We start from the raw sequence: 135,548 nt of genomic DNA, 5'->3' as shown, positions 1-135,548 counted from the left end.
GCTCGCTGCCTCAGGCTGGCAGTGGCGAGTCCTTGTGAGTGCCCACGCACATTCATGAGTATCAATGCAAACCACTGACTCAAAGCAAACATTGACTGTCTGGTTTTTCAGTGCTGCCCATCAGCCCCCCGAGGCCCACCCCCACCCCCAGCCCCTCTGTGCACTGAATATGGGGCAGGTTTCCCCCAGGAGCAGCTTTCACCACGCCAGCAGCCGCATTCTTGCTGCAGTGCTGCCGTCGCCTTGCCAGCCCCGCTCCACTCTGGCATCTGTGTCACCCAACAGAAAGGCTCCAAAAGGACACCAGAGCTGACACTGAGATTCTTTTAATGCCATTGCTTTCAAAATGCATCCTTAAAATTACTTAGAATGATCAACAATGAGGAAAAAAAAAACCAAAACCACCAACAAAAAAGGATCTTTTTGATCTCTGCAACGCAACGGTGGCAGCTCTGCCTCCAAAGCCACCTGCCAGCCCCTTCCCCAGTGTCACTCTTCCAACTGCTTGTACAGCAACTTGCTGCCCCTTTGCAAGGCAAATCTCCCCACAAAGGGACTCCTCTGGCCACAGAAAGGGAGGAGGTGAGCACCCTACTGTGCAGCACCCAAGTGACCCAACGTTGATCCAGAGAAGCTGAGTGAATGGCAGCACAGGTGGCAGCTTCCTCCCTTTCACCTTACACTCAGGCACAAACCCACAAAGGTGCTTGAGGCACCCAGCTCCTGTGGAAGGGCCAGGATCAGCTTTAAGCTCCCTGCTGCCTGGGGATCTGCCTTCATGGTATGTAAAGTGACTGGAGAGCTGCCCTTCTGGCTGAGCAGGGGGGGCAGAGGAAGTTGATTTTCCAATCTCTCACTCTCTGAGCTCTAACACTACCCTTGTGTTTGTTTTACAGAGCAGCAGGTGCTCCAGGCCGCCCAGGCTTTGCCAACTCAACTAACAGGGGAAATTGTGTGGTAGCCTAAACATCTGTGAGGATCCAGCCCAGCACCACCTCCTCACCCAGCAGTGTTTGCACAGGGTAACAGGAGAACACTCGCCCTGCTGAAAGCAGTTGAGAGCTTCAGTTTGGGTTCGGGTTTTTTTTTTTTTTTTTTTTTTTTTTTTTTGTGGGGTTTTTTTTTTTTGTGTGTGGTTTTTTTTGTTTTTTTTTTTTTTTTTTCTTTTTTTTTTTTTTGTGTGTGTGTGGGTTTTTTTTGTTGCTGGACTTGCCAGGCAGCCCCTGGGCTGTGCACAGACTGCAAACACTGGTGGCACTTCAGCCTCTTTCTCCTTTTCTCCACCATGACAGTCCTGCCCTTCCAGGAAGGGAATCAGGAGATGGATGGGGAAGAAAAACCACAAAGGATGAGGATATGTGGACCTCTGGAACCTGCCAGTGCTGTGTGATGCTGCTGCTCCCAGAGAAAAGGAGCCTCCCACCCAGTGCCAGCTCTCCCACAGCATCCTCTTTGTATCAAGCTTGTGTGTTACCAGTAACTCCAGAACAAAATGCAGGAAGCCAGCTTGGGCTACAGAAATACCACGTGCTGATCTTGGAATGAATTCTAACCCCTCTTTTAAGGACAGTGTTTAACAGTGAATCAGTGGGCTCTTAACAGCTTGGTCTCCAACTCTGGTAGTAGAATTTGGATGCAGATTTGAGCAGTAGTTCTTGCACAACCAAACATCATAATTAGAAACTAAGCATAGAAAGAGTCCCCGGGGGAATATGAAAAGACATCACCCACGAAAATGCTTCAGAATGAACCTGTGGAACAAACGGCGACCAGACAATTGTCCTCTGCAGGAGATGGAAGGAATAGTAGAAGAATATAATAACATCTTAAACAGTCAGTGGTGAGTCCTTCTGCGTGTTGAGGGGCACTAGATCCCTACAGATCTGTGACAAAAACTAATGGCCAAACCCAGCTGGTCCCCTCCAGTCCCAAAGGAAGATTGGGCTGAGGGTCACTCTTCACCAGCTGGGAGATTGTCTTCGATCCTTCTGATGAACTTCATCCGGATCTCGGTGACGCTGTCGCCCTTCAGTGTGTCCTGGACAAACTTCACATCCACAGCCATCTGCACCTGGGTGATGGGAGAGAGGAGTTGTTACCTCCCTTCTCTAGGAACCCTCTGATCGTCAGGCACCGGCTCGGGGACTCTGAGGGCAGGATGTGCCTTGCAGAGCTCTAGGGAACACTTGTTATTGTCAAGATCACACCCTCCTTGTACACTGTGGCCTACCTGGTGGAGAGCAGGTACTCAGCAGAAGTACCTCCTACAGCAAGACTGGGACTGCTGGAGATGGGAGGGCAGAGCAGAGATCAGGGCCCAGCTAACCCTATTGCCCAGGGCCACACATCCTGCCCCACGTGTTCCTCAAACATTTCAGCTAAGCAAGATTCTAATCACAACAGATTCTGAAACCTGAGACAGAGCTGGGCTCTTGTTCCAGCCGGTTCCCACCTGGAGCTCTCAGCAGTTACAAAGTGAGGATTCTGCAGCTTCATCAAAATTCAAGGAGGTGCTGCTAGTGCTTGTGCTTGGGTCATAAGATGAAGGGGCCTGGGCAGCACCTCTGGGACTCACAGCTGCCATATGCAGGTCAGCTGAACGCTCCTGCAGCTCGGCTCTCCTCCTGGGAATGAGCTTCAAGCCCAAAGCAAACACAGAACTCACAGACACAGACTAAACACCAAAGTATCTGCTGAACCCTGGGTTATTCTTAGACCTCATGAGGAGAGAGCGGCTGGCTCACCATTTCCAGGGCACCTCGCAGCACTCCACACAACAAGTTGGAATAGATGAGAGAAGAGTGGTTGTCAGGGAGCTCCACAAAGTCCACCAAGGGGTTATTTTCCAGGATCAGGGAGAACTCATCGCCTCCAGGACTCCAGTTGGTGATGCTTGGAGTGATGCCCAGGTACATTTTAAATGCTATCTGTTACATCAAACAGAGTACGAACAACAACACAGCCCATGGAGCAGCAGCACAGCTTTGACCTTTGTACTAAATAGTTTGAGAACCCCACATCTTCCTCCCAACTCCCACCACTCAGCAGCAGCAGTTAGGGATCTAATTCTCCCTTTTTCCTCCCCAAAAACCTCAGTCAAGCCCTCAAAGCAGTCCTGTGAGCAGCAAACACTCCACCCTCACACGCAGAGCTGCACCCTGGTGATTACCTTTGCGATGACATCGGCGGTCTCACGGAAATCGTGGCACCTCCCAACGTTGGACCGGGCCAGGAAGTCCTCTATCAGCCGAACCCCGATGTTGTAACCCCTGCAAACACCCAGAAAAGCAACAGCTGCAGAGTGGGGAGAGCAAACGTGGCTTCAGAAAGTGAAAAAAACCCAAACACCACATCACAGAACAGTCTGCCAGGCTTCGGAGCAGCACAGAGGTGCCTACGACCACCCTGAGCTCCCTGCTGCAGCAGGGCCACTCACATTTTGTCGAGCTGCTTGTTGACATCCTCATCATTCTCGTAGTCCTTGCAGAGCTGGGTGACCAGAGCACCATAGGTCAGCGTGAAGAGCTCTGAGTTCTAGGCAGAGCAGAAGGGATTCAACACAAGGCAAAAAGAAAAGTGACCAAGCACTCACTGCTTGCTGCCTGTGTGCAGCGCTGCTTCCGCTGGCCCTGAGAGGGAGCACAGAAACCTGCTGTCCCAAAGGAATTTGCTGCTTAACAAGGAGAGATCCCAGCTCCTGTTTTGGCAAGGTCACTTCTCTCTCCTTGGAAAGAGAAATCCTCTTTTGACTAGGAACAACTGAGCACTTCCCTGCTCTCCCTTTCCACACCGCACTTCCCATTAAGGATCCTGACCTGAAGCCAGCAGGCTGCTCACGCTCTGCAGCCATTCTTACCTCCCAATGAATGTCCCTCTGCTTTAATGATCCCTGGATAACTGCAGTGACACCTCAAGGTCATTTTGCATGCTGCTGAGCACCTCCAGGTTGCCAGGGACCTGGATTTATTTTAGTCACAGACCTGGAGGTAAAAACTGGCTCAAAGTGTTAGCTGTGTTTCCTCACTGTGCTGCAAACAGGCAATGCTTGGTAGGGTCCATTTCTGCTCCTCTCAAGGGGAGAGAAAACACTCATTCCTTCACAGATTTATTATATTCTGCTACCAAGAGGAGACAAGACCTGTCTGGGCCCTAAAAAGTTTTCTAGGCATGTAATTTGCTTCATGCATTAAAATCAGCTCCTCAGACCAGAAGAGGAACAGCAAGGACAATGCCACCTCAGCTCAGATCTGTGCACAGAGGCTCTCTGGGCCTGGCCAGGATGAGAGGTCCTTGGGCTTTCTTTGTGCAGTGGCCTGATTTGCAGAAAACATCAAGGGAAGGCATCTCCTTCCCCCAGCACCATTCCGACCTGAAGCAACTATGTCCAAGAGTGTTTTCTTGGGAGCCAGAAGCCAGACCAGTGACTAACACGGTCATTAAAGGCTGCAAAACAAAAAGCTACAACAGGCTTTAGCTTTTCACAGACCCTGGAGTGTTTTCAGGCACAAATCAACTGTCAGAATTAATTTCTGCTTTCAGTTCTAGCATTCAGAAAGAGCAGAGAGTCTAATCTGGGATTAAAAGCCTATCACCTACCATGAGATGCATAGATGCAGAAGGTGAAATGAATGGCAAATACCAATACTACAGAATGAAAGCAGCAGCAGGCAGAAAGGAAGGGAAAAGAGACAACATCAGAGTTAACAACGCTGACCACACATCATTCCCAACAAAAAAATAAAAAGGGCAAGGAGAAATCACTCCCAAACATTCCACTGATAGAAACCAGGTTCCTCAGAAGACACAAAGGGAATTCCACCTTGTTCTTGTCCTTCACAACAGCAATTAGCTCTCAAAAGGCTTTCAGCAGGTAAAAAAGGAGCAGTCAGGCTCCTTGGTGCTTTTCACCTAATTTCAGATTTAAAGAATTGAAACATTCTTTGAGTTTTTTGGGATTGTTTTGTTTTGTTTTGTTTTTTTAATCACAATCCTGCTTTCACCTTGGAACAACGATAAAGGTTGTGCAAGTTCACAACCCAACAAGGCGGAAACCTCCTTCAGCTCATCTGGCAGAGTCAGACATTTGGCAGAGAATTTAACAAACATGCAAAAAAGGTTACACTGTGTGTAAGGATTTCAGTAATTTTAGCAGAGACAGGGCTTGGCAGCTGGAGGGAGTAGGGGGTGAATGGATGGAGGAAACCCAGCTGTTACCAGTCCAAGATCTTGTCAATTACTGGGTAAAGCCATGAAGCTGTCAGTGTTATCAGCCCCAGAATGCAAACCCAGTGCTGGTCACAGTTACCTCCTGCAATGCTGCTGCTCAGTGAAGTTTAAAGTGTTACAAGATGGCAATTTTCTAAAATAATATTTGTAAACAAACTCTCCACTTTCAGGCTTTCTAATAGAATTAAAGTGCCTGATAGTTTCTGCATTATTTCTGGGTTTTGTGTTGCAGCCCAGTGCAGAGTTTCAACACTGTAACTGTTTTGTGGCTATAAAGTGTCAGAATCCTAATGGAGTCACACCAGTTGCTTAAATAAAAATCATGGTAGTTAAGGAGCCCCTCATGCTGCAGATGTGGCAGGAGCAGGCAGCTCTCTGGCCTCTGCTGAGCCTGAACCAGCCCCTCAACAGGGCCAGAGAGGGAGAAAAAAAAAAAAATCCCAAACAGATCTTGTTTTTACTATTGGCTTTCAAATATTGACACTGCATTTAAAACTCATTAATTCGATCTACTTTGGCTCAGAGTTGGACCTCAGCTCTGCAGTTTTCTTCTCCTTCTCTCAGTTCTCAGACTGATAACATGGAATCGGGTTAGAGAAGAGGGAGAGACGCCGGAGAAGCAGCTGCGTTCTGACTGACAAGTTTCCAGGAACAGAAGTGTCCCGCCCCGTCTGATCTCTGATCCCCGCACACGCAGCCGGCTGCCCAGCTTCGCAGCGCGGAGGTGGCGGGAGGTCCCCCTGGGACAATCTGCGGGTACCGGACGCTTCAGACCCAAGCTGTGCGAGCTTCTCAGCTCCCGTTGCACCGCGCCCTCCGCTCCGCACCGCGCCCTCCGCTCCGCACCGCTGACGGGCCTCCGTGGCAGGCGGGAAAGGGCTAGTAAAGGGGCAGCTGAACGGTTCCCGCCCCGTAGGTGACGGCCCAGAGAGGGGCGGGCGTCGCCGGCGGAGGGGCCGGTCCCGCCGAGCCCACCCCGCGAACCGAGGCGGGCAGCGCGGCCCAGCGGCGGACCGGCAAAGCCGCGGGCCTTGGTCTGACAACCGGGCTGGGCCTCCACCTCCTCAGAACCCCTCGCCCCGGGTCCGCCAGATCTGGTCCCGCCGGGGCCCGCCCGGCCCCTCAGGCGCTGCAGCGCCGCCGTTACCATTTTCTTGCTCTCGGTGCCGCGGCCGGCCTGGCGCGACATCCTGCCCGGCCCGCTGTGTCCCCGGCCCGCCTAGGCCCGGCCGCCTCCCGCCTCGCTCCGCTGCGCTCCGCTCCACGCCGCGGGGCACGACGGAACTCGTAGTTCGCGCAGCGCTTTCGGCGCCGCTGCTCCTATCCCGCTGAACTACATGTCCCAGAAAGCAATGCGGCAGACGGTGCGCATGCGCTTCGGTGGCGGACGGATGGGTGCCATTTATTTCCCATGACTGCGGTGCCTACAAGTCCCGGCGTGCCGAGAGGACGTCCCTGTCGTGTTAGGCATGTGGGGATTGTGCCGCCAGAGGGCGCTTCTGCCCACTCTCACCTGTCTCCGCTCGGACCGGTGCTGTCCCCTCCGCTCCCGGGGCCGCTGCGAAGGACTCCCTCGACCCTCGGTTCCCCGGGTTTGTAGCGGGGGACTCCTGCCTGGGGCGGTCGGCGGGCACTGTGGCCGTGCTCTCTGTGAACGGTCCTCGGTGAAAACGAGACGGCATACAGTCGCTGCCCGGCCTGGAGCGGGCTCCGCTGGTGCCCCCAGCCGTGCTGGTGGCAGCGAGGGGTATTTGGGCAAATAGCTCCGCACGGAGTCCAAGCAGGGGCCTGGCCGGGGAAACGGTTCGCTTCCCCGGTGCACCGAGGTCGGCGGATCCTGCTGTTGTTGTGGCCCGGTGCTGGCCTCTTCCATGCCCAGCCGCCGGCCCCGCTGTCTTGGAAGAAGCTGGTTCCTGCGGCATGGGCAGTCAGCGTTTTCTGGGACAGTTGGAGTGAGGCTTGGGCTGGCAGAGCAGGGCCAGCTCTGAGCCTCGGGCTGGGAACGGGAGCTGCTCAGCACTGGGTTTCACACCTCAGAATGGGAAACGAAGACGGCCATGGGGGAAATGTGGCAGGGGATGATGATGTCGCAGAAACCAGCCCAGTTCGGGGCTCTGTGCAACTGCAGTAAATACTTGCTGGAGCCGCTGAGCTCCCCCGGCCCCCCCTTAGCCAGCACGGCCACCCAAGCCCCAGCCTCTGCTAGCAACTGGCCGCTGCCCGGGTGTTTGGTTATTGGGGTGTGTCTCTGGCCTTGACGCGTCACAGGGCCTGACCACTGACCCCTGCTCAAGCCAGCACTGGGTGCAGAGGGAGCTGTCAACAGGACCCACCCTGCCACCTGCTCAGGAATCCAGCAGCTGGGTGGCTGCTCGCTGTCCCTGCCAGCAGCAGTGCCGGGAGTGTGGGGGCCAGACAGTCTCTCCAGGCTGTGGCCGACCTGCTGGCATTGCCTTACATGGCTACAGACATGCAGCCTGTGGGCTGCGAGCCCCACAACCTGACACCAGCTCTGATCCAGGCTGGGGAGCCGCCAGCATCACCTCCAGCTCTGGCAGGAGCAGGACATGCTGCCAGAGAGGCAGAGGTGTCTTTGCTCCCCTGACTCCCAACCCAAAGGCGCAGGAGAGCAGTCCAGGGTCACTGGGCCTCACTCCTGCTGTCAGCCCCATCCCAGCACTGGGACTGAAATGGCTGTTTCAGGCTCTGCTCTCCCTCACCTGTGCATCTCCCAGCTGCAGAGCTGCATCTAGGGGTGGGCAAAGTTGGGGGCAGCGGAGACCCCACGGCCACCATGCTGGGGTGGGAACAAGCCTACCAGAGCCAGGTGGCCACCAAGCTGACTCATGTGAAGTCAGGGATCTCTGTAAGCCCTTTGGCTGGTGCCAAGCCAAACCCCAGCTGTCACCATGCCGTTTGTTCTGTGCCAGCAGCCATGTGGGAAAGCCACAGAGCAAATATCGCCATGTGCCCCGGGGCTGCCAGGGCCACACGTGCTGCTCTGGGTCACACTGTGCCAGCCTTTGGTGGTCAGGGAGTCACCTGTCTTGGCCCGATGCCAGTTCAGGCTGGAGCCACCGCCCAGCCTCACGCTGTGTCCGCAGGCTGCATATGTGGGATTTGGGCAGCAGGGCTGGGGAGGACCAGGAGCTTCGCTCCCCGGACCTGACAGTGCCCTGAGACCCCCGGCACCAGCATCCCCCGGCCCCGGGACCTCCGTGCTCGGGATGCCCCGTCCCGTCCCGTCCCGTCCCGCCCCGTTCCGCCCCGTTCGGCGGGCGCAGGCCCGAGAGGCAGCGTGCTCCGCCCTACTGCGCCCATCGCCGTGGCCTCGGAGCGCCGGGACAGGACGGGCAGATCCCGGGGAGGGAGCCGTGCCATGCCGCGTCTAGTCGTGCCCCAGCCCGGTCCGGCGGGGCTCCGGGCCGTGGCCGTGCTGCTGTGCGTGGTGCTGGGCACCGGCCCGGTCCGGCTCGAGACCCCGCCCGGCCCTTTCCCGTTCCAGGACCCGGCGCTGCCCTGGCACCGCCGCCTCGACGACCTGCTGGGCCGGCTGAGCCCCGACGAGATGGTGCTGCAGGTGAGGGGGCGGCGGGATTACCCTGGGACGCTCCCGGGACCTTCCCAGGACTCTCCCGCTCAGCGCCGCTGGCCCGCAGGTAGCGAGGGGGGGAGCGATGGGGAACGGCCCTGCACCCCCCATCCCGCGGCTGGGCATCGGGCCCTACAACTGGAACACGGAGTGTCTGCGGGGCGACGCGGAGGCACCGGGATGGGCCACGGCTTTCCCCCAGGCGCTGGGGCTCGCTGCGACCTTCAGGTACCAGCACCGGGGATGGGAGCCCATGGCATGGACCCCGCGAGATGGGGCATCCAGGAATCCATGGGATGGGTCCCCGAGGAATGGCACCCGAGGGATGAGACAGCTGGGATCCATCTGGAACATAGCCCTGCAGGATGGGACATCTGGGGATGCACTACATGACTCCACAGGATAGGTGCCCCTTCACCTGCAGCCCCCCGGCATTCCCACATTCTTCCCACAGCCCTGAGCTCATCTACCGGGTGGCCAATGCCACTGCCACCGAGGTGAGAGCCAAGCACAACAACTTCGACGCCACCGGCCGCTATGGTGACCACACAGGGCTGAGCTGCTTCAGCCCAGTCCTCAACATCATGAGGCACCCCCTGTGGGGCAGGAACCAGGTGCCAGCATGGGGCAGGGAGTGACCCCAAGCTGGGCTCTGGCCACACAGGACCGTGGCTGACTGGCTGGGGGTCTCTGTGTGGCTGTGGGGTTGGGGGTCCCAGTGGTGACCTGCCTGCTTCTCGGCCAGGAGACCTACGGGGAGGATCCATTCCTGAGTGGGGAGCTGGCCCACAGCTTTGTGCAGGGGCTGCAGGGCCAGCACCCTCGCTACATCAAGGCCAGTGCTGGCTGCAAGCACTTCAGTGTGCATGGAGGCCCTGAGAACATCCCTGTCTCCAGGCTCAGCTTTGATGCCAAGGTGAGCACGGTGGGAGCCTGGCAGGGTGGTGAGGCCATGGGGTGGCAAGCAGCCTCCCCACCAGGAGCTAACTGCCCCCCTGTGCTGTGGCCCTTGCAGGTGCTGGAGCGGGACTTGCGCACCACGTTCCTGCCCCAGTTCCAGGCCTGTGTGCGTGCTGGTTCCTACAGCTTCATGTGCAGCTACAACAGGTACTGAGAAGGGCTGCATGGGCTCGGCTGCCTGTGGGGTGATCAGTGCCCAGCTGGCACCGGGCTGCCCCATCCCATGTCTGACAGGATCAATGGCGTTCCTGCCTGTGCCAACAAGAAGCTGCTGACGGACATCCTGCGTGGCGAGTGGGGCTTTGAGGGCTACGTGGTGAGCGATGAGGGAGCCCTGGAGCTCATCATGCTGGGGCACCACTACACCCACAGCTTTCTGGAGACAGCGGTCGGTGAGCTGACAGGACGGGTGCGGGGTCCCTGGGCACTGTGCAGCCATCATGGATGGTTTCCCTTCTCACCAAAACTGCAGCCTCACTGAACGCTGGCTGCAACCTGGAGCTCTCCTATGGCATGAGAAACAACGTCTTCACACACATCCCGAAGGCTCTGGCCACAGGCAACATCACGCTGCAGGTGGGCCAGGAGGAGCAGGGCCCAGGGCATGGGAAGGCAGCCAGGAGTGCCTCTGCCAAGCGCAGCTGAGATTTTGGTGTCGGGGTCTTCACAGATGCTGCGTGACCGCCTCCGGCCCCTCTTCTACACGCGGATGCGGCTGGGGGAGTTCGACCCCCCGGCCATGAACCCCTACAGTGGCCTGGACCTGAGCGTTGTACAAAGCCCTGAGCACCGCAACCTGTCACTGGAAGCTGCTGTCAAGAGCTTCGTGCTGCTGAAGAACATGAAGGAGACGCTGCCCCTCCGGGCCCAGGACCTGCTTGGCAAGCGCCTTGCGGTGAGCACCGTGTGCAGAGGCTGTTAAGGGGACATGGTGACCCAGGGCTGCTGGCTCCGTACCCCAGGCACACAGGTGTCCCCTTGTTTGGAGAGCCACAGGCTGTGTGACACAAGGCTGCTGGTGCCCACCCTCACTCCTCTGCCCTCCACAGGTGGTTGGTCCCTTTGCTGACAACCCACGGGTGCTGTTTGGGGACTACGCACCGGTGCCTGAGCCGCAGTACATCTACACTCCCCGGTGAGACAACACAGTGCCACCTACATCCCCCAGGCCCGGGTATTGCTCGAGGCTGTTGCTGGAGCTACTTGACCCTTCTCTGGGGGCTGGGACAAGGGGGGATGTCCCCAAGGTGTCTCGACCCCAGGGCACAGCAGCCCTACACCCTCTGCTCTTTTCTGGTGCAGGAGGGGGCTGGAGATGCTGCCAGCCAATGTCACTTTCGCAGCAGGCTGCCATGATCCACGGTGCCACTGGTACTCAAGGGCAGAGGTGGTGGGTGCAGCAGGGGCAGCCGATGTGGTGGTGGTCTGCCTGGGGACAGGTAGGTGGGAGTCAGGAGGGTCTTGGGTGGGCTTAGCCTAGGGATGAGCAGCACCTGGCTCCAGGAGAGAAACAGGTCCCCATAAGCCCCCTGAGGTTGCTCATGCTCCTCATCCCCAGCCATCCGTGGTGCCCTGGGTGGGGTGTAAGGGGCTGTTTCTTGGCTGTCCCCATGCAGGGATAGATGTGGAGACAGAGGCAAAGGACCGGAGAGACCTATCCCTGCCTGGCCACCAGCTGGACCTGCTGCAGGATGTGGTGCAGGCAGGTAGGGCCTCTGCAGGGCTCAGCTCCTGGTGCTCCTTGGAGTTGAGGCCAGCCAAGAGAGGGTGGTGATGGGCTGGGGTGCAGGGAACCACAATACCCCTGAGGTGTTCTCCACCCATGGGGCACCACAGAGCTGCCTGAGCAGCACTGGCACAGGGCTCTTGCTGACAGCCACCTCCCTGCAGCTGCTGGACGTTCTGTCATCCTGCTGCTGTTCAACGCGGGGCCCCTGGATGTGAGCTGGGCACAGGCACACGAGGGCGTGGGGGCCATCCTGGCATGCTTCTTCCCTGCCCAGGCCACCGGCCTCGCCATTGCCAGGGTCCTGCTGGGCGAGCCAGGGGCTAACCCAGCTGGCAGGCTGCCAGCCACGTGGCCTGCGGGCATGCACCAGGTAAGGCAGGGGCAGCTGGTAGCACTAGTAGCCTTTCCCTGCCTTGGTGGCCAGGGGAGCTGCAGGATGCAGGGACGATGCTTGACCATGGCCATGCAGCCCTGCCCTGCTCCACCAGCCCCATGTCCCACAGGTGCCACCAATGGAGAACTACACCATGGTGGGGCGGACGTACCGGTACTACGGGCACGAGGCCCCCCTTTACCCCTTTGGCTATGGGCTGTCCTACACCACCTTCCACTACCGGGACCTGGTGCTGAGCCCTCCGGTGCTGCCCATCTGTGCCAACCTCTCTGTGTCTGTGGTGCTGGAGAACACAGGGCAGCGGGACGGTGAGGAGGTGAGCATGGCTGCTCCAAAGTGATGTGGCCATAGGGCATATGGATAGAGTCGGGGTCCCCGCTGCCAGGGGGACAGCTGGTGGGTCCTGTTGGCACTGACTTCCGTCCCTCTGGACAGGTGGTGCAGCTGTACCTGCGGTGGGAGCAGTCGTCTGTGCCAGTGCCCCGCTGGCAGCTGGTGGCTTTCTGCCGTGTGGCTGTGCCGGCTGGCCAGGAGACCAAGCTGTCCTTCCAGGTGGTGGCCGAGCAGCGTGCTGTCTGGGCACAGGACTGGCACCTCGAGCCTGGTACCTTCACCCTCTTTGCTGGTGGGCAGCAGCCAGCCCAGCAGACGCAGGTGCCCTCGGAGGTGCTGAGCACACGGTTCACAGTCACTGGCACAGCCCGGCCCCTGCACGGGTGCTAGAACCAGGGATGGCTGCGGGGCTGGGCATCGCAGGGTGCTGGTGGAGGGAAGGGGCACACGGCATTGCCACGTGCCCTGGAAAGCATGGTTTGCCTCACAATAAAGCGCTGGGTGCTGCTCCACAGCGGCTCTGTGCCCTGCCTGGGGCATTCACCCTTCTCCTCATCCCTGTCCCACCCCAGGGTGCTGCTGTGACCCCACACCCTGCCCATGCCCCATGCCAGCTGAGGGGCAGTGGCTGCCCAGACCCACGTGTGCCCCACTTGGCACAAGCCTGTGCCTCCTGCTCTATTTATAGCTGCCAGGGCCAATCCAGCGCATTCCTATGCCGAGGGTGTGGGGGGACTGGCAGCACTGCCTCAACCCCAGCTTGGGAGGCTCAGGAGGGCTGGGGCTGGCCCCAGTGGCCCCAGTCTAGCCCAGGCAGGATCTGTTCCCAGGAGAGTGGCAGCCAGGCAGAAGGGCCAACATGGCAAGGAGCGGGCATGATGTAGGGGGCAGAGATGCAGCAGTGGGAATAGCCAAGCCCTGCACTGACCGGAGGGCTGGATCCAGCCCTGCAGCAGCTTGGGAGCTGTGGGGCAGGGGTGGGACAGGGCTCCAGCAGCAATGCTGGTGGGGAGTGCACAAGGGTCTGGAGCTGAGTTCCTCAGGACAGTTGGAGGGCTGGGATCTCCTTTGGCCCTGGGGGTGGAGGCCAAGTTGGTGCTGGCAGGGAGCTCGTGGGGCTGTGCAGGCCTGACACCATGACATCAGGGCACTAATTACACATGGGGCCTAGGATAATTACAGAGCGGGCGAAGGCTGGGGTGGGGCAGAACAGGGCTGAGGCTATCACTGGCCCATTTGTCACCTGCACCCAGAGAGGACTGTCCTGCAGCACCAGGGCTTAGTGCCAGCCCCATGGCAAGATTCTGGGTCGCTGGTGGCTGCCCTGCCACACTGCTGGCAATGGGCTGGCACTGCTCCTATCTCTTGTGGGGCAGAATGCAGAGACAGATCCTCGTCCTCAGGTTCCTGCTGGGTCACTGCCCCATGGCTAGTGGGGGTCAGCTGGAGCATTCTGGGGGCAGGGGTTCAGATCAGCCCCTGTGGCCCTGGAACCGCTGCCTGGTGTGGGCTCCAAAACACAGAGCAGCAGGGTGGGAGCAATCTGGTGCAGGGGTAAAGCTCAGGGGCTGAAGAAGGAGGGTGTGTGCAGCGGGTGGGATGGAGTGTCCCACACAGCACTTTGTTGCCACCCTTATCCCTGTTTGCACCCAGACTCCCACAGCACCAGCTCACACTGTGGCAGCATGGCACCCTGTGCTGGGGGGCTGAGGAGCACGGGGGGCTGTGGGGTCTGCAGCTGCTGGGGCCAGGCAGTGTGTTCACTGTGAGCTCATTGGATTTTCCATTGGCTTGGGGAGGGTGGCTGGTCCCAGGAGCCCTGCTGCAGCGGGACTCTGCCTGCAGCAGGGCGATCGATCAGTGCTCTGCGTGTTGTATAAGCCTTGTCGATGGGCTGCCAGGGCAGCCACAAGCCCTCTACCAGGAGCCCTCTGCACTGCTGCCCACACTGGGAGCACCAGCTGAGCACAGGCACAGGCCCTGCACACCCATGGATGCCCCTTCCTCACTGTTCCCCCTGCTCCAGGCTGGCCTTCTAGTGGGAAGAAGGACTCTCAGCATGGCCAGACCCAGTCCCAGGCTGTCCTGGAGCCTTGGGATGCTCTTCTGCTCCCAGCTGATGCTGTGCTGGTCCCCTGCCTGCCTTACCAGGACTCACAGGGCTGTAGCCACACGAGGCACAGGGGCTTTATAAGCACCCTTGGAGGAGGTCACAGAGTGGCCCTGGCTTTGCTTTGTACAATCTCTTGTGTGCCATGGAAATGAGGGGCTGTAGGCTGTTCCCAGTCCTTGTCTTGGGGTGTCCCCTGTGTCTGTAGGAGCACTGGGACATGCTCCTGTGCCACATGTGCTCCTATCCCCTGCCACTGTTATGCAGATCCTGGAGCCATGGCTTGGCCGTGCAGCATTCCCAGGTGGGGAGTCAGCCAGCAGGGGAGGTTGCTGCAAGTTTTGTGGAAGGCTGTGCCCTGGCTGAGCTGGGTGAGCAGGGGCTGGGGGGCACAGGAAGGTGATGGCTCAGCCACAGCTTGGGGCTCTGGGGTGTTCGGGGTGGTTTGGGGCATAGACCCACCCCCACAGCAATGCAGAGCGGGGCCACCCTGTCTGTCTGCCAGGGAATCTTCCTGCCTGCTGCCTGTCCCCTGAGTCAGAGGAATGAACTTCCGGAGGAGAAGACTGGGGTTTGGGGAAACCTGTTTGCCTGGTAGGTGAGGGAAGATGGGGTGGCAGGGATCTCCTGGCCCTGTGGTGACATCATCCCAAAACCAGGCATCTCCGATGGGTGCTGCCCACAGAAAACTGAGTCTATTTATCAGCACATCAACATGAACCCAGAGATTGTGCTCTGTGGGGTGCTGCTAGCTGGGCCAGACGTGTGGTGAATGGGGCCATGCCCCCTGGATCCTGCTGCCCCCACAAAGCCCTCAAGCGGCATTTCTCCCTCAGCTGCTGCTGCTGCCACGTGCCCACTGCCCTTGGCTGTTCTGCTGCAGCGGGCAGACACCCATGCCCAGTGTGTGCGTTCCAGAATGCTGCGTGGGGCAGGGCTGGGGGCTGCGCTCCTGGCCCGCTCCTGTATCCTGCAAGGCCAAGAGGAGTTTCCCTTCTGAGCAGGGCTGAGCTGAGGGCTCTGCTCCAGTCTGGAGGAGGCCTCTTGTTACCAGCCCGTTATCAAGGCAGGGTGGGATGTGGGGGGAGGTGAAGCCCCTGGGAGCAGAGGGGTGGCTGCTGGCAGTGACTACGGCTCACGTGTGATGGGTGGGTGGTGAGGAGGCAGCTGCGAGGCCCCATGAGCAGCCAAGGTGGGGAAAATCCATTTTGTTTGGGGTGCCCAGTGCTGATCTGGGTGGTGCTGGCCAGGGGCAGGAGGAGGGGGGGGGGGCTTTCCTGTAGGGCCAGAGCTTCACTGGTGACCAGAGTGGGCAACGGTGGGTGCAAGCCCCCAAATCTGGGAGAGGAAGGGCTGGAGATGGGCGAGTGCTCGGACAGGGGTGGGGGATGCTGCAGCCTAAGGCCAGAGGGGACGAGCATAGGTTCCCGCTGTGGCTGCAGGAGGATGATTGAGACTCCTGGGGTGGGACCCCTGCGGAGAGCCGCGGGGCCGGGCAGAGGCGAGTCTGGGCAAAGAATCCCCCGCCCTCCCGTTCGCCCCCACCCCCAGCAGCCCGGGGCGGCGGGGCCGGGCGGGATGCGCGGCCGGGGCGGGGAGCTCGGAGCGTCCTCCCCCGCCGGGCCGGGGGGAGCGGGGCGGCTCAGCACGGCTCGGCTCGGCTCGGCCAGCCCCCTGCGCCTCCCCGCCACGACATGGAGAGGAGCCGCGCCGGGCGGGAGCCCCAGCCCCAGGGTAAGGCTCCGCGGCGGGGGACCGGCACCGGCACCGGTACCGGTATCGGTATCGGTGGGGGCTCAGTGGCCTTCCTGCACCCCGGGGCCGCGCCGGAATCGGGGTGCAAGATGCGGCCATCGTGTAGGGGGAAGCCGGGCCGCGGTGGGGAGCAGTAGCCGGGCGTGGGGGTGCAGAATCTGGCAGTGGGGATGCGGGACCCGGTCTTGGGGACGGAAGGTGCGGAACCCGGCCATGGAAAGCAGCATCCTCGGGGGGGTACTGAATCCGGCTGTGAGGAGACTGAATCCCACCATGGGGGTACGTGATCCGCCGTGGGGAGATTGGATTCGGCCATGGGGCGTGCTGGACCGGACCCGGCCGTGCGGATGCCGGCGTGGATGCGGCGGCGGCGGCCGCCGGGCCCGGAGGATGCGGCGGGGCCGCCCGCGAAGCTGCTCGGGCGGCAGAGCCGGGGCGGGGGCCCGGGGAGACGGTAGAGGAGCCCGAGAGGACGCGCTGCCGGGGCCGGAGGCCAGGCCGGGGAGTTTTACCCAGGAGGGACAAAGCCCGGGCATGGTCCCTCCATCTTGGGGTGGGACGCAGCCGCGTAGCCCCCGGCCCGGGGAGAGCTGCCCTTGGGGAGCCGTCCCGGAGTCGGCCCCGCCGTGGCTCTGGGGGAGACCGGGACGGCGGCGCCCGTCCCTGCCCTTTCTCTTCCCCCGGCCCGGAACCTGGCCCCGATTCCGCTCCGCGTGCCGCTGCGGGGTCCCGGCGGGCAGGGCCCTGCTGAGCAGCGGCGGCCGGCACTGCCCAGCGGTGGGTTGAGGGGTGCAGGCGCTTCCCCCCATGCATGCCCAGGACCAGCTCTGCTTGCCCCCTCCATGGGCATGACCTAGCAGGTCGGGTGCCAGTGCTGCCCCAGGATGAACTCTGCCACCGGCCCAGGGCTGGGCAGGCGGGAGGGCGGTGGCTGGCGGGACTGAGGCTCGGGGAGAGGGTTTGCTTTGGCTCTTCCTCGCAGGGCTCCGGCCAAGGGCTCCTTGGCCCCGCCGGCCGCTCTCGGCGCGGGGCTGTGACTAAGCAGGGCTCTCAGTGGCGAGGCTGCTTCCCACCGATGGAGGAAGAGGAGAGGCAGCTCCCCTCCCCCTCGGCCCCGGTTGCCCACGGCCACGCCATGATTCATCGCCCACAGCCTCCCGGGCCTTGGCTGGTTCGGAGCGATGGCTGCCGGCTCCCCGCAAAGCCAAAGTGCCCCTTTATCGGTGGCTCTTGAAGGCGCTGGCTGCAGATCCCTGGCCTCACGGTGCGTCCTGCACTGCAGACATATTGTCTGTGTGTCCCGCTCGCCGCCTCCGCAGCCTTCCAGCTTGCCCGGCGTGCAGCCTGCCTCGGCCTTGCCTTCCCTCTCCAGCCCGTCGCTGCCTGGGCAAGAGGTATGGCAGCTCCCGGCCATGCCAGCTTCTCCCGTGGCCGGTGGGCCCCGCGCCCTGCCCCCGGAGGCTCGGTTCCCCGGTGCAGGGGAGTGGTGTTCTCGCTGCTGCGAGCAGAGGATGGTGCTGGGGTGGGCTCTGCAGTATTTCTTGCTCTGGGGACCATCCCAGTCCCTCTCACTTGGATAATCTGCGTAGCTCAGGCTGTTCCCTGTCTCACTGCCTACCGTGGGTTAGAGGCCCCGCGGTCTGCCATGTCCTGGCTGCCAACAGGGATGGGATTTCACTCCAGGGACCAGGACCTGGAGTGGTATGGGGCAGTTGGCGGTGCTGGGAATGCAGGAGCTAGTAGTGGCCCCATGAAACTGACCAGGTGGGATGCAGCCCCAGAAGTGGTGAGAGGGATGAGGACCAAAGCAGGGAGCAGGCAGGAGTTTGTTCTTATCCGGTTTTCCCCCAGCTTCTCCAGCCCGGTGCAGAGCCAGGGTGCAGGGTGAGCTGGTTGTCAGCCAGCCCCTATCTTTGGGAGCAGGCAGCTGAGGGGCTCTCCCAGCGCTGGGACACCAGCAGAGCTGCTGCTGTGAAACCGTCAGAGCAACGTGATGAGACGTGTGGAGCAGGGATGTGACAATCCCGTGGTGCCATGTCCAAAATAGTTAGCAGAGCTGTTGCTGGTCAGAGGGCCGGGAGCAGGGACGGCACAGGCAGCCTGCTGGGAATGCAGCCGGGTCCTGCACCGCCTCAGCCCCGGTAGGTGCCCGCATCGGCATTGTGAGGCTCAGGACCTGTTTTTTGGAGGTGCTGGGTACCTGCTCCCTATGAGGCTGTATCCTGGCAGGTGTGGAGCCCCCTGCCCTGCACTGGAGCTAGGTTTCTGTTTTCCCAGCGTGATGCTAGCAGACAGGTTCTTGGGAGCGTGGCTGGGCCAGCTGCCCTAGGTGCTGGCTGCCCTCGCCACTGGCAGCTCCATGTGGGTCACCCCAAGGACGAGAGCATCTCCTGTCGGCACTGCCCAGATGGATGGCAGGCAGGTGCTGCCTGACCTTGCCCTCAATCTGTTTGGGGCTGTGCTGTGGCCACAGCCAAACAGCAAGTTTGCCATGGGGGTGCTGGGGTGGTGCAGCAGCTCTGCCTCTTTCCTCTGTCTGTATTTTAAACCCTGGAAACCCCCCAGCTCTGGCCCTGCTCTGGCCACAAGATTCCAGCTCCCAAGTTCCCCTTGTTGCTGTCTGCCTTGGCATGTCACTGCTGGCTGGGTGCTGAGCCACAGGACCTCAGCAGCCTCTGCCACAACCCAGGGGCTGGCACAGTTTTCCCATAGCTACCCCTCCATGCCCCCTGTCCTGGTGCCTTGGTGGGGTATGGACCCCAGGAAGATGGGGGTTAGTCCTCCATGCTGGGGAGTGCTGGGCAGTGGGTGCTGCAGCCCTCTCCCCAACCAGTTGTACCTGGAGCAAAGAGATGCAAAGACAGTGTGGCTGCAGCTGGGTGGGCAATCCACTGCCATGTCCCTTCCTCCTGCCCAGCACCCACCGTGGGCATCTGGCTGTGCCCTTCTGGGTGCACTGCTGCCCACACCCCTCCTGGCCCTGGAGTCCTGTCCCCGGAGCAGAGCTATGGGCAGCACGTGGGGCGCCGTGGGACAGTGCCTGACCTGCCCTGGCACTGCTGGCTGCGTTTTGCTGGCTCTGAGCTGGCAGGGAGAGGAACCAGCCTCGGATACAGCACCCATGCTGCCCAGAGCCAAGGTGTGGGTGGCTGTGGGCAGCAGCATCATGAGAGATCTACACCCCTGCCACCGGGGTGTTGTTGCTGTTAGCAGCTGCCAGGGTGGCATTTTCCATCCCTGTGGTGTGGGGCTGCTGGCATAACTCGCCTCTCTCTGCCCATGGCATGGGAGCTGGGGCTGAGGGTGTGCGTCAGCACTGTGCCTGCGGCTGGGATGTGCCAAGGACATGCCGGGGCTGTGCCAGGGCTGTGCCAGGAATACTCACTGTCCTTGTCATCCAGGTGCGAGGAGTGCTGCAGCACTGGGAAATCCCAGGAGCTGGGTGGGATGGGAGCAGGCTCAGCTCTGAAGTACATCTGAGAGTATGAAGATGGGGTGGGATCAGGGGCAGTGCCAGGGCTCTGAGCACCCTCTGTGTACTCCACAGCCATGGCATGGCAGTGGCCTTTTGCACCTACTCTCCCTGCTGTACACCAACCAGAGCATCCTGGCCTTAGGGCCACAGATGCCACCCCACTCAGCACCGGGACCTTTTGGCAGTGAGGGGAGGCCCTGGGGACCTGTCCTACCCCCTTCTGTGGCATAGCCATGGGGCTGCCATTGAGGCAACTGGAAAGCAGCTGCAACAGGAAGGACCCAAGGGTGCACTGGACACATGGGAGTCCCCTGTGCCTCTTGAGGCTGTCTTCCCCTCAGGACCTTGTCCCTGGGACTTGTGCAATGGCCAGAGTGGCAGGGTCAGTGGCTGGGCGCTGTGATCCATCTGGGTGGCTGTGCAGCAGCCAGCAACAGGTCCCTGCTGTGCCCACCAGCCCTGCTCTTCTCTGGTGCCAGAGTACAGTTGGGCCTCATCTGATGCCCCCAGCCCCAGGTGGGCACAGCACGCAGAGCATCCCGTGGCCAGCCCGGCCATGCCACAGAGCGGGTACGTGAGGATACGGCGGCCGGGGGGAGCTGAGGTTAAGGCGCGGAGGGTGCCCCCCGCCCTCGTGGGAAGTGCCCGGCGGGGCTGTGCGGCGGCCGGGGAACAAGGGCTGCTGCCTTCTGACCGGAGTCCCCCGCCGGGCCTCGATGTGCTCTCGCTTCACGGCACCGGGGAATTTGCCTCTGCTTGGCTGAGCATCCCCACGTTCCCCGTGCTGCCCATGGAGCAGCGCTGCACCGGGCAGTGCCAGGCCGGAGGTGCCAGCACTGCTTGGTGGTGTGGGTGCTGGTGCCTCATGGACCAGCTGGGAGGAGCTGGGATGAGCTGGGTGACAGGATGATGTCGAGGGCCGGCACCTCACCCTACAGCCGTGGCTGGTAGCTGGGCACAGCGCTGTCCTGTGCCAGCAGCACTGGGCTGGGGGCTGTGAGGGAACCATGCCTGCATGTCTGGGGGGCCAGGGAGCTAATCTCCTGTGGAATGCCCGGGCTGGGGGAGAGGGGACGCCCGCACGCCTGGGTGCAGGCAGCGTTGGGTTTCAGGGCAGCTGCCGTGCTGGAGCAACGACAGGGACAGATGGCAGCAGGGCTGGCCCTGGCTGTGCAGTGGGGTTTTGGCTGTGCCAAACAGCCCTGCCCTGGCCAGAAGACTGGTGGGGTGGGACAGATCCTACCCAGGGCTGTGCCCAGGGCTCCATGCCTGGTGGTGGATGGTAGCAGGAGGCACCTGCCAGCCCCCCCGCTCCACTCCCTGCACGTCTGTGCCCACAGGAGACATTCCCATCTGCTCCAGGGTGTCAGCCTGCCCTTGAAGCTTTCCTCAGCTGGCAGTGCCCGGCTATGCCACCAGAGCACTGCCAGGGGGGCACCTTTCTGAGCTGGGACACATGCAATGCCACTGTGGATATTGTCCTCAGAGCTGGCATCTGTGGGGCTGCCAAGCTCCCCTGCCTGCAGGTGCCAATCTGGGGCAGCCCTGGGAATTAGGGTGGAGGATCCCTTGGACGCAGCTCCGGCACCTTCCCGGCCATGCAGCAAGCTCAGGGCCACCTCAAGAGTGCGGCGATGGGGCCGTGGGATGTGCAGGACGGAGGCCAGGGGATGGGCTGGCTTCCTGCGGCACAAAATACCCGGAAGGCTGCCGGGGTCTGCGGGGGGGCCGGGGCTGGCCCTGTCCCCTGTGGAGCCCAGGGTGGGTCAACCCTGATGGCACTATTTCCGGCATGCTGGCAGGATGCAGCAGGACCCTCAGCCCCTTCCTGGGTGCTGCTGTGGGTGCTGGGGTCCGTGGCAGCTGGGGTGAAGCCGTGCCCCCGGTGCTCTGGCAGAGGGTGGAGGCTCGGCGCCGGCCTGTGTTTGCCGAGCCCACACTTTGCCCCTCAATGGAGATTGTGGAGAGCTCTGCAAACACGGCTGAGCCATGACATCACCCCACAGCCAGAGCCAGCAGGTGCCGGTCACTGGTGTCCCTGCCACGCCTTGCTGCCACAGCTGAGGTCATGCAGTGCCCGTGGGGCTAGGCCCCGGTGCCCCTGGCATGAAGGCAGGTTGGGCATCGCTCCTGGGCAGGGGTGGTGGTGCTGCCGGCTGTGTGGGAGTCAGAGCTGTAGTCTCAGCACCCCAAAGGTGCAGTTACAAGGTGCTGGTTAATGAGGGTGGGGACATCACCACTGCTGGTCACTGCGGGCAGTCCTGGCACAGCCACCCTGTGCAGAGGGCACGTGCTGTGGCTTCGCAGGGCAGCTGGCACCGTGTCCCCATTCCCAGCACCAGGTCATGCAGCAGGCTCCCTTGGGATCCACCGGGGCTGGCTGGGATGAGGGGTGCACAGAGCAGGCACTGTGCCCCCCACTTGCCCTCCAGCAGGCAGCAAGCGACCGGCCCCACGCGGGGAGGGGGCTGTTTGCTGGCGCTGGCCTCGTCCTGTGCATTCCTGTGCCATGAGTTCATGGCTGCCTGTGGGCCTGGCCGCGGCGTGGTGCGGCGCTGAGGGACATGGGCCACAGGGTGACGTCAGGCCGTGGGGCCCGCGCCCATCCTGCCACCAGCACCGGTGGAAGCAGCCCCACAGCCCCCAGGGACAGCAGTAGGGACACGCGTGGATCCCCCTGCCTGTGTAGGGTCTTGGTCCCCACGTCCCCACCATGGCGAGACCAGTGTGGCAGCTGCCGGGGGAAGAAGGGTGGCTTTGTGGTGGTGGTGCCTGGCAGAGCCATGGCCAGGCCCTCTGTGTATTGTGCACCCAGCGCCTGGCACGCGGCGTGGGGCAGCATGGGTGCCCCTGAGATGGGGCAGCAGCAGGGCTTGAGTTGGGGTCCTGCCACCTTTTTCTGTCCCCAGCCCCTGCAGGCAGTGGTGGACTTGCTCCTGAGTGCTGTGTTTGCAGGGAACAAGGCTGCACCCCCAAGGGCTGTGTTTGGGGGGGACAGGGCTGCCCCAGGCTCCCCCACTGAGTGACCCATTCTGCTCTGCTTTGTGTTGCAGGGAAGCCACCATCCCCGATGGGAGACAGCACGCCCACCCCAACCTTGTCACCCCACACGCCTGGGGATGCCCTGCAGGGAGGGCACACCCCCCGACAGCTTGACCAAGCCGTCCCTCCAGCCGTGGTCCCCTCCAGACAGCCCATCTTGCCTGTTATTCCAGCCACCACGCCCTCCCAGAAGACCACCTCACCTGTCCCTGCTGCTGTGACCCCCTCCAGGCAGCCCATCTGCCCCCCTGCCGTGACACCCCCTCCAGAGAGCAGCACCCCACAGCATGACCGACCTGTCCCTGCAGCCATGACACCGTCAGGACAGCCTGTGTCCCCCATCCCTGCTGCTGTGGCCCCTTCAGCAGAGAGTGTCCCCCCTTGGGACAAGTCCCCTCCTGGGCTCCCCCAGCCCCCTGTGACAAAGCACCCCAAAGAAGAGGCATTGCCCCACGCCAGCAGCCAGCATGGCCCCATCCACACTGCGACTGCTGCCCCTTGCCCAGCAGAAACGTTGCCCCATGCTGTCCCAGCCCCAGCTGCCAGTGAAGCAGCCCCCTCCGATACCAAGAGCCCCCCGGGTGGCACAGCTGGGCCCTCAAAGGATGTGACTCCCCGGAGTGACCGCCCCTCCCCAGCTGCAGCCTCACCTGCTCCTGCTACCAGCACCAAGTCCAAACAAGGTGGGTGCCAGGGGGACCAGGGGTGCTCCAGTGATGCTGGCACCCCATGGGCACTCCCCGATGCCTCCATGCCTTGCTGATGCCATCATGGCACTGGGGCTGGGGAGGCCAGGTGCTGCTCTGACTGTGTCTTCCTGCTGCAGATACTCAGAAAGCCCAAGCAAGGCACAAGCAAGCGAAGGAGCGACGCGAGGAGAGGGCCAAGTACCTGGGTACGGGGCTGGGGGAGCCGGGTGGGACACAGGGCTGGCAACCCCCAGGGCGTGTGTTGGGAGGGAAAGTGGATGGAGGGGAGGCAGAAGCTAAGGAGCTTTACCGGGTCATGGGCAATCCCATTAGCTGTGATGAGCTGAGCCCAGGCAGGAGCTGCTGTGCGACTGGCTCTGTCTCCCTGGCATGGCACTGTCACCCCGGCAGACCACCACCCGTGCTGCTGCGCTCCCCTGGCTGCTCCCCGCAGTCTGATTGCCCCCCAGGTGCATCCAGCCCCGTGCCCATCCCTCTGCCATGTGCAGGCAGCTGCCGGCAGCCCCGCAGCCGCTGGTGGCGGCAGGCGAGTGGGGCCCCTGTGCCGCGCTTGGGGCCTCCTGCTCCCCGCGCTCTTTCCACCCTCATTCCCCCATTGTTCGCCGGCGCGGCTCGGCGGGCTCCCGGCCTCCCTTTTGTCCTCGCCAAAACCCCTCCCTCACCGGCCGGCCGCGATGCTGCCTGCCCTGCGTGCCCAGGGCGCCCAGCAGCGTGCCTCGGCCAGAGGCAGCCCTCGGACCCACGCCGCCAGCACGGGCACGGGTCCCAGCTGCGGGGCTCGCCGGGGCCGTGCTTCGCGTGTGACCACGCTGCCCCGGGTGCCTCATGCAGCTGCCAAGCGGGTGCTATGGCTGGAGAAGGAGGAGAAGGCGCGGCTGCTGCGGGAGAAGCAGCTGGAGGAGCGGCGCAAGCGCCTGGAAGAGCAGCGGCTGAAGGCGGAGAAGCGCCGGGCGGTGCTGGAGGAGCGGCAGAGGCAGAAGCTGGAGAAGAACAAGGTGGGGTCAGAATTAGACTCGGTTAGGCTGCAAAAGGTCTTTATGATGTTAAGGCATGGGTGCACGGGAGTGGTACTTGGGGATGTGCTCCTCGGGGAGATCTCATGGCTCTGGCAACCCTTTGGGAGCTGCTGTTCTTCGTGGTGCCCATCCTTAAAGGTGCAGGGCTCCTTGGGCACACACACCCTGACGAGGGTGGGCATCACTGCTCCACGCAAGCATCCCCATGGCTGTGATACCTGCATGCCAGGAGGCTGTACCCAGCCCCAGCCTCGTTCTCCCAGCCTCATCCTGTCCCTCTCCCTCGGGCAGGAGCGCTATGAGGCAGCGATCCAGCGGTCAGCCAAGAAGACGTGGGCAGAGATCCGGCAGCAGCGGTGGTCCTGGGCTGGGGCCCTGCACGGCTCCCCTGCACACAAGGATGGTGAGTGCCGGGCTGGATGATGGGCACCTGGAGCCCCGTGGCTCTGCTGGTGGCAGGAGTGGCTGGGCACAGCTCTGTGGTGTGCTGTGCAAGGAGCTCAGCCTTACTCTGCTATGGTCATGGTGCCATCACCTCAGGCAGTGCCAGGGCCCGAGGGGGTCCCTTGGCACTTCCTGCTCTGGTTGGGACTGGGTGAGTCGGGGGCTGTGCGTCGTAGTCACCGTTCTGTGCAGGAATGTGCTTGGGGACAGCCCTGGCTGGCTGCAGGGATGCCATGGCCACGCTGCCTGCGTTTGCAGCAGCCAGGAGGAGCCAGGTGTGGGTTGTGGAGCCGTGCGAGGCTGCTGCTGTCTCTCACGGGATTCTGTTCTGTGCTGTGTCCCCTTGTCTGGTGGCTGGGTGGGGGCAGCACTTGGCCCCTCCAGCTCCCATTGGGGGGTGACAGTTGCTGTGTTTGCTCTTGGGTGCCTCGCCAGAGACTCAGCTGTTCCCACTGTCCACAGCTGGAGCACTGAGCCATGCTGGCCTCCCCCTTTGGGGGCTCCTCAGGGACACCCCATGGGGTTTGGCAGCAGGGTTGGAAATGTGGAGGTCTCCCCTGTGCCTTGACTGTTGAGGACACAGGGCTGTGCTGGTGGGCTCTGGCTTTGCCTGGGACGTCTGATGACGGCTGATAGCATTGAGAGGAGTGCTGTGCCCCTGGGGTCTGTCTGCCTTTCTCGTGCCATGGGGTGGCTGTGGCAGCCCCAAAGGTGCCTGGACAGGCTGTGTATACAGGTGTTGTGTGCCAGGCTGTGTGCCCCAGCACCATATTCATAGTACCACATTGGTACAGGCAGTGTGTGCCTGGCTGTGCCTGCTGGGCTCTGTGTAGCAGCATCATGTTCTGGTTATGCCTGTCTGGGCTGTGTGTCCGTGTGCCGTGTATCCAGCTGTGGCTTGTGGCACACCTGAGGACAGACCCTGAGTCTGTGGTGCGACGTGTGGCAGGGTCCCTCAAGGGGATATCTTAGACCCTGTGCCACCTCCTGTGGAGACATTCTGGGAAGTTCAGAGGGGTGGAAGGGTCCTGGTGCCCTATGGAGGTGCTGCTGGCCACCAGCACCTTCCTGGCACTGACCTAGTGACCTGGCACTAGTGTCAGTGTTGTCCTATGTCTGTCTGGACCTGCTGCCCTCAACCTGCTCCCCCTGGGCTGGCTGCTGGCCTGTACTGCCAAGGTCTCATGGCTCCCAGTTCCCAAGACTGCTTTTGAGGATACTGGTGTGGCCTGGGAACTGTCCTGGCTCCCTGAGTAAGAGATCCCTGCATGATCCCAGCATGACTCCTCATGGGGCTCGGGCACCGTGCCGTACCGGATGCCAGCGCTGTGTGTCATGTTCCCAGACATCTTCTGGCCCCAGTCTCTGTTGCCACCTCCTGCCCTCAGTGCCCCAGCGCGGCCGTGCATGCTGCATGTGGGGGGCGCAGCCCCAGCCCCGGGACCTTAATTCCCTTGTGTCTTTTCCCTCCTCCAGGTGCGAGCCGCTGCTCAGTGTCCGCTGTAAACCTCCCCAAACACGTCGACTCTATAATCAACAAGCGGCTCTCCAAATCCTCTGCCACCCTCTGGAACTCTCCCAGTAGAAGTAAGAGCCCTTTGCGTTTGCCCCAGCGCAGGGGGCACAGCCTGGTCCCCATCTCAGCGCTGGGAGCCCCCTGAGACCAGGGTCCCCCATCCCTAGGCCCTGCCTTGCAGCACGGTGCCTGCGGAGAGAGGAGAAGCCGTTTGCTGTTTGTGGGAGGAGGCTGGAGCTGGCTGGTGGCTCCTTGAGGCTTGGTGCAGGCTGGGAGGAAGAAGAGGAGGAGGAGGAGCTGGGTGCTGGCAGCCCTGTGAGGTGCTAGGACAGGGGCCTGGAGCCTTGGCTCCCTGCCCCACAACAGCTCTGGTGGGTGCAGATGCAGCCAGAGTGGGGCTATCTGTCACCAGACCCTCCTCAGGGCTGGGCACGGTGCTGGTGCCCGCCACCATGACGCCTGTCCTCACAGGCACCCGGGGGCTGGGTGCCACGGAGGCTGCAGGCATGGTGCTGTGTCAGGTGCTGTGAGGTCGTCCTGGCCCTGGACGAGCTGCTGGAGGCTGCTGGCTGAGCCAGAGGGCTGCACCCAGCGCCGGGGCTGCTGTTGTTTTTCGGGGTTGCCTGGTGATGGGTGTGCGCCTCCCCGGCAGGGTATAAATAACTGCAGCAGCTGACGAGGATGGCTGCGGGCACTGGTGACGCAGGTGGCTCCAGTGTTGGGGCTCAGCCCAGGCAGAGGCATCCAGGGGCTCTCAGCACTGCCCGGGTGGGAGCAGCATCTCCCTGGGCTTGTGCCAGGCCCAGTGCCCTGTGATGCGCCCATGGCTGTGTTTTTTCTCCACTGCTGGCAGTAGGTGCTGCTCCCGGCCTGACCATGGGCCCTGGTGGACAGGGGCCAAGGGGCTCTGTCTCTGTGGGTGCTTCCCTTGCACCCATGGGGTGTTGGGTGCCAGCAATGTGCACTGGAGGGCAGCCAGTGGCAGCCCTGAGCCCAGCAGTGTGGCCAGGGACCGTTGTTCCTTGGGTGCCATGAGCTTGGTGTGGCTCCTACGGCATGCTCAGCCACTTCAGCACAGCTCTCTTGGGGCGAGCGCACCTGGTGGTGTTCCTGCAGCATGCTGCAGCATGCTGGGGGCTCAATCACACCAGGACAGAGGCACATGAAGAGTGCCCACCAGTGCCAGGTGCAAGGAGAGGGACAGAATGGAAGGGACTGCGGTCAGCAGGGTTGCACCCTGGCATGGCACTGTGGGTGCACGGTGGCCAAGGTGTCTGCAGGGCACAGGGATACCGTTGTGCCATTGCCCCATCCTGTGGGCATCCAGCTGCCCACCCATGCTTGTGCCTGCATGGCCCTCATCCTGCTCAGCTGGCTGAGCAGGACAGTGGGGACCTCTCCTTGGCAGGGCCGAGCTGCAGGCTGTCCTGGTGCCGCACACATGCCATGGCCTTGCCACAACTGCTTGGCTGCTCCCTCCCTGCGAGCAACTGCAGGGCTGGGGTCTCAGCGACGTGCTAAGGCTCATTCTCTCTCTCCCCAGACCGGAGCTTGCAGCTGAGCCCATGGGAGAGCAGCATCGTGGACCGGCTGATGACGCCCACCCTGTCCTTCCTGGCACGCAGCCGGAGCGCCGTGACGCTGGCTGGGAATGGCAAAGAGCAGGGTGAGCAATGGCTGAGGGGCACAGGGTCACACCTGTTCTGGCACAGGCAGGGGACAGGGAGAAGGATGCCTGAAGCCAGCAGAGAGCCGGTAGCAGTGCTGTGCCAGCTCTGCCCTAACGTGTGGTCACTCCTACCCTCAGTGCCGGTGTGCCCTCGCTCAGCCTCTGTCAGCCCCCTCAGCCCCTGCCACAATCACCGCCTGCAGCACCGCTGCTGGGAGAGGCGGAAGGGCACCACTGCCAGCCCCGAGGTCACGCCGCGCCGCAGGACCGAGTCCTCACCCGTGAGTGCCACCTCCTGTGGGGAGCTCTCCGTGCCAGTGTGGCTGTGGGGTACAGCATGGCTCCCAGCCAAGCGGAGCTCCCAGTGCTGATGCTGTCTGTATCTCTCCCCAACGGAGCAGAAGAAGAAGGAGAAGAAGGAGAAGGAGCGGGAGAACGCCAAGGAGCGCAGCGCCCTGTCCCACGAGCGCAGCCTCAAGAAGAGGCAGCCACTGCCAGGGGCACAGCCCCGGCTGCCGCCCACAGCGGACAGCAGGTAGAGACCTGCTGCCCGGGGGCTGCCCAGCCCTCTGTTCCCTGCCCCACTTCCATGGGGGCTGCCTGCTAACGTTGAGTTTCTCCTTCCATTTGCAGCCCTGGCCCCAAGAACCGTCCCTCATCCCCTGCCACCCCCAAAGCCCGCCCAGCATCCCCCAGCCCAGCCCTGGGCTCTCCCCACAAGCCGCCCCTGCCCCGCAGCACCCACTCCTCTCCCAAGGTGCGGGCCAGGGCCCGGGAGGAGCGGGGGGAGCAGGAGGGCCAAGTGAAGGCACGTGATAAGAAAGAGGAGGCACGGAGCCCGGCACCCCCAACCCTTCCTGAGCCCCCCAAGGTATCCACAGAGCCCCCCAAGGTGCCCACAGAGCCAGCAGCAGGTGGGTACAGGGTGGTGGGAGGGGCAGAAGTGTTGGGGGGAGCAGGAACAGCACTGACCTGCATGCATCCTGCAGCCCCTCCAGCCCCTGCAACCCCCAGCCCTGTGCCAGCCACCCCCCCAGCCCGACCCTCAGCTGGCACCACAGACCGGGAGGAGGCTGCCCGGCTGCTGGCAGAGAAACGTCGCCAGGCCCGCGAGCAGCGGGAGCGTGAAGAGCGGGAGCGCCGTGAGCAGGAGGAGCGGGAGAGGTGAGTGCTGCTCCCCCTGGCCCCCAACCCTGACCCCCAACTTTGCTGACGGTTCCCTCCCCACAGGCGGCTGCAAGAGGAGCGGGCACAGGAGGCAGCAGAGGAACAAAGCCGCAGGGAGGCCTTGGCACGACGGCGAGATGAGGAGCGGCGGCTGCAGGAGGAACGCGAGGCCCAGGAGAGGGCACAGGCTGAGCGGGAGGAGACGGAGCGGCTGCAGAGACAGGTCTGGGCTGGAGGGGATGGGGAAGGAAGAAGTGGGATGGAGAGGGAAGGCAGGGATGCTCTCCTGTGGTTTCCAGCCCAGTGGGATGCAGGGAAAAGGATCAGACCAATCTCTCAGTGCCCAGAGTGGCAGGAGAGGATGCGGGGCAGGGCTGTGCTGAGCCACTTCAGCACTCTGTCCCCACTGACCCTGCCCCATCCCATCTATCCCTGCCCTGTCTCACCCCATCCTTGCTGTGCTGCAGAGGGAAGAGGCTGAGGCAAGGGCGCGGGAAGAGGCTGAGCGGCAGCGCCTGGAGCGGGAGAAGCACTTTCAGCGTGAGGAGCAGGAGCGGCTGGAGAGGAAGAAGGTGAGGGCTGGGGGCACTCCTGGATACGTGACACAGCAGGGGCTCCTCCTGCCAGGGGTCCTGCCCAGCACCCAGGGCAGTTCTTGCTGGTGAGGACCATGCACAAGCCCCTCTCTGCCCCACAGCGCCTGGAGGAGATCATGAAGAGGACACGCAAGTCAGATGCAGCAGATACCAAGGTGGGTGCCTGTCCCCTGTTCCAAGGTGTCTGGGGACATGGGGGACTCTGCAGAGCCCTTCTGCCCCTACAAAGAGCTGCCAGTGCCCCTTACTGCTCTCCTCTCCCTGCAGAAGAAGGAGGACAAAAAGGTGGTGAATGGGAAAGCAGCCGAACCAGAGGATGTCCGAGGTATGTGGCCCCATTCTGCTCCTGCCCAGCCAAGCTCCTACCTGGGGCTCTGGCTGAGAGGAGTTCTGCCAACATCCCCAGGCTGCGAGAAGCGTGTGGGGCCGATGCCAAAGGAGGAGGAACTCCCTGAGACACAGACACCAAGCACGGGGACTTCAGGGGGGCCAAAGGGTCTGGTGGGTGAGGGGCTGCAGCCAAGGTGAGCATGGAAGTGGCCAGGGGGACTGGGGTGAGGTGGGGTCCTGGCTGACTCCAGCCCTCCTGTCCCACAGCTCCCCAGCCAAGGAGGTGGCATCCCCAGCATCACTGGTGAATGGTGTGCAGCCCAGCAAGCATGAGAACGGCTTCTCAGGCACAGAGGGCTCCCAGGAGCTGCTGGAGCTCTCCCACCACAGCAGCAGCCCAGCAAGCATCATCCCCTTTGGTGACAAGGAGCCTTTCCTCAAGCAGGCTGTGGTTAAGCCCCCCCAGGTGACAGGTGAGACCGGGGATGTGCGGCACAGGGGAGGATTGGGCGATGCCACAGCTGCTTGGGTCTCACCATTGCACCCTCCCTCCTCTGCAGAGGTGCTGTGAGGGCCAGAGCTGGGCCCTAGCAGATGTCCCCATGGGGCCACCACAAGCCTCCTGACTCCGGACACCCACGCAGAACTGTAGCTGTTGTCAGAACAAAAACCTTGCTGCTCCCCTCCACTTGCCGTGCGCCCCCGGCCCTGCCACAGGGGGCTGGGGCAGCGTGGGACCCCTCATCAAGGTGGCTGCCAGCTCCCTGCCTGCCACGGGGGACACCTGGTTTCTCTGTTACTTTGTTTTGTTGGATTTTTCTTTTTCTTTTTTTTCTTTTTCTTTTTTATTTTAAATATGCACCTTATCAGACTGACATCCCCACCCTAGCAGCCTTGCCAGAGCCGCCCCAGACGTGTGGTGTAATAATGTAGTTATTTAACTTGCTGGGTACAATGTCTGTGAATACTGTAAATAGAGCTCGGCCAGGCACCGGGGATGCCAGCCTGGCCCCGCGTGGGGTGGGAGGACTTGGGGCTCACAGAGAGAAGGGATGCAGCTCGGCTGCGGGGGAAGGTTGCTCCCTGTGCCCATGTGCCTGTGCGTGTGTGCTGGGTGTCCCCGTGCTGCCCGAGCACCTGGGGCCTGGCAGGTGCCACGCTGCTCTCCGTGCCGTTGTGACAGTGTTATGCATCCGGACAACCTTTGCCAATAATAAAAGTGGACAACTGCCACCACCTTGTCTTGCTGTGTGCCTGAGGGATGGGAAGCTGTGGGTCACTGCCAGGGCCGTGGTGCTCTGTGGGGCAGGGCTGGGCTGGCAGCTGTCCTGGCCCTTCAGCACTGGGGTGATCCCGCATTGCCAACAGGATGGATTTACCCCCGTACCGGGGAGGTCATTGTACCCCTGTACACAGCACTGGTTAGGCCACACCTTGAGTACTGTGTCCAGTTCTGGGCCCCTCAGTTTAGGAAAGATGTTGAATTGCTGGAGCGTGTCCAGAGAAGGGCAACGAGGCTGGTGAGAGGCCTTGAGCACAAGCCCTGTGAGGAGAGGCTGAGGGAGCTGGGACTGTTTAGCCTGGAGAAGAGGAGGCTCAGGGGTGACCTCATTGCTGTCTACAACTACCTGAAGGGAGGTTGTAGCCAGGAGGGGGTTGGTCTCTTCTCCCAGGCAAGCAGCACCAGAACAAGAGGACACAGTCTCAAGCTGCGCCAGGGGAGGTTTAGGCTGGAGGTGAGGAGAAAGTTCTTCACAGAGAGAGTGGTTGGCCATTGGAATGGGCTGCCTGGGGGGGTGGTGGAGTCACCATCCCTGGAGGTGTTCAAGAGGGGATTGGACGTGGCACTTGGTGCCATGGTTTAGATAGTCATGAGGTTTAGGGTGACAGGTTGGACTCTATGATCTTTGAGGTCTCTTCCAGCCTTCTTGATTCTATGATTCTATGATTCTACCAGGGCTCACCTCTGGAGACCCAGAGTACCAGAGGGGCACATTTACCCTTGTGTCAGGGCTTGGCCCTGGAGCACTGTTTGCTCTTTCAGCAACTTGCTCCCTCCCAGGGATGCAGCAGGCTCGTCCTGGCTGCCATCACACATCAGCAGACCACTGCCAGGGAAATGACCCCTCCTCACAGCAGCCTGTGAGCGGCCGCAAGAGGCCCAGGGCAGGCAAGAAAAGCCAAGCAGCCGCCTCCAGCTACTGAGGGCTGCTGCCTGCACCGCCTGGGCGGGAAGGGCGGCTGCACGATCCCTCCAGCGACGGACTCCTTTCGCTCCCCTTCAAGGCGGGGACAGCTCTGGAACGCCGGGCGGTGGTGGAGAAGGCTCCGCCTACCGCGGGAAGGGTGGAAAACACCCTATGCCATCGCCATCGCCATCGCCCCCGCCCCCGCCGCCATTTCCCGGCCAGGCCCCTCGCAGCCCCGCCCCTCCCCGCCGGAAGCCTCTGCCCTCCCCGTGGCACCAGGAGAGGAGGCGGAAATTACATTCGCGGTGCGCGATGATCGCTGGGAATTGTAGTCCGCGTTGTGCCAACAGCCAAAGAACGCGGCGGGGTTGGGACTGCGGCTCCCGGCAGCCCTCGCGGACGGGCGGTGAGCGCGCGCGAAGCGGAAGTGCGTGCGGAGGAGGAGGACGCGCCTGGCTGCTGAGGAGGCCGCGGGCGGAGCGGATCCGGTGAGTGTGGGTAGGCCTGGCCAGGCCTGGCGCGGCGGGGCGCGGCCCTGTCCTCCGCCACTGAGCCGTTCTCGTCCTTTTCCTTCCTTCCGCCTCTCACCGAGGGCCTTCCGCGGCTATGCCGCTCACCCCGGCCCAGCCTTGTCCCCATCCCCGCCCCAGGCCTCAGCGCGGCGCTGCCGTCCCGCCACGTGCCGGGCGTGGCTCCGCGGTCCCCCCAGCGAGGCTGGGACGCGGCGAGGGGGCACTCCCGGGGTCCGGTTCGGGCGAGGCCTCGTGGTCGGGCCTTGCTCCACCTCCTCGCATCTCCGGGGCTGATTGGACCCTCTCGAGGCCTGTTTGCAGAGTCTTGCCTTGTCCCGCTCCAGCCGAACCTGTCTCCTGAAATTCGTCCCCTTGTACCGACTCTGCCCTCCCTGGAGATTCCCGTTCTTCACCCAGGCCTCAGGGCCTCATCCCCAGAGACTCCTCCCCCGCGTTAGGCCTTCGGCCTGTTCCGGAGGTTTCCTCCCTTCGTCGGGTCATGGACTGTGGTTGGGTTTTCCACATGCTCGCTGCGGCGCAGGAGGCGCTGCCTGTGTTCCCGAGAGGACGAGCGGCAGCTTGCAGGGGTGGCTACTTGCCTGGGCCGCAGCCTTGACCCCGTGAGCTTTGGTTCATGTTTCTCCGCCGATGCTGTGCAGAGCACGCAGGGCTCATGCACTGGCCCTCAGCACCGCGTGCTCCTCGGTCCAGTGGATGGATTTGGTAACCTGTATACTTCCCCTCCGTCTTGGTTAAAAGTGCAGTTCGCTGGGCCCTCGAGGATGTGATTAAATGGGCTTTGGAGGGGCACAGAGGCACACATAAGTCCTGAATCTTCATCTTCACCAGACTGACAGGGGCTCATTTCCTTAACTCTTGTTATTTGGGGGAGATTAGTGTGTTGGTTTATATAAGTACATTTTAAAATCTCTGTGAGGTAGTTTTCACTGTCATTGCCTCCTAAGTAGCTCTCTGAGCACAGCTGTGTGCCAGAAGGTGATGGAGTGAGTTTGGTATAAGCAGGGCTCCGTGTAGCAGCCTTGGGAGGTGCGAGTTCGCTGGTGGTTGCTCCTGGGTGGGGAGTGTGGAGGTGGATGGTGCTGTGTGTGCAGCAGCAGTTCCTTGGAAATCCTCTGAGGTGGAATGCATATTCCTGTTTTTAAGTATACAACAATGTGCCTGATGCTGTGGTGTAAGAACAGATTTATTCATTGAAGTAAATTTGATGCAAAGCTGTTTGGAAAGCTTTTTGGGTTGTCTCAGAGCTGACAGGTGGAAGGACAGGAGCTCTATCTGCTGCTTGTGCAGCAATGCCAGCAAGGCTGCAGGATGCTCTTTCCTCAGAGCACAGACAATTAACTCAGTCAGTTTCTCTCCGGGAAGGACTCCTGCAGAATTCCTCCCTGCCAGCAGTGAGGCCAGGTGGCTCTGTCAGTGGCTGCTTTTAGTGTGCCTTTTGTCTGGCTGCTGCCCTCCAGTGCTATGGCTGAGGAGAAGGTCTGTTCTTTGGGTTTGCATTGCATAACTCAGCTTCCATTCCTTTAAAAATACATGTTTTGAAGCTCAGTCTCTCTGATTGCCTTTAAGGCAATGTATTGTAGAGGCAGAAAGAGTATTTAGGCACAGCAGTGCCTTCTTCTGGAGTGTGGAGTTGTTCATCTGTGCACTTTCTCTGGCACTTGCAGGTGCCCAGCACAGGGTAAAGAAAGGGCTGATTTGTGAACTGTATCATTAGTTATGCAATCTGGCAGCAGGTGAGAGGATAGAATAAGGCAGAGAGCTGTCTAAAATGTGTGGGCTTGTGAAGTGGGATCTTGTGTCCACATTTTCTTTGGGTCTTGCTATATATTTTTGTTTCATATCCTCCTTGCTGTGAGTTATTGTTCCTGCTTTAGCAGGAGCAGGAAGGGGCACTATGAGAAGTCAGTTTCAGGAGTTGTTTCTGAAGTCCCTAGGAAGCTGACATTGCAGAAACTCTGCTCCTGAAGCTGTTATTCAGCAGATAAGCCTCAGTGTCCTGAATGGTCTTTTGATTGCAGGGGAGGCTGTGTGGTCTTTAAATGACAGGAACCCAGTGCAGAGCTCTGTGGTCTGACTGGATGCAGCATGCAGTGAGCTCCTCTTCAGGTGGGGCTGCTGCCTGGGGGAAGGAGGCAGGCACAGGGCAGTGTGCTGCTGCTGGCAAGGGTGCCAGAACCCTGCTGCCTGCTCACTCAGCATCCTTTTTTATCCAGGGATCGAAAGGTGAAACCTGCCTGCCAGTTTCCTGTAAAGAAGCAACCTGGCCATGGCGAGGAAGCATCCACAGCACTGGTACCTTTTCAGGCTGCTGGCTGTAAAAGCACAGGAGCAGTGGCAGGTCTCACTGCCCTGCCAAGTGTCCATATGGACCAGCTGTGGGCACTGTGGGCACAGGAGCAGTGGCAGGTCTTGCTGCCCTGCCAAGTGTCCATACAGACCAGCTGTGGGCACTGGCAGGTGTGTGGTGATGGATGTGTGCCTGTAGTGCTTTGTCTGCAGAAGTCATGTTCGTGTTCCTGCTGAGTTATACTTGGGTGTCTTCCTTCTTTTTCTCTTCCTTGCTAACTCCATGCCTCTGCCAGCTCTCCATCTCTGGAAAACCTTTCTGCTCTTAGTGCAATCTGGAAAGAGGTTTCCTGTGTGCTGGGATTTCAGAGCAGCCCTGCTCCCCCACCATAACTTCCTAACTTCTGTTTCAGTGCGAGTTATGTCCTGTGTGTCATACATGAAGTATTCTGCTGTTAGGGCTATGAAAATGTTGTTTAGCTGGCTGCTGGTTTCTTTCAGCTTTCTGAAGCTAGGGAGCTTTGTAAACCAGTTAAGAAAACAGTCTCTGGGGTCAGGCCACGCCTCTGCTAGTGGCTTCATGCTGCAGAAGAGCAGGTGAACACCTTCTACCATGGAACACAAACCTGTCACATGTATAAACCACAATGATCTAAAAGTAGGTGATGGTGTGCAAGTCAGCAGGGTGTTACTCTTTACCTGCTCCGACTTTACTGAAAAAGGAATCTTGATTTGAGAGGCTTTGGAAGTGCTGAGTTGGGCTGGTTAAGCCTGAGGATGCTTTTCATTGCAGATCTGTGGTGTTCCCTTTAGATGTGTCACAAAGAGCTCCTCAGAAGAACTGTGCAGTTCTGCCAGAAGCTTGATTGTAATTATTTATTTATTTTTTTAGCTCACTTGCCTTTGGCTTTGGAAAGTGACCATTTGCCATGTCAGAACTTGGCAATTGTTTCAGCAGCGTTGTAGCCCTTGAACTTTTTTCCATATCTAGAAAAGTTTACAAGATTCTGAGCTGTGTTTAATGGCTGCCTGTGCCAGCAGAATAATGAGGGGTTTGGGTGGTGAACTTTCCTCTGCCTTACCATCCTACAGAGTAGGATTCTTATTCTGTACTGGTCCACAGAGGCCATGGGCACTGAGAGAGAGGGAGAGAGAGAGGAATGGTGGTGCTGGTGATTGCAAAAGCTGTTCTGGCTTCCAGGGGAGCTTGGGCAAGGTGATGCTGCAAGGCTGAGTGAGCAGCCAAGGGGAGGCACAGAGGGTGTGCTGCTCACCTCCTGCATGGCACAGCTCATTGCTCTGTCCTGCTGCTCAGCAAACCCTCACTGCTGGCCAGGCCTGGAAGTGTGGCTTAAAACTGCTCTCTGGGTTTCTGTAATGACTCCTAGGATGAGGAGAAGGCGTTAGATGCAGCAAAAGATCTCATCTTGTCTCCTCTGTTCCTGCTGGAGTCAGGCCAGAGTGGTGCCTGGAAACAAGTCAGTGCCATTTTGTGTCTGGGTGACAGGGCTGGGTTTGTAGGTCGGGAGTCTCTCTTGCCATGAAGGAAAATATCCTTCCCCTGGTCACAGTGAAACGGGGCACTGGAGAGGCCGAGGGGTGGCTTTGAGAAAGCGAAGGGTTCCTGCTGAATTTAGCTTGCTTGTGTCAGAGCTATGAATAGTCACATCATGGATTACATTTCACGCCAGCTGCGAGTTGTGTTTGCGCTGCTCCCCTCCATGGCAACCGGAAGCTCTCTCGTCCATAAAGAGACAATAATGGTGACACAGGGAGAGGGGGGGACCCAGCCGGGCTGCAGGGGGGGTCCTGCAGTGGGAGTAGTGTCATTTCCCACCCAAGGAAGTTTTCCATCACTGCCCTTTTTCCTATCCCATATGCAGATACTCGGTGGAATTCTCCCCTGCTGCACATGTTCAAGAAGGAGGCCTCTTTGCAGAGCCCTGCTTAGAGCTGCCTTTCCTTGGGTAGGAGAGCTAGTGGCCTGCTCATCATTTCGTCTCCAGATTTGTCATCTGGCCATTTTTAGCCTGTCATGATTTACAGAGGCAGGGAGCTGCACAGAGCCCAAAGCAGCCCCTGCTGCAATGCCAGGGGCTGCAGCCTGCCCAGCTTGCCTCTGGCCACGCTTGCCGTGCCTCTGGCTGAAGGCTTCTGAAGGGGAAGCTTGGCAGTAACCCTGGGAGTGTCTGCTCCAGAGCACAAAGGTGATTGTGTGGGGGGTGTTAGGCTGAAATTCTGTTCTCTGGGGAGTTAGGCTTGTTATTAATGATGTTAATTTGTGCTGTAACAGAGGGCTGTACACCTGGCATTTGGGAGGGCACCTGATTATTTCGGGCCCTGTGTATCTCTGTAAGGTACTGCAGCTAATTGCTCCTGTGGGGCTGTGGATGAGGTCAGATTCCCCAGTTAAGGACCTGTCTATGCACTGTCTGATTAGATTTAAGTAATTTTGGCAGCTGTTTTTTTACTGGGCATAGCTGCTGGGATGAATGGCAAAAGCAAGGTCCTTCCCTGTGCTTGTAAAATGTGAGCTTTATCCAGGATCTTAACGGGTTTAAACTTGATTTTTTCCCTTTTTTTTTTAACTTAGGTGAGAGCTCTGTTGCTTCTGCTAAAGCTGTACTGAGAAATATCATTGATGGGAGACCTATGCAAGGTATGTACACGCAGCACTGGGGGCTCTCTGATCAAACAAACTGATTCCATGTGTACCATATTTCTGTGGACAGGCATTTACCTGTTTTGTAGCCTGGCAGGGTTCAGGGACAGCCTGTTCTGATGGCTGTCTTTGCCATGGGAGGTTATTTTTGTTAAACAACTTTTAATGTAATCCCAAGTCGTTGAAATCCTTCTCGTTTTCCCCTGAGGTAACAAGATTCAGGTTAAGGTAGAGAGGAATCAGTTGCTGGCTTAAGAATAAGTGAATGGTTTTGCTTTCTGCAGCTTGTATAGGGAAGTTGCTGGAGCTGGTGTTTTCATGGTGAAATGTGTGAAGAGTAAATGTGTGAATCCTTCAGGACAGATTCAGTTGTGGCTGTAACTGTTCTCTGTATTTCAGAAGATATCCAAAGAGCCTCCAGTTCAGCTGGTTTTTACATTATCAGCAATAAATAATTTTTACTTTCTGGGGATTTAAGTTGGAGAGAGAGAATTTGTTGGCTAACACAAGGGCTGCCATAGTTTAAATTGCTGTAAGCCTTTTGGGTATCCTATCCAAATGTTAAAAAGCTTGGTTTGTGGGAAATGAACCTGAATTTTTACTGCATAGTTCTGTGTCTATTCTAAGTGTCTGTGAGCAGTGACTGCTGCTGACTTGTCATATGGAGTGCACTGGGTGAGATGTGCTGGAGGATTATATTTTTTTTAGCATTAACTAATCTCATTTGGGTTTTGGAGCTCAGGATTATGAATTGTGGAGCTGGCTGAAGGAGAATTAAATTCCCTGATAATGAAGGGTGTTCTGAGCACAGAAAGCAGAAGTTCAACTGCTTCTCCCCAGCTGAATGCTTGTGCTAGAGGACACTAAATGAATGACAAGACACTCAGGCAGAAATGGTTTCCCTAATGAGGTGCTGTCTTGTTTGCTTTGGGTCTTGAAGCAAAACAAACCCTAACAATTTCATTAAGCCCTGGCCAGAAAGGAACAAGTCAATTTCTGTTTTCCTGCCACACTTACATAGAGCTTTCTACAGCTGCTTTTACAAAATATTTTAAAACTTACAAGTTAATGTTTTGTAAACACTTGTGCAATAAAATGAAACTGCTGTGAGGAGTTCTCCAGTGCTGTGCACCCTTCCAAGGTGTGTTCAGGAGTCCTTTCAGTTGTTCCCAAATGTTCAGAGTGTTTGTACTCAGTGTATTACAGACACAGAGGAGAAACTGCTTTTGGTAGGGCCACGTCTGCTGTGGTTTTCTCTCTCTGTTGGCAAATGCTCCCTGCTGTAGCAATCCTCAATGACACTCTGGAGCTGGAGCAATTTCAGCTGTAACGTTCTCTTGGAGGCTTTTCTGTGCACTGGTGGCTCTGCTCTGCTGCAGCATCTGTGAAAGGCCTGAAGGAAGCACTGCGTGCAAGGCTTCAGAAAAAGGAGTGGAGGGTGGAAAGAGGTAGTCATTGAAATACTACAGGCCAGCTGGAAATTGGAAAGAAAACCCTGGAAGAAGGCATTGTGAAAATAGAGATGTTCTTCATTTGACCCAGGTCTTGGCATATAGAAATGTTCTTTACAGTGTTCTGGTAGCAGAGTCCTGGCCTGGGTGTTCTGCTTCAGCAAAGACTGTTGAGCACGTTTCCTACTCTCTTTTCCATATCTGGAAGAAAGTTTGGTTGGTCCTGCTCCTTGAGTGTGGTCTTGGTTCATAGGGGATAGGAAAAAAGGACACTTAGGGAAGCTCCTGGTGATCTCTGATGGTGATATGGACAACAATGTACTCACAAAGGTGCTTCAGTGCATGTTCTTCTCATTTCAGGTTTGCTTCCTGATTTCATAATTGACAAAGCTGAGACAGTGAAAACTGACTATTGAAGGCTGCAAGGTGTGAACCTGCACAAGCAGGTGGGTACATGATGGAAAATAAAACCTTCAAAGGGTGGTAGAACTGCCTGACCTGGAGTCTGGAAGATGCCTTTTTGTATCCCTTCTGTCCTGGGCACTGCAAGTTAAACTGTTGAATTCTTTTGTTGTTAATGTCACTGTGCCTAAAGGAGTTTGTGTCGTGTATTATCCAAACAGATTGTGAAGAAAAACCTCTGCCTTATGCCTTGGAATGTTGTGGTTTGTCCCTCCAAATAGCTGGTAAATAGGGTAAAATACACCATCTCTGTGAAAAAATCTTGGATGTCCTGGGAAGACAAGCTGTGTTGAGAATGCTTTTTGGATTTACACCCTGGTGGCTTTTGGCAGAAGAGGACTGTGCTTCCCCCTCTTTACCTGGAGTGGCTGCATTAGTCATGCTCATACTGATGTCCTGTGTTAAACTTCCATTTCTGTGCCCCCTCATTTGTTCTTTTGCTGAAGCCTTGCAGTGATGTCAGTCAGTGCCCATAAATTCTCTTTACCTGTTCTGATGCTGTGGGAGCTGGTTGAGTGTCCAGCAGTAAGAGCCTCTTGAGTGATTTTTTTTTTTTTTTCATTGCTATGCAGCAGAGTTGAGCTCTTCTTTCAGAGTTCTGCCAGGAGACTCAAAACAGGCAAAACTTTAACTTTCCTGACACTGCTTCCTGACAGAAGTTTGTCTTCCGTGCAAAGTCCTTTGTGGTGGCTTAGGAGGAGCGTTTGTTCCTCTCTTGCTTTCACCTCTTTATGTGGTTTGGTGGATTGCTGTGAGGATTTAGAAATGGAGAAGGCAAAGTTTGCTTCTTGAAATAACCTCCAAAATTTGGGAGGTGCTTTGAGAAGGGCAGATGCAGACTAAATATTATGAGGAAATTCTTTACAGTGAGGGTGCTGAGACACTGGAACAGGTTGCCCAGGGAGGTTGTGGATGTCCCCTCCTTGGAGGTGTTCAAGGCCAGGTTGGATTAGGCCTTGAGCAACGTGGGCTGGTGGGAGGTATCCCTGCCCATGGCATGGGGGGTTGGAACTGGATGATCTTTAAGGTCCCTTCCAACTCAAACCATTCTATGACTCTATGAGAATGAGAGGCTTCCAGGTTCTTGATTCTCCAGCTTAACTTCTCCTTTTTTGTGGGTAGGACTCATGAACAGGGTCACAGAATCAGTCTGGATTAAAAATACTCTTGTAAAACAGACCGTTTGTAACCTTTGCCATGATTAAGTGTTGTCATGGATTAAGTTTTGAATGTAGATGAATAATTCGTTGTATTGCTATGCTGGGGACTTTCTGCATGGGCCTTGTTGCTAAGGTAGTGATTAGTCAAAGTGTTCATCAACAGAAATATCCTCAGAGACATCTGCCCATTTTTGTTCTAGTTAAGGAGCAGCAGTGGATCACTGCAGAAAACCATCCTCAGAGGTTCCTGCTAAACATCAAAGAGGGTTGGCTTTGGCCTTTGTCTTCACTGGTGTCTTCTGGGTCAGTCAGTAATTCCTAGACCAGTGAAATATCTATCACAGTGACTTTACAACTGCAGTGTCAGCACAGGGGAGCTGAAATGACTCCAAGATTGCATTTGTTTAACCTTTTGAGCGCTGATAGAACACAGCAACTCCGTTTCTATTCTAGTCAGGGTTACCTCAAATGTTAGGAATGAATCAACTTTAAAAATATTGACAAAGATTTAAAAGAAAAAAAAAAAAAACCAACCCAAAACACTTCTAAGGCAAGAGAGCTTTTTGGCACACAGCTCACATACCAGAGGGGTGCTTGGTTGGTGAGTGCTGCGGATCAAAGTGGAATACAAAGACTCTGAAACAGCTCAAAGCAAGTGATACTTTTAAAATCTCTTTTGGGGCCTTCTCAGGGCTGACTGAGATTTGCTGCTGCTTGGTCAGTCAGCTCTGCCTAGGTGCCTTTCCTTGGAAAATGAGTTCCTCTGGAAGGGGCACAACAGGAGAGCTGTGGTGAAAGCTGGTTTCATGATACTAAGCTATTAAAGTACTTCAGGCAGTTCAGGGTTCAGTGTAAGTAAAGGTAACTGATGATGTATGCTGAGTGTGGCTTGTTCTTGAACTCCAGGCTTGTCATTTAGTAGAGAGCTGTCCTGAAATTACACAGTTTTGGGCATGTATTTGTAATCTCCTGACAAAGTAGCTTTTTTTCCTTGGTTTTCCTGTATCAAAGCCATTCAGGATTCAGGTGGGAGCAGCTCCCTGATCCCAGGAGGTAATTGAGATCAGCTTTCTGTATCTTCTTGCAGTTCCTGTTACCATTTCTCTCTGCTTCTCCTCCATGTTTTGATTTCCTGCACTAATCTTCTGATTGTTTTGACCAACAGAGTGGAAATGTTACTGTTTGAGCGGGTGTAGTTGGTAAATTGAATGGAAATATTTAGAAATGGTCCTTTCACACATTCCTTCCCTGAAAACTGACCATGCATGGGAATGAACTCCACTTCTTCACTGGTAGTAATGTTTGATCTTTACCCCTGATGCAATTTATTTTTTTCCTGATAGAACAGGAAATCTTTTTTTTTTTCCTGTGTACTTTGCAGTGTGGAATATATTAAACTGGTTCAGTTGTTAACAGCATCTTGAGTGTAGTGAAAGGGAAGGACAGGCAGATGTAACTTGATTTTTTTTTTTTTTTTTTTTTTTTCCCAAGCAAAAGCAAACTTCCCATTTCTGGAAAGTACCAGCTCTTGTGATGAGCAACCACCCACTTTCCCACTGACTGCTCCTGGGTTGTTGTGCTGTTCCTGAAAGGGCCCTGGCAGCAACTGGAGGATTTGGTAACCATATATGTAATTTGGCTTTGGGCAGTGACTGGAAGTGCAGACATTGCAAGTCAGGCCACTGGAATTTGCTTAAAATGGATCCAGTAGCAGAAGTGCTTGCTGGGTTGTGTCTTAATACCTAAATGTCTCCAGTTTTAATCAATAGGTGAAAAAAAGAGGAAGTTGTACCATAATCAGTCTTTTTTTTTTTTTTTTTTCACTGTGAATATTTGGAAGGGTGTCTGAATTCTTCTGGCTGCAACAGAAGTGGCTGGTGATAGGTGTTTGTAACTGCTCATAGCAGCTGCCTGAGCTACACAAGCAGGACTTAACCTGAATACTCAGAGCCATGCCCTTAGGGTTGTGTTTGCTGGATCTTGGATTAGCATTTTTGTTCATAATTCCATCTGAGAATGGAAAGAAGGGTTTGGGGTAGGGTTTTGGGGTAGGCCCTTTTATTTTTTTGTTGATCTTTAACCAGCTGGCAGTGTTGATAGTGGTGTGAGCTGATTTGTCTCTTTAAAGGTGTCCTTGCTTAAGCTAGCCACGTGGCCACAACAACCCCATGCAGAGCTACAGGCTGGGGTCAGAGTGGCTGGAGAGCAGCCAGGTGGAAAGGGACCTGGGGGTACTGGGTGACAGCCGCCTGAACATGAGCCAGCAGTGTGCCCAGGTGGCCAAGAGAGCCAATGGCATCCTGGCCTGCATCAGGCATAGTGTGGCCAGCAGGGGCAGAGAGGTCATTGTGCCCTGTACACAGCACTGGTTAGGCCACACCTTGAGTACTGTGTCCAGTTCTGGGCCCCTCAGTTTAGGAAAGATGTTGAATTGCTGGAGCATGTCCAGAGAAGGGCAGCGAGGCTGGGGAGAGGCCTTGAGCACAAGCCCTATGAGGAGAGGCTGAGGGAGCTGGGACTGTTTAGCCTGGAGAAGAGGAGGCTCAGGGGAGACCTCACTGCTGTCTACAACTACCTGAAGGGAGGTTGTAGCCAGGAGGGGGTTGGTCTCTTCTCCCAGGCAACCAGCACCAGAACAAGAGGACACAGTCTCAAGCTGCGCCAGGGGAGGTTTAGGCTGGAGGTGAGGAGAAAGTTCTTCACAGAGAGAGTGGTTGGCCATTGGAATGTGCTGCCCAGGGAGGTGGTGGAGTCACCATCCCTGGAGGTGTTCAAGAGGGGATTGGACATGGCACTTGGTGCCATGGTTTAGATAGTCATGAGGTTTAGGGTGACAGGTTGGACTCTATGATCTTTGAGGTCTCTTCCAGCCTTCTTGATTCTATGATTCTATGATTCTCCTGGCCTTTGCCTCGCTGCTTTCAGCTGTAGCAGTTCTCTTTGTAATTACTCTGGGTCGAAAGCTTTTTAGTCTTTCTGCAGATTTCCTCCTTGGACTGAAAAAACCCCTTCTGCTCTGTGCCCAGCACCATTCATTTGTGGTTAGGCAGCCCCTTCAAACGTTCCTGTTTCCAGCCTTACCAAGCTTTGTGTCACTCTGTGCTTTGTCAGGTGTGCCCTGTTCTCAAATCCGCTATGTGACTTCACTGTTTTCAAATATTCTTCCCGTCCTATTTCCTTCAGGTACCACTGGCAGGTGCTTGCCAAGATGTCTAAAACTAACAAGTCAAAGTCTGGGTCCCGTTCGTCTCGGTCCAGGTCTGCCTCGAGGTCCCGGTCCCGCTCCTTCTCCAAGTCCCGCTCCCGGTCCCGCTCCGTCTCACGCTCCAGAAAACGCAGGCTCAGGTAAGTGCCTGCAGCTCAGAAGCCAAAGGGTGTAACTGGTTTTCCTCTCTGTCCTGCCCAGATGATTTGTCACTTTGCAGGGAAGGACTTTGATTCGATTCCAGGGCAGCCAGTGTGCTGTTTCCTGCCAGCCTGTGCTGTTGTGAAGTGTTTTCAGGAGCTGAGAGAATCATTGGTGGCTGCTTATCAGCACTGTGGAGATTCTGCTTTTGAGCCCTGAATCTGGTCCCTGTGAACAATAATTTTACTGCTCTCTGCAGGTCTCTTTTTCCCCTAATATGAACAAAACCAGATATGGCCATGGTGGTCTTAGGTTGAAAGTTGAACTCAGTGATTCAGAGATTCATGGAATTGTTTGGGTTTGGATTAGAAAGGACCTTAAAGATCATCCAGTTCTAACTCCTCTACCATGGGCAGGAACACTTTCCACTCGACCAGGTTGCTCAAGGCCTCATCCAGCCTGCCTTTGAACACCTCCAGGGAGGGGGCATCCACAATTTTCTGCTTTAGACCAGACTTTTGTTTTACTGGAGAGGTTAGGTATGTGTCCTAGAGTGGGGAGAGAGAGTTGAGAACATCCACAGCAAACTGCTTCTTTGTTTAGTTAAACATAGAATCACAGAATGGTAGGGGTTGGAAGGGTCCTCTGGAGATAGATTCCCACCCCTCTGTCGGAGGAGGGTCACCTAGGTCAGGTCACACAGGAAGACCCTTTGGGCTTTTCTGAATTGATCCCAACCTTGAGGGGGCTTTTGCAGATGTTTGTGCTTCCCTCCTCTTGATAAAAATTAATTCAAACAAGTTTCCCTCTTACTTTAAGATACTACTATGAAAAATAGGGGCAATCCTTGTTTGTCTGTGCCTGCCCTCAACACTCAGGAGTCAGTTAACAGAAATGTTAGTTCTGGGTGCATATAAAGGACACAAAGTTAATTTCCTTGCAGTTCATTTTGAGAAATCAATTCATGTCCATAATAGTTATTCCTTAGGTTCCTGAATTGATTCTGCTCAGGCCAGTTAAAGGCTCAGTCTTCCCTGGATATCAGGATGTGCTTTGCTTTTGGCTAAACGTTCTGTATCTGGCAAAGGCATTGGGGGTTGGACAGGGTAGAGCATCATGCTTTTCCACTGATCTTAAATTCATAACATATTCTGAAAATCATTAGACATGCAACTGTTAACAATTAAGAGTTGCAGAATGCAGAGGCTCTAACAAATGTACAGTTGGGAGAGTGGAGGACATGACAAAAGTAAATTGGAGGCGGAGACTCCAGTTCTTTTCAGGAGGAGGGCTGGAATGCTGGAAGATCTCTGGTCATTTGGGAATAGCTGCCTAGCTCCGAAGGAACTTTTGACAGCTGAAAACAAAGGCACCCTGTGCACACATGGTCATTTCCTCTGTGCTGCTGCTGAATCTGCTTGTGCTTTGTAAATAACTCCTGCTTGAAACAAAGAGTCAGGATGGAGGGGGTTAGTTCGGCCAAGTCGTCTTGTGTGGCGTTAGGATGCTCTCTGAGGTAGGTCTGGTGGTATCTTGGCATGAAAGGCCATTATTGTGTGCTTCAGCATCTACCACAGCAAGGGTTTTCCTCTTCATTTGGTAGGTTTACTGGTTGTTCTAAGCTGTATTATGAGTGTTGGAGTCTGCCTAATACTTCTTACTTTCTTTAGGACTTGATGTTTCCCTATTGTAGAACAGTGGTTGCTTTAGGACAGGAGCAGAGGGTGTGAGCTGACTGGTTACAGGGGCTGGGAGAGGAGGGGGAATTCTTACTTTTTAGGTAAACACAGGAAATTTTATGGAAAAGGTTTCTTGTAAATCTCTGCACCTCTTGGAGTGAAATCTTCCTGCTGCAAGCCTCTCTAAAATGACAGAGCAGCAGGGAGTTGTGTGTTGCTGGGCTGTAAAAGTAGCTGTCTGTTGGAGTGCAGTGGTTGAGTGTTCTAGAACTACAGGCACTTAATGGAAGGACAGATTAGAGAATGATATTAATGAAAACCATTTCTACAAAATTCCATTCTAAAAAAAAAATCTGTTCTATTTAACTTACTAATTTGGACCTTTTTCACTGCTTTACTAATACAAATTTGCTAAAATCTCAGACTTTCAGCAGAAGTTTGGTTTTCCAACAGCTGTGAAACACGTCCTGTAAAGCTGGCATGTGCTCCTGAGCTGCAGTGGGGCTTTAAAACAGTTACACAGCTGCAGCTCCAAAAATTCAACAGAGGAGACTATTGGAACAAAATGTTTGGCCACTTCAGTCTGGATTCTTACAGGCTTTGTACTTGTGGATTCAGTTTTGTCCTTCAGGAGTGTTCTTGCCTGGTGTGTCTGGGAGCAGAGGGACACTGAGCAATGCCATCTTGTGGTGTCAGGCTGGAGAGGGAGCACATCTTTCTGCTCTCCTGCTTCTCTGGAGCTGCAGCTCCTGAACTGTGGCTTTCGAAACTGAAACCTATCGAGCAGTGTGCTGCTTGCTCTCTAATTCTCCTCTCATGTGGGGGTGCAGTGTTTTATTTAGCTTTTGTGGCAAAGAAGTGAGGTTTCACCTGGATCACCAGAGTTCCATAATCATGTGAGAACTTGGGACACAAGGGGAAAATGTGGGATCTTTTCTGAAGCTGGCTAGCAGCCACGTTCATCCTAGAAGAATGAAGAGCACTGTGTGCTCATCGTGGTCTCTGTTGCAGATCCTGAAATCAAACATTTGTTTGGCAGCATCACAGATAGAAATCATTTCCACTGCAAGGTAAAGGCTAATAAATAGCTCAGCTGGGGCCAGGCCTGATCTTTCAAGGGCCAGACCTGAATTTTTGGGGTCCAGGCTTGAATTTTCAAATTCTTTTTTTCTAAGGCTTCCAAGAAAAAGCTGTGATGCCAGAATGAACTTCTTTTCCTCTCTTTATCAGCTCTAGGTCTCGTTCAAGATCATATTCTCCATCTCATAACAGAGAAAGGAACCACCCCAGGGTCTATCAGAACCGGGATTTCCGAGGCCACAACAGAGGGTACAGGAGACCCTATTACTTTCGTGGCCGCAACCGTGGGTTCTACCCCTGGGGCCAGTACAACCGAGGGGGCTATGGGAATTACCGCTCCAACTGGCAAAACTACCGCCAGGCCTACAGCCCTCGCAGAGGCAGGTCCCGCTCCCGCTCACCCAAGAGAAGGTCTCCTTCACCCAGGTCTAGAAGTCATTCTAGAAATTCCGACAAGTCATCTTCTGATCGGTCAAGGAGGTCTTCCTCTTCCCGGTCTTCCTCGAATCATAGCAGAGTTGAGTCTTCCAAGCGTAAATCTGGAAAGGAGAAGAAGTCATCTTCCAAGGACACCCGAGCGTCTCAGGCCGCGGGAGAGAACCAAGGGGATGAGTCCAAGGAGCAGCCGTTCTCAGGAGCGGCAGCACAGGATGCAAAGGCATCTGAGGGATCAAAACCGTGGCAGGAGGTGGCCACCTACGGTACGAGTTCTGCCTCCAGAGCTTCTGTGTCTGAGCTCAGCCCGAGGGAGCGCAGTCCGGCCTTGAAAAGCCCTCTCCAGTCCGTTGTGGTCAGGCGTCGCTCTCCTCGGCCGAGTCCGCTGCAGAAGTCGAGCCCTCCACTGTCCAACCCCTCCCAGATGAGCTCTGCTCTGCAAAGCAGCAGCTCCTCCTTCCAGGCTCAGAGTCCCTTTGACCACGGCTCGGCAGGTTTGAGCCCGACGAGGAAGAGCCCTGTGTGCAAAAGCCCAACACCCATCAGTTCGATGTATGGAGCATCCCAGAAGGAGGAAAGCACAGCTCCTGGAGGAGGAGCCTTCTCCAAGAGGCAAGTGATGCATTTGGCTCTGCTGTGGTGTTTCCTGAAGCCAGTAGATGCTCTTCATGAGCACTGCAGGGGTCCTCGGGGTGTGCAGGGCACTGTGCCAGCCAGCTGCTGGTCCTGCTTGCTGTCTAAATGACAACAAAATCCAGAGCTAGCCCTGTGCTGTGGGAGGGTGGAGTTAATTTTCTGACTTGGGTAGTTGTAGAGTTCATCGAGATGGAGACATCCTTCCATAGAGAAGGCATCAAGCTCCCAAGTCTCTTTGGGCAGCAGGTTGGTGCCTGAGGGTGACACTTTGTTCTGTAAGATACAGTAGCATTCACAAGTGCTTTAAAAATCTTCTCTCTATCATTTTTTGAAGTATTTTAATACTGATTCTATACCAAGGGTGTCTAAACTTAAAAAAGAAACCAACCCAAACCTGTAACTCCTGTTTGGGCTTCCCAGGACACCGAACTAAGGTCCTTGGGCTCTGCAGCTGGTCCCTGGAGGCTGGGGTTTGGCTTAGGGAATGCTTTAACCAGGGTTCTGATGCTTGAAACTGGATAAATTGTTGTTCTCATTGCAAGTGTTTTGTCTTCTCCCAGCAAAAGAAATATTTCTCCTCTGTTAACCTTTTTGCTTTTATTTGTATTTGCAGTCTTGTCATGAAATATTTAGCTTACCTATGAAACTTGCCTCCCAAATTTGAAGTAGCTTTTGAGGCTTTTCTTTCCAGTGTGTTGTTTAAAAGCAGAACAGCCCAGTTTGAAAGTTTTGATGTGTTGTTCTCCTGAACCAGGTTTGTGAGGAAATAAACGGATTGGGTAAGATGTTGCTCCTTTCCTTAAAAATTGAATCTGTGGGTAAGCTGTTTTTCGTTTGTTCTTAAGCCTCATTTCATCAGTTCTGCACATCCATTTTCTTCTACATTTGCTGAATTTAGTGAGAGCTAAAAGTCCTAAATCCAGGCTGAGTAAATCTGCTCTGTGTTAACTGTTGTAAGGCCTTCAAGGCAGCTTTCTGTCTGTGCCTGCTCTCAGCTGAAGCGTGAAACCGGTTTGAGCTTTAATAAGAGAACTTCTGCCATGTCGTGTTTTATGAACAGGTACCTGGAAGAGCAGAAGGCTGAGAATGGGAAAGACAAAGAGCAGAAAGTAACAAATGTTGAAAAAGAAAAAAGTAAAGAAAAAGGGAATTTCTCTGAGTTGGGATCAACAGATGGAAAGGCAAAATCCGACTCCTATGCGTCCAAAGCCGACTCGGACAAGGGATACCGTGGCAGCCAGTCGCCCAAGCGCTACAAGTTCAGGGATGATTTTGATAAGCTCAAGGTCCCAGAATTCCACAAGGAAAGCCATTATGGCAAAGAGGAAACAGAGGAACAGGAAAAGAAAGACAAAGCAAAGGGCCGAAAAGATTCCGAGTTTGATGACGAGCCCAAATTTATGTCTAAAGTTGTGGCGACTTCGAGTAAAGGTCAAGAAGAGGATAGGTCAGGAAAGTGGGAAGGTGTGGTCTTCTTCCCTCCTGGGAAAGAGAAACAAAGGAAATCTGATGAAATGGAGGAGGAAAGTTATTCTGAAAGATCCAAAAAAGAAGAGAGGCCGACATCCAAGAGAGCTGAACCAGGTCACAGGGGCTTTGTTCCTGAAAAGAATTTTAGAGTGACCACTTACAAATCGAGCCAGGAAAAAAGTTCTTCCCCTTCACCAAGGAAGACTTCTGAGGTTAAGGAGAAACCAGGCACCAAAGTAGAGGGGCTAACTCCTGGCAAATCTTCCTTCTCCATTACTCGAGAGGCCCAAGTCAATATTCGAATGGATTCCTTTGATGAAGACCTTGCACGGTGAGTATTTGCTATTGTTTGAGAGCTCTAAATAGGGGATTTTCCTGTTTCTCTTCCCAGGATCCTCACATGCTGGCCAAGTGTGAGCAAGGCTAAATAACACTGCATCACAGTTTGCATTCTCTGGCAACAGGAATTAATTTTTTTCTTCCATTGTAATACTTGTGTGACTCTTTTGTGGTGGGAGGATAGAGGAGTTATCAGTTTGCAGCTGGTGAAGTTATAACATGAAGGTTGAGCAACTTTTCTACCACCAGAGGTAAGATGAGTTCAGAATGTAGATGCTTCTCCCTCAGGTTCCACCTACACAGAGCTCTGGGAAGAGTCAGGTACTTGATGGCTTCTTGCTTCTAGAAGCTTAGTGGTACAGTGAAGTTCCAGTGCCATTTGAATGCCATCTGATTGTCTGGAGTGTGTTTAACTGCTCTGATTATCTCAGCACAGCATTACTTAAGCTCTGGGAGCCACCTCAGCTTTGCTTCAAAAAAATCTTAAAACAGTAAAAAAAAATTGTTCTGGAAAACAGATTTGTGCAGCAGTAGGCAGGGAGTGTGAACGTGCTCTGGGGGATGCTAAAGGTGGAATTTAGCAACAGTAGGGAAGGATCACTGCAGGGAGTGGTGTGAGAAGGGGCTTGTGTGTCACAGGCTGTGAGGGTTCAATACCTTCACAGCCCTCCAAGCACAGCCTAAGCAGTGTCTGAACTGCTGCAGAGGTTTAGAGGGGTTGGAATGAGTGCCCTGCTCGTGCTGTTGAATGTCCTTCGGGCCCTCCACAATCCTACATAAAAAGCGAAGTCAGCTTCCAGCTTTTGAGATTGTTTATCTTCAACTGCTTCCCTTTTACCCCCTTCTTCCATTTCATGTGGTCTGTTCTTTCTCCAGTCCAAGTGGCATTTTGGCTCAGGAACGCAAGCTGTGCCGGGACCTGGTGCACAGCAACAAAAAAGAGCAAGAATTCCGCTCCATTTTCCACCACATTCAGTCTGCTCAGTCCCAACGGAGCCCTTCTGAACTGTTTGCTCAACATATAGTGACCATAGTCCACCATGTAAGAGGTAGGTCAGATGTCCATGAACCCTCAGCTGAAGGTCACTCCTCCCTTGCCCAATAAGCAGGTTTCGTCACTCTGGTTAATGCTCAGAGAGCTGATTGCCAGCACATAGAGCATGGAGGAGAATAGCAGCTCAGCTGGGAGTCTTTATTTACACAGATTACTTCTCTGCTGGAAAGGCAGAAGAGACATCTTTGGGTTTACCTGAGCAGTATGCAGAGAGGCTGTGACTCAGAATTTGTCTTCTAGAGAGCTTGTGACTCACTGAAGAAATGGTTCAGGTCAGGAGTGAAACTGAAGTTCGTCAGCAGTATTAGTTATGGCTCTTAGAATCACAGAGTGGTAGGGGTTAGAAGGGACCTCAAAAGATCATCCAGTTCAACCCCCCTGCCAGAGCAGGGTCACCTAGGGCAGGTCACACAGGAACACATCCAGATGGTTTTGAAATGTCTCCATAGAAGGAGACTCCACAACCTCTCTGAGCAGCCTGCTCCAGTGCTGCAGCACCCTCAGGGTGAAAAAGTTTCTCCTTATGTTCATACGGAACCTCCTCTGCTCCAGCTTTCCCCCAGTGCCCCTTGTCCTGTTATTGGACATCACTGAGCAGAGCCTGGCTCCATCCTCCTGACACTGCCCTGCACATCTTTATCAGCATGAATCAGGTCACCCCTCAGGCTCCTCTTCTCCAAGCTAAAGAGACCCAGCTCAGCCTTTCCTCACAAGGGAAATGCTCCACTGCCTTCAGCAGCTTTGTGGCTCTGTGCTGGACTCTTTCAAGCAGTTCCCTCAGGTCGTTCTTGAACTGAGAGGCCCAGAACTGGACACAATATTCCAGATTCTTGGCAGTAGTGTGCTCCACATGCGGGCACCTGAACTCGAGCAGGCTGTAGGACTGCTGTGCTTCATCATTGTACAGAAATGGTGTTAATGTTTTGGTGTTGTTTACTCCCCCCCACCCACAGAGCACCACTTTGGCTCTTCAGGAATGACACTGAATGAACGCTTTACCAAATATCTAAAGAAAGGAATGGAACAGGATGCAGCTAAAAACAAAAAGAGCCCTGAAATCCACAGGTTGGTGTCATGAGTGTCTCAGCATTTCAGGGGTGGTTCAGATTTCCTTCTCTTAAACTCTGGAGTAATTCTGGAATAAGTCAAGTCTATAACTACCTGCAGCCAAAAAAAAAAATTGAATGATATGGGGAGGTCTGAGTACCTTTGGAAAAACTGGTCTGCTTTACACAGAATCACAGAATGTTAGGGGTTGGAAGGGATCTGAAAGGTGGAGTCCAACCCCCCCCTGCCAGAGCAGGACCACCTAGAGCAGGTCACACAGGAATGCATCCAGGCAGGTTTTGGATGTCTCCACAGAAGGAGACTCCACAGCCTCTCTGAGCAGCCTGCTCCAGGGCTCTGTCACCCTCATAGTGAAAAAATTTTCTCCTTATGTTCACATGGAACCTCCTCTGTTCCAGCTTGCACCTGTTCCCCCTTGTCCTATCACTGGCTCTGAGCAGAGTATGGCTCTGTCCTCCCCACACTTTCTTTCACCTCTTTATCAGCATGAATAAGGACACCCCTCAGGCTCCTCCAGTGCCATTTGATCTAAAAAACTTCAGATTGTTCTTAAGAGCAATAGACTGTATCTGTGTGCTTGCTTTCCTTTTAGGAGGATAGATATATCTCCCAGTACTTTTAGAAAACATGGATTCTCTCAAGAGGAATCGAAAAGCCCCAGAGATCCTGGCTTCAAGGTGAACTGTTAACTCTGCTTACTTTAATTCAACAAAATGAGTGCATTGGGCATGATCTTAACAGTGATGTTTTTGTTTAAATTACTCTCTACTTAAGTTTGTGTTTTTCTTTTAAGGATGGGCATAATTCTAAAAATGAACTACAAAGGGTTAATTTTTATTAAAAAATGTATCAACAACCTTTGTGAAGTGGTTTAGACTATGGTAAATGACCCCAAAGTCAATTGAGGTGAGCTTGAGAAAAAAGAGAGGATTTTTGGAACAAGTGCCCTTGATGAGAGAAGAGACTTTTTGTGATATTTTTCTGCTTGTAAGTATGATTAAACTCAATTGTCTACACGCAATGTTTCCAACCATGTTTGCAAAAAAAAAAAAAAAAAAAAAAAAAAAGACATGCATGTCAAAAGAGAGGGAAGTAAAGTTAAATACTTAAGCTAAACCAGCTACACTGTTTAAGCAGATGCTAAATTTTGTTCTAACAGCTTTTAACTTGTACCATTCTGTGTTGATTTTGCTGTTGCTTTAACGTTTTCCACACTTGAAACTTTGGAAGTTAGATCCAGACCGTTCGGAATTTGGTTTTAGCTGTTTGTGAGTTAGCTTTTTGGGGGGGTTAAGCCAAGGTTGCTTGACTGTAAACAAGGTTCTAACTGTAAACAAATCATTAAAACAAAAAATAAAAACAAAAAAAAGGCTTAACCTCAACAAAATGTTTTGGGGATTTGAACCTTTGCTTATTCACCTTCGTACATATTGACGTTGAAGAGATTTTTAAACCAGTCCTGCTGCAAACCTTACTTGTTTCATATTTGTTTTCGATTTTTTCCCCAAACACACTTGTGGCTTGAGATGGACGATGGTGAGATGGATTTGATGGGCCTGAACTCTTGAGCATCAGCTTGGCAGAGTCTATTATAAACCTGGTTTCCAAACAGCTCGGCCAGCCTTCCGTGTGAAACAGACGTGCCCTCCCACAAACCCAAATAGGTGTTTGCTGTACCACATAAGGGAGCTGCTGCTGATTTTGGCACTTATCTGTCATCCATCGTTGTCGGGAGCACTTTTGTTCTCAGAGTAGAAATTAAAAGCTCTTTGCCTGGGGGAAGTAGAAGAGCAAAACACCAAAAAACACACAAAAAAAAAAAAACCAAAAAAACCCAAACCAAACCACAAAACGACTGCTCTCGCTCCTGCGTTATTTGACATGTTTGTTTATACAAAAAAAGTGGTTAGAAACTCATGTAAGTAAAAACATTTCATGGCTAGAGACTTACTAATCCTTCTGTATTTAATTCAAGGCAATTAATGTGATGTTGTGTTGCATATTGAGTCATGCAGTTGCCGAGGTCAGGGTTGTGTAAGTGAAGTAGCTACTGGTTGAGCACAGCCCTTGTTGCTCCCCCCAGCTCAGTGTTGGTCAGAACCACAGCCACTGCCAGATTGCTGCTCCAGTGGCTCCTCCAGGTACCACTGGTCTTAGAGGACACACAGGTAACACAGCTTCTCCTTTTCCAAAGAAACTCTCTCAATCCATTGTTAAGCAGCAATTTAAACAGAACTCAAAGCAAGCGTTGCCACATTTCAGTGATCAGTGTAACAAAGCCCAGAGAAGGTGAGTGCTTTTCATACAGCTGTTGGTGTTTGCTTTGTGCAGCACCAGGGTCAGCTGGCACTGTGTGGAGAAGCTCATACTCCTGCCTCTGCTGACTCCTTGGCACCTCTCACAGTCTCCCTTCCAGCTGAGGGGGAAGGAGAGCTCTGACTGGTGTCTGCCACAGAGTAAATCCCCATGAGAGATGTCAGAGGCTGCATGGCACTGGGATGTTGGCCTTCTCCCAGATGCACATGGTTGCTGCATTTCTGTGGCCTCCATCCGTTACACTTTGATCATTGATGGCCATCTTGGGTACCTCCAAGCAGCAACCAGATTTTGCTTCTCCTGAAGTGCTGCTTCCAGACCTGGTGGTTCAAATTGTTTGCCCTCTGGTAGGTGATGTCTGTCAGCAGGACAGCAGATGTGCTGCTGTTCAGTGCCAGACCTCCACAGGCTCTTGGACATTTTTGCCCTGCTGTAGTTCTGCTACACAATCAGTTGGATTCCCAAGTCATTCTCATCCCTCACTGGCTGGGGTGTACCCTAAGTGTCAGCTTCAGCATTTCTCCCTCCCCTGTTAGCAGGATATTTATTGTAATGCTTAAGAGGATAAGAGAAGTTAAAAAGCAGTAGGAAAGTTAAATTCTGACGAATGCAAACTTTGCTGTAGTGCAGGATTTTACATCTTAAAGTGGATTAATTGATTAGCACTCAGATAAAGCTGTTCTCCAGATGTCTGTGCAGTCAGTAGCAGAGTTATGGTGCTGAGCTCACACACTGGGAACCTTGGTGTTAAACTCTCCTCTCTTCCCTGCATTTGTAGGCTGAGGGGAAATATAAAGAGGACCCTGTTGACCTGCGCCTTGATATTGAACGCCGTAAAAAACATAAGGAAAGAGATCTTAAACGGGATAAGTCCAGGGAGTCGGTGGACTCGAGGGATTCAAGTCACTCAAGGGAAAGATCAGCTGAGAAAACGGAGAAAAGTCACAAAGGCTCAAAGAAAAAGTATGTAGGAAAGCCTCTAGCCATTCCCTTCTGCATTTGGTGTTTCTGCTGTTAAGGTTGGAGACGACATCGTGTACATGCCGTGGTACATAACCGCTCCAGTGGCATGAATTGTTCCTCTGGGAGTCGTCTTGATATCATTAGATCTGTCTGAAACACTAAAATAACTGTTAAAGGTAAATGAGAAAGCTCCATGTGTCAGAATGGGTGAGTCACCTTTCCTTGTTCCTGTTGTGTTCTAGAGGTTTAAATGGCTGTGCTTTAATGTTCGTTTCAGCCTTTTCTATTGGCTTCATTTCCGGCTGAAGCTCTGTGGATGCATGGTTTGCCTCAAGCAGTGGTGTAAACACCTTAGAGGCAGCAAGTTCTCTGTGGAGGAGACCTGGGACCTGTTATCTGTGTGGTTTAGCTGATCTAAGCCCTTAGTAAGGCTCTTCCTTCCCATGGTAGGGAGTGTTGTGTTAATGGGGCGTGTAAAGAAATGGCTCTGTGGCAGACCAGGCACAAAGGAGGTACCAGCCCTGTTGGGCAGACAAGGCACAAAGGAGGTACCAGCTCTGTTGGTGTCCCACTCACCTCCATTTCCTATCCCTGAAACAGGAAGCACCGACGGGTACGGGAGAGATCCAGATCCAGCTCCTCATCGTCACGTTCCTCTCACTCAGTCAAAGCAGAGGAGTATCCTGAGGAGACTGAGGAGAGGGAGGAAAGCACCACAGGCTTTGACAAGTCCCGGCTTGGGACAAAAGAATTCCCTGGTCCAAATGAAAGAGGAAGAGCCAGAGGGACCTTTGTAAGTGTTCCACACCCCCTGCCCTCAGTGTCCATTCCCAGAGCGGGCAAAAAAAGGGCTGCTCTGTGCTGCTCTTCCACAGCTGAAGCACACACGAAAGGAAAAACCCCACAGTCATTGTCTGGGCATGGCTGAGGAGCCACAACACGATGGCTCCAGGCGTGGAGCACAAAGCAGGGTGCTGAGAACATAGTCTGGGCAGCTGAACTCAGGATGTGTGGAGCAGAAGCCTTTGTGCATTACTAATTGCTGAGCAACCTGATGTGCTTAGCTGGGTGAGGCTGTTGATGGGACTCAGCAGGTCACAACCACCCAGCCCAATGCCTTAGTTGCACAGATGTGTCATGTGCATGTTCTGTTTGTCTCTTGGCTGCTCTGGAAACATCTCTGCAGGATCTTAAACAGCTTGATAGAAATCAGATGAGCTAGAAAACCCTGAAATGTCCTGGCCTCTTGTTTTAATGATGGGTTAAAGGTGTTCTTGGATGGTCAGACAAGTGATGCATCTCTTGGACATTCTGGAAGCTGTCTGAGGGTGGGAGGGAGCTGCCACCACAGCTGGTTTATTTCTTTTCTGTTTTGCTGCTGCAGCAATTCAGAGCCAGAGGGAGAGGATGGGGCAGAGGCAACTTTTCAGGCAACAATAACAGCAACAGTGGTGGCAACAACGACTTCCAGAAGCGAAACCGAGATGAGGAGTGGGATCCAGAGTACACACCCAAGAGCAAGAAGTACTACTTGGTATGTGTTTGAAGTCCTGAAACATGCCTGTGCACTGCAGCTATATCTGCTCTTATTAGAGGGGAAGGCACCAGCTGTCATTAGACCATCTGAACCACCAGGGTGAGGCTTCATGTGACACTTCTTCACAAGAGGTGAATGACTAAAGAGGGCTTATGACTAAAGAGGGCTTGTTTCTGCTCCTTGGGGTTTGCTCTAAGTGAAACCCTAAAGGCCAGGTAAAGAGCTTTGTGTTTCACAGTGTGAAAGCACAGCTCCAATCTGTGGTGCAGATGTTTCGTGGTGCTTCTGTCCCCATAAGGTGTCCGGTTTGCTGGATGGGTCAGAACAGCTTCATTTTCTCTGGTGTGATGACATTCTGCCACACTAAAGGGCAGTGCTCTGGGAGAATCCTGTCTGACCGTGTCCTTTGGAAGAGAGGTGGTTTTAAAAACACCAACTCCTTTTTCATTTGAGGTACTTGAGGTTCCTCACCCTCTCAGTGAGCAGTGCACCATTTCAGTCTCTTGCCTCAAACAAGAAAGCCTTGATTTTTATTTTTTGTTGAGACTCTGGAACAGGCTGCCCAGAGAGGATGTGGATGCCTCCTCGCTGGGGGTGTTCAAGGCCAAGTTGGATGAGTCCTTGAGCAGCTGAGTCTAGTTGAGAGGCTTCCCTGCTGATGGCAGGGAGGTTGGAGCAGGTGATCTCTAGAGTCCCTTCCAACCTAAACCATTCTATGATAGAATTGTTTGGGTTGGCAAAGCCCTCTAAGCTCATTGAGTCCAACCATCAACCCAAAACCACCATGGCCACTAAAGCATGGCCCCAAGTGCCATGACCACAGGTTTCTTGAACACCTCCAGGGACAGTGACTCCACCACCTCCCTGGGCAGCCTGTTCCAATGCCTGACCGCTCTTGCAGCAAAGAAATTATTCCTAACATACCAAATTTTTCCTGATAATCCAAAACCCCTCTGGTGAGCAGTCAGTACTTGAGCTGATCTGGTTGGCTTCCTCTGCACAGCATGACGACCGGGAGGGCGAAGGCGCGGACAAGTGGGTGAGCAGAGGCCGCGGGCGGGGAGCCTTCCCCCGGGGCAGAGGCCGCTTCATGTTCCGCAAGTCCAGCACCAGCCCCAAGTGGGCTCACGACAAATTCAGCGGAGAAGAAGGAGAGATTGAAGATGACGAAAGTGGCACAGAAAACAGGGAGGAAAAGGACACCTTGCAGACGACAGCCGAGTAGCCGCAGCGCCGGCGTGTTTGCAGGGCGCCCTGGCAGGAGGGAAGGGGTTCAGCAGCCGCCTGCTGCTGCTGCTGGAGAGTGCCAGGGTGCGCCCGAAGCGCTGAGCCAGAGCCCCGCGAGGAGCTCTGAAACCATCCCTGAAAAATCAACTGCATTTCCAGAGCTCAGCCTCCCCCAGCGTGGACTGGAACTGTGATCAATCATCGATGCTTGGATCCACTCGTGGAGTTTCTCTTCCCAAAGACTTTTTCCTTCCGGACTGAGTAGGGTCAGGTTCTGGGTGAGGTCCTGGATTTCCTCTCTGTGACCTTCGTGAGCGGTCGGTTATAGTTTTGTTTTGTTTTGTTTTTGAAGCCAATGTGGATTTTGGTTTGTGCCCATCTTAACCTCCCCTCCCTGCCCCCAGTAGTCTTGACTGGTGGTTTGGGGATTTTTTTTTTTTGTTGTTGTTGTTTCTCTTTTATAATTTGAGCTTAGAAAAGGTGAGGGTTAACTCGCCACTTCAAATTTCCCCTTCATTCCCTCCCTTCCTACTGTGTATTCAGTTTTGCTTTTGTTTTGTTTTGTTTTTGTTAATTCATACTTTACTTATTTTAGGCCTTTTTTTCCTTCTGTAGTAACAATCAATTAAAAAATCATTTTGGAGACTTTTTTTTTTTTTCCCCTTGGTTCTTCAATAAGAAAACAATGAAGCATGTGAATAAAACATCTAAATGTTAACTTGGTGGGACCAAACTGCTATCTTTTTGGTTTGTTTGTTTTTTGTTTTTTGTTTTTTTTTAAACAAAAAAAAACCCTCCTTTTTTATGTAACAGTTGAGTTTAGGGCCTTTTAAAAATTGTTTTCTGTTGGGAGCTAACAGAATTAGCATGGTTTAAAAACAAACAAAAAACAGAAGAGTCCCCTCCTTGCCCCCACTGTTTGTGTACACTGTTAGGCCTGGTGTGTGCTGGAGCCCCCTCCCTCCTTCCCCCAACTGCTCGTAGGCATTTTGTGTTATCTCCTGGCAGCTGGTTGTGAACTCGATGCTCTTTCCACCATCACATAGTTTTCTAAGGAACTTCAGAATTCTACTAGGCTTAAAAAAAAAAAAAAAAAAAAAAAAAGGAGATAAGAATTTTTCAATATTTTTTATTAATCTTTTTATATATAAAAAAAAAAAAAAAAACCCAAAACAGAAGTCAGGACCCTCCTGTGCTGGTTGAGGATGGCCGTTGTGGTGTCTTTCTTTTTATCTTCTACTCAGAAGCCTTCAGAAGGAGCTGGCAGGAGGTTCTCTGGCCGAGCCAGGAGCCTCCATGAGGAGAGGCCATGCCCAGTGTGCCCTCCACCCACCCCCTGCCCAGGATTGCTGTGCTCTGTCCCTGCACACACCAACTAGAGTTTGGTTTGTTTTGACTTGAACAGTTCCTGTTTAGCAAAGCCCTGAAGTTTGTTTATGCAAATAAAATACAATAAAATCAGTCGTAGGTGTAACTCTGCTTTGTTTTGTGTGCTGAGTCTGGGGGCTTCTCTCAACAGGCCTAAGGGGTGTCACTGGAGGGCATCGGAAGAACCAAACACCTGTGGCCAGATTCAGAGCTGGCAGAGGGGTGGGGCTGGATGATCCTTCAAGGTCCTTTCCACCCCCTAACGTTCTGTGAAGAGTGGCTGGGAAGGGAATCTTTAAAACAGGGTGGGCCTGGAGGAGAGGTTGCACCAGCCAGCTGTCAGGAGAGGAAGCTCTAGCTGGTATCTACCTGAAAAGCAGTGATGGGAAGTGATGACTCCTGGTGCAGTGCATGGGAGGTTCTTGGGTTGTGTGGCTCTCCAGGTGGGAATGCTGCTCTTGGAAGCAAGGACCTGCCCTCACACCACAGGGGTGTGTGAGAGCCATCATAGAATGGTTTGGAAAGGACCTTGAAGATAACTAATCCAGACCTCTGCTATGGACAGGGACAGGAGGTGCAGCCTTTGGGGTGAATTTTGGCTGCTGTGTGACTTGAGGTGTCCCCTTGTGCTGCAGAGAAGCCTCCTTGGCTGGGGTTGGTCAACGGTGTTGGCTAATGGGTTGAGAGGGATGCGGGCTAACAGTTTGTGGGTCCCTCCACACTTGGATTTAAGCCCTTGAGACAAGAGGCACCCAATTTTAGGATCATGGAATGAGAATCATTTAGGCTGGAAAAGACCTCCAGCCATGAACCCAGCACTGCCAAGTCACCACTAAACCATAGCCCTCAGCACCACATCTCCACAGCTTTGAAACACCTCCAGCAATGGGGACTGCACTGCTGGCCTGGGCAGCCTGGTCAGGGCTTGACAACACTTTAGGGGAAGAAATTGTTCCTCATGTCCAACTTCCCCTGCTGCAACTTGAAGCCATTTCCTTTATCCAGCTCCTCAGCCTGAAGGCCCAAACCCAGAGAGGAACACACTTGAGGCTCCCTATCAGGAACCTCTGCTGCCCACTGCTCAGTACTGATGCCCAGGCCCCCTTCCAGTTCCGGGCTCAGTGCTGCCAGCTTAGACCTGGCACTAGCCAGGAGCCCTGGGGCCAGCCACGACCCTTCTGGCTGCCATGCTCTGCAGAGGGGCTCCAGTGGCACCATGCCAGCTCTGAGCGCTCGTGGTTTGTGGGTTTCAGCCCCTCTCTGGTTTCTGTTTCACTTCCTCCTCCACACTGATGGTGACAGCAAGACCTGGGTGGCTTTGTGCTGCTGTCCAGGGCTGGGTGTGACTCCTGGACTGGCAACCAGTGCCAGCCCCACGGCCCTGCCCGTGTGGGCTTTGGTTGCTGCCTGCATGCGCAGCTCAGGTAGGGACATGGCCACGAGCGGTGCCCAGAGCTCAGAGGTGGTGGTGGGCAGGGGGCCCTGGGGCTGCTGATGGCTCTCCATGAATTGGAGGGGGAGGAATGTGCTCTACTCTTCCCCACCTCATGGTGAGGCACAAGGTGGGAGCAGGAGCAGAGTCATGGATCCTCTCCGTGCTGGAACTGCTGCTTCTGCTCTATCCACTGTGGGTGGCCAAGCACTGCCGAGCTGCTGTCGGCTCAGATGGCAGCTGCTGACTGCTGGTACCACAGTGGGGGCTGTGCTGTGCTCTGGGGCCAGTCCCTGCAGGAAGAGCATCCTGTGGGCACCCAGAGCTGCAGCCTGGCACAGCTGGACCCCAGGACTGTGCTCTCCATCAGTGTTTGGGTCCTGCTGTGGCAGGGAATCTCGCTGCTCTCACAGGTGCCCGCTGGGACGCTGCAGAGGAGCAGATGCCCAAGCCCTTCCCAGCGCCGGAGGAGGAGGTGGGAGGTGCTCATGCTAAGGGCAGGCTGGAGCTCAGGGGACGTGGGGCTCCGCCAGGTGCTGGGGGGCTGGACCTTGGCTCAGAGCTGGGATCTTTGTGCCCCAGTGGATCTCCTCTCCTGCAGGCAGAGCCATGGCTGGTGCCACAGTGCCCAGCACCCATCCTGCCACCAGACCCGGGTGAGTCACCCTGTCCCTGTGCCATGGAGGGACTCACATGGGTTGCCGGGGGGACCTGGGGACCCTGCAAGCCCTCTTCTGCCCTTTCTGCACAGACCACGAGTTGCAGCTCTGCCAGGCTCTGTTCGACTACACCCCGGCCCTGCTGAACCAGCTGCTGCTGTAGCAGGGGGAGGTCATCCAGCTGCTCAGCACGGGGAGGGGATGCGGGTGACCCCGTGGCTTCCCTCTTCCCTCCACCCCCCGAGCTGACGTCTGTCCTGCCTGCAGCAGAGGTCGAGGGCTGGTGGGATGGGCAGAGCTGGCACCGGAGAGGCCTCTTCGTGACTAACGTCGTGGAGCTCCGGCCAGCACCGGTGCCCATGGTGAGCAGCTGGCCCCACACCCTGTGAGCTCCATGAGGGCAAAGCCTGGCACCCACGGGTCCTGCCTGTGGTGCCAGGGTCCTCACCCAGCTACACTCTCCTGCAGCTGAGGCTGGTGACACCATCTCGGAATGCAGAGAATGGCGGTGATGCCCACCCAGCCCTTGGCATCCCAGTGTCCCAACGGAACAACTGGGTGGCCCCACGGCCAGCTGCGAGGTGGGTTGGGGCAGCCGTGGGGCCGGGCAGCTGTGGCAGCCCCACGGGGCGTGGGCACACGACATGGACCAGCACCGAGGTGCTCTCTGCTTCGACTTCCTTCCCAGCACAGAGCAGATTTCCTCTGGCGTCACGTGCGCGGTGCGGGGCCGTGGGAGCCTGGCTCGGCACCGCCGGGCACGGCACCGCTTGGCACGGCACCGCCTGGCACGGCCTCGCGGGCAGCCCCGCGCCGGCAGGTAGGATGGAGTGGTCACAGCTCTGGGGTCCTGCACCCGGGGACCATCCTGGTGTCAGTGCTGCTCCTGGGCTGTGCTGATGTCCCCAGAGCTGGTGGAGCTGCCAAGGAGGATCAGGGGCTGGTGGGACACTGGGCAGCTCTGGGCACTACCCACCCCATGCCGCTGGGAGCAGTGGAGCCCCAGCCTTGCAGAGCAGCTCCCCATGGCCTTGGGGCAGGGCACCGTTGTCCCTGTCCTTGTCCCTGCAGCCCTCGTGGCTGTAGGCAGCTCTTCTGGCGGCTAAAACCTGCAGGCATTTTTGGTGCCGGTGAGGCCACCACGGTGAGGATTCTGCTGGTGGTGGCAGGGTCCAGGCAGCATCAGGGCTGCTGGCTCGCCATGGGGACAAGACCACTGCCACAGGGACAAGGTGGCCCACCAAAGGGACCCGCTGGCCCACCATGGGGGCAGGGTGGTCCATGGGCATATACTTGTGACCTGGTGCCCTGTACCCTAGTGTGCCATGGGGGCCGTCCCGATGTGATCCCAGGGCTCGATGGCAGAGGGCTGCTGCTGCACCCTAGGTGGTGGTGGGACAGCATCCTGCCCGGTGCCGCGGTGCTGGCGCCCTGGGGGAGGTTTGCAGCTGCCTGCTCTGCCGCAGACAGAGGAAGCGCCGACCGCAGCGAGGCTGGGCTGGGTACAGGGATGGGGGCAGGGGTTGGAGGCAGGGATGGATACGGGGCTGGCAAGAGGGGCAGCTGCCCCCAAAACAGCTAACAAGGCCCTGGGCACATGGTGGGGGTTGGCAGTGGGGCAGAGTTGCCATGGGGCTGCTTGGGTCCTGCTGAGCATTGCTGCCGGCCATGGTGCGTGGTGCTGGCAGGATTCATGGGCCCAGGAGTGCCACTGGGGGGACCTCTCCCACCCAGCCTGCCTGTGGGTGCCTCTTGGCCCCATCTCTGATCCCACAACACAGCCCTGAGCCCAGGGCCTCTGGCAGGAGCTGGGTGTGGGCATGAGGGAGGTCAGGGGTGAGGTGGTCCCTGGAGACCAAGTCCTAGCAGGTGGGGGGCAGGAGGGGAGGTGTCCCACCCAGCCGAAGGGGCCCTGGCAAAGGGGCTTAACGAGGGTCCCTCCCCAGCACCTGGGCAGCTCCTTTGCTCCCTGCAGCCAGTGAGAGAGAGAACGGCAAAGGGCGAGGACGGGGAGCAGCCAGGTGAGTCCCGGAGACAGGGAGGAGGGAGGGACTGGGGTGGGGATGGGGATGGAGATGGAACTAGGGGTGAGGGCGTGCCCGGGACAAGACCCTCATGTCTGGGGCAGGTCCCTGGTGCCAGGGCACGGCCGTGGCTCACGGCAGGAAACGTTTCCTGCCCCGCTGTCTCCTGGATGTGACGCGGTGCTCGCTGTGCTGGTACCAGCCCTGCTCTTGCCTGCTGTCCCCAGAGCTCCCGGCACTGGTGAGGATGGAGCCAGCCAAGCTGCCCCCCAGCAAGAGGATGGCTCCTGCTCCCCCAGTCCCTGCCAAGGCCAAACCGGCCCCCATGCTACCTAGCAAGTAAGACCTGTGTGGCTGTGCCAGGGTGGCTGGGGCCACTGTGATGTCCCCCAGCGCTGGGGCTGTGCTGATGCCCACAAGTGGTCCCCGGCATGGGGGCTGGCAGCTGCCCCACGGGAGGGCTGAGCACAGCCAGGCTATGCCACTTTACCACCTCTGCCATCCCCAGGCTTGGTGGCCCCCAGCCCTGTGCCTCAGCTGACATGGAGTGTGGCAGAGTCCCTGACCCAGGTATGCGCTGGGTGCTGGTACTGGGCACCATAGCCACCAGGGGGCCATGCCCTGTGCCAGCGCCAGGCTCTGACACTCTTCCTTTGGTGGATGCAGATGGCTTCAACGCCGTTCCAGTCACCACGGCCAAGCTGAGCCACCCCACTGCCACACGGCCCCGGGTACCAGGCCAGCGGCCACCCAGCCTTGTCCTGGGGAGTGCGGGGGGTCCCTGCAGGGAGGAGCAGCCCTGGGGGCCACCCCACGCTGGGTTCTGTGCCCCTCTCCCAGGCACAGGGCAGGTGCCCGTCTTGCCACGGAGCATGGAGATGCCAGCAGCACCACGGCCAGAGGAGAGGCTGGCCCTGGAGGACCTGAAAGCTGAGGTCCGGTCCCTGCACATCCTCGTGGACCTGATGCGAGTCCAGCACCTGTGAGTGGGGCTGGGGGTGTGGGGGTGCCGCTGGGGGTCTCCAACAGCTCCTGGCTGAGCTGTTGCAGGTGCATTGCAGGCGGGACCTGGAGGACATGCGGCTGGAGCTGTGCCAGGAGCGGGCCAAGCGCCAGGCGCTGCAGGTGAGTCCGGGGCAAGGGGCTGTGCCCATGCTGGGGTCCCCATCACCCCCCAACACTCACAGCCTCTCCCCACAGGCAGAGATCGAGCGGGTGAGGAAGGTGCTGCCCTGCTAAGTGTGCTCAGGGGCTGTGGTGCCCACCCCTCTGCAACCTCACAGGCACAGGCTGGGTAGGTGGCCCATGGTGCTGCAGGCACTGTGCCAGTGCTGTGCCATGTGCCCCTCAGTCCCGCTGTCCCCAGCCTGGTTCTGCACTGATCAGACCCATCCTGTGCCCAGGCTCTGCTTTCTACCATGTGTTGTGGTATGAGGCCACACAGCAGCCCCAGGGTGTACAGATATGGTTTAAAATAAACTATTTTGGATACAGTGGTGATGAGCTGGGTGCTGCAGAGGGCAGTGCCAGGGGCTCTGCCATATCCCTGCATGGTTGGTTGGGGGTGGGTTGGTCCTGCCAGGCTCAGGGCAGTCTCACCATGGCACAGAGGGTCCTGTCATGGCACAGGGGTTTCCTACCAGGGCTGGCTGACTGCAAAGCCCCAGGTGCTGGTGGACATGCCAGCAGTCATGGGCAGGGCTGCAGACTTTGGCAGCCAGTCCTGGGGGCAGCCAAATGTCCTCCGTTACTCCCTGCACCATGTCCCAGGCTGGGATGCAGAGCCAGGGCCTCCTCCTCCACCTCCTCCTCCTCCTCCTTGTCCTCCAGCCCACGCACAATTTCCCAACCCAGTCCCAGTCCCAGCACATCCTGGCCTCCAGCCACTGGCAAGGAGCTGGGAGCACATCTGGAAAACATCTGGATGCTGCTGGCGCAGGCTGCTTGGGGGCTGGCCTGGGAAGGAGCTATTTTTATAAAGCTGCCGGGTGGGGGCTGGGAAGGGGGCAGTGGGGCCGGGAGCATGGGCAGGATGTGGCCCAGCCCTGCGGGGAGCAGCCCAGTCCCCTGGGGAGCACCCACGGCCCCAGAGCCCTGCAGGGACACATCCGGCCCGACCCTGGCCAGGCGGTGCCGGAAAGGCCCTGGATAATTTTAGTGGTGCTGAGGGGAAGGGACTGGCCGGGAAGGTGGCCATGGCAAGGCAGCCCCCAGCACCACTTGTGCCAGCTGCTGCAGCTCCCCTGGCATGCAGGACCCTGCCACACTGGGCTCCATCGTGTGACAGCACCATGTTTAGGGGCAGGGCCCCACAGTTTACACGGAGAACAGCCTGGTCACGACCCACGCCACGGCCACCCTCCAAGTGTCCACATCTGGGACTGGCAGGGTCTGCCCTGTCCTTGTCTTTGTCCTTGTCCTTGTCCTGATCCTTGTCCTTGTCCCCATAGCATTCTGGGGCTGCCTGGCTGGTGCCAGCAGTCGTACCAATGGCTCAAAGTGCACCGCGTCCCACAGCAGTGGGAGCAAGTCTGGCCCTGGGGGTCCCCATGACACTGGGGGCTGGCTGGCAGCAGTGCAGAGATGCTCCATGGCAGCTCCTCCGAACTCAGAGCAGTGGGCAGCTCCCTGCCCTCTCATCTCCTGGCCCCGGACCGGGTCCTGAGCAGCTCGCAGGGGCGGCACTGTGTTGGCTGAGCCACCGGCGGGAGCCAGGCACGGTGCCAGGGCAGCTGCCCCCACGCCGAGGCTCAGTAGTAGTGGACGCGGCCCAGGGTGCCGGTGCCCAGGGTGCCGGTGCCCAGGATGTCGGGCTGCCCGTTGCGCCAGATCTCACGGATGATGCGCTCCCGCTCCTCCAGCCGCTGCGCCCGCTCCAGCTCCTCCGCCGAGGCAAAGACGTTGACGGCCAGAGCGCCGTCCCCGGGGCCGTGGCTGTCCAGCGGGATCTCGGTCACCGGCAGCAGCGACTCGGATGCTGCGCGGTCCACAGTGTCCTCCTCTTCCTCCTCCTCGTCATCGTCCTCCTCGTCCTCCTCGTCCTCGCTGAGGTCCCTCGGGCGGGGCGGGGGCCGCGCAGGGGAGCGGCAGGAGAGGCGCAGCACCAGCAGGCAGAGGGTCAGCACCAGCCCGAAGCAGACGCCCAGCACGAAGTAGAGCCCGAAGCTCTCGGGGTTGGCTGTGGGGAGAGGAGAGGGCGTGAGGAGTGGCCTGTGGCCTGCGGCAGGGGCCATAGTGGCCCTCGGGTCCCAGCGGGATGTGTCCCTGCCGGGGCTCACCTCGGATGTGGGCGTACGCGGCCATGCTGTTGCTCAGCAGCTCCATGTCCCGCCTGCGGCTCTCCATCCTGTGCCCTCTGCTCAGTGGCTCTGGGGGTGGCACGTGCTTGGCATCTGCAGGACACGGGGGCTGAGTGAGGTGGTATTGGCGGCTGGGACCCCCTGGAGTCCCCCATCCCTTTAAGGGCTGCACCCAGGTGCTACCATGCCGCAACGGCTGAGCACCAGATGGGGCAGGGACCTGTGCCTGCTTTGGGCTGCTCCGGCCAGGGCTGCCTCACAGGTGTGGAACCAAACCTATCCTGCTCCCACCTCCATCCTTCCTGCAGGACCAGGATGGATGTGGCTCCTCCAGGACACCGTGCCCTAACAGATCTGTGGCACCAGGACAGGCTTTCCATTCCCTGCCCTGGTGATGGGCACAGGACCAAGCCATAGGGCTGAGATTGGTACCAGCATACTGCTGCAAGGCTGCCCACACCAGCAGGGCCATGGGATATGCAGGAGCTGGCACTGCCTGTGCAGATGGGCACACATGTGTGCCCCCCCCAGAGTCCCTCCAGGCCAGTGTCCCCTGTCCCTGTGCCGTGCCCAGCCAGCTGCAGCCTCCTCTGTTTGCCATGGGGCCCTGTGGCGCAGGGCAAAGACCTAGCCACAGTGCAAAGGGCACTGAGCAGCAGGCAGCTGCAGAGAAACTGACCCTGACCTCACCAGCTCCTGCTACAGACCCTTGGCAAGAAGAAAACCACCCCCATGCCCTCACAGAAGGGCTGGCACAGCTCCCATGGGAACCTACCCTGGGGATGTGGGTGCCCCAAGCTGCCTCCTCCATGACACCTGCCTCTCGCCTGAGTCTGGCACTGGGGTACAGATTGAGCACCCACCTCCTCCTGCCCAGGCACCCGCCTGGCACCAAGCAGCTGAGCACCAGCCCTGGCAGCTCCTTGCTGCCCCAACAATGCTGGTGTGGGGCCAAGTCCCCCTCAGTTGTGGGGTCTCATGGTCCCCAGGGTATGGGACTGGGCATGGCGTACAGCAGTGGGCAGAGCAGGAGACAGGGCAGTGGGTACAGCAGCTGTCAAGGCAGTGGGCAGGGCAGCTGTACAACAGCGGGCAGAGCAGGAGGCAGGAGAGCTGGTACCGCAGTGGACAGGGCAGTGGGCAGGACAGAGGGTGCAGCAGTGGGCAGAGCAGGAGGCAGGAGAGCTGGTACTCCAGTGGACAGGGCAGTGGGCAGGACAGAGGGTGCAGCAGTGGGCAGAGCAGGAGGCAGGAGAGCTGGTACTGCAGTGGACAGGGCAGTGGGCAGGACAGAGGGTGAAGCAGTGGGCAGAGCAGGAGGCAGGAGAGCTGGTACAGCAGTGGACAGGGCAGTGGACAGGACAGAGGGTACAGCAGTGGGCAGAGCAGGAGGCAGGAGAGCTGGTACTGCAGTGGACAGGGCAGTGGACAGGGCAGTGGGCAGGACAGAGGGTGCAGCAGCTGTACAACAGCGGGCAGAGCAGGAGGCAGGAGAGCTGGTACTGCAGTGGACAGGGCAGTGGGCAGGACAGAGGGTACAGCAGTGGGCAGAGCAGGAGGCAGGAGAGCTGGTACTGCAGTGGACAGGGCAGTGGACAGGACAGAGGGTACAGCAGCGGGCAGAGCAGGAGGCAGGACAGCTGGTACATCAGTGGACAGGGCAGTGGGCAGGACAGTGGGCAGGACAGAGGGTGCAGCAGCGGGCAGAGCAGGAGGCAATAGAGCCCAGCCCTGGCAGGGGGCGAGCTCATTTCCCAGAAACTGCTCCACGGAGGGAGGAATGAGGAAAGAAATGCAGAAAATGTGACACATCAGCAGAACCATCCCCGGACAGCCCAGGGCTGCGGAGTCACTGCGTGTCCCAGGCTCAGACCCCCAACACATGCCCAGTGGCACTCCCAGAAGGGTCCTGATGCTCTCCGCAGAGCGCAGCCCCGTTGGCACACCCTGCCCCTACAAGGGACCCTGCTGGGAGCTGCACAGCTCTGCTGCGGGGGCTGGAGGGGCAGAACCCTGCCATGGGGTCCCTGGAACCCTGACTCTGACTGGGCTGCTGGGTGAGGGCACCGCAGGGCTGGACCCAGCCCCACAGGGTGCTCGGCACCCTTAGATGGGCACCCCTGGGCCTTGGCAGGGCAGGGATTCGGACTGTCCTGGGTGGACACAGGGCATGTGTGAGCCTGGGAACAGCAAGGACAGGCGGCAAAATTGGTTTTGTGTGCTGGGCAGGCAAGTGCCAGGATCTATCCCCAGCCAGGGCTGGGGTTGCCCTGGGCCTGAGGGGCATCTCCTGGGATCACTCTGGGATCTGGGTGGCCCTGCGGGCACAGTCCCAGAGTGCTCAGCCCTGCGTCCCCAAGCACCAAGCCCAGAAATTCGGAACCCTGCGTCCCTGAACACTTAAGCTCTGCATCTCCAAGCCCCCAGCCCCAAGCTCCTAGCCCCACATCCTCAACTGCTGCATCCCGGAGCCCTGAGCCACGGGCGCCAAGCCCTGCGCCCTCAAACCCCGCGTCGCCGGGCACTGGTACCCTCATCCCCAAGCCCCGCGTCCCGGCACACAAAGCTGGAGCCTCAAGCAGGGCACAGAGCGGATCAGGGACGCTGCCACAGGGCTGGGTGGATGTGGGGTGTTGGGGTCCTTCGAGGTGCCCCGTCTGCCCCGCTGCCCCCGCGGGCCAGAGCCCCATGCAGGTGCCACGGGGCCGCTGGGGCCGGTACTCACCGGGGTGGCGGAGGGACGGCGAGAGGCAGCGGGAGCCCCGCTGCACTTTGGCTGGAGCGGGGAAGAGCCAGCAAGGTCTGTTCAGCATTAACGCCGCAGCAACAGGAAATAGTTTGGAGGCGGCTGGCGGTCAGCGCTCCCCGCCCGAGCCAATGGCGGCCCCGGCCCAATGCCGAGCGGGGCGCGGGGCTGGGGTTCGTTCCGCTCCCCCGGGACGCTGCGCTCGGCCCAGCTGCGGAGCCGCCCTCGAGCTGGGAGTGGAGCCGCGGGCGGGCAGGCAGCTCCAGGACCCGTCCTGGACTTGGCCGATGCCCGCCCGGCAGGATCAGGCCTGGCCGTGCCCTGGTCCAGGCTGGACTGGTGGTGCTGGACCCCAGCCGAGCACCCTGGGCTGGCCTCAGACCAAGTCCCCATGCGGGAACTGCCTGGCTGCAGGTACTGTGCCTCGGCTGGGCGAAGCTCCCTCACTGCACCACAGCCGGCTGAGTGTGCAGGAGGCTCCTGGGGCAGTCCCCAGCCCCAGGGAGGTGTGGAGAAGGGCAAGGTCCTGCCCTGCTCCTGGCTGTGCCCAGAGGGGGCTGTACAGGGACAGAGCTGCCTAGCCCATGGGGCAGTGCCCTGGCCCCATCACAGCCCACCCAGCAGCTTGACCACAGCACATGCAGAGATGTGGGGAAGAGCTGATGGCATGGGCAGGAGGCTCTGCCCCACCTGTGTCAGCACTGGACATGGCCAGGCTGGGTGGAATGGACCTCTGGGACATGAGACTGTGCCCAACGTTTGCCCGCAGCAGCCCAGGGAACTGCTCGGAGCTGGCTCAGGAGGGCTGGGCTCAGCCTGGGGCAGGGGCTGGCAAGGGGATCTGGGTCCCCTGGGGCAAGATGGGGCTGGGGGTCCCCACTGTGATTTGTCACACATCCCCTCCCCCCCTTCCCCACGGGCTCGCTGGGCTCTGGGTATGAAGTTTTATTGCCGACATGCAGGAGTAGTTCCGATGTAGTACAAAAATAATGTCTTTATACAATTTTTTTTCCTTTTTTTTTTTTTCTCTTTTTTCTCTTTTTTTTTTTCTCTCTCTCCCCTCTTTTCCTTACAACAGGCTCCTTCCCACAGCACAGCCCCCTCTGCCCACACCCACCCCACATGCCCCTCCAGTTCCAGTTTGCTTTGATACAAGTGTGAGTTACTGGCGATGATCGGCGTGCAGGGATGCCGGGTGTCAAACAGCCTTGCAGAGGCCCCACACTATTGCTTTAACTTTGGGAAAATAAAGTAAAACACAGAGGTGGGAGTGAGAGAGGAGAAAAAAGGGATGGAGAGAGCAGAGCCCACCCCACCACCAGGGTGCTCAGGGCTGGGGAAGGGGTCCCTGCTCTGCTGCTGGTGGCACAGGAGGGGCAATGGGGGCACACTGGGGGTGTGCCAGGACAGACCTACCATCTTCAAAATAAATAAGGCTAAGACTTGAGGCTACTGGCTCAGCTGGCTGGGGTGGGGGCAACTGTTCTGGTCTGTGTTAGTGTTCACAAGGCCCTGCCTGCTGCTAGGGGCAAGTGGGCAGGCAGGGTAATGCCCAATGCTGCTGAGGAGTTTGGGTCAGTCCCTGTCCCTACTAAAACACCTGTAGGGTGGCACCAGGCCAGACACAGGCCCCTGCCCCAGCCCGGGGCAAGAGAAGGCAACAACATGCTACAAAGATCTGCCCTGCCCTCCCTGCTGCCACTCACTGGGGGGGTCAGAGCTGGCACTGAAATGCAGGGCAGCCCCTGCAGCCGAGGCCAGAGCAGCTTGTCCTGGCCCTGCTCACCCACTGCCTTGTGTCCAGGATCAGGCTGGCAGGAGAGGGGGAGGCCAGAGCTGCCACAGGGCTAGAGGAGCAGGGGAAGGAAGCAGCTGGAAAGCTGCTGCCTTGAGCAGGAGCCCTGGCTGGGGCACTGGGAGCCCTGGCATCTGTGTGAGAACAGTTCATCTGGCAAGACAGGCATCCAGTTCACAAAATGAGGCTCAGAAACAATCGTTCCTGTTCTCAAACACAGGCAGATGCTCTTCTAGTGGCCTCAGGTGACAAATGGGGACATCCTTCTCCTGCCTCAGCGCCACTTGGGGCTGGCAGAGGCAGGCCCCAGTTTGCGTGGCAAGGCTGGGATGGCGAGATAAGAGCTGGGGAACAAATACAGCAGAGACTTCAGCCAGCCCCTTCCTAAATTCTAGGCAGATTATCTTGGGAAGCTTTTTCACATTATAACTCCTACCTTATATCTGTACCACAACTGAAGGGTGAAAATGCTAACTCAGAATTAATGCAACTTTAACTGCACCTTAGATAAGCTACTGAAAAACAAAACAAAAACAAACCGACAAAAAGATTAAATCATAAATCCTTACAAACTAGAAGAAATTGGTGAGAGGTGGGAAAGTGGTCAGAGAGGGGGGCTGAGTGCTGCCAAAGCTCTGGCTGCAGGCAGGATCCCACCCTTGCAGTGAGGGCTGTGAGGAGGAACCTTGCCTGTGGCAGCAGCTGGGGTCCCCAGGCAGCCCCCAGTCACGTTGGGTTCACTGGGAGCCGTCTGTGCCGCTCGGAGGCCTCAGGGCTGCAGCCCACAGGTGGCTGCCACGGCTGAGGTGACAGCCAAGCCAGGTGGCATGGGAAGGACAGAGACAGAGTGGGTGCAGATGAAGGGAAGTGGGGGAGGTCTTAAGAAAACACTTCCAATTCCAGAACCTCCCCCCCCGGTAAATCTCAGCTTATTCAAACCACACGGAGCGAACGCCGGCGGCTGGCTCTCGGCAGCCACCACGCCTGCCAGGGAACCAGCTTCAAACCCTTGGTAGTCTTCTCCTTTCCCACAGGCTTTGCTCGATCCAGAGAACAGCATGGTTAAAAAGACAAAGAGAGGTAGATTACAGTCATGATTAAAAGCAGATTAGTCATCTAGGCTTCGATTTAAAAAAAAAACAAAAACAAAAAAAAAAAAAAAACCAAAACCAAAACCCAAGATTCCAGAAGATGCCAAGAGGTTGCTGCTGCTGCTTCCAAAAGTAGCTTCTGAAAAGAAAAAAATCCAAAAAAACCCCAAAAAACCAAAACAACAAAAAGTCTTCTCTCTCCAGAGCGAGTGGTGAAGTGTTCCTGGGGCAGAGCTCAGGACTGCTACATGGCTCTCCCCCACGGGACATTGGTATTGCTGTTGAGCTGTAGTAAGTAGGCGACGTGAAAAGGCAGACTGCAGGATGGTCCTTGTGCTCCTGGGGGGGGCAGCTACTTCCGAAGGTACCTCTGGGCCAGGATGGCTGCGTCCAAAGGGTTCATGGGCTGCGCGTCGTGGCCCAGGCGCCGCACGGGAGGGATGTTCCCGAACTGCCGCTTCTGCAGGAAGCTCTTGGCCTCATGCAAGGTGTTCTTCTCCTCAGCCAAGAGCAGCTGCTGCCTCATGTAGTTCTCGAACTCGTACTGCGAGCACTCCTCCGTCACCTTCACCTGCCAGAGAACCACCTCGTGAGGGCCGCGGTCCCACAGCTCCCCTCAGATGGTCCTCGGCTACCACAGCATCATGAGGTCTTCGTGCAGGAGCTGCACCTGCTGCCAGGTGTACAGGAAAGGCTCCCCAGTGCCATCAGAAGCAGAGGTCTGGAAACCTCAGAGCCTCTATCCTTGATGCAGCTCATCCCAACCTCACCAGGCACTCAAGGGCTGCAGCTGCCTGGCTCCAGCTCTCACATCCCCAAAAGCCCCATGGTGAGCAGGGAGGTGGGGGATCTCTGATGGCAACATCAACTGCAGCATCTCAGCCATGAGCTCCACCAAGGCTGTCCCCAGGCAGTGAGGTCACCAGCCCTCACTTCCAACACCAAATGTGCTGGCACGAATACAGGATGTTTGTTCCCACCACAGAACTCACTGGGGAGCCAGGGCCAGCAGCGTGGCCTCCTCCCAGCTCTCCCAGCACAGGGAGCTCTGGGCTGCATGTGAGGGACAAGTGCTGCCCCCAGCCAGCCCCGGGGCCAGCGAGCTCCCTTCCAGCTGGATGTGACCCCAGGTCCCAGCAGCATCATCCTTTCCTTCCGCTGCACAAGGACTCAGCTGCCTCACAGAGCAGCAGCCACAGCTGGGGCCTCACTGCCCTCGCCAGCTCAGAGGCCACTGGGGGCTGCCAGACTTGGCACAGCAGCACGGAGAAGCAGCTCCATGGAAAGCAGAACCTACCTCCTGAGGGTTTTCAGGGTTGGCCACTTGGTCATCGATGTCTGGCACCACTTGCAAAGGGCCACTCAGCGAGGACATGGACTGCCTGCGGGCACAGCACAGTGTCAGGGACCTGGGGGCATGGCCCCAGCTCACCCACCCTCACCCCACACCCTGGCCAGGGCAATCCCACCTGGGCACCCAAGTGTGGCACAGCACTGTCTGGGTGCCATTCCAGCTACTGCTGCTGAAGACAACCTCTCCAAACTCAACTGTCCTGCCATGAAATCATGTCAGAACCCCAGAGCTGCTTTACTTTCCTTTTTAAACAGGATGTGGAGCTCCAGAGCTCCTGCATAGGTAGGAGAGAAAACAGCCACAGCTCCAAAACTCACAGAGCTCCCTGCTGACTCGACAGACAGCACAAGAACTTGGCCCAGGCACACTGTGCTGCACGGACAGAAGGTCACAGAGCTGACCAGAGAAGCCTGCAGAGAGCAAACACCACCAGCATCCAATTCCACTGGAGTGGGCTACTGGAACCAACTCCCAGTTGGTTCATGCCAGACCTGGAGTCAGAGTTACCCTCAAAAGGCATCTCCCAGCCTGCATATTCCCACCTGTACCAGCATCTCCTGCTCTTCCCCTCTTGCCCTGCTTCCATGTAAGGGACAATGCAGAGCTAATTCCAAGCTGGTAGGAAGTGGCTGTGTTTGGCTGCAGCTCTTTGTCCACATCGTCTACTCCTGACCCTTGGACTTTATATTTAGAAATCCAATCTGGGGAGCACAAGGGCACAGCCTCCTGTACCCCAGTACTGCTCTCATGTCACTGCTTTACAGAGCCCAGCCTTGGTCACAACAACAAACATCAGCCAGGCCACTCTGGTTGTGGCCATCAAGCAGACACCAGCGGTTCAAAGAACTTTTTGTCATCTCAGAGCCTCCCCTGGTGTCCTGCTGGCAGCAGTCTGCTGGCCACAGCTGGAACAACACAGCCTGAGGCCAGAGAAGCCATTTCCTCCTCTCTCCTCTCAAACCTACCACGAAGCTATGATGGAGCTGAGAGAGTCCAGCACTTCAGAAGCCGTCAGGCGCTGCTGCGGGTCCAGGACCAGCAGCTTTCGGATCAAGCACACAGTGTTCTCTGAGACCCTCCCATCCCTGGGGGAGAGAAGGTGGTGAGGCAGAGGCAGCAGCAGGATGGTCAGGAACTAGAGAAGCCACCACTGCTCTGACCAAGAGACTTCAGAATTACCCAGGAGGTGGATTCCCAGGCCCTGTGGTGTGAGGCCATTCCCACCTCTGTACAAGATGTCCCAGCTCTGCTACTGCTTCCTATGCTGGCTCACATCCAGCTTTTCACCCCCCAGCCCTTCTCCACAGAGCTGCTCTCCAGCCCTTCAATCCAATCATCCTAGGATGAGAAGGAATGGATTGAAGCTTGAGAAGGGGAGATTTAGATTGGATATCAGGAAGACATTCTTCACAGCAAGGGTGATTAGCATAGGTTGCACGGGGAGGTTGTGGATGTCCCCTCCTTGGGGGTGTTCAAGGCTGGATGAGGCCTTGAGCAGCCTGGGCTAGCAGGAGGTATCCCTGCTCATGGCAGGGGGCTTGGAAGTAGATGAACTTCCAGGTCCCTTCCAACCCAAACCACTCTATGAATCTATGGTGCCTACTTCATGCAACCTTTGTTCTCGTTACCGCTGCAACCCTCAGGGGTTGGAGTGAAGCCCCTCCAGCCCCAGCTCTGCCAGCGAGGCCCAGAGCAGCGCCCCCCAGAGGCTCCCCAGGCCGTACTCACTCAGGGATGGTGTACTCTGCAGCCTTGATCTTGCGGAAGAGCTCCTGAGGTATGCTGTCGTAGAAGGGGAACTGGCCGTAGAGCATGGTGAAGAGCACCACGCCCAGCGCCCACATGTCACTGGGCTTCCCCCGGTACGGCCGCCCTGTGGCAAGGAGACACCAAAGGGACATCCTCTGTGACACTGCTCATCCCTGCAGCCCAACAGCAGCAGCAGCAGCAGCAAAGGCTCTGAAGCAGCCTCTGCCTGCGATTGTTTTCTCTGAGCAGGAATCGAAACCCTTGTGTCGGTGTGAGCTGAAATTCAACCCCCACCGACAATAACCAGGCTAGCTCAGTCTGGAAGCAAATGAAAAGCTGTATTTACAAGCAGAGTCTAAAATCTACAATGAAATGCAATGAATATGTACAAATATACAAAATTCACAACATTCACAAATATATACAATCAACAGAAAAGCACAACCGATCTCCCTTTGCTTCCCCCCAAGGGGACCCTCCCAAAGGGGCCTCTCTCTCCCAGGAGCTTCCCCCCAGACCTCCCTGGACAGAGAAGCAGAGTTAGTTAAGCAGAAAGTTGTTAACTTAGCTGCCAAGGTCAGTCGTGTTATCTTCAGCCAGAAGAGAAGAAGAAACAGCAACCAGACAGCCCAGCAACTGCCCCCACTGCCGAACGCAGAATGTGCAGAGTGCCTACTTTGTTTTGGGTAATAGTTCTTAAACATTTCTATCTATCCAATGGAAGTGTTTAGAACAATCGTTATTTTGCTTTCTTACACCCAATAGTGACTTATTTACATTCTTTCACTTTCTCTGTTTTGAACTTTGCAAGGAAAAAAAATTAAAAAGACAGTTTCAAACCATCACAACCCTCCAGGCTTCCGACTGCAGAACACCCAGAGGCCCTTTAGAGAGCCACAGAACGGTTTGGGTGGGAAGAGACCTTTCAAGGTCATCCAGTCCAACCCTCCTGCAGCCAGCAGGGACAGCTGCAAACTAGAGCAGGTTGCTCAGAGCCCCAGACAACCTCACCTGGATTGGTTCCAGGGATGGGGCATCTCTCACCTCTCTGGGCAACCTGGGCCAGTGTCTTGCTACCCTCAACAGAAGCATTTCTTCCTTCTCTCCAGTCTGAATCTCCCTCTCTCAGTTTCAAGCCATCACCCCTTGTCCTGTCACAACAGGCCCTGCTCAGAAGTCTGTTCCCAGATTTCTAACTGTCCCCTTTAAGCACTAAGAGGCCACCAGGATGTCTCCCTCCCTCTTCTCTTCTCCAAGCTGAACAACCCCATCCTTCTCAGCCTGGCCTCACAGCAGAGGGCTTCCAGCTCTCCCAGCATTGCTGTGGCCTCCTCTGGCCCCACTCCAACAGGTCCATGTCTCCCTAGCTGAGCACTCCAGAGCTGCCCCAGCACTGCATGGGGGGTCTCAGCAGAGGGGCACAATTCCCTCCCTGCCCCTGCTGCCTGCACTGCTGGGCATCAGCCCAGGACAGGATGGGGCTGGACTGGCAGCACTTGGTCCTGGCTCCTCTCCAGCTTTTCACCTCCCAGCATCCCTGAATCCTTCTCCACAGGGCTGCTCTCAATCCCTTCACCCCCAGCCTGTGCTGATCCTGGGGGTTGCCCTTTCCAAGGTGTCCCCACAGTAAATAATCACACTGCCCATCTCCACAGGGGTCTGCCCTTTGCTACAGAGAATGCCCTTGGTGTGATCCAAGAGCATCACGTAACCAGAGCTGCTGTGAGCTGTGCTGGAGCCCCCATCTCCCTCCTCTTCCCTGCACACTGCTGGCAGCCACTGAGCCTTGCAGGCTCCACAGATGGGCCCTGCTGCAAGTCCAAGCCAAAGGAGACAAGAATTTAAGGGGCAGTGGGAGGCAGAAAAGCAAGCCCAGGAAGATTTAGTGTTCTTTGATGGAGAGTGGCCCAAGACTCAAGCCATTCCCTGCTCCACAGGAAGGTCTGTGTGGAAGCACAAAGTCTCTCCACACCCAGCTCAGCCTGAGCCCATCCTGACGGGACTCTGCCTCCAGGATGAATCCAGCCTGTGGCACTGGAGCCTGCTGGGGAGCCGTGGAAGGGGCAGGATGGTGCCTCCCCTGCACAGAGGCATTCCCATGAGCTGCTGCAGCCCAGCACACCCTGGAAGCTGCTCCATGGCCGTGCTGGTTGGAAGCCCCTTTGATGACAGGATAAAGCCACAAGCAGCACATGGGTGAGGGTCAGAGAGCGAATCTCCAGCGCTGCACCACAGCACAGGGCTGAGGGAATGACTTCCTCTGACTCACACAGTGAGTCACTGCTGCAGCATTTGTTATTTGCACTAATTATTCTTTGCTTTATGTGCTCAGAAAGAAAGAAAAGGCACCTCTCCCTCCTCCTCCTCCTCCTCCTCCAGCTTTTCCTGCAGTGACATTTCAGCAGCCATCCCTCAGCAGAAGACAGCTTCTCCTGGAGACCCAAACCAGTGATTAATCCTTCAGGCGCCTTTCGCTTCCTCTTGCGCAGCAGCCTCGGCAGCGCAGACAGAGGGATGCTGAGTCTGAAGGTGGTGCTGAAGCCTGCAGTGCCCTCAAGTAACATTTCCCTCAATGCTCAGAGGGGAGCTGCAAGACTGAACCGTTTTGGGAGAGTGTTTTTAAGGGCCCAGGATGGGGCTGCAAAGGGCTTTTCAGAGAGACATCAGAGCTGGAGCACAGTGCGATGGTAACCCAAGGGCAGGGCCAGGAGGGGCTGCAGCAGGAATCTGGGACTAAGGCTGAGCTTTGCAGGGCCTTGAACAGCCTCAGCTGTGGGAGCAGTCAAAGGTGGCTCGTTCTGTGCCTGTGTGACCTGCAGACAGGTCAATCACCCCACTGCCAGGAGAGCCCTTGGAAGAACCATGGTGCCTGCAGCTGAGCTGTGCTGGCAAGAGTCCAGGACAGAGCAGCTCCCTGGACCAGCAGGAAGAAGCAGCTCCAGGCAGCCCTTACCAGACACCAGCCACTTGAGCTGCAACTGCTCCAAGCTCCTGCAGAGCAGTTGGCTCATATCATCCATCTGCTCACAGGGGCCTCAGGATATCCTGCAGAACAGGAAAGGCCTGCAAAAAGAAAACCCTCACCTCCTCGCCTGCCTCGGCTCCCTTCCTGGCTTGGTCCTGCCCAGGAGGGAAGCAGCCTCAAACCTGCCTGGCAGATCCCGAGGGAAGAGCTCAGCTATGTGTGGCTGCTGCTTGTGAACCTGACAACAGACACTGAGGGGAGTCCACTAGGTCTGGAAACACCCAGAAGAGCTCCCTCTGAGGACATTTCTGATCTACAGTAGCTCAAAATACCATAAATGAGTAAAGGCAAAGCTTCAGGGTGTCTTCAGCATTCCAGATATTATCCTAGCATAAACACAACAGCTGGGCAGGGGTTCTGGTGCACATCAGAGTGGTGTTGCCCAACCTGCTGCCAACCTGCCCAGAGAACAGCTGGGGCTCATCTGCTGACCACAGGTTTAGGCAGTTTCCAGCTGTCCAAAAGCCAGTGTGGCCCTGCAGATGGATGACCCTTAGCAAGGGGGATGCATTAGGGGTGATCCTGGACTGCAGAGGGAATTCCAAAGGGATTTTTATCTGTGTTCCACAATGTGAGCTAAAGCACAGTAACTGGAGTCTGTATAGACTTCTGGAGAGATTGCCTCAAGACAAACAGTCCCAAGTGTAAATGCACCTTTCACTACTCTCGTCAAGTTCACCTAGATGAGAGCAAGAAAAACTCCAAAAAAAACCTCAAATCCCCCAAACAAAGCCTTAGTCACTGCCCTGGCAACAACCTTAGAACACCCCCAGCCTGCTCAGCTCTTGCCAACACAAAACTTAGCAGCATGACAGACACTTCACTGAAGAGAACCCTCCTGAAGCTACATGTTTCTGACAGCCCTGTGCACTGCAAACAGTTAAAAGGCAGGAGGACATCAGACAGAGCTGTTCTTGGCCAGACTTCTGCTTGAGGCCTCTGCTGGAGACAAGGCACAGGCCAGACTGCTGGAGACAGGACACAGCCCCAGCAGACTGCTGGTCTGGCCTGCTGTGATCATTCCTTTAAGTAACTCTCAGTCAGCCCAGAAGGTCGATAGTTGCCCTCTGGAAGCAAGCAGCAGCTGCAGCAACTGCTCCTCTGTGTCCAGCCTGGAACAAACTGAAATTATGGTGGAATTTGGATCCAGCTGAGGGATTCACCTGCAGCTTAAGAGAAGCCTCAGGAGGAAGATTCAGACATGGGCAGCAAAATCTTGTCTGCAGTCAAACAGATTTAGGAACAGGCAGAAGTTTTGAACTGGCTTTGAAGCTCAGCCTAGCCTGAATTTAAACTCCATACACTCCCAGATGGAAAAACCAGACCAAGTCTCATAATTGGACCCCAATTAAGAGGCTCCCCCAGAAGGAGGGTTACAGAGTGGAACAGGACTGAGGTGGTTTCCATTTATTGTCAAGAGGCAGAAAGCAAAGCAGGCAGTGTGAGGCTGTGAGCTCCCACTGAGGGGCTGCCTACCGCTGAGCACGTCCGGGCTGATGTAGGCAGGGCTCCCACGCTGGTCCTTCAGCAGGTCATCCTCACTCACCAGGTGCTTCCCCAGACAGAAGTTGGTTATGGTTATTCGATGAGTCCTGGGGAGAATCAGGAGGCATCAGTCAGCAAGGGCCATCTGCATGAGCCAGACAGCACCAGCTGAGGCAGTCAGCACTGAAACACAGCTGCGTGTCCGTGGGGCTGGCTGGGAAGGACGAGCGGAGGTGTGAGATCAGCTGCAGGGGGCCCACAGCTGTCAGCAGGGCTGGCAAGACTCTTACCAGGGGGATGAGGAACCTCTCTCCATAGGACAATGCCTATGCTCAACCTGAGCAGCAGGTGCACCTGTAGCAGTCAGCACAGGGTGCTCAGTAACCTGCCCTCAGCCATGCAGCCACCTTCTGGCCAGGCTCCAGGAGCATCCCAGCCAGCAGCACAGCACCAGGACCTGCACCTCTGTGCCTGCAGACCATTGCTGGCTGTCAATGTTAACAAAGTGAACTGCTCACTGCCCCCTGCACTTCCCAGCTACCACCTCTAAAGGCATCTTCCCCACACAATGTTTCCTGGAGGCTGAGGGAAAGCATCCTGCAGAAGGTCAGCCCCATCCCTGCCTGCTGTGCACCATCACCAGAGGAGCTGCAGGGGCCTTTGATCAGTGAACTGCTTTTGTCTTGCCCACCAGTCCCACAGCAGGACCCTGGTGGCAGTTTTGCCTGCTCTGCAGGACTGCTTCACACCCAAGTGCATGGAACAGAGAAAGTCTAAAGCAATATCCACAGGTTCCCCCCTCAGATGAGGTGAGAGCTGCAGGTACACAGCTGCACTAAGATCTCCCTAACTCCCCTATGGCACCACCAGCTCCAACTAATTCATTTTTCCAGGGAAATGAGTTCATGACAAGATTACAACCACACTTCACAGATTCACAGAATGGTTTGGGTTGGAAAGGACCTTAAAGATCATCCAGTTCCAAGCCCTGCCATGGGGAGGGACACCTCCCACTAGCCCAGGTTGCTCAAGGCCTCATCCAACCTGGCCTTGAACACTTCCTCCAGGGAGGGGGCACCCACAACCTCCCTGTGCAACCTGTTCCAGAGCCTCACCACCCTCACTGCAAAAGAATTTCTTCCTAATCTTCTGTTCCCTCAGACAATTTGGATTTTAACACACAACTTAAAGGACTGAAGAGGAAAGCACTGTCTAGAAGCTGTCTATATTCTTGCACAGCATTACACAACTGGAGCCTGAGAGCATGAATTAAATCAGTCAAAATAACCAAAAAGTATTGCCAGCAAATCCAACAGACAAGTGAAATAAAACCACGTGTGGGCTGGCAAGGGAGAGCTGATTATTAAGAAAGACAGACTTGTGTTTAAGAAGTGTTAGCTTCAACTGTCAGGAGACATCCCTGCTGGAAAACAATCTGCAGGATTTGTTGGAGATCTCCAAGGCTGAGTGCTCTAAAGGACACCAAAAGGTTCAGGGCTGCTTGGTTTTATTTAGTCACTGAAATCTGATCTAATCTGTAATCACCCAACTGCTGCAGTGGCTAATTGGAAACCTTGGGAGGCTTTAAGGTCTGCATCCCACAGGGGACAACATCGGAGGGGTCCTCACTAGCCTGGGGTGCCATGGGCCTGGTCAGGACTCTGCAGTGCTGCACAGCTACCTTCACCCCATGCCAAGAGAGCAGACCTGGCTCAGCTGTTGGAACAGAACAAACAATCCTGCTCAGCCCTGGTCCTCTCCATGGTGATCTATTCTTGTGCCTCACCCACCCTTCCACATGACTCACTGCTGTAGAGGCTACAGATCTGCCTCACCAGAGCTCATGGTCTTGCTAGTAAAAAAGCCAAACCAGAGCACGTCATAGCAGAAATGACTTGGGCAGGCATGCTCAGAGCTCCAAACACCTCTCCCTTCCTGCTGGAGGGAGCAGGATGCTCCACCTTGCCCGGAAAAGAAGGAAAGCTCTGGGTGGATCCTTTAAAGCAGCAACCTTTGTCTGCAAGAAGGAGAATCAAAGCAGCGGAAGAGGTTTATCTTCAAGCAGCTCTTTAGAAAGGGTTTAAAACATTTAGAATGTTTTCCAGGGGCACTCATTTCACAGGGGGTCCTGAAAGCCACCAGCTGCTGTGTGTGAACTAAGGAGTTCAACCTCCATAGGTAAAAATCTGTGCTTTCAAACAGCATTGGGAGATGGCAGGAAGGAGTGAGAAGAGTGGATCTGTGAGCTCTGCAGAGACTCTGGAAGCCTGCAGACCTAAAGCCTTCCGATTTTATTTATTCCACAGAAACCCAGAGAGTGTGAAAAGAATGAATTCCACTCGTTCCTAGAGTCAGTGCTCAGTATTTAGGCAGCAGTGTAATGAGGGACACAGCAGAGCATCCCAACTTGCCAACTAAGTCACAACATAACCCAAGACAGCAAAAAAACTCCAAGGAGGCACCAAGCAAAGCATCCATTGCCAGCAGCTACCTCTGCTGGGGGTGAACTTGGTGCCCCACTGATGTCTCCCTGAGGGCTGCTCCCTCTGTGCCTGCAGCTTCCTGGACATGAGGGCATCATGAACTGAGGCCTGCAGCAAAGCAGTGGATGGGAACAAGGAAGCTGTTTCAGGCACAAACACAGGCCAGACAGAGGGACTTTTGTTTAGATAAGTAAATATTTCACAGCTAGCAAAAACACAGCAGTGCCACAGCCAAAAGATTTAACACTGCTCTGCTTATAGCACAGGCTGCAGCACTGGGGATCCTTTGAGCAGGCTGGAAAGGGAATGATGGGAGCAGCAGCACATTTTAATTCCTTTACATATAAAAATTTCTCTTGCAGGCTTCTGAATTACTACAAAAATTCATTTTCAGAACCCAGAATCCAAATGAAGTGCTGCCATGGGGTCACTAAGCTTGGTGGAAGAGAGAACTCTCCAAGTTGGGCTCAGTTCATGTTTGGAGGTGAATTCCTCACTCTGTATTTTTTGGGTTTGTATTTTTGCACAGCCTGCTGCCAGCTCCCTCACCCTTCTCCCAACAAGTGCTGTCTGTGGCTGTGTTTCCAACAGAAAGCTGCTTCAGGGAAGGAACATCAGGCAGCTACCAGAGCAGCAGCTCCCCAGCAGACTTACCTTTTGTTTAGCACCATGTTTCCTAGTTTCAAGTCTCTGTGCACAATATTTTTCTGTAAAATATAGAAGAGTGTCCCATGAGCAAAAGCACCTTTGTTACAGCAGTGTAAGTCTGGTAGCTGGGCAGAAGCACCAAGTATCCTGACATCCCATCATCTGCATTCTCAGAGATAACCCAGCTCAAGGTTTCATGGTGGATCCAGGTACTTGGTGCACTTCATGTTTTGGTTCTGGTCAGGACAGAACAAGCAAACCTTGGAACACAAAGACAGACTGACTGCAAGTGAGACCTGAAACTTAAGTGTCCAGGCCCAGTAAGATCAGCATGATGGACATCCCCTTAAAAGCAATGTGCTTCCCTGCTCTGCCAAGGAAGGAGGAGTGTCCCTTCTCACAGGATAAGCAGCCAAACACCATCAGAATCTGTTTTTGTTAGAGTAATTTCTAGCTCATCGATTTCCAACTTGTAGCTTGAGGTTCTGACCTCAGAAATCAATTCTTACATTGTGATTTATTTTGCTTTGAAAGGAAATAGCTTGAAGTGTTTCCTGCATTTGATTAGCCTCTGCTCTCCTCTTGGACTGCCCTTTCTGAGGTCAGGAACACTGTGCTTCACCTGATCTGCTCTTTGTCCAGCTGGCCCCTCTCCACAGTCAACAAACCCCACGTTATCACTGAGAACCCTGCAGGGAGGGGAAGGCTCTTTTCTGGCTTGGGGCATGAGGGCTTACGCAGAACACTGCTCTGGGGAAACAGCTGAAACTTCCATCCTCTGTCACCTTGCCTCCACTGCCTGCACAGGGAAGTTTTAGAAGATCCCAAGGTGGGAAAAGGGAAGCTTGCAGCACTGCAAGGAGCACCAAAGGTCTCACCTTATGTAATGCTTCTACCACTCGTACCACATCGTAAAATATCACCACCGTCTCCCGCTCGCTCAGCCTCTTCTCCTTAATGACATAATGCTGCAGATTGATCAGATCTGCTGTTTTGTCACTGAAATCATGAGCACAGAGACAGTCTAACACCAGACAGATCCGCTTCTTCATCTTCCTGACCATTCTGTTGGCTTCGAGGTCTTCTATAATTTCACAAGCCCGGTCCTGCAGGGAGGCAAACGAAGGAGCGGTGGTTTGGGGGAGCTCTCTGGGCAAACGTCCTGACACAGAGCACTGATGAGTGAATGACTGGTTGGGGGATCTCAAAAGAAGCAAATGCAATCCCCGTGCTTGAGCTTTGCACCCAGCTGGAGTTGCAGAAAGAAGATTGATGGAGTCACCATCCCTGGAGGTGTTCAAGAAGCATCTGGACGTGGCACTTTGGGGCATGGTTTAATGGCCATGGTGGTGTCAGTGGTTGAGCTTAATAATCTTAGAGGTCTTTTCCAACCAAAACAATTCTATGATACAAGATCCTTGCTTGAAGAAGCCCTTGAAGTCTGTGCTGGTTGGCCAGCTGTGCATGGCAGCACTGATAACCTTTACACACACCCAGACACCTTCAGCTAAAACCCAGACAGGCTCCACAGAGGTACAGACTCTCAATACTGGGGACCCAACAGCTCATTAAGGAGCAGAACAGAAATCTTAAGACACTATTAACAGTTCTTCCATAGCCATTAAACACACACAGCTGAGTTGGACATTTAGCTTGTTTAAGATGTAGTCCAGATGGCCCTCAAGTGAAAAGTGTTGACAAAAGGTAACCAGCAAGCACAGGACCACCAGCATTCAAACCAGTGACTCCTATCAGCCCATCACACCCCAGAATCAGCTCTGAAACTGTTACCAGTAACACAGCCCTGATGGGCACCTGGACTGTTTTAACCTGCTCACAGTTTCTTGGCAGTCTGTCCCCTCTTAGGAGCCACCACCACGCAGTACAGAGACTGGAGAGCACCAGTTCAGCTCTCCAGGCTGCTCTATTTGCCAGTGCAGCAGCTCTTTTCCTGTTTGAAAGGGACACTGCTGAGTGTCTGTCCCACCTCTGAATGCTCTCACATTTCCCAAACCCCAAACCCTGTCACATTCCCTTGACTCCCAAAAGCCTCTGCCACAAAGGTGCTCGTCTGAAGCAGCAGTAGTTAACCTCAGGGGTGTGCTGCTGCTAATTCTTCAGACACCAGAACAGGCTCAGCACAAACTGTACATGGAACAGAAGCAGCTGGAGCCCAGAGCAGTGCCTGGCACTCACCCAGCCTGGGCACTGAGCAGTCTTACCTGGAAGAGCCCGTGGTGATGCACCACTCCTTCCTGGTTGTGGAGCAGGGAGAGCAGGGAATACTCCGTGTGCAGCAGCATCTTACCCTGTCGTTCCTCCTGGGTTTCTATTCCTTTGTCACCCCTTTCCTCTAAGGTGAGAATCTGCAGGAAAAGGGAAAAGACCTCTATAGTTCCCAGAAAAAAAAAACAAATGCTTGCAAATCTCTCTCATTTTAGGTATTCACATGTGTTTGACAGCTGATGCAGCACACTTGGCACAAACCTGCCTCAACTCCCCTCTGTACAGAGTGCACAGCAGGAGCTCCGTCAGCACAGAAAAGCTGCTCAGGTGGCTTCCCCCCAGGTGGTTTGCCCCACTGGATCCACCCCCATTTTGGGCAGAGTGGGACACATCAGAGGACTCCTGGGCAGCAGCACAGCTGGCGCAGAGGCCTCATCTCAGGGCTACCCTCACCACCAGATCCACATCTGGCAGCACTGCACACTGGTTCAAGCCCACACCACTCACTGCCAGTGCTTCTGTCCCAAGAACTGAAGTCAGAGCAGCCCTAGGGTCCTGGAAGCTCTGCAGTTTGCTTACCTTTAGCTGGTAGAAGTCATCAGTCCCATCTTTTCTTGCCAAACACTGAACAATACTTGGCACAGGGGAGTTACCTAAACGTGGACCTAAGAGCACAAAGCAAAAACAGACTTGTTTGTCTTCAAGCAGCAATGACTAATTCAGGGTTACATCAGTACCAAGTGTCACACACTTGACACCAGTTTAAACTAAGTTCCCTTACTGTTTTTTTTTCCAGTAGACTAAGAACCTTTCCACAAACTACCAGCTGAAAAAAAAAAAAAGAGAAATCCAAACCCATTACTGAGCTCTGATTTTTTTTTTTTGGACAAAGTTTCATTTGTTCACCAGAGAAAACCTTTACCCAAGCCCACACGTGGCACGGCTGTTTGAAAGCTTCCCATTTCTGCATGCCTGAACCATGCCAGCTTTCACTGGCAACACCCATGGCAACTGCAGCTACCACACCTCTCTGAAGCCAGCTGCACCTCAGCTCAGGTACACCAGAGCAGTCCAAATCTCCAGTTAACACACAGCCTCCACTCTTCAGTTTAAAATCCATCAGCTTCAAATTGATGAGCCACTGCTTTCCACCCTGAAGTCCCTCATGGGCTGTTTTATGTAACTAGTTCTCACCTAACAACCACTCCAGCAGCTCTCAAAAGCTGCCAGAGTGGTCTTGCCTTGGCACACACTGCTTACAAAGACCACTAGTGTGCTGTTAAGCTGCCTACAGGATGATCTGACAGCATGGAACTAGATGATCTTTAAGGTCCCTTGCAAACCAAACCATTCTGTGATTCTATGATCTTCTTCTCACTGGGATTCACAGGGAAAAAGTCAACTTCTTGTGGCCTTCCAGTACTTAAAGGAGTTTCTAAAAAAAAGATGGGGACAGAGGTTTGAGCAGGGCTTGCTGTGACAGGACAAGGGGTGATGGTTTTACACTGTTAGAGAGAGATTGAGGCTGGAGAGAAGAAATGTTTTACAGAGAAGGTTGTGAGAACTTGGCCCAAGTTGGCCAGAGAGGTGGGAGATGCCTTGGGGATCCCTGGAACCATTCCAGGTCAGGTTGTTTGGGGCTCTGAGCAACCTGTTCTAGTTGCAGATGTCCCTGCTGACTGCAGGGGGATTGGACTAGGTGAATTTTAAAGGTCTCTTTCCACCCAAATCATTCCATATTCCAGGCAAGCAGCGTTGAACAACTCCTTGGAGCTTTAACCAAAAGCCCCCTGAATGAATCCGTTCTTTAACAAAGTTTAAGAAGGGAGTTTCAAAAAAAGAGGAAAAAACCCAAACACAAAAACCCCAGGCAAAAGCAAAGGCTCCTGTTTCTCTCCAGAGCCCAGCCTGCCTTGCTGTGCCACTGTTCACAGGATGTTAGGGGTTGGAAGGGACCTCTGGAGATCTTTCAGTGCAACCCCCCTGCAAGAGCAGCACCACAGAATCACACAGGAACACATCCAGACAGGGCTGGAAAGGCTTCAGAGAAGGAGACTCCACAACCTCTCTGGGCAGCCTGCTCCAGAGCTCTGTGACCCTTACAGTAAAGAAGTTCTTCCTCACGTTGAGGTGGAACCTCCTGTGCTGGAGTTTCCTTGCCCTATCCCAGGGTACAAGTGAGCAGAGGCTGTCCTTTCCTTACCCAGCCTTGGCTTGTCTGGCTGCAGAAGCTCCAAGGGCTGCTGCTCTGCTGCCTGGAGGAGACTGCCCTCTGAGCCAAGGCACTAAATGACACATCTGCTTCGCCTCATTTTATGGCACCTTTTCTTTTCAGTTTTGCAATCAGCAGCTCCCTTGAAACCTGAGGGAAACCCTCCCTGCTTACCTAGGATGAAAGGGCCAGCTCTCTTGGCATTGTTTCCAGAAATCCCTGCACAAAGAGCTTTTGCCTTAGTGGATGTTTCCCCAGCTCCTCTGTCTGATGCTCGCCGCTTCATCCTCGGCTCTTGAAAGAGAAAGAAGATCACAGATGATGAGCAGCTGAATTCATTTTCTCCTGCTACCATTTATTTGGTCCTGGAAGGCTTTCACCCACTGCCTCACTGGTGTCTCTGCCTACTTGTGTGTCTACAGCAAGCCATGGCTCACTACTGAGAGCCCAGCTGTGGGCTGGAGCCTTGGGTGTGTTTCTGAAGGGATAACTCAGTCTCCTTACTCAAAGGTTTCCTGCAACAGTTGTTTGAGAGAGAGAGTGGGAACAGGTCAAAATAATAAAAGCTTGGTTTAACAGCAAAAGCAATGCAAATGAACATATTCCAAAGAGACTCTGAAAGCCCCAAGTTATCCCTCTGGGTGGATGACTCCTCCTGGTTCAGACCATGGGCTCTGGTGGGTACAGAGGGTGTCCCCCCGCAGGCACTGCAGCCAGCTCACCCAGTTCACTGGGAAGGCTCAGCCAGGAACACACAAAGCTCACTGACCACAAAAATGAGCAACACCTTTCACCTTTTCCAGCAAGAGCCCAGAAAACAAACATGCCACTTATGGTGAGATTCAGATCATTTGAGAAGGAGTTCTCCAAAAAGGTGGTTTTAGTCTTAAACTAAGCCCTCCTCTCTCTTGGCACCTCTTGAGCTCTAACCTTTATATTTTATCTCTGTCTACATCAAACACAGCTGAAATTTGGAGTCCAACAGGCAAAACTCTCACTGCAGCCTGCACATGCAGGAGTTGGTGATTTGTTTGGAATTACCACTCTATTTTACCTGCCTCTAAGGGATGTTCCAGTGGCAGGAGGCACTGTGGTGCCAGCAAGTGTGGGCCCTTGCACCACCACTCCACATGAAGAACAATTTCACCTCCTAAGTGTGAATCTCTCACTTTGCATCCACATAAGTTACTCAAGGTCCACACATCACTACAATTCAGCACAACCAACCAGAAGCTTGACTAACTCCTAGTTATAATTCAAGCCTTTGTGACTAAAACTTCTTCCCCAAAGGAAAGTCTGGGGGTCAGTTTAGTAGGCAAAGAACCTCTGGGGCTTGCTACCAGGCTTCACACACTGCTTGCCAACATCAGCTACAGCAAACTCATGTCTTGCTCCCAACACACCTCCTCTTCACCTTTATCTCGTGGAAAATAGTTTGAAAGGCTTTCACAAACCTCTAGACATGAAATGCTCATGCTCTAACATTTCAAAGATTGTGTTTTGGAGGGGTGTGTAGGGGAGAGGAGGAACTGAGCACAGATCCATTTCCTTACTCTGAGCAAGTGCAAACTAAGTTCTGGTGCTCTTCCCTAAGAGTTTAGGCAGTAGGAGAGTGGGAAAATATTTTGGGGTGGTTGTTGTTTGTTTGTAAAGAGTCCCAGTGTCTCACCAGGCAAGAGACTGATAAATCACCAGGCTGTGAATGAAGCTCACCCTCTGGCAGTCCCACCCACTCTGTGGACACAAGGGTGAGCTCACTGCATGAACCCATCCAGCAGTACCTGTCACTGACATCAGAGATAGCAAGAGATAAGGGCAGAAGCCTTGCAGCAGGCTTTGCAGCCCTGCACTGCTGGCTTCCACCACCCTTCAGATCTCAGACCAGCCCTGCCAGGCCCAGCTGGATGAACAGAACAAAGTCCTGAGCCACGTGTGCTCCCTGAGCTGCTCATTCTGCCTCCCTGACCTAGTATTTGATCGCGCCTTATAAAATTCTCCCCTCCTTGCAACATCATCCTCCTCACCATCACCACCACCATCATCATCATCCCTGCTGGAAAGGGATGAGTAACGTTTCCACCGGAGAAACCCCACTGCACAGAAACTCTGAGCTCATGCCTGTTGTGCAATGCAGGCTGGAGGAACGGCTGGTGCAAACGGCGTTATCGTAAACAAAATAATCGGAGCACTCACGTAGTTCAGCATCAACTCTATCTTTACTCTTCTTCCAAACTAGGTTTTCCAACGTCTCAGGAGACAGGAGTCATCACCCTGGAGAAGGCTGGATGGTCGAAAGGTCGAGGACTCTGTAATGTGAAACGAGATACACTTGATGCTGCGGGTCTGGATTATTCTTGATTACGATAACGTGGAATGCACCAAGCCCCTGCAGAACTGAGATGTCTCTGTTTGGCTTGGCTCACACGAGGCCTGAAGCTCCTGGCAGCACGTGAGGGAATTAAAGGGCTCTTGAAGTTCACTCCCCAAAGAGTCACAGACACATGGCCCTGCACAGCAAGACAAACAGAAGCATCAACAACCTCCAGAGGCGTTTTGTGATGTGAGACACTCTCAGAGCCGAAACAAACATCTTCTCCACTGGAACCTCCACCATGGGGTCCTAGCAGGCCCCTCCTTTTCAACAGGATCTTACATAAACCCAAGTTAGCAACAGAGCCACGACAGAATCTTCACCACTGGGAGCAGTTTCTAATCATAAGAGTTAATATTTGAAGTTTGGACTCCATCATCCTCACAGAATGGAAAGGACCTTAAGAGATCATCTGCTCTTGAACACCCCCAGGGCTGAGAAGGACTTGAACAGAGCAATTTCTGCAAAAGGCAAAGGACACTGAATTTTATTCTTAGCAAATCCCCACTGCAATGAGCAAACGAGTACCCAGCTGTTAAAGGCAATCTTGTGCCACTTATGGCACTCTACCCAATCTCCTCACTCAGCTCCTGCTGCATTGTGAGGCAGTGAAGGCAGCAAAGCTCCTCCGAAATCTCAGCAGCACCCACAGGGTTACACAGGAGCACCTCCAGGCTCCTTTGGACTGAAGGAGAGTTGGGTGGAAGGAAAGAGAAGAAAACTGAGGGCAGCTGCTGTGAAAAAGCAGGAAGGCTGTTGTCTTTTCTGCATGTTGTGTAACTCTAAGTAGAGCAAAGAAATTGGTCAAAAGGGCACAGGACCTCCTTGTGCAAGCCTCCGGCAGAATGGGTAGCATCCACTAGGCACAGGGCTAAGAACAGGACCTTTGGACAGGGTTTAAGGAAAATAAGCCAAGAGCAGCACTGCAGGAGGCCTCTCCCTGAGGAGCCAGCAGGTGTTTTCTACCTGCAGACTGATTTAATCTTGCCTTGAGCTGGGCTGAGACAAAGCTTCAAGCTTCACGCAGAGCTGGTAGCGCTCAGATACCCACAGCTGAGCTACATCCTGCAAGAATAAGCTTGAAATGTTTTAGACAAAAGCCACAATGAACTGGATGGCTTTAAATGATTCCACAGCTGTAAGGAGAAACAGGAGGCTCCAGCAGCCCTTGGTGTTCAGACCTGGAGCAGGACCCAGTCCTGTGGGCGTCCTGTCCCACGAGCCACATGTGCTGAATCGATGCGACAGCAACAGCAGCCTCAAGAGAGCATCTGAGATGTCTGCAAAGATCCACAACAAACCCACCCACCCCTTCAACAACCCCAGCCTTAGGTACTGATGTGGTGGGGTTCACTGTCCCCTCCTCCAAACCCCAAACTGAGTCAAACCACCCCCGCCCCAGCAGCTGTGACAAAAACGCTCTCAGGCAGACGATGAAATTCCCCAAACCCATTACTTAAGAGCTCTAATGTGATATGTGCAATAAATCAAACATCTTCCAGGGGAAGCATCTGAAGCTTCTTACTGTGCTAGCTGGGACTTTAATAGAGTTATTAATCAAATAATTAGGAGCCCTAACATCTTTGAATTACGTAGCTTAAGGAAATTGTCTAATTCCCTGAATTACTGCACAGGGTTCCAGTGCCCAGCATAACAACAAAGGCAAACAAGAGAGGAGGAAATGGACCTTTTCATCTCAGATTAAAGAGCTGGCAGGTCCTGCAGTCCAGCAGCCACAGCTAAGAGCTGAAGCAGGAACAAAAAAAAAAAAAAAGAAAAAAAAAGTACCTTTGGGGCGTGAAGAGGATTAGTCAGCAGCACAGGAATTAGTTAAGTCACTGGAGCAGCTGATAGAACCTCCACAATACTTTCAGTTGTTTTATCTTGCAACCAGGGGACAAAATGAGTTGGGTAATATTTACACTTTCCAGGCTGCTGTCTGGCAGCCCCAAAAGTGTCCTACCCCTGATCCCTGCACGTATGGTGATGGGATGAGCGTGGCAACCAGCAGGTGATGATGGAGCCCACCAGCATCTGTTAGAAGTTCAGGGCTGTTGAGGGCAAGCCCCTTCAGCAAGGAGCTCACTCTGTTGAAAGAAAACTGCCTATGGGATTATGTCCCACTCCGCCTGTCCACTCTGCTCCCAGCCAGCACAGGCTCAGCCTTTGCAAAAACAGAGCTAAAAATATTGATTCAAACGAGCAGCATCAGGCAGCACCTTCTAACCACCTAATTAACAGGATTTATCCGTGATGATTAATCAAGGTCGACATTTAGGCCTGGCTCAAGAGAAGCAATGTTGGAAATGACCTAAAAACCTCCAGGAACATGAAGTGAGTAAAACTGATGGTCCAGCTTCCCAGCTTGGGAAGAAGCAGGTCGGTGTCACTGCGAGGAGCAGCAGCCCTGGAGCGCTGCCACACGCTGGGCAAACCTGGACAGCTCACACCCGAGTCATCGGCACTCCCAGAGCCTCCATTCCCATTGGAAAAGCTTCCCTGGGAAGAGGCGGAGCTGGGATTAGGCAGGTGCGTGGAGGAATCGCTGCTAGGGGATTGCAGGGAAGGTTTGCTGGGCAGATCCCAGGCAAGGCAGGGGTGTGGGAAGGAAGAGCTGCCACAGCAGGGGCAGGAGGGGTGGCCAAGCACCACGATAGGGTCACTGTCCAGGAACATTAATTCCAGAGAGGCATTGGACCACTCTGTACGAGACTGACAATGAAACCCAAAGCCCATTAATGACTCAGAGCTACCAGTGCAGCCCCTGCACTGCTCCTTCCGGGAGGGGAAGTCTTCTCCAGAAAAAGAGGAGCCCTGACTCAGAGATTTCTTGGAAACATGCAGAGGCTCATCCGAGCTCCTTCCCCAAGCGAGAAGTTTGCTCAAAACCAGAGGCAGAGTTTTTCTGACCAAAGGAGAAGGAAGAATGGCAAGGGGCTGGGCACTCTCATGCTGTTGGCAGGCACACGGTGCAAAAGGATCTCACTGTGGGCCACAGGCTGGGAGATACCAGCGTGCCCAGCAGCCCCTGGTAGAGCCACCAGCTAGAAAAGCTTCCTCCTCAGCTCAGCCTGCCAGTTAGAGTCATCCTGGGCATGTGGGCATAGCACAGCCAGCACCTGTGGGGCCACAGGTCCGAAAGGGACCCTAGGACAACTTGCCTACGGCTCCCATCTAACTATGACTAACCTCCAACTTCTCAGGGACAAAAAAGGCCAAGTCAGACACCAGGGAAAGCAAATTCCTTCCTGTCCCGTTCCCCCCCTCCCCTCCACTCCCTGCAGCCAGGGAAACTCTGAGGCACAGGATTCCAGCAACGTAATTACAGTGGAAGCAAGCAACAAGCTGGGCTTTCTTCAAACCCTTCTGATGCATCAACACATGAGATAGCCAAGGATTCATCTCTGGGAGTTCCCTCTTTGGTTACATAAACACCAACTTCAGCTTAACCCTTTCAAGTTAAAGCACCAGCCACATCCAGCAGGAAAAAAATCCCAGCTCCAGCCCAACAGCCTCATGCTGGGGATGCCAGCAGGAGAAGAGCAGCCTGGAAAGCCAACTGCAGCCCCCGAGCCCTCACCACTCACTCAGCACAGAGCTCCTGACCCCAGGCTGCTCCTGAGAAGCAGGCAGTCACAGCCTTAAAAGCCAGCACGGGGGAGATGCGGGCTTGTGGCAGGAGGTTTTACTCCTGGTTTACGGCTCCTGTTGCTATGTACACTTCGTATTCCATAAACCCACTGCAGCAGGACTTTCCTCATTGCGCACAAAGATCGCTGCGTGACTCACACACGTGCTGACACTTTCCTCACAGCGAGGTGTGGTTGCTGTTTTTAATCTGCTCACCTACCCTCCACTAGATAGAAAGAAACACATCTGAGTTATCTACGCATGCTGCCGGGCTAACGTCACCCCCGCCCGGCGCACGAAAGCAGACTGGCAGACACCCTAAGTCCACACACACACAACACAAAAAAAAAAAAAAAAAAAAAGACCATTTCACGTAAAAATCACAACAGGCATGGAGGCTCCTTGGGTCTCCCAGCTGGAGAGCTCCCAGCAGCAGCAAGGCACATGCTGGAGCGCCCTGAGTCTCTGCAGACAGAGAACACAGCCCTGACTTGGGCTAAGCCCAGCGGCAGTGCGGGGAGAATCAATAGGGTTGTCCTTAATCAAAGAGCAGTTAAGTGCCCGCAGGGCTTCCCTCTGATTCCGAGAGGATTCTGTAATATCCTGAGCATAAAAAGCAGCTCAACACCAGGGTGCTTTTAAGCAAAGTGATTATGTGGCCAAACCACCAGCGTGGATGTCACAGAGAAGCAATCAAAGGATGCAGCACAAACGCTCCAGCACTGGGGACACACATCCTGCAGCCCACCCGCCTCTGCTGGCCAGCAGTTTGAGCTTTCCTCTGCCCCATCCCTTTAATTACACCCTGCAACCCCCACCACCCTCTACTTGCATCTGACCTGTGTCCCTTTTGTCCCATGGCAGGCAGGCAGGCAGAAGTGCAGCAGCTCAGCCCCACCACAGCAGGCACTGGCCTCTGCTCCAGCTTCTCCACCTCCCTCTGGATGCTGGATTCCACACAGGGAGCAGAGCCTGGGGCGCCCAGCACACCCAGAGACAACAGCATGTAAGAAGCCTACATATTAAGTCTCTAAACCAGCAAAGAACAAATCACCTGCATCAGAGCAGCACACTGTCCCCCTCAGCCATGGCAGGAGGAGGAAGCAGCTGGCCAGAAACAAGGCAAGCCCCAAATGCCCCATGACAGAGGGAGAAGCAGCAGGGCAAAGCCACCCTGCCGCCAGCTCCCTCCAAAAGCAGCACGCAAAACCTTCAGTGCTCACGTGTTGTGGTCGTGAAGCTCCCAAAGGCTACAGCTGGAGCCAACAGGTACCAGAGTCAGGTTCTGAAGGCAAAAGATCCCAAAGAGTGGCTTCCTTATCTTCCTCTGGGGAGCTGGCACAAGGAGGCCAGGGCAGGTCTCTGGAGCTGGCTCTGGCTGCAATACTTTCTGCTCTTACTCACTCTTGGAGGTGCAGCCTGTGACTACTCACTGCTGAGGCACACACGAGGCTCCTCCTCAGCACCGAGCTCCGAAACTACTAAAATAAGAAACTCCTGCCCAGACTGAAAGCGAAATCAGCACCAAACGCAGCCGGGAGCTCCCTCAGCCAGACCCCGGCCGGCCAGGGCGCTGCAGAAGAGGCTCCGCTGTCAACAAAGCCCGAACCGCACCGGCGCCGTCACGGGGCGCAGAATGACACAGGATTTTTACCAAGCGATAGTGTTAAACCCGGTCCCTGTACTCCACATCCCACCATCCGCCGAGGAGCGGCCGGTGCACCGGCAGCACACACAGCGGCTGGGGAACGGATTCCCGGAGGTCCTCAAGGCAGTTCCCTGCCATCACACAGGTGCGGGGAGCGGCGCGGCCGTGGCCACCGGCAGGGCTGGGAGCTTCGGCCTTTCTCGGGAACTAAACCAGGCCCCTGCTAAACTGCCGGCAGCGGGGGAGCTCCGCCGGGCCGGCCGCTGCCCTGTCAGCCGGTTCCGACCACCGTGAGAACGCTGCCCCGGAGGGCACCCGCGGGCTATCAGCCCAGCACCAGGCGGCAAAGCCTCCACCGCGGCCCGCCACAGTGTGAGTAAGAAGGAAGCGGCTCCCACAACGTCCGGCCCGGCCCCATACGACCGGGGCTGTCGGCAGTGCTTCACGGCCACGGTGTCCGGGCCGCCCACCCTTTCACACAGCAGGACCGGGCCCCGGCTCACCTGTCCCCACTCACCCACGGCCCCAGGCCCCGGTTCACCCGTCCCCGCTCACCCATGGCCCCGGGGCCGGCGCGGCCGCCGGCGCGTCCCGCAGCCCCACGCCCGGCCGCGGCCTCCGCTCCGCTGCGCGGCGGCGGCCACCTGACAACGGAAGTGACGCACGCGCCGCCACCGGCCACCGCCCCCCACTCAGGGGGAAGAGGAGGTGCTGATTGGCCGTCTGAGCCAGAGCCAGCTGTGATTGGGGAAGAACCCGGAGGCTGGGCGGGGCAATATTTGCGGCAGATCTTAATTGGCTCAGAAGCGGAGATGATTAGACCGCAGAAAACGAAGGCTGATTGGCTGGGGTGGGATGATTCGCTCCGCCGATTGGCTGCCGTTGCGGTCTGCGCTAAACCTTAGCGGGTTGGTGGGCACGCGGGAGATTCGAACGCAGTGATTGGAGGAGAGGCGGGCGCCCCGCCCCCGGAGGCCCCGCCGCCCCGCCCCCCTGATTTCCCTCCCGCGGTGCGGTAGGTCCTGCATTAGCATTGAACCTACCCGGCGCAGTCCCTCTGCTTCCCGACCATCCCTGCTGAAGGAGCCCACAGGGGCCAGGCCCTCCAGGTCCCCTGCCAGCGCTCCAGCCCCAGGCTTGTCTCTGCCCTCTCTGTGAAACCCGAGCTCTCGTGGCTGTGGGCAGCCCCAACCCAGCCTGGCCTGTGAGCTCTCAGAAATCACCCTGGGCTCTTTGGGACACAGTGAAGTAATAGTGCTGCTCTCAGCGCTGCCCCAGAGCTGCTGGCCACTCCAGGTCCAGAGCTCTGCAGGAAGCTGGGAGAGCAGACCAGCTGCAGCTCCAGCTCCTGTGGGCAGTGATGCCAGCAGCAGGACTTGGCCTGCTTGAGCAGGAGGCCCAGGCTTTGGCCGGAAGGTGTTTGGCCATCAGAGGAAGCACATCAGTAGCTTGCCAAAGGAAAAGGAAACAAGCCAAGATCAGACTTTTTTAAGTGGGGTAATTCATTAGAAAAACTAACTGCTCCCCAGTTGACACTGGCAGAGGAGCAGCAGAGTCCCGAATCCTGGGGCAGAATGTCCAGGGCGAGGTGTGAAGGCAGCGGGCAGTCCAGTCAGAGGGGCAGTGCCAAGGGCTCACTTGTGCTTGGCACGAGGAAACTCCTTCCTGCCCTTATCACGGCCCCCAAAGTAGCGGATCCTGTGGATGGCCTGCAGCTGCCGCTCAATGGTGGCCCTGATGTCCACCTCGTCGGGGATGTGGACGTAGCGAACGTTCCTGCCGGTCACAAAGAACTCGTCCAGGTGGGACACTGTGCCCTGCCTGTCCGTGAAAGTCACCTCAGCCAGCCTCACGTTCATGAAGGCATCCACGTTGGTGATGCGTCCTGTGGCCGTGCTCTCGTCACGCATGTCCACAGTGGTGACGTGGCCGTGCAGGCCCTGCAGCAGGATCACCAGGCTGTTCTCGGCGATGGTGCGCTCCTTCACCGAGTGGCTGACCTCCATCGTGCAGGGAAGATGAGGTGCTGCAACGTGCCCCAGGTTGGTGCCCACCAGGAAATCCACCTGCCTCAGCTTGCACACTTGTGTGCACATGTGCCGCTCCTTGCACACTCGCCTGCACGCTACCCCTCCCCCAAGTCGCTCACACTCTCCATGTGCCACCCTTGCCCCAGGGGGCCCCCACTGCCTGCTCCCCTTGCACACTCCACCAGTCACTCCCATTCTCCATGTGCCCACCTCGCACGCACACCCAAACCCTGCTCCTCCCCTGGCACCCTCCCCCACGCTGCCGCTCCTCCCTGTCAAGCCCGTGGCCCCTGCACACACCATGCTCGCTGCCTCCTCCTCCTCTCGCACACTCACTTGCCACCCCCTTCCTTTGCACAGCCGTGCACCCACCCGCTCCTCCCTTGCACACTCACCCGTTCCTCCCTTGCACACTCACCCGTTCCCGTTCCCGCTGCCCAGCAGCAGGAAGGGGCGGCCCCGCCTGCGCACTGCGCCCCGCCGGCTCCGCCCGCCCGCCCCGACCCCGCCCGCCCCACCGCCGCCGCTGCCGCTGCCGCTGCCGCTACTCCAGCCGTTAACGCGGCTCAGAGCGCGTCCATCAGCGCCAGCAGGTCTTCCCCCTTCTCGTCGCTTGCCGGCCGCGGCTCCGTCACCTCCAGCTCCCCGAGAATGCGAGAGAGCTCGGCCCGTCGGCCCGGCTCCTGCGGAGAGAGCGCGGCTTCAGCCCGCCGGCGAGCGGGGGACTGGAGGCACAGGGACGAGACCCATCGCCTGCTAACGGGAGCCTTTACTGGGGGCGCTGGGGGTGACCAGGACGTGCCCCACCACCTGCTAATAGGAGCCTTTAGTGGGACGCAGTGGGCAGTACTGGGATGTGCCCCACTACCTGCTAACGCTTGCTTTTACTGGGATGGACTAGGGGAGACTGGATGTAACCCAATACCTGCCAACGAGGACCTTTACTAGGCTGCCCTGGGCTGTACTGGGAAATGCCCAACTGCCTGCTGATGCCCACAAGCCCCTTTAGAAAGGACTGCAGGCGTTGGGCTGTGACACTTCTCCATCCCCTGCAGCTGAGAACATGCTCTGGTGTTTGACAGGTTTCAAGTTCCCTTAGCAAACAATCACCAGTCCCCAGGCTGGGCAGGGGATGCTGCCAGTGCTTATGGATGAGCTTCTAAAGTTACTACTGTGGATGGAACTTGGCTCTGGGCAAGGCAAGAAGGGTGAGAATGAAGCTCTGAGAGGTGCTGTACTTACCTGTGTGGCCTCTATGTTGATAACTTTGTAAGATAACTCCTCTGGTCTCGTCAGCGCAGCGTGTCTTGATTAAAAACATGAAAAGAGAACTTAGTTTCATGAGAAGATACAAGAAACTATTTGGGGAGAGGAGAACTACAGGGGCTGAAGAGATGTCTCTGCTCCATGGGACGAAGCTAAGCACAGGTGTCTGCTGGCACAGGCACAGCTGCTGGCACCAGTGTCACTGAGGGCACGCAAAACCAGGAGACACCTTAAGTGAAACAGCTCCTGGCTGACAGCCATGATAAAAAAGTCCAGCCAGGGAATGGAAACTGCTCTGGCCCAAAATAATGAAACCCTGAAGCCAGCTGTTTTGTCCCCAAAGCTGTAAAGGGACAGCTTTAGTCTCCAGGGCTGCCCACGTGGCCCTGCAGCACAACCCCCAGACATGAAGGATGGAACCTACTCTTCCTCCTCATCGGTCGTGAACAAGTTCAGGCGGAATCCTGTCTCACTGCCAGCAGGTTTCTTGACCTCCAGACCTCCCAGCAGCCTGGCCAGAAAGTTCAGTTCTTCTTTAGCAAGAGGGTTAGGGACTATATTCTCCTGCAGAAAGCAGAGATGGGTTCCTTGGTCAGGTTACCAGGGAGATGAGGGCTGTAATCATTTTTGTGTTGTCTCATCTTACATAAACGTTCTTTGGAGCGATATAAATACATTTCTGTATTGTTAATGGCACAGACTCTGCAGATAACTACTCATTATCAGCTGTGTACTTAAAATGGTTGCTTGAATTTATAAAGCCAGGACAACGTAATTTTCCAGCTCAAATAAACAGCTGAGAAATCTGTAAACCCAGCTTTCTGTTTTCTGAGGAGGTTAAAATAGGAAGCGAGTGCAGCGTTGCACAAGCCTGTGTGTGAGGTTCCTCAGGAACATGTGCCCTTCCCCAGCTCAGAAGGGACTGGGGGATTGGATGGAGCTCCAAGAACAACAGAACAAGTTCCCCTGAAGTTATCCTGTAATTGTAGACCAAAGAGATGCTCCTTATTTCTCTGAGAAAGGAGAAGTACAAAGAGGAAGACAGTGATGATCTGGAGGTGAAGCACTTGGGCGTTTCACTCAGGCGTGACCACATCAACTAAGAGACCAAGGAAGGAGAAGGGAAAATCTGGTGGATGTGGTGAAGCAGCTCAAAGGAAAAGCTCCCACCACGTGTGACCAGCTGCAGGACTCACTGACAGAGAGCAGTCAGCCAGGTAACCAGTGACAGGAGCAGAACAGCACTGACCTTTGCATGGGATGCCAGGTTTTTGGATGATGCTGACATGTGGGTCTCTACTGGCCGACTAACGCTATACCTAGAGGGAAGAACACAGCGACCTGTTAGGTGTATGTGCTACAGGAACTGCAGGGAGCAGCACAGCAGCTTTGAGTTCAGGGTGTTTTTCTGAAGGGAGGAAATAACTGAGAAGTTACAGTTCAGATTTATGGAGCATGGAGGCATTAAAATGTGCGAGTGACAAAGCTGTGCAAAAGAACACTGCTCGCTCTGGTTCTTTGAGAGGAAGAATTATGTTAAGACAAACACAGAGAAAAGAAGGAATTTCTTGAATGCAGCTAAAATTGAATTACATTGCACATAATCTGCAGCACCAGATGAGAACACTCTTTACTCAGCTTTACTGCAGACATAAATCAAACTTTTGCTCTTTTCTACAGCTCTTTATACACATCTGTCTATGTGTTCTGTTTCAGGACATCACAAAATAGTCAGGCTGGTAACAGTGGAAAAAGGCAAAAATACCCAAGGCTGGAGCTGCGCTGCTGACCAAATCCACAGCCATCAACATTTACTTCAGGTTGCACTATAGGACAAAAATCACTTACATATTTGTTCCAAGTTTGAGGACTCTGTCTCCATAAAGCTCAAAAGATCCTTCCCTTTGTGGAGTAACATAATTTCCATTGGTGGTGAACTCAGATCTTCTCACTTCATTTCCACTGTGATTAAACATCCTTAAAAACAAGTCATTATTGAAGCATATTTAGTGGGTTTAGTACTGATTTTCAGGACTGGCTTGCCCTTTTTTCTTGTGTAGTAAGCAGAGGAATAAAAGTCTGTTCAGTTTGTGGGTAAATGCCCATTTTAGAGGATATATTACTAATAGCTAATCAACTGGAATGGGGAACATCAGACACAGCTTAGTACTTCATTAGTCCCAAATCCTGCCCTCTAAATAGCAATTCCTGGAGGCTCAGCAATTTGTGCAACATGGATGACAGTCTGAGCTTGGTTCCTGTTAGACCTCACACACTGCACTCACCTGATGAGTCCTGGAACTTCTGTACCCCAAGGAACAGGGCCTGATATGGGCAGCACAAAGCGACCATTGGAGTTCTGCACTTTGTCTTTCAGAAAGATTGAGACCTGCAAAAGAATATTCCAAATATTCCACCCTTGAGACAATCAGTTACCTTCCTTCTGACCTGAATTCTTTGCAGACTGAGCTTGCAGCCTTCCTGCCTACCCTGGGGGAGGTTTCCTAGAGATTTTGATACAGAGACTGTGACACAAGGCAAAGGCAGTGATGCAGAAGTGTGGCCCAGAGGAAGGCCACATTGATCTAACATTACTGTTTATGCACTTGAGTATGATCAATGTATTAGAGGATATCAAGCCCCATGATTTCTAGCTCACCACCTGAGTTTCATATCAAGTTTCTACTACAAGAAAAAACACACTTATCAACCAGCAAATCTTTATTGCTACTTTTTTTCATGGCCTTTTAGAATTATTGAGGAGGGCTGTAGTAGATTTGCTTCATTTGTGACATTTTGAAGGTTTAAATTGCAAGCAGATCAAGATGACTGAATAGCACAAGTAACAAACCCAAACCTGCAGTGTCATTATAACAAGATCCCTCCATATTCTAGCTGCAAACTCCCTTCTTACTGAGTGGCTCTTACCCTTATATGCATGTCCTGAAAAAACACAAGGAGCGTTTGCCTGATGAGCTGAAATTCCCCAGCAGACAGACCACAGTATGTCTGGAAGAAAAAAACACCACAAAGGCTTTGCAAGTACACCACATCCAGCCCAGGTAAGGGTGAAAACAAGCACATCACAATGCTGCTGCCTGAACTGTGTAGCAGGGGAAGCAGAAATGCTCTTAAGAGGGGCTGCTGGTCATTATCAGTAATTATTATCCATGACTAAGAGTCTGACTTAATTTCTGCTGAAGTCAGTGGAGACTTTGATCAGACTGAATAAGCCAGTAGAAAAATAACACTCAACTCATAGATACTTCCCTCTCCAGAAGCCCTCTGGAAACATTTCATGCCTTCTCAGCACTTTTAAGTTGTTAATGGGGAGGCCAATTTGTTTCCCTCAGGGTAGAAAAAAAACCCCAAAAAACAAAGAGGAAGGTTATTTGGATGGTTCTCTGAGGCCTTGACCTTCACACCTGATATGGCACTTGCTGATGTGATATTTAGTCTCTAAGATTAGCTTGGAAAGACAAAAAATAATTAAAAATCCCAACCCCCCCACCAGTTTTGGAAGGATTCTTACATCGATCAGCTGTCGGAAGGTTTCATCCACCTGGTTCAGAATGCCAGGGGCATCTTGTATGAAATCCTTGATTGCATCCAGGTGATTGAATGTGACCAGCAGAATGTCTTTGGGCCGAGGGCACAGCAGCACTTGGTACTTGAAAGCCATAGTCATGAGGTCATACAGCTGCAAATGAACATGGGGACAGTTTGGGTCTGTCACAACAGGGAGCATGACACCACTTAGGTAAAGTTATGTTGATACAGAAGGGGATTTCAACACTTAGGCTTGCACCTGCCTATGGGAAGAAGAACTTCAGCTTTGCTTCCTAAGAAAATAAGGGAACCACATCTCCAGCCCTCCTGCTGGTCTCTCTGACAGCAGGCAGAGGTCTCACAGGTGATCCAGCTGCTGCCATCTTCTCCAGCACTGCCTGCTGGATATACCACTTGCAGGCAAAAATTCTAACAGAGCAGTGAGTGGTGACACAGGGCTGTGTGCATCATACATACCCACAGATGGATTTATAATATACATTAAAGAGTGCTTACTGTGCCTCTTAAACATTCATAAAGCAGAAATACTGCTGAAGTAGCTGCTCATTCCTCAAAGCTTGCTTGGCTGGGAACCATTTTACCAGGAAAACACATGGAAAGAGGGCTGCTACACATGGTTCCAGAATGAAAGAGGTAAAGCCACCTACTTGTGCTGGCCACCAGAACCTTGTGGATGGTAGGATGGAAGCTCAGGGTGGTCAGGATGGGCAGGTGAGCTGCTTTACCTTGTCCATGCTGGCCTGGTTCAGCCTCATGATGGATGCGTGAGCCAGGCGGTCGTACACCGTGCGCAGAGCTTTCTTGGAGTAGAGTTCCTGTGGTTTAAACAGCTCCTCTATGAATTTTTTATTGAACATGGTTGTGATGATGTCGTTCATAACTGCAAAGACAAAGAGGCTCTGTTTTTTGCTGCAGAAACAGGACATTCATCTGATTCATTCCACGCTGAGAGCTTGGACGCTGACAGCTGTGAGGTGATTGCTTACCTGTGAGGGGGAGGCACAGAGCCACATGGAGAACAGGAGGAGGAACACAGAACCATGAAATGGTTTGGGTTGGAAAGGACCTTAAAGATCATCTAGTTCCAACCCCCTGCATGGGCAGGGACAGTTTCCACTAGACCAGGTTGCTTAAAGCCCTGTTCAACCTGACCTCAAGCACCCTGCTTAATGCTAGCATTTGTCTGCTGACAACAACAGATGCCACCCTGCTCTGAGGGAGCAGCTCTGGGACAGGCCCCAGGGGCTGAGATGCTGCTGGAGCTGCAGACAACAAACCCTGGTTTCCAGTGGGAATGCACTGGGTTTCTTGCCTTGTTTTCACAGCTCTGGCTGGCACTCCTCACCCCGTATGGAATGCTGCTTATGGGCTGCTCTGGCAGGGATTATCTGCGAGAGCTGCAGTTCTGCTGCCCAAGGAGGCTGCTTGGCATCGCTCTAGATTTTTGCAGACCAGTTGGCTGACTCTGCCTGTTCTCTCTTTAGCCTTTGACACTTCTACTCTATTTTTCCTCCTAAACAGAAGCTCCTGCATGGTTTGAGGCTCCTTCAAGTACTAGTTTCAAGTGGATTAACACTGATGAGGATTTAAGGAAACGTTTATAACACTGAGGTCTACGTCAGGCCACCCAGGACTCTCAGGCAGCATTGTCTGTGGATAATAGAGCAGTTCAAAAGCTCAGAACTCCAAATTTCCTTGCACATGCCTCATTTTTTAATGTGTAAATTTAGATATGGAATTGTTTTGTGACTTTAGAGTCTGAGTAGAAGGGCTGTGCAGGTTATCAAAGGAGATAGAAAACATTTTGCAGTGATTCAAGCAGATGCAGGAGCTCAGCTTTTAGCTGGACCTGCTGTTTTTAGTCTGTACCTGATGTATTTTGCTTATTATAAATAAGCCTTTATTTTTCTATCCAAAAGATGTCCAATAAAGATGTCAATTCAGACAGATTACTGTACAAGCATGAACTGTGCTAAGCAGGTAACTGTTACTGGAGTTCAGAATGCCAGCTGGTTCTTATGGATTAGAAAAGTCTGAGAGGAGGGCATAAAAAATAGAGAAAAAGTGAACACAGAGGTAGTGGCAGAGATCAGCTGGGTGAAGTACTGCTGCAGTCATTCACTGGTGGGTTACACACTGGCTTTCCACAGCTGAGGGACTGCAGCTACACAAACAGCCAGAGGAAAGGGAGTGTCCCACTCACTTCACCCTCTCTCAGCTGATGAACCCCCTGGGGTATACTGAGAGCCTGGCACCACGAGCTGCTTTCTGAGAGCAAGTGCCTTTGGATGAGATTTGCTCTCCCTGCTTAAATCTGAAGTTCACAATTTCCCTTCCACATTGGTGTTACCTTCTGGTGACAATTCACGTGGCACTGGACAGAACTGGACAGCAACACAGCCAGGGCTCAGCTCAGCTGCTGAGCAGCAGGGATTACAGAAACAGGTAAGTACAAACAGGCAAAACACCCCTCCTCTTCCTCCCTTCTTTTCCAATAAACTGTCCAGAGAACCATTTGTATTTACAGCCTGAGGCAAAAATCCTCACTTTTTCTAGTGGAGAAAATCAACTCCATTAGTATGTAGCAGTATAGATTTCATTTTGCAAGTAATCAGTCATGACAATAATTTCCTTTTACTCCTATCAAGACAAATATTAAGTTGCCTGTGTGTGTTGGCTGCACAAAGGTTCCTCCTCCACCTTTGGAGAGTCACCAATAACCAGCACTGTCCTGAGACAGACAACATCCCAGTGTGCTGTGGCTGTGGGATGAGAAGATCTGTGTTAAGCACACACCCAGCCTCACATCAATTAGCTTCTGAAATGAAAACCTCTTGTATGGGCTATAAAAAGAACCGAAAGAGACATTTAAAAAATCCAGATAAAGGCCAAACCTGACAGAGTTGTGTTTGATAATGAGACAGCAAAGACACCTCTGAGCACGGGGAGTCCCTGGGGAGATAGTGACACCAGCCTAACAATGGACAGTAACAAAGAAAGGAGAGTTGGCTCAGGGGAAATGGCAGGCCAAGCAGCACAGCATAAAAGCAATTCAGCAGAGAAGGGTTTCATCAACTGGGATGGGGAGAGGGAAACCAAGTGTGGACAATGCGATGGACAGAAGAGAAGCTGAGGATTTACAGTGGCGTTCGCCTACGTGTGCCATGTCACCAGTGACAGACACCAACATCTCGTGCACTGTCACCTAACATGGCTTGGATGCATGACATGAGACTGGAGCCTTTACACCTAGGCTGTGCTCATGCTTCTCAGAGGACACTCAAGGCAGCAGAGGCAATGTTACGAGTTCAGAACAGTCACATATTCTACTCGGGATGGGTTTATAGCTCGTAAGGAGGACAATGGCAGCTGAAGCCACCCCATCATGGCTTCAGCAGCAAGGGGGCTCAGCTGGTCACTCTGTGTAACCCTTCAGAGGTCACCCCAAAAACAGTGTTTGGAGGTTTTCCTCTCGCAAGAGAAACTGATGGGTTGACATGGGATCTGCATCAGTGTTGCTGCCATCTAAATCCAGCAGGCTCTTACAGAGCTGGCCATCATTTTGGGTGTCAGAAATGAGGAATATGGGATCTCTCAGACTTCCAAGACATTAAATACTGGGGGAAAAAAAGTATAATTGGAAACAGCATGTAATGGTTGCCAAAAAACAAGCTGAGGCAAATTCCAGGATATCAGAATTTATCTTCAGTAAATATTCAAAACCTACAAATGATGCTTATTTTGAAAACCATGAATCAGAAGCTTGACCCCTCTGCAAAAAGGGCTGCACAAAAAGACTCTGGAAGTTCTGCTTGTGTTCATCTAGCAAAAATCCTGAGAGTTTAAGAAATGCATTTCCTCACCCAGCTCCTTGTCACACCCCTCTGCTGGAGGTATCAAGGCAGAGCCCAGAGGGATGCACACACTCCCACCTCAGCTGCTCACTGCAGAACTTTTTGTCTCAGCAAAACCCACCTTCAGGGGTGGTTTCAGTCAAGGGGAGCTTGGCTGAGGTGTGAGCACCTGCTCCTTTGTGACCACTCTGCTGCAAGCATGGTAACCTTGAGCAGAGATGGGTAAGCAGCTCTGATGGAAATGCCTTAAATCTTTAATGGACTTCACCTGGCCCAAATCCTAAGCAGCGAATCAGAAACAAAAAAAAAATCTTAGAAAAAAAATGTGGTGTACCCAATATTCCTGCATTTAAGCAGAAAAGCCACCCCCACAGTGCTCACGTGGTGAGATGTTTGCATTAACAGGATACTAGAATAATACAAACATTGTGGCTGGGAAGAGTGCTGGGGTAACAAGTTTGGCTCTGTTTCTCACCTCAGTTAAATTAGCAAGTCACTTTTGAAGCCACAGGGTTTGGAGATTTTGTCTGTTTTTCCCAAGATCTATCATTAAAGTGCATGTTAATGATCAGAGGAGCGTTGTTAGTCATCTCTGGCACTATGGCTAGAAGGCTGCAGGAACAGCACACGGTGTGTTCACATATGATGAGCCTCATGTGTGCATGTAGTGGTGCTTGTCTACTGCATGCAGCTAGAAGATTACAGTACCTCGTTTCCTGTCCACATCTGTCCATTCATCTACACGAAGCATATAAAACAAAAACATCAGTTCAAGAAGTAAGAACAATAGATTCAAAGGAGAAAAAATAGATTCAAAGGAGAGAAAGAAACTAAAAAAAAAAAAAAAAAGAAAAAAGGAAAAAAGATAAACTAAACTAATGGACTTTGGATTTTCTCATCAGCATTCAGCACTTAATAGGAACCAACTCTGCTGGCACTCCACACCTTCCACTTTCAGTGAGCACACAGAATCACAGAATGTTAGGGGTTAGAAGGGATCCTGAAAGATCACTCAGTCCAACCCCCCTGCCAGAGCAGGATCACTTAGGGCAGGTCACACAGGAACGCATCCAGGTGGGTTTTGAATGTCTCCAGGGAAGGAGACTCCAGAACCTCTCTGGGCAGCCTGCTGCAGTGCTCTGCCACCCTCACTCACCCCAAAACATGCAAATGTGCCCCACCCCCTTGGAGAAAAACTTGGGGTTTTGCCTCAATGGAGATAAACTTTTACCTGTAATTGAATCTTAGCTCATTTTGCATTGAGCTTGGAATGTCTTCAGCTGTTTTTTTATGCACTTACAGGTGAACAATATTGGAATATTTTAAAGCATTACCAAACACATCTGAGTACAATGAACATCTGGGGTTTTTTTGGAAGATAAAATACATGTCTGGATAAACCAGTGCAGCTCTCCTGCTGAGACAGTCAACCAACTACAGCTCATTTAGTTTCAGCTCAAAACTTAGACCTTTATGAACAGCAGTAACCTTTTGGCAGCTCATTCTCTGAAGACACACAAGAATAAAAAACACACTGCTGTAGTGACACTTTTGCTGCTGTTCAGCACTTCATGTTGGACAGGCTGGAGAAGGAAACAATACAACAATCTCTTCAATACTGAGTTAATAATGAGGTGTACTGAAGCCTGTTCTCCACGCCATGGCATAAAGCTGCAAGGATTTTAGAAGCAAAGCTGGTTTAGCTGAAAAGTGGTGAGCAGAGTTCTGGGTTTTTTATGCACACTGTGACCACCCAGGGCTCTGCTTTTAAAGCACTTTTGACCAAATGCTAGACTGACAGAATTTTGTAAAAGCTGGACAAGGGTTTCAGGGGCCAGATTCGTGTTATTTGGAGTTTTTCTTAATTGCTCACACTTCTTCTGCAGAGGCTTTACTAAGTTATTCTTGGGAACTACTTCTCGAATGCAAAGGTCTTCCTGAAACAGCTCAGGACCTGGACTGAGGCACTCACAGCCTGAGCTATTTTGATTCCAGAGGTCTCTGTCTGAAGCTGTCACCTCTGAAGCAACTACAGAAACCTTGATATGTATCCCAGTGTCTCCCTTAGCTGTAAGAATTTCACAGCTCAACTCTAATAAAACCTCAAAGAAACTTCATGAGAGCTGATGAACTCAACAGGCTTTACTTGAAATGTCAGAGAAGAAAAAGCACACACGATTGATTACTGTGATTAAAGCTGTTAAACAGCGGTGGGAAAAAGACTTGCCCAGACTCCTTTCGAGGACAGACACCGTGATGCTCTGTCACTTCTCAAGCACCCTCCCAGTTAACAGCACAGCACCGGTGTTCATTCCTGCCTTACACAGAGGGAACCAGCACCACGGAGTGCGGTGATCATGGGGTAGCAGGCAGCGACCCAGCCCTGCCGGGGGACGGCCAAGGGCACCAGCAGCTGTGGCAGGGCCGCTCCTCGCGTCCCACCCCGACACGGCCAGCGGCTCCCCGACACTCTGCTCGGCTCCGGGCCGCAGGGCCAGGCCCCGCACGGCACGGCCGGAGCTCCGGGAGGGGGCCCCGGCCGCTCACCGCTCACCTTTCCGGGCTTTCTCGCCGGGGATGCTCTGGGCGCGGAGCCGCTGGTCCAGAATATAGAGCATCTCGCCGCCCAGGTTGAGGAACAGCAGCGGCAGCGTCCGCAGCGACATGGCGACAGGCCACGCACCGCCGCCGCCGTTGCCGAGCAACCGAAAGGGCCAATCAGGAGGCGCCGCCTTGACGCGTGGGGGCGCGCGTGCAAGCCCCGCCCCTGCGCCTGCGCTCAGCCGGGGTGCGGGCAACCGGAAGTGGAGGCCTGGCGCCGCGGCATGGCAGCGGCAGCGCAGGGGGCGCCTTGGTTGTGCTCGGCGGCGTCCCGGCGACATGGAGAGGGACCCGCGGGGCCAGGGAGGGACTCCTGCCCCTCTGCTGTGCCCCGAGGACGCAGCCACAGCTGGAGAACTGGATCCAGTTCAAGGCTCCACAGGTCAAGAGGGACAGGGAACTACTGTAGATGAGGGGTCTGGAGCGGCTCTGTGAGGAGCAGGCCTGCGGCTGCTGAGCCTGGAGAAGAGCAGACTCAGAGGGGATGTTCGCAGTGCTCAGCAAGAGATAAAGGGTGGGGGGTGGGGGGCAAGAGGATGGGACGTTTTTAGTGGTGCCCAGTGACAGGACAGGAGGTAAAGAGCACAAACAGGAACAGAGAAAGTTTCACCTAAACATGAGGAAAATCATCCTTGGTGTGAGGGTGCCAGAGCCCTGGAGCAGGCTGCCCAGAGATGTTGTGGAGTTTCCCTCTGGAGTGATTCCAAACCCATTTGGACACTGTGATCTGCTTTAGCAGGAGGGTTGGATGATCTCCAGAGGTTCCTTCCAGCCCCCACCATGCTGGGATTCATCAGTTATGGTGCACAAGAGAAAATCAATTATTTACAAAGCCATGATAAAGTGATTTTAATGGAATAAACCAGAGCTCAGTGGTACCCATTGCCTGACAGGGTAGCAACACAGCTGGGAGGAATTTGGGAGAACTTTTGATGACAGCTGTAGAAAGCTGGGGAGCAGGCACCACTGTAATCACATTGGGAGTTCTCCCTTAGTTTAGTGATCTTGGTACAAAACACAAAATCACCAAGTCTGGGAGTCACAGAGAGATGACTGCTGGAGAAGACAGAGAAATGTGTGAGCCCACTGGGAAATTACAGACATGATTGATAAAGAGTTTCACAAAACTCTGAACCAACCTGTTTTGCTGTGAGGACTGGCACTTTGAGCTGCTGTCAGGGCTGCTTGGTTTCCAAATAAGCAGCATTTTACCTCAATTCTCCTCATTTGTCACCCCACTGCCCAAATCCCTGCTGAGCAGCAGGGTCAGTGCTGTCTGACAGCTCAATGAGGAATGGTAGGACTCAGACCCTGATCTTGCAGATATCCCAGCCTGAAGCAGAGGTGAAGCCCTGCAAGGTTCTGACTGAACTCACTGCACATCAGCCATAAATTAAACTTTTAAACCACTCATTGCCCCCTTTTGGGTGCTCCCCATGAGGCAGACCGTGCAAAGAAGCTCTGGGTCTTTAGGTGGTTGTTTATTAAAGAGCCTGGTGGGGCTGGCTTCCCCTGGCCACTACACAGGTGTCTCCTTGCTCTGTGGTGTCTCCTTGCTCTGTGGTGTCTCCTTGCTCTGTGGTGTCTCCTTGCTCTGTGGTGTCTCCTCGCTCTGTGCTGCCTTCTCCGTTGCCCTTGCCTTCAACTCTCTTTTCTGCTTCAGCTTCTCTGCTTTCAGCTTCTGTGCCTCCTGGAAAACCTGCAGGACAAGCACAAGGAGGTGAGAAAAGGCACAGAGGAAGCTGCTGGGCAGAGCTGCTCCACTACTGCTCTTTCTGCATGCAGCATGGAGCTCAGCTCCCAGACCTGAGGCTGAGGGATGCTGTGCAGCAAGGTCAGCCCCATCCATGTGCTTCTTCCAGGACTGCAGCCAGCCCTGGTGCAGGGAACCACCCTGAAGGGTTCTGTCAGAACCACCCAGTCCTTTAGTTATAACTTCATTGGACTGAAGTTCACCATTTGCAGACTGAAGGCATCTGCAACTCTTGGATTCTCTCAGTTATACCAAGGTATGCTGCACCCAGCAGTTACAGAGCCAAGGAGAACAGACAGTGGTGCACCCACACCTCTGTTCCACAGCTGCCATCAGATTGAACCATCTCACATACTACTTCCCATACAAAGCCTCAGAAAAAACAAAAGACTCTGGTTTAACCTACACATTTTTGAGCAAACCAGCAGCACAATGTGAAGCTCTCAAGAACAGCACACAGATCACTGCCCACTACTCATTGTGGAATGCTGGGTTAACATCTGGACTTCAGCTGGAGGCCTTTTCCAACCAAAATGATTCTGTGATTCTGAGAACTGTGGTGTTCAGGTGGAGTTTGGAGAGAAGAGGATGACTCAAGACTCCACCATGTTTACCTTATACTGTATTCTATGGTTTTCAACTAAAAGAGGGAGATTCAGACTAGAAAGAAGGGAGAAATGTTCATGCTGAGGGTGGTGAGACTCTGGCTCAGGTTGTGCAGAGAGGTGGTAGAAGCCCCACCCTGGAACCATTCCAGGTCAGGTTGTTTGGGGCTCTGAGCAACCTGTTCATTATTACTGCTCATTGGAAAGTGCTGCCCAGGGAGGTGATGGGGTCAAAGTCCTTGGAGGTGTTTTAAAAAAGACTGGATGAGGCAGTGCCTCATGGTCTAGTTGATTAGTTAGGGTTGGGTGATTGGCTGGACTTGATGATCTTGGAGGTCTCTTCCAACCTGGTTGATTCTGTGATTCCGCTCTAGATGTCCCTGCTGAACGCAGGGGGGTTGGACTGGATGCCCTTTAAAGCTCCCTTCTCACCCAAACCAGTCTGTGATTCTGTGAGCTCCCTGCTGAGTTTGTGCATCTCTCTACAGCCATTCCCACTGCCCCCTCAACTTCAGTCATGGACTCCTCCGTCAGTCTTTTCCGACTATCTTAATCATGCCTTTCTGTGGAGGGGTTTCCTCCTCCTGCAGCTCTGTGGCTCTCTCCCAGATGGCTCCATACCTTGATACAGAAGGCCTTCTTCACCAGCCAGCGCTTGGTGGGCTTCCTGTTGTAGAGAGGGGGGATGGTGTACTGAATGCCCAGCAGCTTGCAGGTGTTCTCGAAGGCGTCGTAGCGGACGCGGCGGAGGTAGGAGAGGAGCTTCTTCCGCTGGTCCATGGCCATCAGCATGCACCGGCGGTTGCTCTTATCCTGCAAGGGACTCAACCTTCACCAGACTGCAGACAGAGCATGCTGCCATCCTAATAAATTACTTAGAATAGAGCAGATTATGGCTGAAAGGAAACAATCAGGTTAAGGACAGCATCTTAGACCAATTTTTCTTGGCAGATACCACAAGCGCAATCAGGTCACCACAAGGAGATCTGAGGCTTAATTTGCTTTTCCCTGCAACCACTTTCTTCAGGGTCTGCTTCTTCCTCAAAACAGTTTTCAGGTTGTACCCAGCTTCAGGCAGTGGCAAAAGCAGCAATAGCTTGGAGCAAAGGCTAGGGGGGAGAAGTCTGCTGGTTCCTTGCTTCCCCTAGCATGCACTCATCCAGAATTAGCACAGAAGCATTCACCTTTGTTTTTCCAGAAAATAAAATGGGACTTGGCTCTATCTGACTGTTTGGATTGTTTTTTGGAACAGATGTGTAGCTTGAGCTGTGCCATTCAGGACAGTCCCCCATGGGAGAAATGTCCCTTCCCTATACAAGGTACATAAAATGGCTTTTCAAAGCGTTTCCTCTGCTAAAACACTTGGTACAAGGTTTCTTATAAAAACTGAATTCTGTTCTGTTTTACCCTTCAGGCCTTTATGATTAACAAATAATTATGCACTTTTTTCAAATGCAGCTGGATGAATCCATTTTCCCCCTTCTGCACTGCATGAAGGATCTTTGATGTATCTTGTTCTTAAACTCAGAGCTGTGATGTTTCCAGTCTGGGCTCTGATCCCAGGTAGCTTTAGCTAGCAAAGCTGTCATTGCAACATTACCACAGCCTTGCCCACTGAATGTTTCCATGGACAGAACAGGGGGAGGGTGCAGCTGAATTGGTAATGTTAATCACACTGGAAACTTAAGTGGTGAAGCCACATCTGCAGCAGGATAAATTTAGGCAAACTCTGATCAAAGGTGCTCAGCCACCTCCACTCAGCCAGTAACAAAAAGGACACACTCCACATTCCAGTCAGTGAAAACGAAGCTGTGACTGAGCCAGCAGTTTCCCAGAGTGGCACCACAGGACAGTTACAGCTATTTTCTAAGCCTCCCCAGGAAAGCTCTAATCCCCAGAACTGAAATCCTTTTGTTCTAAACTGAGGAAACAGCCTGAGCAGGTGTGCCATTACCTTGGGATGCCTCTGGAGATGCTCGTCTAAAGTGCGTATCTTGGCAGTCAGTATAGCAACTGCAGAGGAGACAAAAGAAGCCATAAGAGAGCAGCAGCCTTCCAGGGAAGGCAGTGCCATCTGCACTCCCTCCACACTGCCAGCTGAGCACTGGTTCTTACAGGTGCTCACTGCCCCACAGCACTTATTACCACACAGTCCTCCCGGTAAGCTCGAAGCAAACCACACAAGAGAGTCACAACTACTGGTATTATGGAGCTGCTTCACTGGGGGCTAAAGATTTAACAACAGATCATAGGAATTAACCTGGAAATGCCTCCTGTCCTCATTTCATTACTGGTGGCTTTACATTCAACATTCCCAGACCCCAGCCAGGTCCTCCAGCATAAGCTGCAGGCTACCTGCCTCCCAGGGGCTCTCCTGAAGAAGATGCTCCAAAGTGAAACAGGAGACTTGAAGAGCTGGGGTGGGAAGAACTGAATAAAAGCAGAGATGTATCATCTGCCAACAATATCCTTCTACTTTTTCACCTTACCTTGCACTTCAGAGGAGCCACTGTCACTGGGAGACCTCCTGACCTTCTCCACCAGCTGCTGCGTCTTTATTTTCACCTTCTCCTTCTGTGGAGAACAGAGAAGAGCTTGTCACTTGCTCAGGAACACTAAAGCTCTGAGACACCCATGTAAAGGCTTTGTAATTAATAGCTATACTCAGTGTCCATCACAAATGCTGCAGAAAGGGACCTGCTGCTCGGAAGACAGCACTCAGAGAACAGCAGTGAAGCAGCACAAAAGGAACTGGGCAGAAAACAGCAGCAGCATTGTCCACAGCAAGAGCCCAGACACACCTTTCACCCCCAGGTTATAAAAGAAGGGCGTTGAGGAGGCCCTGCTGCTCTCCTGAATGGAAGAGAGAACTGAAGCTGCCCTCACATGGTAGTAGTCTTTACTTGTCACATCTTTTTAAGCTCAAGAGGCATGCAGCAAGAAATGGCATTTCCTTCTCTCACTTTAGCATGCAATTATTGTCATAAAGGAGACTGCAGGATAAAATTTTAAGGGCTTAGAAGACTCATCACTCATGTATTTAACAGCCCTGGGCTTTGGGCTTTGCAGCCACTGAACACCAAAGTAAAGCATGCAAAGAGCATTTCACAGTAGAGACAAATCTTACACACATAGCTTCACTCAGCCTCGTAGGGTTTTTATGCAGGTAGAGGGAAACCAACCTGGCTTGCCATCTCCAGTGACAGAAGTCTTCTTACTACATCATCGACACTGCAAGGAGACTGCAGGTTAGTTTTAAGGTAAAAACAAGTGTATTGAACACCAGAAATGAGGCTAGGTTATCAGAAAATATTAACTCCACTTGAATTTACCACAGCCTTCATTTATTCCACAGCAGCTTTCCTCCCTCCCAGACCCATCAGCCATAAACCATTCCTTGCCTTGCTACTGGAAAATCATGGCTGAGATCATGGAAGAACGGAGCAGCGTTGCTGCTGTGGGAATCATTGAATCATAGAATGGTCTGGGTTGGATGGGACCTCCAAAGGTCACCTAGTCCAAAGCCCTCTGCAGTAAGCAGGGGCATCCTCCACTAGATCAGGCTGCCCAGAGCCCTGTGGAGCCTCACACCCTGAGTACCTCAAGGGATGGGGCCTCAACTACCTCCCTGGGCAACCTGTCCCAGTGTTCCACCACCTTCACGGTGCAGAATTTGTTCCTAACAATCCAAATCTGCTCTTCTCTAGTTTCAAACCATTGTCCCTCTCCTATCACTACAGGCCTTTGGAAACAGTCTCTCTCCATCCTTCTTTTAGGCCCCTTTAAGGTTGAAAGTTGTTATTAGGTCTCCCCTGAGCCTTCCCTCCTGCAGGCTGAACAACCCCAGCTCCATCAGCCTGTCCTCGTAGCAGAGGTGCTCCAACCCCCTGAGCATTTTCACACAGTTATTGATTATTTCAAACGATGATGAAGTCTTATCAATTCCAAAAACACCACATGCAAACTGGGTGCTGAAGATGAACCCCCAGGGAAGTTCACAAGGACAGAACGATGTCAAGAGCAGCTCCTTCAAACGCGGGTGAAACTCTCGCTGACGCCACTGGGGGCTCTCCCTGCACCGCACAGGAGCAGGTCTGGGATCAAAGCAGGGAAACAGCAGGCTCCAGGAGCACAACTCAGAAGCAGCCACTCATTCCCAGTTGTTTAACCACACGCTTGCTAGCACCTGAGCTCCAGACAGGCCCAGACTATTTCTGAGAAGATTGTTTCTAGTACTTCGAGATTATTTCTTCATCCTATGGACTATAAAGCCTACAGAAGACAGAAGCACGTCATCCTACCTTCAGTAAACAAAAACCTCACATAGCCCTAATCAGCAACTGCTCTTGCTAATTGGACTTTCAAAGAATTTGGCATTTTTTGGTGCTAAATTCCATACCAGTGACCACAGAGCAGTCATCAGTCACTGAGCAGGTGCCAGCTTCCACATATGGTGATTGTGTGAAACACACAAATCTCTGGAGAGGTTTGTTCCCTTTCCCTGGATTGTACCTGTTGATTACTGGGACACTGGCATAATCCTTCTTCAGCATTGTGGGAGGAAGATCATCCAAATGGCTGGGGATGTCTACAAAGAGAAGGTTAGCATTTGAGGAAGAGCAGTCTAAAGTCAGAGCTCTGAACACACTTGCAAACCAGATCAGAGGAAACAAATTGCAAAGAAAATAGTCTGTATGCTCTAAACAAGGAGGGAGAACTCCAAGAGACCAAGCTGAGGTGGCAGAACTGAGTGAATAAAATTGTGTGCATTCTCTTGCCTTCAAAGCACTCTGGATTTACAACATGGTATAGTCTGAGATCAGTGATCTCTTGCCAATGACAATTGCTAATTTCCCACACACTTATGAGCTCCTGAAGTCTCTGAGTAACTTCTGAGCTTGCAAGGAATTGCTTCTAGATGCACAAAACCACAGAAGGGTTCATAAAGGGACCTTGTACAATTCCTAGTTCAATTTCTCCCACTTTGAAGTGGGACTGTCATAATTTCTTTGTCTACCAAAGCCTTGAAAAGCTCTGAGAAAGGACATTCCACAGTCCACATTCCACTGCCTTCCTGGGCAATCCTTTTTCCTTCTGCATCCAGCTGGAGCATGTCCAAGCTGCTTTTGGGGACCACTGCTCCTCATTACATCATTTGGCACTGCCAGGAGGAGTCTGGCTTCCTCACCCTTGTAGTTACCCACCAAGCAGCTGCAGGACTGCAGAGTCCTGTCACAGGGATTGTACTTCCTCTCTCTGCTCAGGATGAGCTCCACATCTTTAAAGAGAATACCACTCACTGCTCTGAATACCCTCTCTTCCTGCAACATTTGGGTACATCTCTGCTAATATCAAGAACAAAACATGTTGCCACCTGGTCCCATTAATCCTGACATACCTTTTATCTTTCTTCTCACAGGCCTGGCATAGCATCTTGCTGTCTGAATAAAGGGTCTGCAAGCTAGATGAAGAAAACACAGATTCATCACTTGTGTGCACTTTCAGCTATGCAGATATTAAACACTGCTCAGGCTGTACTAGAAAACTGGGCAGAGTACTCAGACTCCCAGGATCATCTGTGGCCAGCCAGGTTTTATGTCCCACAGGAGGGTGGGACAGTTCAGTGTGGCTCTCACATGAGGGCCAAAACACCAGCCTTAACTGAGCTGTTCTTTGACCTTCCAGAATAGTCTTCCAACTGCTCGTTCAACACCCCTGCTACTGGAGTCAATACCTGCTTCAGCTTATCCATCTGTGCCTCAGACACGTTTTCAAATACAGACTTTGCAGGGCCCTGTACCTGCCTGCAGATGGAACGGGCCAAGACACAGGCAGCGGGCACGGGGCTCTGCACATTGTCCCATGGTTACAGTGCAGTGACAGCACACGCAGAAGCCACCCCAGAGCTCTAGCCTGTGCCTTGGCCCAGCTCACAGCAGCTCTGCCCGGGGCCTCTGGCCTTGGAGCTGCTCTAGCAGACCCCGGCTGTGCACAGCGCAGGATCGGTGGGCAGCCCTCGGCCCGACTCCCTGCCTGGGGACGGCCGGCCCAGGCCCCTGCCCCAACACCGGCGTGGGGAATCGGCCCCGCTCACCCCTGCTCTCCCTTAGTGTCTGGAGTGACATTTCGAGGTCCTCCCCGCGCCCTGCACCCCAGTGGGCCCTCTCCGGGTCACCCAGTTCCCTGGCCCCTCTCAGGGCCACGTGGAGCTCCTTCCACCCCGCCCTAGGCCACCTCCAACACCGTAACCGCTTCGTCCTCGGCTCCCGCTTTGTCCCCGGGCCCCGACCCGGTCTCCTCTTCCTCTGAGGGCCCAGCTTCCCCTTCCATTTTCTCTCCCAGGGAACCCTCGAGCTCCCCGTGGGCCTCACCGGTCCCGTCGCCGCCGCGGACGCTGCCCAGGACAGCAGCCCCACAGCGGGCCGGTCCCGCCAGGCAGCGGCCCAGCGCCGTCCGCAGCGCCAGCATGACCCGTCGCTCACTGCCCCGCCGCCTCGAGCGCCGCCATCTTGTCCAGGCGCAACGGCAGAGCGCCGAACCAGGGCGAAAGAGAAGAGCGCCGAGCGCGTCGATCGGCGGGGCGCGGATGGATCCCCTCCCGCCTCCACCCCGGTCACGGCGGAGGGTCTGCTCCGTGCCCGGCGGCCGCTCCGGGTTCGCCCCCCAACACAGTCATTCCGAGCTGTTCTCAGCACGTCCCCGTTTATTGTAGGAGGGCAGGGGCTGAAGGGACGCGCACAGCACCAGCGGAGGGAGCCGGACCCCGGAGGGGCTCGCAACCCCCGGGAGAGGTTCTGGGCTGGGTCCGTTTCCCCCTCTCGGTCCTCCAGCACTAAAACGTCCGGCAGTCGTGCAGCTCCTCGGCCCCGCCGATGCGGAGGCCCTGTAGCAGCGGGAAGGTGGCGGGGAGATCCTCGGGGCAGCCGTCGTCCTCACGGCAGCCGTGCGGAGCGGTCCCGTGGAACTGGTGGAAGCCCAAGTTCTCGTAGGGCTTGGGGCTGGGGCTGGCGTCGAGGAGCAGGGGCTGGGTGGAGCTGGAGCGCAGGTAGAGGCGCGGCGGGGTATGCTGCTGGCCCCTGTACCCATCGCCCACCACCCGCGCGTACTGGACGGTGTCCCCGCTCCCACCGGGACCCCGGCATGGCTGCACGGCCGGCCGGCCGCGGCCCAGCGTGCCGGGGCCCTCCTGCCGCACGTAGGGCTGTGGCAGGGCGGGGAAGGTGCCGGTGATCTCGGTGGTGGGCTCTTTGGCCCAGGCAGGCGGCTGCTTTCCCGCTGCCCTTTCCAGCACGGTGACAGTCGAAATGGTGGGCGGGCCGGGCTCCCGCACGCCGGGCACCTGCAGCGGCTCCTGGGGAAGGGGATGTGGGCACAGATTGTAGGGTGCAGCCCCTGCTCTGTTCCCCTTCCCAACACTACACCGGGGCACCGGGGCAGCTCCTGCCATCCCCACTCCCAATCCCTGTTCCCCATCCCATCATGGTCTCATGCCCTGCATTTTGTGGTACCCAGTGGTGGGGAGTGGGGCACCAGCAGGAGCACCCAGCTGGGGCTCACCTCCTGGAGTTCTGCTGGCAACCACTTGCCCAGGCTGCTGTTGGCAGGGTCGGGCACGCTGGGCCAGAACTGCTGCTTCACCCTGGTGGCCACAGAACGGGGTCTCAGTGAGGGGGCCTGAAACTGGTGGTCTTGTGGCTGGCATTGCCTGTGTCTACCCTGTCCCTCCAGCAGCCAGACTGCGGCCAGGGTCACCGCAGCTGCTGGGGACAGGGACTGCCAGGACAGCCCAGCTTGGTGCAGCTTTTGGTACTCACCTCCCGTTCTTGTGGAAGCAGATGAGCAGAAGCATGAGCAAGACAAAGATCAGCCCCAGGGTGAGGAAGAGGAACTGGACTTCAGTGTCATCTAGAAAGTGGGCAGGGGGTTGCAGGGTGAGGCATCTATGGCTGGGGAGGACCCAGGGCCTGGTGGGTCCACTCCCATCCCTACACTGCCTCCAATTGCTGCACCTCCTCACCTAGCACTGTGGTCACCAGGGTCAAGCTGGTGCCATTAGTGCTGCCACCGGCTGTGGATGCCATGATGTGCACTTTGTAGAGGGTTGATGGCTTCAGCTCGCGGATGACAAAGGAGCTGAGAGAGGGATTCACAGAGGCACCTGGGGAAAGGTGGGGAGTGCTTGGTGGGTGCTCCTCACCTGCACAATCCCCTGAGTCCATGCTGGCAGGGGGTCCTGCACCAAACCCCCACATGCCCCTGACTCTCTGATGAGGGCATGGAGCATGCAGTGTCCCAACCTAGCACATCAAGGCAAGGCAGACAGGACTCACTGGACACTTCTGTGGTGATGTTGGCCCAGAAGATGGTGTAGCTGGTGATAAAGCCATTCTGCATCTCAACTGGCACTGGGTCCCAGCACAGCTCGGCACTGGACTTGCTAATGCTCCTCAGGTGGAGCTTTGGGGCATAGGATGGGGCTGGAATGGAGCAAGACAAGGGAGTGGGTGCTTTGCAGAGCTGGTGCCTCGGGATGGGGAACCAGAGTGGGGGGATGCATTGAGTGGTGAGCCTCTTTGCACCCCAAGGATAGCTGCTGGGAGCACACGTACCCTTCTGCTTGGAATAGGCTGTGGTGTGGATGGGCACCCCAACGGTGTCCTTGTAGAGGGGGTACAGTGAGAGGTTGTACTGCTGGAAAGGCTCGATGCCATCTGCAACAGAGGGCAGAGACGGCAAGGGTCTGGGGCTCTGCTCTGCACCATACCCCAAGAGTGGATCCAGAGGAAGGAGGGAGGGTGTGTGGTGGACTTGGTGCAGCCAGACAGGAGGGCAGGGCCTTCTGGGCTTACCCTGGATAAGGGCTGTGGTGGCAGCTCCATCTTGCTCCATCTGCCAGCAGGCACTGCAGTGGCTGGGCTCTGAGGACACCTGCTGCCACTCCAGGATGTAGGCAGTGACCGGGGCTGGTGGTGCTGCCCAGTGCACCTGGAGGCTGTACTCACCCCCGGGCACAGCCCACAGCCTGGCCAGGGGCTGACCTGCGTGTGGACAACCAGCCAGGGTGATGGGAGAGGAGAGCACCCTGGTGGCATCCCCTCCCTGTGCCCCCCAGCCTGGAGCCTGCCCTGCTTCTCGCCTGGACTGGGCACCCTGTGAGCAGCCTGCTCAGGAGCCCCTCAGGTGTACATCCGAAGAGGAGTCTCCCTGGCAGTGGGGTGAGGGTGCAGCACCCAGTTTGAAAGCTTGTGGAGCTGCTGGGACAGAGCAGCTCCTGGGCAGAGCCCCAGGAGGTTTGCCCTGCCCTCACCTTTCGTCTCCAGGAGGGTGACCTCAGTTGCTGCTGACTCGCCGGCGGTGTTGTAGGCTGAGAGATAGACCCTCCTGGTGCCCACAGGCATGGAGAAGTTGCAGTGGGTGTGGGTGGTGTTGCAGACAGTGGGGGGGTCCCTGCCCCTCTTCCTGGGGCTAAGGGTGACGTGGTACCCCAGCACTCGCCCGTTTGCCTCCCGCCGCTGAGGGGCCTGGGCACAGGCAGGATTAGTCACCATGGGGATGCTCAGTTCCCAAAATGGCAGCCCCTGCATGCCCATCAACCTGCCCTGCTCACCTTCCAGCGCAGCTGCACCTCCAGCCACCCATCCGCCCCGGTCAGCTGAGTGCTCCACCACACGTCCAGCTTCCCTGTGGGGGCTGCAACAGGGAATCAGAGAACCACAGGCTGGTTTGGGTGGGAAGGGACCTTCAAAGGACATCCAGTCCAAGCCCCTGCAGTCAGCAGGGACATCTGCAACTAGAGCAGGTTGCTCCGAGCTCCAGACAACTTGACCTGGAATGGTTCCAGGGATGGGGCATCTCCCATCTCTCTGGGCAACATGGGCCAGGGTCTCACCATCCCTAGCACAAACATTTCTTCTTTTTCTCCAGCCTGAATCTCTTTTAGTTTCAAACCATCCCCCCTTGTCCCCAGCTTTCTGATCAGCCTCTTTAAGCACTGAAAGGCCACCAGAAGGGCTCTCTGGAGCCTTCTCTTTTCCAGGCTGAACAACTCCTGCTATCTCAGTCTGTTCTCACAGCAGAGGACTTCCAGCCCTCCCATCATTGCTGTGGCCTCCTCTGGCCCTGCTCCAGCAGGTCCCTGTCTGTGCTGAGGACTCCATAAGGGAGAGCAGGGAGCTCAGAGGGGCTGCTGTAGCCATAGCACTGTGGCTGTGCCACCTGGCCAGGCAGAGGGGACCTCTCAGATGACTTCACACCCACCTTTCTCATGGGTGGTGTAATTCCTGCCTGGGCTCCACTCACTCCAGTAGCCCTGTGCTGAGCTCCGCCGGCACCGCATCTGGAAGTGGTACTGAGTGCCAAAGAGGAAGCCGCAGCACTGCGTGGTGCCAGCCTGGCCGACGATGCCAGTGACCTGGTGGCATCCAGAGCAAGAGCTGTGCTGGATCCTGCCTCAAGCATCCAGTGCAGGGTCCAGCCTGGAGTGGGTGCTATGCAGGGTGCATGAGGGGGCACCTTGCTCCCATGCAGGCCCCCGCTGCTCCCACTGCAGGAAACCTGGCAGAGGTCAGAGCTGAGGGTCCCAGCTCCTGCTCACTCCCCAGTGCCACTGCCCCAGCAGCACTCACCAGAGACCAGGCAGGGTCCTCAGGTGCCCGGTAGCGCAGCTCACACTGCAGCTCCATGTGGGCATTGCTCCGGCTCACCTCCCAGGCCAGTGCCACACAGTCGGTCTGGAAGGGGATGGAATGGATGGTCTGCAGGGCTGGGGGGTCCAGCTTGGCTGGGGAAAGAGCAAGGAGAGAGCTGGAGAGGTGCCATGGCCTTGTGTGCTGCCATTGTTAGTGTCATGAGCTGCAGGTGAGGGGCAAGAGGTGGGGAGAAACTGCTCTGAGAGGTTTAGGAGAACAGCTTGTGACAGGGCACAGGAGTTGGTGTGTGCCCCTGCCCAGGGTGATGCTGAGGAGCACGGAGCCAGCCCTGCTCTGGCAGCCCAGCTCCAGGAGGGGTTAATGCCTACACAGCAAATCCAGACCCTGCAGGACTTAGGGTCTAGTAAAGGAGCAGGACAGCCACAGGTTTGGGTCTGCTGCAGAGGGTGAGAGCCCAGCATGGCCATGGTGTGGCTCAGCTGGTTCCCCGGCAGCCCTTCCCCAGGCCCAGAGCAGGGAGGAGGAGTGGCACTGGCTGGGAAGGTTCCTTTTATAAATAGTTTATAGGAGCTGGATGTTTTATTAATAGACCTCCTGAATAAATGGGTAATCAATTGCTGGAGAGAATTGTAGAGTGCAGCAGGTCAACTGATGGCTCATAACCTGCTGGCACACGCTGCTCAGCCTGTGATGCAGCTTTGGCATCAATTCATCCCAGCAAGACATTTATCATGGAACCTGGCCCATAAAACGTGACCCAAGAGCCCGACGAGCTCCACCAGCTCTCTAATGTCCCTCTCCCAGCCCTGGGGAGCTTCCCCAGCCCCTGACCTTCACACGAGGCTGGTGGCTCTGGCCATCACTCACCGACGTCCATGGGGTCGATGTAGAGATGCTCAGACTCAGCCGTGCCCAGGGCATTGGTGGCAGCCACCCAGATCTCCATGTGCCGGTAGAGCTGCAGCAGCCGGCGCGGCACCGTGCAGCGGTTGCGGCCACCTGCCGGGCTGCAGCCTGTCACTGCCTGCTCTCTGCTCCTGGGGCAGCAAGAGGAGTGGCCTCAGGGTCCCTCTGGCAGAGGCTGAGGTTTGTCCCATGGTTTAGCAGGGAGCGAGGGCCAGGAGAGGTCGCCCGGGGGCCAGGCACTAGGGACTGTGTAACCCCTGAGTTTACCTGGCACACTTCAGCGCAGTGCTGGTGGGGAGGTGGCTGCTGGCTCCCTGCTCCCACTGGCACGTCAGCCCATAGTCGGTGAGGTTCAGGACACAGCTCAGGTTGAAGGGCTTTGCTGGTGGGTCTGGGAGAGAGTGGTCAGGTAAGAGCCTAAGGGAGGTGCCCACTGCGGCTGTGGAGGAGCCACTGCTCTTTCCATGCCTGGTCTGCAAACCTCCCCTGCCCTGCAGCCTGCCCACTGGCCACTGGCATACTGGGACGTGGCTGGGCACAGCCCCAAAAGAGCTTTGGCTGCTTTTGCCCCAGTAGCTTTGCCCAGCTAGCCCAGAGCAGACACACATCCCAGGGAGCAGATGTGCAAACTCTGGTGCCAGGCTGCCCCTCAGGGAAGTGCACAAGTGCCCATGTGGGTGACCTGTGCTGGCAACAGACTTACAGCCCGCCCTGATCTCAGCCATGCCAACGCGCTGCTTGGTCCCATTCCACTCCACACAGCACCACAGCTTGGCCTGAGTCTGGTTGAAGTGGGGCAAGGTGAGGTTGGACACCTCCGTGCCTCCCAGGCCTTGGTGCTGGCTCCCAACCACAGGCTCGTTGTCCAGCATCCAGGAGATCTGGACCCTCGCCCGCTCCAAGATGTGGCAGAGCTCACTCTGGATGGTGCAGGATGCTGTGACAGCTGAGCCCAGGGGCACAATGGGTGAGACCACAGCCACCGAGGCACAGCCCAGGGTCCCTGCAGGCAGGAAAAAATGTGTCACGTCCAGGGCACAGCTGTGATGAAACCACCTCAGCATCTCGGTGCCCAGGCAGGACAGAGGCATGAGTGCCTCTTCCCAACCCCATGGGAGGGCCCCCCAGCCATGGGAGAGGAAGAGCCAGGTGTTGGGCAAGCCTGCTGGCATGTGCCAGGCTCCCCTTCCTGCCAGTGCCCACCATGTAGCTCCTGTGCCAGTCAGGATGGGCACTGGGTGTACAGGGCACATGGCTGCAGGATGGGATGGACCCCACTCACCCCCTGGGCAGAGGAGCAGGAGCAGGGAGAGCCGCAGTAGGAAGGATGTCTTGGCACCATGCCTGGCCATGGTCTCCTCCATGGCTGTGGCATCACCTGGAGAAAGGAAGTGGTCCTGGCAGGCTGGGAAGAGCCTGGGGATGAGGCATGCTGGAGGTGCCACGCTGCCACCATCACCAATGCTTCCAATGTCCTTTTGCCATCAGAGGCAGCCTCTCGCCCACAGCTCCTGGCAGTGCTGACACCTCTGCCCCTGCATCTGGCACTGAGCAGCTGTGGGGAGGCTCCCTGGCACTGCTTGCCACTGGCCCCTTGCCCATGCTCCCTGAGCCTGGGCACAGTGCCCCGGTCTGGTTTATCTTGGGCATCTTCAGCCACTGCCGGGCAGAGATTTGGGGTTTGGGGAGTGGGGGAGCTGGGGCTGCAGAGCTGAGAGAGCTCAGCAGGGAACCAGGGAGCAAGGGCAGTGTGGTGGGGATGGGCAGAGCTGAGGGCTCCCCGTGCTGCCCCTCTGCCCCCTGAGGGCACCCTGCTGCCTGTTGCTGGGAATGGCCCTGGGAACGGGGGATGCCTCTGCCCCTGCCCAGCCACCCGCTCATCCTCTGCCCCAGGCTGGTCCCGGCTGTGCCCTTGGTGGTGCCAGCACCCGGTACAGGTGGCTGTCCCAGGCAGGGGATAGGGCAGAGCAGCTGCACAGCCACAGACAAGGTGCTCAGCTGCACCCAAGCACTGCACAACCCATCCCTACCTCACCTCCATCTCTACCTCACCTCCACCCCTCACCTCACCTCCACCCCTACCTCTCCTCCGTGCCCGGTGTGCCCAGCCGGTGCTCACCGCCTGCTCCGACCGCTGCCCTGCAGCCCCCGGCCGCTGGCCGTGCTCAGCCCGGTTGCCACCATGCTGCTCTCGCCGTTAGTTCCTCAAGCCCAGTGCCGTTAATTGCTGTGACTCTCTGAAGAAGGTGATTGCAAAACACTTCCCTGAAGGCTGTGACCGCCTCACTCGCCGCAGGAAGGAAAGCTCAGTGACATGCACACGGCCAGCAGACAGCCTCCCACCCTGCCCACTCTGGCAGCTGGCACATGGCACAACAGGGATGTGGCAAAGCCAGGATGGGGCACAGCCAGGACGTGGCACAGCCAGGACGTGACACAGCTGGTTCCTTGCTGCAGCTAACCCAGGGCCATGGGGCTGGGGACAGGCCAGAGGGATATGGAACTTGGAGGTCCAGAGGCAAAGCCAATGAAGTGTGGTGCCACTGGGCCCAGGTCACATCCTTCTGCCCACGCCAGTGTCCTTGCCAGGCACTCACCATGGGGCACCAGGTTCATGCCCATGCCCTTGTCCCTCTGAGCTTCGTCCCTCTCCTGGGAGGTGCCTGCCAGCCTCACCACCCCAGTCCTTGGGCACAGCACCATTGGTTCTTGCAGCTGAGGCTGTCTCCAAAAGCCTGACCCTGGGCACAGCTGCCCTGTGAAGCCACATTTGACCCAAGTTGTCCATGTTCACACCATGGCATCCAGCTCACCCCAGAGCAAGAGGTCACACGAAATGCCCCATGGGCAACCCAGGACTTGGCTTTCCCACCAGCACCTCCCAGTAATGACCATTGACTGGGGATTTTCTTCTTTTCCCAGTGCTCAGCGGGGCTCATTGCTGGGATGCCAAGCAGCTCTGCCCAGCCATGCCAGGTTGGCATCATGGCCACAGGCCCCCACATGCAAGCTGGTGTCACAGCCCTGTGGGATGTGCCTGGAGCGTGGGTGTAAACAAGGAATTGCCCAACCCACGCCATGCTCACAGCCTTTGCAAGGGAGGCAGCTCTTGTGCAAACTTCTGTTTACTGTGGGGTCTGTGCCTCACCTCCAGCCATGCCTGACTCAGTGCTCACGCAACCACATGCTGCAAACCACTGCAGGGGCCCAGCACAGCCCCCACCCCGATGTCCCCAGGAGCCAAGGTGGCCCTGGGACCACAGGAGAGCATCCTGAGGGCCATGTGCTCCCAGCTGCACCTTGCATGGAGCAGGGCTGCTGGCTGGAGGGAGAAGGGGGGGACTATGACAGCTGCCTCTCAGGCCCCACAGTCCCAGGAAAGGTTTTTCCCCCAAATCTCCCCCACCTAGGGTCCCAGCCCCCTGCCCAGAGTGGGGCTGTGTGGGGTCATGGTTCCCTGGGCTGGGGTGCAGGGCTGATTCCCACCAGGGCAGGGGATCTGCTCTTGCGCCATTTCCCTGGGGTGTAGCAACCCCCAGCATTCTGGGGGGGCAGCGTGGGGCTCGCAGGCTGTTTACCAACCAGAGCAGGGAGCTCCTGGTGTAGCCATGGCGACGTGGGCATCTCTGTGGGAACCGCTGGGAACGCCCAGCCGGACACAAACAACCCTGCCCTGCTCCTGCCCCTGCCCGCTGCTGCCATGGGGCCCTGCCATGGGGCCCTATGTCCTGGCGTGCAGAGGGGACCCATCCCACCACATGCCTATCCTCAGGCTTGTCTTGCCCATGCTCCCTAGGGACAGTTTTGTCCCCAAGGAGGCTCCGAGGGTGCCAGTCTGTCGAGACATGGCTCCCTGTACTGTACGCAGGGCTGCGGCTCCTTCCTGAGATCAGGAATGGTGCAGACGTGCCTCTGAGACCATGCTCTCGGTTCCCCTTCAGCTCTGAGTCACCCTCACAAGCCCTCAGATCCCGTCTGTGGGATGGGGGGCAAAAGGCAGAGTGCCATCCCTGCAGGGCACCCACAGCTGGACCCATGGGTCCTGTCCAGCTCCTCTGGGCAGGAGGCTGATGGGGTGCAAGAGCTGTTGGGTGATGGAAGCTCCCATGGGATGATGGAAGTGCAGAGGGCAGGTGGTGACACAGGGCTGTGGTGTGGGACAGACTGGAGAGCACAGCCTGCAGGCAGGGTGGGTGCTCATGGCCATGGCACATCTTGGGGTGAGCTGTGAGCAGCTGTGGGCTCCCAGCCCGGGGTGCAAGAGCCTCCCCCTGCCCAGGGCCACCAGGGAGGGGGAAGGTGGAAAGGGGAAGCAGCCGCAGGGCTTTTCCTGGGTGTCAGCATGTGGGATGGGGACCAACGGCACTGAACAGCCTCACCCTCCCACCACCCCCCATATGAGGTGCTGAGGGGGTCCCAGCTGCCTCCTTTGCTCCTGGGGGGTGTTACCAGTCTCTGATTTTGTCCCTCCTGGGTGGGCCGTGGTTGTTGTTCAGAGTAAAGCACGTTACAGGCTCCTTTCAGCTCGGCTGGCAGCAAGAAGCAGCCTCCCAGAAGAGATTTTCCCTTTCTTCTGCTCCTTCCCTGAAAAAACAAAATATTGCCAGTCATGTAGATGCAAGATCTAAGTGCGGAGTCTGCTGCAGTCTCTAATGGATGAGGAGAGCTGCTTAATTGCCACCCAACATCATTTATTCAAGCAAACCATCTTCTTCAGTCATCAGTGATGAGGAGGGAGCAGAGGGCCAGGCTGGGAGGAAGACAGAGGTGGTGGGAAGGAGACGCTTGGCACAGGATGGCAGTGCAGGGGCACACATGGGAGCCCAGGCTGCCAGCATGGAGCTGCCCTGGGCAGGAGAGCCCAGACAGGACCCTCCTGTTTCTGCAGGGTCCAGACCTTGATCACTGAGCACTGGGGATGCTCATGGTGCTGGTCCTCATCATGATGCCCATGGTGCTGGTCCCCACTGTGTGCCCCTGCTGCCAGCTCCTCCTCAGTGAAGCAGCTGCAGATGGGAGAGGATTGATTACCAGGGTCTGCAGGGCTGACCTTGAGCAAGGCTCCCAACACATTACTGTAATTAATGAGGCAGGAGGATTAATTTTCTGTGTTGAGGAGATCTGGGGAGTCCCTAGTGGGCACGGGGAGGGGGAGGACAGGGTGAGATGGGCAGAGCTGCCTGTGCTGCCTGCCATTACTCATCTCTAATCTGCAAGACACCAAAAGGATGCCGAGGGGCTGCAGGTCCAGCACAGGAGAGAGGTCCCTGGGTAGGTGGTGAGAGATCTTCCATGAGACCACATAAAACTTGCACACCCCTAAGTATCTGGGGCTCTGTTGCCCAGGTGTCTGCAGCAGAGAAACCTCCCAGTGCCCACTGGCTGTGCCCTGTGCCAGCCTCTCATCCTCTGGTGCTCCTGACAATTCCCACTCTAGAGCTCAGATGTGTGGAGCTTCTTCTCCCTCTGCCCTTGCTGACATTTCCTTTTGATGCTGCCCCTCATAAAACCGGAGGGACAGGGTGAATTTTGTGCCCTCTCCCCACCCTCACCCCCCAGTGACCGTGGTGCCAAGCAACAGGTTGATCCCAGCTGCCAGGGCTGATGTCCGACACTTCCCGGCAGCAGGGCTGTGAGCACAGCACTGCTGGGTTTCTGCTCTAATGAACAACCCTGCCAATAATAGAAAGAAAAGGGAAAAAAAAAAGAAAATCAGCTTCTATCAGGAGAAAAATACATCTGGAGATGATGTACTGTGAGTCAATAGTTGCAGATGGGGGCTGTTAGCCCCGGCAGGTGCCAACCACTTGCTGTTGGAGTGGCTGGAGCATTGCATGGAAATGGGAGAAACCTCTCCCAGCACAGCCCAGTCTGCTCCCACCATATAAATGGGGCATCCTGGCTGTGCTCTGCACGACCCACCGCATCCCCACCAGTGTTACCCTGGGACAAGCTGCATGGACCAAGCTCCTGAGAGGTCCAGGAGGGGTTTGGAGACTGGAGAAGGGGGGCTGGGAGTAGCTGCGGGGCTGGAACTCAGCTCAGCGCCAGCCACCACTCATCTGCCAAAGGCTCGGGTCTGCAGGAGCAAGAAATTCATGGTCAATTGAGTCGCAGCTAATCACAGAGGGCAATTAAATGGCTGCTTCTGAAGGGCTATAAACATCACCGATTGAAATCCAGTGACACACGGAAATGGGAACCCAACCAAGCAGCCTCCAAAAGTGCTTCATTCCCCATTATTTTCATTAGCTGCCTTGTAATTTGATTTGTCCCTCTCCCTGCTGCTGGCTTTTTCCACGGCCAAGAGGAGCAACAAATGAAAGCCGCCTCGGACGCACGGCCCCCGGCGGTGTCCCCGCGGGGCGGGAGTGACGCAGCTCCCCAGCTCCCCTGGCTCCCGCAAAGCAGCCGTGCCAGAGGGGACCGAGGGCTTGAGGGGCCTGGATCATCCGTGCTGGAAGCCCCTGGCGCTGTGGCATCCCGTGCAGCCTAGGCACAGCCCTGCGCTGCCAAGCCGTCTGGGCATGGGGACAGCCCAAAGCTCCAAACCCAGCGGGGGACACCCCAGCGCTGGCCTTATCCCAGGAGCAGCGTGCCAGGGCCATCACCTCTGCTGCTGCTGTCACCCGCCCGGCCTGGCTTGTTTTCTGCAGATTCCAATTAATTTCAGCAGGCTTTCCTGACAGGATGGATTAAGGCTTTCCCTTTCAACCCTCTCGGCTGTGTCTGCAGCGGAGGGAGCCGGAGGCGACGCCGGGTAGGGCTCCCTGCAGACCTCTGCATCCTCCAGCCTTGGTTCTCCTCCTTCTGCCTGCTCTCCCGCAGGGACACAGCTGAGGATCTCGGCCCCCAGGATTTGGTGAGCTGGGGGCTCTGCCATTGCCTCTCTCCGGGCTGCTGGATGGAGCCACATCCCCAGACCCGGGAAGGACAGAACTCCAGGGACTCCTCTGTGGTGCTGTGGGTGTCTCACTGGTTGTGGTGCTGCCCTGAGGGAAGCTCTGGGGATGCCACAGGCACCTGCAATGGTCCTGCTGGAAACTGGAGCCTGCTCAGCCTGGGAAAGATCCCCAAGGCTTACTTTGTGCTTCTCAGCAGCTTCCAGCACTCGGCCAAGGGGCATGCTGCCACATCTGGGGCTGTGCTGCTGGGACAGGTTCTTTGTTCATCAGAGGGGCCCTTGGGGTGAGGGCCCCAAGGCCAGCACCTTCTGCCTCCAGGTGCTCCTGTACCCTCTGCACCTGCTGATGTCCTCCCCCCATTATCTGCAATTTCCTTGAAAGCTGTCAGGCTTTGCTGGGGCACCTTTGGAAACGAAGAGAGAGGAAAACAACCAGCTCTGCATTTATTCCACTAGAAATTAATCCCCCCTTCTTATTTAAAGGTATCAGTGAATGAGGCCAAGTAGTTAAGTGACAAAAGAAAAATGATTCTTGCCTTCCAGGGTTATTAAAATCATGTTCTACAATTTTAGCAGCCACAAGGAAGCCCAGATAATGACAGATGATGATAATACATCTCCAGCACAGCCTGGTCTGTAATGATACTGCCCATATCTCTTGTATTACCACCAATTACTCAGCGTATAAGTATAATGAAAATGTACATCCATTCTGGGCAGCTGCCTTTGCTGCCTCTGAATCCAATTTCTCCTTCTCCCAGACGGTGAAGGAGGTGGCAGCAGCTTGCTGCCAGCCAGAGCCGTGACTGTGCCAGGCTCTGCTCTGGGGCTGGGGGTGCCAGTGCTGTCCTGTGCAGGGAACTATGAGGTGCCCCTTGCCCCAGCCATGTGCCACAGCAGGGATGGGACCATGGTCCCTCTGGTGGGACCTGCTCTGCACAGGTGGGAGAAGCTTCGAGACACAAATAGAAGGAGGAAGCTGAAAAGACATTGAGAAAAGTGGATCCTCTCTGCTGTGCTGAGAATGCAGCTGACATCTAACCTAGCTGGGGCTGGGGATGCCCCCAGGAGCTCCTGGCAGCTTTGTCTGCTGCCAAAACCCACTGTGAAAGTCCTCATCCAAGTGCTGAGACAGCCCCATCCTGCTCAGCTCAGCAGCAACCACAGAACCCCAGCCTGGGGCAGAGCTCCCATCACACCCCCAGTTTCACCTTGGGATGGCCAGAGGCAGCAGAGTCACACACAGACACCCATGTGTGAGGAAAATGCAGACTGAAGCCCTTTCCCATCATACCCCGTCAGGCTCCCAACTTGTTCCCAGCTCTTCACCCAGTTAAAGTGGGGTGGAAATTGCTGGGAGTGAGGTGACCAGCGGAGTGCACACCAGACCCACTCCTGCTGCAGCACCTGGGAGCTCAGAGAAGGCTCTCTCTGTGTAAGATTAATCTCGAGATATATTTCATCTGGATTCTATTATCTTTCACTTTATTCAGGTCAAAAAGCAGGAGACAACATCTCTTAGGATGAAAACATAATCTTTTTGGAAAATTGAAAGTATAGCTCGTTGTTTGGGGAGATGAAGCTGTGTGTGCTCACTGCTGGTGCCTCCAGCCCAGGATGCCCATGGCTCCAGTGACCTGTGGGGGTATCTGCATATGGGGCAATGCAGAGATGGGCATCTCCTGCTGGTGCAGAGGAGCTAGTGTGGGAAAAACTCCCTGCCAGCACTGGGCAGCCTTGGCAGCAACCCATGCTGACACCCACCTCAGGGAGCACCAGATGCACCCACAAGAATCAGAGAATGGTAGGGGCTGGAAGGGACCTCTGGAGATCATTGAGTCCAACCCCCCCACTGCCAGAGCAGGTTCACCTGAAACAAGTTGCACAGGATGGCACTCAGGTGGGATGCCAACTTCAGCCTCCTCTCTGGTCGTGTTTCTCCATGAGCAAGAAGAGAAACCCCACCAGGATGTGCCAGGCCCCTCTCTAAATGTTTTCCCTTGGAGCAGAGTTCCAAAGCCAGTTGGATCTTTAAAACCAGTTTCATTATACCTTAAATTAAATGCCTTTATTTTTCTGTCCCACTGGGGTGTGTTTAATGCATAATTCACAGCCCTTCCATGCTCTAAGCTCCTCCACTGCCCAGTGCCTGCTGCCTCCTCCCAACAGGCTGCTTCTGGAGGCACAATTTTAAATGAGTTATTAAAGAACAGAGGTGCATCTATTAATTATTTCATAAATATTAACGAGTCCTTAACTGCTGGAATCTTGGAATAACATCTTCCCAGGGAGTTAATTTTTAAAAAGATTGTTAACTCACCCTGACCACTGGGCTGGGGGGAGCTGGCAGGGCTGGATGCTGTGGCATGGGCTGGTGGCAAGTAGGAGTAATGCCAGGGAGGTGTGCCAAGCCAGGCTGGTGCCTGCTGCCAGGCTCAGATCCCATGGCAAAATCCCTGTGTGATGTTGCCCACCACTCTCTGGTGTGAGCAGGGCAGGATGGGGGCACGCAGAGGGCCCATGGAATTCCTGGGTGAGCTCCTCTCAGGGCCATCTCTTGGCACTGCCAAAGCAAATCCTGCTGCTGCCACCTATGTCATGCTGAGGAGAGTGGGTAGTGGGAACACAGTGAAATCAAGACCCACACCCAAGCTCACAAGGAGCTTATTGAGACTCCCTGTTGGGAGCTGTGTGTGCCATAGGACCAGAGGAAACAGCCTCAAGTTGCACCAGAGGAGCTTTAGGTTGAATATGAAGAACAATTTCTTCCCCTAAGGGGTTGTCAAGGCTTGGCCTAGGCTGCCCAGGGCAGTGGTGGAGTCCCCATCCCTGAAGGGGTTTCAAAGCTGTGGAGATGTGGTGCTGAGGGACATGGCTCAGTGGTGACCTGGCAGTGATTGGTTAATGGTTGGACTGGGGGATCTGAAAGGTCTCTTCTTGCCAAAACAATCCCACAATCACCTCAGTGTGCAGGTTTGGCAGCATCCCTGAGCAAAGGATCTTGGAAAGATTCCAGTAGGAATCCAGAGGAGCATTTTTCACCATGAGAACAGTTAGAGATTGGAATTATCTCCCAAGGGAAGCAGTGGATTCCCTTACATTGTTTGGTTCTAAGACTCAGCTTGACAGGGTGCTGGGTCATCTCATTTCAACCTAGAAAGGTTGGACCTGATGATCCTTGGGGTCTCTTCCAACCTGGCATTCCAGCATTCTGTGATCCACTGCTGGCTGGAGTGCAGGCAGGGTCTGCTCCTGGACCTTCTCCTACGTCCCACAGCCAAGGCTGCTCCATCTGTGCAGGGTCTGCTCCTAGATCTGCTCCTGTGTCCCACAGCCAAGGCTGCTCCCTCTCCGTCCACTGTTCTGTCACCACAACCAGGCAGCGAGAGCCTTGGCCGGGCAGCACCCCCCAGGAGCAGCTCCAGCATGAATATTGATGGGGGTGGGACGCGGGGGGAGGACAGGAGCTAATTTAATCAGGGTGACAGGAGCAGAGCTCCCCGGAGGCTCCGTGCTGCCGTGGCCTGACATTAATTCTGCTTTGTGTCACCAGGCATTTTCCTAACTCAGCTTGCCAGGGACATCAGCAGCCTGCTCCGGGGGGGAGGAGGAATTGGTGTCTCCTGTGTTATGATACAGCTGTCGCTCCTCAGCATCGTTAGCACACGAGAGGAGAGCCGGGGCAACACGTCTGATGTTTTCAGAAGGATGACAAGGAGGAGAAGAAGATTCCTGCCTTTCCAAGGCGATAAACAGCCCCTGTCACTCGGCATCCCTCGGGGGACACGGGGCTGAAGGAGCTCGCCCAGCCCCATGAGCACACTGCGCTGTCCCCAGCGGCTTCAGCAAGCAAAGGTGACGCTGGGGAAGCTGTCTGGGGACACTCGGCCGCTCAGGACAGCCCCGACAGCCAGGACATGGGGATAAGGCTCTGGAGGTCCCTAATCCCAAGGTCCCAGTTTCACATCCCAAGGAGCTGAGCAACCTGCAGCAGGGCACAACGGGAGCTCTGGCAGGGACATTTTGTACCGCACCCAGCTCCTGGCAACATCCTGGGGTACCAGGATCCACCTGCCAGTCCCAGGGACTGGCATGTACCAGGGACACTGGGCTAGGGGACAGCTCAAAGCACCCCCAAATATTGGGAGTTCTGAAGCTCTCTGCCTGTTCTGCTCCTGACCTGAGATCTGAGGCACTTTATCAGTTTCTTCAGTGAGCTCTGCTCACCTTCAGAGCCTCTCCACCCCGTGGTGAGCAGCCCTGCTCAATTCTGCTCATGCATCTTTTATCTCAAGTGAAAAATGAGGTGGTTTTTTATTTCATTCTCACTGGTTGGTTTCAGAGGCAGAGATAACAACCCCTAGATCTCCTCAAGTGGACACAGAGGGGTAGCTTTTCTCCCCAAAGGCAGCTCTGTCCCCCGTGAGGCTCCACGGTGCCACAGCGCAGGAGCTGGCCTGTGCCCTGTGCAGGATGTTCCCCATCCTGGCCACTCAGGCATCAAGCACCAAGAGGAGCTGGACAAGCACTTGGAGAGAGATTTAAACTCACTGACAGGTCAACATACAACTTCATCTTCTGCTCTAACAGGGTCTGAATGAGAAATTAGAGGACAAGAGAGAGAGAGCACCAGCACTTGGGTGGGAGCTCAGGGCCATGCTGTTCTGATCTGGGTTTATTTTATTATATGTATGCATTTTTTTTTCCCAAAAGGAAAAAAAAAATTGCTATGGCAACTTCTGCAACAGCTCCCGGGGAGCTTGGGAGGGGAACTTGCCCCTCGTCAGCTGACGATGTTAATCTGCCGGATTTACATGGTAATTAATGTCAAGAGGCAATCTACAGTGTGAGCAATCAGAGCTGCTCTGCAGAGTCAGGCTCCACAAATTTAAACCCGGCTATGAGATCAGCATTTAACCCCTGGTGGGGTTTTCCCCAGGAGAGGGGAGGGGGCGACACACACCCAGCCCTCCCACACCCTGCCCCTTGACCCACCTCAGGGCAGCACCACCTTCAGTTCCCAAATTCCTGCTTATTCCTCTGTGAACATCATCAGCTCTTCCCCAAGCAGAAAACCACTGCTCAGGTCTGGCCTTTGCTGCCCAAGGGACACCCTGCAATTTTTTTTTCCCTGATATAATCATTAACTCAGCAAATTGCAGGATCTGATTCTAAGGAGGCTGCCATCAGCTCCCTGCTGTGGGACTCATCCTGCCTCCCCCAACAGCACCAGAATCACACCCTTGCTGCCCTGGGCAGCCCCTGTGCTCTTGCTACCCTCTCCTTGCCCTCCCACCCCACTCCAGACATTCCCATCCCCAATTCCAGACTTGCTGGGGAAGCTGCAATCAGAGCCAGGCACTTCAGGGGCACTGGCTTTGGGACAGGGCACTGGCTTTGGGACAGGACACTGGGAGCAGTGGGATGCCTGGAATTTGGCTCTGGAGGAGCAAATTGGGAGATGCAGGGGGGAGGGCAGCTTTCCATCCCAGAACCTGAACCCTGGGTCAGTATCTGCCTCCCAGGATACTGCTAGTGCCTGCATGAAGCTGTTCCCACAACCTCCTCTGCGAGGAGGGAAGCTCAGCTGAATCTCAGCATCCTTTCCTCATCCTCTTAGCTGGAGCCAAAATCTGCAGTGGAGGGAAGGAAAAAAAAAAAACCCACAAAATCCAATTGATTTCTTCCGTGTTAACGAATTAATCATGAAGGTGGGTTTTTAATGGCTCATAAGCAAGCTTGACATGTCTGTTAATTAAATAGCCATCCCTGCTCTAATCCACTGAAAGGGAATCAGCTGGGGAATTAAAAGGTGTCAGAGCTGAACACCTCATCCTTGGGACTACTCTGCTGCCCTTGCTGGCAGGAGGAGCTGGAGCTCTTCTGGCAGCTGAGCTTGGAGCTAGATGGGGCAGAGGTGAGGGCTGAGCTCTCAGGAGGTCTGAGCCATGAATGCCCCAAACCACCCAGACCCAGAGTTTCCTCTCACCAAGCAAGCCCAGCTCCTCCCCAGGCCTGACACCACTGTGACTGCTGCAGCCTTCCCGAGGTGACAGAGCCACCCTCCTGCCAAGGACTGAGGAGATGGAAGGGGACAAAGTCAGGAGTAAAAAAACAGAGAGCAAGCTTGGTGCCTCTGCTCAGGCTGTGTCGAGTATCAGCTCACTGGACGTTGATGAAGCCACTACAGGGAGTTCAGTGCCACTGC

The 135,548-nt window shown here is 55.1% G+C and overlaps 10 protein-coding genes across 14 annotated transcripts; 3 read left to right on the top strand and 7 right to left on the bottom strand.

Annotated features, from left to right (window-relative positions):
* Positions 1–1,198: 1,198 nt before the first annotated feature.
* On the bottom strand, positions 1,199–6,415 carry TRAPPC3 (trafficking protein particle complex subunit 3). 4 transcript variants are annotated; one of them, XM_054395280.1, is made up of 6 exons: positions 6,374–6,415; positions 4,597–4,644; positions 3,437–3,534; positions 3,170–3,269; positions 2,745–2,927; positions 1,199–2,071 (listed from the first exon to the last, which is right to left on the bottom strand). In XM_054395280.1, exons 1-6 carry the CDS (start codon positions 6,413–6,415, stop codon positions 1,952–1,954), a joined length of 591 nt encoding a protein of 196 aa, XP_054251255.1. In that variant the 3' UTR covers positions 1,199–1,951. The 4 variants fall into 4 exon arrangements, with proteins under 4 accessions (XP_054251255.1, XP_054251257.1, XP_054251256.1 ...); XM_054395282.1 differs by lacking the exon at positions 4,597–4,644 and adding an exon at positions 3,341–3,364; XM_054395281.1 differs by lacking the exon at positions 4,597–4,644.
* An 868-nt stretch (positions 6,416–7,283) lies between these two features.
* LOC128977599 (uncharacterized) lies at positions 7,284–12,624 on the top strand. Its single transcript, XM_054395186.1, is given in 18 exon segments — positions 7,284–7,452; positions 7,962–8,092; positions 8,331–8,516; positions 8,518–8,654; positions 8,656–8,806; positions 8,886–9,046; positions 9,273–9,432; positions 9,564–9,734; positions 9,834–9,925; positions 10,013–10,170; positions 10,251–10,354; positions 10,449–10,673; positions 10,828–10,913; positions 11,081–11,217; positions 11,395–11,484; positions 11,669–11,877; positions 12,011–12,217; positions 12,337–12,624. Coding segments are annotated over 18 exon segments (2,862 nt in total).
* A 3,414-nt stretch (positions 12,625–16,038) lies between these two features.
* Positions 16,039–30,649, top strand: MAP7D1 (MAP7 domain containing 1). Its single transcript, XM_054395249.1, is given in 19 exon segments — positions 16,039–16,083; positions 21,581–21,593; positions 22,628–23,299; positions 23,443–23,511; positions 24,158–24,321; positions 24,634–24,745; positions 26,263–26,373; positions 27,846–27,968; positions 28,110–28,252; positions 28,373–28,566; positions 28,605–28,885; positions 28,961–29,135; positions 29,202–29,361; positions 29,606–29,710; positions 29,836–29,893; positions 29,973–30,059; positions 30,141–30,258; positions 30,332–30,537; positions 30,625–30,649. Coding segments are annotated over 19 exon segments (2,847 nt in total). The 3' UTR covers positions 30,636–30,649.
* Positions 30,650–37,706: 7,057 nt separating this feature from the next.
* On the top strand, positions 37,707–59,023 carry THRAP3 (thyroid hormone receptor associated protein 3). Its single transcript, XM_054395148.1, has 12 exons — positions 37,707–37,731; positions 39,546–39,631; positions 43,991–44,152; positions 47,063–47,959; positions 49,044–49,784; positions 50,669–50,841; positions 51,800–51,911; positions 52,507–52,591; positions 55,009–55,193; positions 55,794–55,986; positions 56,578–56,727; positions 57,734–59,023. The coding sequence occupies exons 3-12, from the start codon at positions 44,016–44,018 to the stop codon at positions 57,953–57,955; spliced, it is 2,895 nt and encodes a 964-aa protein (XP_054251123.1). The 5' UTR covers positions 37,707–37,731; positions 39,546–39,631; positions 43,991–44,015; the 3' UTR covers positions 57,956–59,023.
* A 7,167-nt stretch (positions 59,024–66,190) lies between these two features.
* EVA1B (eva-1 homolog B) lies at positions 66,191–69,510 on the bottom strand. Its single transcript, XM_054395453.1, has 3 exons — positions 69,465–69,510; positions 66,719–66,832; positions 66,191–66,618 (listed from the first exon to the last, which is right to left on the bottom strand). Exons 2-3 carry the CDS (start codon positions 66,783–66,785, stop codon positions 66,191–66,193), a joined length of 495 nt encoding a protein of 164 aa, XP_054251428.1. The 5' UTR covers positions 66,786–66,832; positions 69,465–69,510.
* A 3,034-nt stretch (positions 69,511–72,544) lies between these two features.
* STK40 (serine/threonine kinase 40) lies at positions 72,545–89,810 on the bottom strand. The gene is made up of 11 exons (XM_054395375.1): positions 89,747–89,810; positions 87,728–87,847; positions 85,921–86,006; positions 85,338–85,481; positions 83,994–84,221; positions 83,122–83,174; positions 79,976–80,091; positions 75,454–75,598; positions 74,691–74,810; positions 73,669–73,753; positions 72,545–72,942 (listed from the first exon to the last, which is right to left on the bottom strand). Exons 2-11 carry the CDS (start codon positions 87,837–87,839, stop codon positions 72,724–72,726), a joined length of 1,308 nt encoding a protein of 435 aa, XP_054251350.1. The 5' UTR covers positions 87,840–87,847; positions 89,747–89,810; the 3' UTR covers positions 72,545–72,723.
* A 7,014-nt stretch (positions 89,811–96,824) lies between these two features.
* LSM10 (LSM10, U7 small nuclear RNA associated) lies at positions 96,825–97,677 on the bottom strand. Its single transcript, XM_054395448.1, has 2 exons — positions 97,651–97,677; positions 96,825–97,228 (listed from the first exon to the last, which is right to left on the bottom strand). Exon 2 carries the CDS (start codon positions 97,206–97,208, stop codon positions 96,837–96,839), a length of 372 nt encoding a protein of 123 aa, XP_054251423.1. The 5' UTR covers positions 97,209–97,228; positions 97,651–97,677; the 3' UTR covers positions 96,825–96,836.
* Positions 97,678–97,798: 121 nt separating this feature from the next.
* Positions 97,799–108,588, bottom strand: OSCP1 (organic solute carrier partner 1). Of its 2 annotated transcripts, XM_054395389.1 has the most exons (11): positions 108,477–108,588; positions 106,631–106,660; positions 102,794–102,948; positions 102,031–102,198; positions 101,427–101,507; positions 100,784–100,887; positions 100,347–100,475; positions 99,748–99,817; positions 98,923–99,062; positions 98,475–98,538; positions 97,799–97,915 (listed from the first exon to the last, which is right to left on the bottom strand). In XM_054395389.1, the coding sequence occupies exons 1-11, from the start codon at positions 108,586–108,588 to the stop codon at positions 97,799–97,801; spliced, it is 1,170 nt and encodes a 389-aa protein (XP_054251364.1). The 2 variants fall into 2 exon arrangements, with proteins under 2 accessions (XP_054251364.1, XP_054251365.1); XM_054395390.1 differs by lacking the exon at positions 106,631–106,660.
* A 1,400-nt stretch (positions 108,589–109,988) lies between these two features.
* MRPS15 (mitochondrial ribosomal protein S15) lies at positions 109,989–117,297 on the bottom strand. The gene is made up of 8 exons (XM_054395386.1): positions 117,253–117,297; positions 116,280–116,342; positions 115,394–115,469; positions 114,064–114,112; positions 113,371–113,455; positions 112,836–112,894; positions 111,503–111,694; positions 109,989–110,222 (listed from the first exon to the last, which is right to left on the bottom strand). The coding sequence occupies exons 3-8, from the start codon at positions 115,432–115,434 to the stop codon at positions 110,043–110,045; spliced, it is 606 nt and encodes a 201-aa protein (XP_054251361.1). The 5' UTR covers positions 115,435–115,469; positions 116,280–116,342; positions 117,253–117,297; the 3' UTR covers positions 109,989–110,042.
* A 416-nt stretch (positions 117,298–117,713) lies between these two features.
* On the bottom strand, positions 117,714–123,788 carry CSF3R (colony stimulating factor 3 receptor). The gene is made up of 15 exons (XM_054395185.1): positions 123,719–123,788; positions 123,140–123,439; positions 122,704–122,827; positions 122,398–122,567; positions 121,507–121,661; positions 121,139–121,292; positions 120,489–120,571; positions 120,189–120,402; positions 119,731–119,919; positions 119,491–119,592; positions 119,212–119,358; positions 118,899–119,039; positions 118,696–118,786; positions 118,439–118,520; positions 117,714–118,229 (listed from the first exon to the last, which is right to left on the bottom strand). Exons 1-15 carry the CDS (start codon positions 123,786–123,788, stop codon positions 117,714–117,716), a joined length of 2,538 nt encoding a protein of 845 aa, XP_054251160.1.
* Positions 123,789–135,548: the final 11,760 nt, after the last annotated feature.

The sequence above is a fragment of the Indicator indicator genome, chromosome 33 (genome assembly GCF_027791375.1).
Source record: "Indicator indicator isolate 239-I01 chromosome 33, UM_Iind_1.1, whole genome shotgun sequence".
NCBI classification, from domain to species: Eukaryota; Metazoa; Chordata; class Aves; order Piciformes; family Indicatoridae; genus Indicator; species Indicator indicator.
This window is presented reverse-complemented; position numbering and strand designations above follow the sequence as displayed.

Coding starts and splice junctions, on each gene's coding strand:
- TRAPPC3 (XM_054395280.1), bottom strand. CDS start 6,415: ATGTCGCGCCAGGCCGGCCGCGGCACCGAGAGCAAGAAAATG. Junction 3,270..3,436: donor AACAAGCAGCTCGACAAAAT/GTGAGTGGCCCT, acceptor GGGTGTTTGCAG/GGGTTACAACATCGGGGTTC. Junction 2,072..2,744: donor TGCGAGGTGCCCTGGAAATG/GTGAGCCAGCCG, acceptor CCCATCACCCAG/GTGCAGATGGCTGTGGATGT.
- THRAP3 (XM_054395148.1), top strand. CDS start 44,016: ATGTCTAAAACTAACAAGTCAAAGTCTGGGTCCCGTTCGTCTCGGTCC. Junction 49,785..50,668: donor TTTGATGAAGACCTTGCACG/GTGAGTATTTGC, acceptor TTCTTTCTCCAG/TCCAAGTGGCATTTTGGCTC. Junction 50,842..51,799: donor CATAGTCCACCATGTAAGAG/GTAGGTCAGATG, acceptor CCCCACCCACAG/AGCACCACTTTGGCTCTTCA.
- EVA1B (XM_054395453.1), bottom strand. CDS start 66,785: ATGGAGAGCCGCAGGCGGGACATGGAGCTGCTGAGCAACAGCATGGCC. Junction 66,619..66,718: donor CGCGTACGCCCACATCCGAG/GTGAGCCCCGGC, acceptor CTCTCCCCACAG/CCAACCCCGAGAGCTTCGGG.
- STK40 (XM_054395375.1), bottom strand. CDS start 87,839: ATGAAGCGGCGAGCATCAGACAGAGGAGCTGGGGAAACATCCACTAAG. Junction 75,599..79,975: donor CAGCCCGGACGTGCTCAGCG/GTAGGCAGCCCC, acceptor TCCTTGCCACAG/GGCGGCCGTACCGGGGGAAG. Junction 73,754..74,690: donor AGCTCCATCATAGCTTCGTG/GTAGGTTTGAGA, acceptor CTGTGCCCGCAG/GCAGTCCATGTCCTCGCTGA.
- LSM10 (XM_054395448.1), bottom strand. CDS start 97,208: ATGGAGGTCAGCCACTCGGTGAAGGAGCGCACCATCGCCGAGAACAGC.
- OSCP1 (XM_054395389.1), bottom strand. CDS start 108,588: ATGTCGCTGCGGACGCTGCCGCTGCTGTTCCTCAACCTGGGCGGCGAG. Junction 102,949..106,630: donor AGATGTGGACAGGAAACGAG/GTACTGTAATCT, acceptor TTGTCTTTGCAG/TTATGAACGACATCATCACA. Junction 101,508..102,030: donor CCTTCCGACAGCTGATCGAT/GTAAGAATCCTT, acceptor TTTTTCTTCCAG/ACATACTGTGGTCTGTCTGC.
- MRPS15 (XM_054395386.1), bottom strand. CDS start 115,434: ATGCTGAAGAAGGATTATGCCAGTGTCCCAGTAATCAACAG. Junction 112,895..113,370: donor TGGCTCCTCTGAAGTGCAAG/GTAAGGTGAAAA, acceptor TCTCCTCTGCAG/TTGCTATACTGACTGCCAAG. Junction 110,223..111,502: donor AGAAGGCCTTCTGTATCAAG/GTATGGAGCCAT, acceptor CTTGTCCTGCAG/GTTTTCCAGGAGGCACAGAA.
- CSF3R (XM_054395185.1), bottom strand. CDS start 123,788: ATGGCCAGGCATGGTGCCAAGACATCCTTCCTACTGCGGCTCTCCCTG. Junction 120,572..121,138: donor TTACACCACCCATGAGAAAG/GTGGGTGTGAAG, acceptor TCCCTGTTGCAG/CCCCCACAGGGAAGCTGGAC. Junction 119,359..119,490: donor AGCCTATTCCAAGCAGAAGG/GTACGTGTGCTC, acceptor GCTCCATTCCAG/CCCCATCCTATGCCCCAAAG.